At 40.7% G+C, this 144,179-nt stretch overlaps 3 protein-coding genes and 3 non-coding genes across 20 annotated transcripts; 4 read left to right on the forward strand and 2 right to left on the reverse strand.

Annotated features, from left to right (window-relative positions):
- Window positions 1-11,677: 11,677 nt before the first annotated feature.
- On the reverse strand, window positions 11,678-41,505 carry LOC129473656 (pantetheine hydrolase VNN2). 14 transcript variants are annotated; one of them, XM_063631364.1, is made up of 11 exons: window positions 41,401-41,505; window positions 39,906-40,007; window positions 36,519-36,742; window positions 29,015-29,186; window positions 26,069-26,300; window positions 25,814-25,944; window positions 24,242-24,434; window positions 20,898-21,186; window positions 19,587-19,960; window positions 17,499-17,669; window positions 11,678-12,293 (listed from the first exon to the last, which is right to left on the reverse strand). In XM_063631364.1, exons 5-11 carry the CDS (start codon window positions 26,279-26,281, stop codon window positions 12,102-12,104), a joined length of 1,563 nt encoding a protein of 520 aa, XP_063487434.1. In that variant the 5' UTR covers window positions 26,282-26,300; window positions 29,015-29,186; window positions 36,519-36,742; window positions 39,906-40,007; window positions 41,401-41,505; the 3' UTR covers window positions 11,678-12,101. The 14 variants fall into 14 exon arrangements, with proteins under 14 accessions (XP_063487434.1, XP_063487431.1, XP_063487421.1 ...); XM_063631361.1 differs by having other exon boundaries at window positions 39,906-40,103; XM_063631351.1 differs by having other exon boundaries at window positions 39,906-40,978; window positions 41,401-41,494.
- Window positions 41,506-47,652: 6,147 nt separating this feature from the next.
- On the reverse strand, window positions 47,653-77,695 carry SLC18B1 (solute carrier family 18 member B1). 2 transcript variants are annotated; one of them, XM_055264370.2, is made up of 14 exons: window positions 77,432-77,695; window positions 76,026-76,165; window positions 68,990-69,085; window positions 68,577-68,650; window positions 66,205-66,352; window positions 62,761-62,917; window positions 57,799-57,935; window positions 54,879-54,980; window positions 52,779-52,870; window positions 51,558-51,653; window positions 50,698-50,772; window positions 49,306-49,399; window positions 49,160-49,209; window positions 47,653-48,623 (listed from the first exon to the last, which is right to left on the reverse strand). In XM_055264370.2, exons 1-14 carry the CDS (start codon window positions 77,472-77,474, stop codon window positions 48,557-48,559), a joined length of 1,371 nt encoding a protein of 456 aa, XP_055120345.1. In that variant the 5' UTR covers window positions 77,475-77,695; the 3' UTR covers window positions 47,653-48,556. The 2 variants fall into 2 exon arrangements, 1 of the variants encoding a protein (XP_055120345.1); XR_010118874.1 differs by lacking the exons at window positions 47,653-48,623; window positions 49,160-49,209 and having other exon boundaries at window positions 49,336-49,399; window positions 50,698-50,815; window positions 77,432-77,658.
- A 15,052-nt stretch (window positions 77,696-92,747) lies between these two features.
- Window positions 92,748-96,435, forward strand: RPS12 (ribosomal protein S12). The gene is made up of 6 exons (XM_055264389.2): window positions 92,748-93,488; window positions 93,606-93,656; window positions 93,847-93,963; window positions 95,354-95,456; window positions 95,845-95,946; window positions 96,351-96,435. Exons 2-6 carry the CDS (start codon window positions 93,643-93,645, stop codon window positions 96,411-96,413), a joined length of 399 nt encoding a protein of 132 aa, XP_055120364.1. The 5' UTR covers window positions 92,748-93,488; window positions 93,606-93,642; the 3' UTR covers window positions 96,414-96,435.
- Window positions 94,182-94,254, forward strand: LOC129478130 (small nucleolar RNA SNORD101). Its single transcript, XR_008656289.1, has one exon. It is a non-coding gene; the product is annotated as a small nucleolar RNA SNORD101 (small nucleolar RNA).
- Window positions 95,689-95,764, forward strand: LOC129478177 (small nucleolar RNA SNORD100). The gene has a single exon (XR_008656331.1). It is a non-coding gene; the product is annotated as a small nucleolar RNA SNORD100 (small nucleolar RNA).
- LOC129478168 (small nucleolar RNA SNORA33) lies at window positions 96,095-96,224 on the forward strand. Its single transcript, XR_008656323.1, has one exon. It is a non-coding gene; the product is annotated as a small nucleolar RNA SNORA33 (small nucleolar RNA).
- Window positions 96,436-144,179: the final 47,744 nt, after the last annotated feature.

Here is a 144,179-nt window from a genome sequence, read left to right on the forward strand (position 1 = left end):
CAAAACACACTGGCAGTTGAAGTCTTTTCTTTTAATAAAAAAAAATTTTCCTGGTAAGCCAATATTTCTATTAATAGGGCCAATATTGGAAGGTAGTCATCATAGCAACAATTTGTTGAACACTCTACTTACATATTTGTATGGCCATTTCTATTTGAAAAGCCCTTGTTCTCCATCTGTCTGAGTTCCAGCTCCCCCTAGAGTCCTCCCAAATCCACCCCAGTCCTAAGTGTTATTTCTGAACTCCTATAGCACTTTTTTCTGTGCTGCTGAATGTCTCTCACTCCTTGCTGTTGTCTTGACCTTTAATTTAAAATTATACCAATACTTAATATTATATATGTATGTTTTGTCTTCTTAAAGAGATTAAAAAGAAACTTGCTGTTTTCTTTCAGAACATCCATGTCCAGTAAACATCTAGATAGAGATGATATATCCTGGGATGTGGCCCCTGGAGGGTAAGGGAAGTGTCCTGCTCACTGTTGAACCTCATCACCCCGGGACATGTGTGACAGATAGTGAAAGCTCAATATATGAATGAATGTTGAATGAAGGAATCTACTACCTGATGGGCCAGTCTATTCCACGTTTGAACATTGCCAATTTTAAGAACATTCTTTCTTGTTATTGAGATGCAATTTACTTCACCTGTCTTCTACAGTTTAAACCTGCTTCCATATGAAGACTAATCAATAATTCAAAAAGTTTTAAGTTCTCCTTTAATTCTTTTTTTTTTTAAACATATCATCCTTATAAGTCCCTTAAGGGCAGGGTCACATTATAATTCTCTGCTGCTTCTATAGAATTTTATACTGTGCTAAGCTCTGTAAATGTTTTTTGATTAGTTAAATTCACTTCCCTCCCCTATTTTTGGATTGAATCTCTTTGTTTGAATATGAGTTAATTTAAAATGTAGAATTTTTTTTAAGGTTTAAATCTCTGATTCTAGAACCATTAACACTGTTTCTCCCTCTTGAGAGTCTTTCTAAGATCTAGGGAAACTTGTAAGTTATGGAGATTTGTGTCTATTTTGGGTTTGGTTTGGTTCTATAATTCAAAGTCCCTTGGTTTCAATAAACGTTTCCATTATCCAAATATTTCTGCTCCCAGGTACCCCACAGTGTTTCCATATGTCCTTATGCCCTGATACCATTTCAGGGAACAAGGGCATATGAACATAAATTCAGCCCTAAATTCTGAATTTATGTCTGACATAAATTATTTTCATCAGACATCAGACATAAGTTCTTTTCAAAAAAATTTTCTGAGGAGAAGAGGGAAGCTATGTAAGACAGATGGATTGGTCTGGGATGAGAAGAAAATAATTTTCATATTTCAAGTTGAAATTCTAACTCTTTTCTTGGTTCACCTGACTTTCTGAATAGAATCAAAAGGAAACATATGGGAATTCCCCTTCATTCTCCCAGTCCCTAGTTCCAGGAAATGTACCAGCTTTTTTTGTGTTGAAATCAATAGAAACTTGAGTTAAATATTTCATTACCCAATGTTGTTAGTAATGTTTTTGCTTCCTAGGTGTATAAGGCATGCAGATATGAGTTATTTGAAACACTGTATTGGTACATAATCCTTATGACAGTCTGGCATTATTGTAGGATTAAGAAGTTTAGAGTCAGAAGTTTTGTATTACAATAAATATAATTCTTCTTTTAAATATGTAAGGGACACATTTTAAAGGAGAGAAGAGGTGCTGGAATAAATTATCTAAGAGTTTATTGGCTTTCCCCAAATCTTTATTTCTAACACTCATTGTAAAATCTCCTCTCCATCCTCCTTAACAAGATCCTGACCCCATGAACAAGAATTCTTTCAGGCTCTCCATCAGCCTCTCTGATCCCACTCCTCCCACCCTAACCCTCAATACTGTAATCCATTAGAGTTCCCTTGACCATTACTATCATTAATTAAGATACTTCCCATGCATATATTGAATCAGAGCAGACAGTAAGAGCCTTCTTTCTCTTGGTTCCATTTTATGTTTTGTGTTCTTAGCTAAAAGTACTCTTTTTATTATAACATGATCACTGTTGCTCTGATCCTGGAATGATTCTGAGCAAATCCTGCCTTTCGAGCTCAAATCCATTGTCTCTCCAGTCTTGTTGCTATTCCCTTCTCTAAACTCTTAATGCACTTATGGCCAGTAGCCACATTGTTGTTCACTGTCTTTCAGTCCCTTACTCTACCCTCTCCCCTGGCCCCAGGTTTTTTTCTACTTCATACCTTCAACTATCTTCTACAAAAGGATAGTGACTGTGTCTCTATCTTTAGCTCAAACTTCCATTCTGAACTTCAGGCCTATTCATCCAACTCAAAAGAGCTCCCTTCCACAATCTCCCACCAAGTATCAACCCACCTGCCAGCCATTTGTACCTATAAATTCTGCCTCCCCCCATCCTTACTATAAATGACTGCTCTTGACCCTACTTAAGTCTAGCCCCTATCTTTGAGCACTGGATCCCAAGGACATTGCTCTAGTTCTTCTCTCTTACTTCGTTTATTTTTTTGTTTGTTTGTTTTTGAGACAGGGTCTCACTCTGCCACCCAGGCTGGAGTGTAGTGGTATAAACATGGCTCACTGCAACCTCCACTTCCCAGGTTCAAAAGATTCTCCTGCCTCAGCCTCCCAAGTAGCTGGGATTACAGGCATCTGCCCCCACACCTGGCTAATTTTTGTATTTTTAGCAGAGATGGAGTTTTATCATGTTGGCCAGGGTGGTCTCGAACTCCTGACCTCAAGTGATCTGCTCACCTCGGCCTCTCAAAGTGCTGGGATTATAGGTGTGAACAACCACGCTCAGCCTTTTTTTTTTTTTTGAGATGGAATCTTGCTCCATCACCCAGGCTGGAGTGCAGTGGCGCAATCTTGGCTCACTGCAACCTCTATCTCCCAGGTTCAAGCAATTCTCCTCCCTCAGCCTCCCGAGTAGCTGGGCTTTCAGACGCACATCACCATGCCTGGCTGATTTTTGTATTTTCAGTAGAGAGGGGGTTTCATCATGTTAGCCAGTCTAGTCTTGAACTCCTGACCTCAAGTGATCCACCCGCCTCGGCCTCCCAAAGTGCTGGGATTATAGGCATGAGCCACCGTGCCCGGCCCCGTTACTGTTTATTATCAATTTTTCTTTCTCTATTGGATACAATAAAGAAAACACAAATATCCTATTATATATTCTACAACTATCCTGTAATATTTTCTATCTTAAAAAAAAAAACCCTTTTGATCTGACATCCCCTTCCAATTCCTGCCCCATTTCTCAGCTTTATTTTACAACAAAATTCCTTTACACGATGGTATGTACTCCTTGCCTCAATTCCTGTCCTCCCAACAGGATTTTACCCCCATGACTTCACTGCCTTGTCCAGTTCCCATTAATCTCCCTATTACTAAGTCCAATGGTCAATTCTCAATCTCATCTTACTCAATGTCTTGGTAGTATTTGACACAGCTGCCATTATCTCATTCTTAGTGTACTTTCTTCTTCACACTCTTTTAGTTTTCCTCTTTCTTTCTTCTTAGTTTTTGTATTTGTTTACTTCGTTTTGTTTCTTTGGACTTTTTTTTCTGGTTTCTACTCATCATCCCTGACTTGGCAACATTGGTGCACCCTGGGGCCCAACCTTTGGAAGTCTTCTGTTCCTATCTACACTCACTTCCTAGGTGATTACATCCATTTCATCTCTTTAGATACCATTTATATATTTCTTAATATTAGTGACTCACAGATTTATATATCTACCTCAAACCTCTCTTGAGAACTCTAGACTCTTATGTCTGGCAACAGTCTACTCAAAGTCTCCACTTGGATGTATGAAGGCTTATCTGATCAACATGAACAAAACTGAGCTCCTGACCTTCTCCTCCTGATGCTCTTTCACCAGCAGTCTTTCAGATCTTAATTAATGGCTTCTCACATCTCCCTTTTGTTCAGGCCAAAAACCTTGGAGTCATCCTTACTTCTTTCTGTCTCTCTCACTCTACGCACGTTCAACAAGTGGTCTTTTACTACAGCAACTGTGGTCCAAGCCATCATTATCACTAGTCTGGATTATTCCCAAACCCCTGCACCTGGTTTTTGTACCACTACTTCTACGTTTGCACAACAACAATCAGAGCCCTTCTATTAAAATGTAAGACTAATCATATCATTCCTCTGCTTAAAACCTATCAATGGCCTGGGCGCAGTGACTCACACCTGTAATCCCAGCACTTTGGGAAGCCAAGGTGGGCGGATCACCTGAGGTCAGGAGTTTGAGACCAGCCTGACCAACATGGAGAAACCCCCTCTCTACTAAAAATACAAAATTAGCTGAGCATAGTGGCATGCACCTGTAATCCCACCTACTTAGGAGGCTGAGGCAGGAGAATCACTTGAACCCGGGAGTCAGAGGTTGCAGTGAGCCGAGATTGCACCACTGCACTCCAGCCTGGGCAACAAGAGTGAAACTCCATCTCAAAAAAAAAAAAACAAAAAAAACCTATCAGTGGCGTTCGACTTTACTCAGAGTAAAAGGCCAAGTTCTTACAATGCCTAAAAAAACCACTATAAGCTGTCACTTCTAACAATTCCTACTACTTTTCCCATGTTCACTCAGCTCCAGTTGCATTGACTTCTTTGCTGTTCCTCAAGCATGTCCCCGTACCTGTCTCCACTACCCTGAGGGGACTGCTGCAATTGGCTCCTTCCTGGCCACTCTGCCTTTAGAACTTCTTCCTCCACTCCATCCTTCAAACAACCATCAAATCTAGCTAGTTTTTGAACTGTTTAGTCCCTCATGGCTACTTGACTCTAAAACTCTTCAATGTGTCTTTCTCTCAGCTTCTGGATAAAGTCTGGACTTCATTTGTGTTTCAACACTGACTCTGGACTATCTCTCCAGTCTTACTTTTTACATCGTCTGTCCTTATCCTTCCTCCTTGCATCCTCTTCCTCCCTAATACATTAAACACTGCTTGAAGCATACTTCCATGTCTTTGCATGCATGACTAACTCTATTGAGAATGCCCTGATTATCTTATTCTGCTTGTCTGTGACATCTTTCTGGTCTTCCAAGGTAGAATTGATCCATTTCTGGTCCTTGTATTGATCGTAGCACTATCATATTTTATTATTATATGTATTAAATGAGATCCTTGAAAATGCTTAGCACAGTGTGAGACATACTGTAAATGCTCATTATGTAATTGCTATGATAATGAGTGGTAGTGATGATGGCAGTGGTGATGCTCTGTCTCTTCTTCTAGACTGAGATCTTTCGGAAATAGAATGTTTGTTTTATTTATCACCATCCAGCACAGGGCTTGCCTGACCTACAGTATGCACCCAAAAATTCATTTGATTTTTTAAGATGCACAAGAAGACACGTACAAGAATGCTCAGAGAAGCTTTAGTTATAATAGAAAATAATACTACTAATAATTGCAATAAGCAAACAACTAAAAAAGGAGAAAACTTAAGTATATGTTAAACTTGACCATGCAACAAAAGTCCAGGAACAAACGTTCTTCAAAATGATGATGCAGAATTGGCTAACATTGCTTCATGGTTCAGCATTCAGCTTATTACTGAGAAATCACATAAGCACCACAAAGTACATTATATATTCGAGATAAAGGATATATATAGACGCTAAACCTGTGTTTTCACATAGATGTATCCAAAGGTCATGGCTTCAGTAACTTTCTTATAGTGAAGAAAATGCCAGGTCAAAGAAAGTCCATGTCAGCTCACATCACTCCACGTCACCGCTCCATGTTAGAGAAAGCCCAAAATAGTTATGCTACCTGCCTACTGATGGCTGGTTGAGGGGCCATGATCACATGCCTGGGTCCACCACCGCATCGTGGCTGAATGCAACCACATTTTGTATGTTAGCACATCATCTGGTTTACCCACAATTTCCATACAGCAGGCCTGGCCATACTCACCATATCCATCACCTGGAGAACGGACAAATGAATAATGCTTTATCGGTTGTACCAGGCAAGATGCAACCAGAAAACAGAAACCATCCCAATTATTTTAAGAAAATTTAATATAAAGATCTAGCCCAACAGGTATTTGATGAATAAAGGGCAAAAAATGAACACTGGGGTAACTCTGAGATAGTAACTACAGGAAGCAGCTACTACTCCAAGCGTGTGAACAGACGGAAGAGAAGAGTGTTAGAAGCTGGAAGGTGACTGGAGGAGCCTGTAGAGCTGAGGCTCAGGAGTGGGAGAAGAGGGTGCTCTCGGCCGGGCGCGGTGGCTCACGCCTGTAATCCCAACACTTTGGGAGGCTAAGGCGGGCGGATCACGAGGTCAGGAGATCGAGACCATCCTGGCTAACATGGTGAAACCCCGTCTCTACTAAAAATACAAAAAATCAGCCGGGTGTGGTGGCGGGCGCCTGTAGTCCCAGCTACTCGGGAGGCTGAGGCAAGAGAATGGCGTGAACCCGGCAGGCGGAGCTTGCAGTGAGCCGAGATCGCGCCACTGCACTCCAGCCTGGGCGACAGAGCGAGACTCCGTCAAAAAAAAAAAAAAAAAAAAAAAGAGGGTGCTCTCCAGCTGGTGCTGATGAATCAGATCCTCACAGGGGCCCCATGGAGCTGGACCTCGGTACTGGCTGGTGCTGGTATTTTTGAAGAATGGCAATAATGCTGGTTCTGAGAGTGTGGAAAAAAAACCCTGGAAACTAGAACCAATGGCTACTAGAACAAACTGCTGCTGCCAGGTACAATACTGTGGATGGGAAGACACTGATAGGTCAGCTGACAGGACAAGTCCCTTTCCTCTTCCAACCTAGGTGTCCCTCTAGTGCCCCCTACTGGCAGAATTTAGCAGGGAGCAGCCACACAAAAAAAGAATATGGAAGGGTGGGTTTGGAGCTGAGAGATAATAACTTAGTAATCTGTATATCCGTATAACTGTGCACCATAAAGCAGTGAAAACAGTACACCATAAAGCAGTGAAAGTGAATGAAATAGAGCAATGTTTTTTTTTACATGGGCTAAGCTCACAATGTTGAGTATAAAAATAAGAAACATGCAAAATGTGAGTAATTTGCCATATACAGAATACAAATTTGGAAAAGATGCAAAATTGTGATAAGTAGGGTTGTGTACGTACATAGAAAACTACCAAGAAGTCATGGGAATAATCTATCACAACCTTAGGAGAGGGATTTCCTCAGTGGGAAGGGGATGGGGACAAGAGGAGATGTGCTGGGGCCGGGACACAGAGGCTTCTGCTCTATTCATATTGTCTTATTGCATAAGCTGGGTTGTGGGTCCATGGGTGATTGTTATGCAAAACAATCTGTGGGTCAGAAACATTTGCAGAAATAAAATGTTTAAATAACTTGGAATATGCATTTTTTTCTTTTTTGAGACAGAGTCTCACTCTGTTGCCCAGGCTGGAGTGCAGTGGCAGGATCTCAGCTCATTGCAACCTCCATCTCCCGGGCTCAAGAGATCCGCCCACCTCAGCCTCCCAAGTAGCTGGGACTACAGGTGCCTGCCACCACACCCAGCTAATTTTTGTGCTTTTAGTAGAGACAGGGTTTCACCATGTTGGCCAGGCTGGTCTCAAACTCCTGACCTCAAGTAATCCACCTGCCTCAGCCTCCAAAGTGCTGGGATTACAGGCAGGAGCCACCACGCCTGGCTGAGTTTTTTTTATATATGATTGTTAGCTGCATAAATGTCTTCTTTCGAGAAGTGTCTGTTCATGCCCTTTGCCCACTTTTTAATGGGTTTTTTTTTTTTCTTGTAGAAAAAAAGTTCCTTGTAGATTCTGGATATTGGGCCCTTGTCAGGTGGATAGATTACAAAATTTTTGTTTAAGTTCCTTGTAGATTCTTGGATATTGAACCTTTGTCAGAAGGACAGATTGCAAAAATTTTCTCCCTTTCGGTAGTTTGTCTGTTCACTCTGATGATAGTTCCATTTGCTGTGCAGAAGCTCTTCAGTTTAGATTCCACTTGTCACTTTTTGCTTTTGTTGCAATTGCTTTTGGTGTTTTTGTCATGAAATCTTTGTTCATGCCTATGTCCTGAATGATATTGTCTACATTTTCTTCTAAGGTTTTTATAGTTTTGGGTTTTACATCTAAGTCGTTAATCCATCTTCAGTTAATTTTTGTATAAGGTGTAAGGAAGGGGTCCAGTTTCCATTTTCTGCCTGTGGCTAGCCAGTTTTCCCAGCATCATTTATTAAATAGGGAATACTTTCCCCATTGCATGTTTTTGTCCAGTTTGACAAAGATCAGATGGTAGTAGATGTGCAGTATTTTTTAAATTAATTTCTGAAATGCAAAATGAAACAGAACAGGGAAGCAAAGGTTTATAACATAACTGATCAAAGCTTTTAGCAGGGTTCTTCAATCCATATTCAAACAAAATAAGATGTCACAGAATTCTTGAAAACAGGTAAATTGAAATTAGTCAGTTCATTCTCATTTTTTTTCTCCTTTGACTTAGCTTCATGTGGTCTAGAAATTCTCAAATAAATTGTTGATTTTTTTTTTTTTCGGACACAAGATCTTGCTCTTTTGTCCAGGCTGGAGTGTAGTGGCGTGATCACAGCTCACTGCAGTCTTGACCTCAGAGGCTCAAATGATCCTCCCACTTCAGCCTCCCGAGTAGCTGAGAACACAGGCACACACCACCACACCTGGCTGGCTTTTTGTGTTTTTTGGTACACACAGGGTTTTACCATGTTGCTCAAGCTGGTCTTGAACTCTTGAGCTCAAGCAGTCCTCCCTCCTCAGCTTCCCAAAGTACAGGGATTACAGGCATGTTTTCTTTCCCATTCCAAGTACTTTCTGTCTTATTTGCATACTCAAGAAATCCTTTTCACAGTTGTCCCTGTTTCTTTATCCAAATGTCTTCTCAGGAATGCTTTCATTGGAAGTAGCTGGGTGTGGCTCAGTGTAAGCGTGTGAGTGTGGGTCTGGGTGTAATAACCATATTGACCTAAGCAGGCATCCAGCCTCAGATATCTTTTAGAACATTATCACCTATGGACTATCTTGGAATGATGGTCAGAATGGAGTTAGAAATGTAAAAAGAATTTAGGAAAGAAGCCAAAACAGAAAGAATGCTAACAGAAATCACCTGTACAGAGCAATGAGCCAACACTATGAGGACAGGTCAAAATGCAAAGAAAGTAGAAAGTAGGGGCAGCGTAATTGCAAAGTAGGTTGTGAGCATATCACAGAAATTATGGAAATAGATCATATCAAAGGGGGCAATGTCACAGAGTGGCAAAGGGAGCAAAGAGAATACATAGACCACTGTCTCAGTACTTAGTGCTTGGGATATAGTAGGTGATCAATGCTTCCTGAATGAATTAAGGAAGGCTAGGTAGTGAGCCCTGAGAGAAGGCTGCTGCTGAGCATGTGACTTTGTAATACAGGGGGCTGTAACTAGGAAGTTGTAAAAGAGCATTTCAGGGAAAAAGCCTAATGAAAGCCAAATAGGAGAAAATAAGAGCTTTGTTTACTATCTCCAGAACCACAAGGGACTCAAGAACTAACATGAAATTCTAAAATGGGATGAGGCCGGGCGCGGTGGCTCACGCCTGTAATTCCAGCACTTTGGGAGGCCAAGGCGGGCGGATCATGAGGTCAGGAGATCGAGACCATCCTGGCTAACACGGTGAAACCCCGTCTCTACTAAAAATACAAAAAATTAGCCGGGCATGGTGGCAGGTGCCTGTAGTCCCAGCTGCTCAGGAGGCTGAGGCAGGAGAATGGCGTGAACCCAGGAGGCAGAGTTTGAAGTGAGCAGAGGTCGCGCCACTGCACTCCAGCCTGGGCGACAGAGCGAGACTCTGTCTCTAAATAAATAAATAAATAAATAAAAATAAAATGGGATGAAAGACAGTTATCAAAGAAATATTAAGGCCAAATGAAACTATGCTTGGGTTGTTTGATAAAATAAAATGTATGTGAGAAACCACTGTGGAGATGCGTTAAAATGTGGTGCAGGCAATTTTACAGTAGAGCATTAAGTGCTCTTTAATTTCCTTGGCACTTGGTGCTTTTGTTTTTTGTTTGAGGTACAGCTGACAGCTCCAAGCTTGAATCAGAACTGTCCCTTTCTGTGAAAGGAGCTCCTTGCTTGTATCTTACTCAAACCAGTTGGTTTAAGGTCAGCTGTTGATTTTCAATCAACATCTAAACTTCTGCAAATGAAACATTGCCCAAGAGCCAAAATACATGCTTCAAAACCAGTGCACAACAACTAACTTCCTCAAGCAAAACTTGGCAAATTTTAAATGTCCCATACTTTACGAAAAGAAAAAAGAAGCCAGGCGTGGTGGCTCATGCCTATAATCCCAGCACATCGGGAGGCCAAGGTGGGTGGATCACCTGAGGTCAGGAGTTCGAGACCAGCCTGGCCAACATGGCGAAACTCCATCTCTACTAAAAATGCCAAAATTAGCCGGGCATGGTGGTGGGTGCCTGTAATTCCAGCTACTTGGGAGGCTGAGGCAGGAGAAGCACTTGAACCCAGGAGGCGGAGGTTGCAATGAGCTGAACTTCCCACCATTGCACTCCAGCTTGGGTGACAGAGTGAGACTCTGTCTCAAAAAAAAAAAAAAAAAGAAAAGAAAAGAAAAGAAAAAAGAACATAAAACTTTGATGATTATATGATTTGGACTATATACACAAATGCATGTTCATTACAGCTTTAAAATTACCATCTTCGATGTCCCAGTGCTGAACATAGGGAATATGTATGCTCTTCTCAAAATGAAATACAAAGTATGGCTTAACTTCCATATTCCTTCTCTTAATAGTAACCACGAGATTATAAAAGGAATCTTACTTTTCTAGTGTATTTTAGTAGAATTTTAAAATCAAATCCATAAGTAGGTTTATGACAATATGTAAAAACAAAAGATAAAGCTTCAACTGTGATTTTTTTATGTAAAAGTGTTGAACTTAAAAATACTTTGGGAGAGGCTGGGCGCAGTGGCTCACGCCTGTAATCCCAGCACGTTGGGAGGCCGAGGCGAGCGGATCACGAGGTCAGGAGATCGAGACCATCCTGGCTAACACCGTGAAACCCCGTCTCTACTAGAAATACAAAAAATTAGCCGGGCGTGGTGGCAGGCACCTATAGTCCCAGCTACTCGGGAGGCTGAGGCAGGAGAATGGCGTGAACCCGGGAGGCGGAGCTTGCAGTGAGCGGAGACGGTGCCACTGCACTCCAGCCTAGGCGACAGAGCCAGACTCCATCTCAAAAAAAAAAAAAAAAAAAATACTTTGGGAGATAAAAATCAGAAAATAAATCTGAAAATTCAAAATCAGTTCTTTAATTTTAAGAGTATCTGAATTAAATTGATCAATAACATATATACTAGCATACTTCAAGTAGCATGGAATATGTGTATTTTGTAAAAAGTCAACCAAATGCTGAAAATAGTGTAACTTTTAACTGTCATGGTCTTTGTGTTATGAGATTTCTGCCTGTTAAATTATGCCATAGCCTTAAGGTGGGATAGTTGGGGCTATGAGTGCCCTGGGTCAGGTCTCCTTTGATATGAACTTGGAATAGCTGTCAATTCTTCTAGCACTCAAAACTATGTTCACTGTAGAAATAAATGTCAACATTGCCTTTTGATTAGAAAGTAAATCTCCTGATAAACATTAGCACACAAAACTAGGTGAATTCAAATTGTCTTTAATGTCAAAGGGAATTCAGCATAAACCTCTAAATTCCCAGCATTACTATTCTCTTCAAGGGCACAGCTATGTTTGCAATGGCCCTGAAACTCCTCACTCCCACACATACAAACCCACACAAAGTCTCAAGCAAATGAGGCTGGAGCTGGAGTTTGATCTTCATTTATCTCACCCAGACACCCAGGCTCTTTCCATTGTTCCACACTGCAACATTTCAGAGTAGCCAAAAAAAATGGACAACATTATCATAATACTTAAAAAAAAAATTCTCGATGAGAAAAAATATTTAGGACTCACTGGTCTATACTACTGAAATAGCCCTTCAAAGTTTCTTAGTAAACTTGGGAAGCCGATAAACACATTTAGCCAAGAATATGATGCAGAAGCTGAGTGATAAAGAGATGCCCTATACCATTACAATATTTTGCAAAGCTATGATCATTAATAATATGAATATTAGCAAGTAAGTTATTGCTGAATTGCTTGTCCCACACGAGCTGTAAAGTGAGTCCTCTGTGTACCACCTCCCAAAAAGTGACACTGTTAGTATAGGCCCAGATGATCCATTCTTGTTTACCAAACGCCCATCTTTCAGCACCTAAAGGTGGGAAAAGTACAGTCAGCTTTCTTAACATACAAGTTAAAAGCAAATTAATCATTTTGAAACCATCCTAGATATAATGTATAGTCAAATCATTCCTGATTTAGGAGGATGTAGCAAGTAGGCCAGGCAGGGGACAGCCATTTACTATATAATGAAGACTAGAGCAATTCAAGAGGGCCCAAGATTTTAGTTTCAACAATCAAATGTAACCATTAATGAAAAGTCAAAACCAGCAGCAGCAATTCATTGAGTTCGATTATGTGCAAGACAATCAGGAACCAGAGAGGTATACATCACATCCTTCCCTCAAGAAGCTTAAGAGCTAATGGTGAAATGGAGCGGATTCTAAACATAAAGAGAGAAATCAGTGTATCAGTGTATCAGAGAAGAAAACAGGTAAGTGCTTAGGCGGTCTGAGAAAAAAAAAACTGAACTGGTCTGTTTCACGGAGTGGGACATAAGCTGCCAAAAACTCCAGCTGTTAGGAATTTCTTTCAAGGGCTGTATGGCGGAAGACAGTGTGGGAAGTGGACATTGAATCAGCAAAGGCTCATTCTGAGACAGAAGTGTGTGTGACAGGTCAAGGCAATGTGAGTTCTCATTCTAGATTGGTAAACCAGTGGTGTGCTGGAGCTAGTGGTGCACAGGCTCATGAGAACAGATTGTTAAATTTCCAGGAAATTGGACAGCGGGCTGTTAAACACAGCCATTCTTTTCTTCCCCCCCCTTTTTGAGATGGAGTCTCGCTCTGTCACCCAGGCTGGAGTGCAGTGGCACAATCTTGGCTCACTGCAACCTCCGCCTGCTGGGTTCAAGTGATTCTCCTGCCTCAGCCTCCCCGGTAGCTGGGATTACAGGGGCGTGCCACCAAGCCCAGCTATATTTTGTATTTTTAGTAGAGACAGGGCTTCACCATGTTGCCCAGGCTGGTCTTGAGCTTCTGGCCTCAAATGGTCCTTCCAACTCCACCTCCCAAAGTGCTGGGATTACAGGTGTGAGCTATCAAGCTCTGCCAACAGATCCATTCTTGAAGCTGGTGGGATCATGGTGGGAATATTGACACAATGAAACTTGGCAAATTCCATAAATCAGGGCTTTTTGTTTTCTACCTCAGAGAAGGAATTGTTTAAAGTTACATCACACCACTGGCTAGGGCTGAAGATTAGTGAAGAAGAGAAGAAGGAATATGATCAGAGGAAGGTGGAGATCAGACTGTGAAAAGCATCAATGACTAGATCTAGCCTGAAGCCACAGTGGAGTCTTCATAAGAGAGGAATGTGTACAAAGCAACTGAACAAGAATAGAAGGAAACATGCATAGACAGTCAATAAACAGAACAAGAATAAAACAAAATAAACCCATTAGTTGTGGAAATGGAGTTGGAATGGAGAAGAAATTGAAAATTGCGAAATTAGTTGAAGTGGAGAAGAAATTGAAAATTAGGAAAATAGATGCTTTATAACTAGAAGGAGAAAATGACTAAATATCCTAGAAGATAATGATTGTACTTTACCGTTCACAAAGTGCCTTCACGTGCATTATCATATTTGATCCTCGCCAAATCAGTGAGGAAAATATTCTCTTCTATGAGTAGGAAATTCAGAGGTTAAGTGACTTTCCCAAGGTTATCTAACTAGTTAGTTACGGAGAACGGACTCTGCCAGTGCTTCTGACAATACACCAGAGTTGCCCAAGGTGCTAAAGCAAGATGTTTCCACATTCATGGGCATGGTCAGTAACACCACCCTTTTAACATAAAACTAAAGTAGTGGGGTGGGGCGGGGGTTGAGGATACACAGCAAGTGTGTTGAAATCTCTGCAATAGTGGTCCTCTAAGATAACGTGTAAATATTTACGGAGAGAGTATGCATCCATCAACAGAACTGAGAAACTACTCAAGAAGCCATAATGAGCATGACTGATGTAAAACATCTGTCATCTTCAATATTATGGCTGCTCTCTCCAGAAACAACATATTCACAGAAGGGCCGTGCCCTGCAAGGTCTCTAGAGAAAAGAAGCACTAAAAAAACCAAGAATGGGTTATTGGACTTTTTTGGCTCTTTTTGAGGAAAGTAGGCACCTTGATCCTACATGGTTTTTAGATCGCCAGCCCTAAAGAGGAGAAACACATCGCCTCAGGCTTCCGTGGCTTCTTGGAAATCTTTTCCAAGAATGCCCAACTCCTTTTGCTTTAATTCTGCACTCACAAAACAAACTGATCTATCATTTGTACTTTTGAGAGGATTTGCCAATGAAGAGTCTCCTTGACATACAATTCATTGTTCCCGGCTAAAGGAACCTATTTTTTTAAATAACAAGTTGGTGTTCTCGCTTATCTATCTTGCAAATTTGATTAGTATCTGTTCCTTAGAACCTGATGAACTTCAGTGAAAGTCATGCCACAGAGAATCTACACTTATAAAATAAAGACCTGCCTCACCCTCACCATAATGCTCCCTCCAAGGGACTGCAGTTCCAAAGACCCTCCCCACCAGCTGTCACATGGCTCTTTCATATCTTTTTTGGTGTAATGCAATCTATATCTCATTTCCTTCTTCTGCAAATGGTCTGGAGCAGGTGAGACAAGATCCAAATGATGATTATAGGTGCCCAATTTAAATGGTAGGTGCTGTGCCCCCCATCCCTCCTTCCTTCCATCCAAGAAGGAGCCAGAGATGGGATACAGCATGACAAGTTCACATAATCATTAAAAGTTGAGACCTACTGATACTACATTTACCCTGATGTGATTATTACACATTGCATGTCTGTATCAAAATATCTCCTGTAACCCATAAATGTATACACCTACTATGTACCCACAAAAATTAAAAACAAGGCCAGGCATGGTGGCTCATGCCTGTAATTCCAGAACTTTGGGAGGTCGAGGCGGCAGATCACTAGAGGTCAGGAGTTGGAGACCAGCCTGGCTAACGTGGTGAAACCCCATCTCCACTAAAAATACAAAAAGTAGCTGGGTGAGTGGTGGCATGCTCCTGTAGTCCCAGCTACTTATGAGGCTGAGGCAGGAGACTTGCTTGAACCCGAGGGGCAGAGGTTGCAGTGAGCTGAGATCGCACCACTGCACTCCAGTCTGGGCGACACAGCGAGACTCCATCTCAAATAATAATAATAATTAAGAATAATAAAAAAATATTTTTAAGAGTTGAGATGTACAAATACTATGGAGTTAAGCATTTAAACATGTATTCTCTTGTATCATTCTCTAACTCTTCTTAACTGCCTGAAGCCATTTGGGATGAAATTTTTAAAACAAAGAAAGGAAGTAGTAATGGAATAAATTATTTACATTCTCCAACTCTTCATGCACTATCACCATCCACCTTCAAACACTTATGTGGTTCAGAGTAAGAGTGAAATGGTATTTCTGGCTTTGGACCTTTAACCTAGTTTGGGAACTCTCTAGCATTTTTTTTGTCCTTCTCCCATGGATGAAGTAGTTTCATCAGGTAAATGTTCAGTCCTACTTTGGGACAATTCCTCAAAGAGATAGATTTCTATGAGTACAAGACATGGAAAAAGAGGCAAAGTAGTACCAGAAAATTAGATTGTATGCTCAGTTTAAATGTTCAGGCTTACAGAATATAACGCATCAATATGGCTAGACCCCATGTCCTCTTAAGTTTACCCTGGTGACCCTAATTTCCCTCTCTCACTTCTTTGAAGTGACCTCAGATAGATATTTATGTCAGTCCAGCCACATTTTAGCTACTAGATTTTAGCCCCAGACTCCTTGCTGTAGATCTAATCATGATTTTCTGTAGTTGGCACTTCAGCTTTTATTCCAGCCTCAATTTGCTCATGAGATTCTACCTAAACAGGTTCTATGGCAGCAAAGGATTCCTGATCTTTGGATTTTATAGCCTTAAGGCTACACTGTATGTTAAATTGTTGGTTTCACAGAATTAAGTATCTTTATAAGTACGATATATTCCACTCTGATAACACAGAAGACACAGATACATGACCATAAGCAATCTGCAATTTTAAAGACTTCCTTACTTGATGCCTTGATTGAATTAACTTGGACCCTATCTTATAGGCCATGCAATGATTTCACCCTAGTTACTGAAACCCTGCCACTGTTTGCCACAACTCAGAGAAGATATTAATATTCAAACCACTGGAGTATGTGTATGTATGTGTGTATGTGCGTGTGTTTAAGTGTTGTATATTAGCAGATATAAGCCTGCAGAGTCATAATTCTAATTTGAAGCCAGCTTAATTTGTGAATTAATTAGCTACAGCCACTATAATTTGTGAACAAACGCTGGGTGCAGTGGTGCATGCCTTTAAGTCCTAGCTACTCAGGAGGCTGAGGCAGGAGGATTGCTTGAGCCCAGGAGTTTGAGGCTTCAGTGAGCTATGATCATGCCACTGCACTCTAATCTGGGTGACAGAGCAAGACCTTGTTTAAAAAAAAAAAATGTGAAATAAATATCTGATTTTCTGTTTGTCTTCACATGTGACAAAATTAAAAATCTATAAACAAACATTCTTCAATGAATGGTATCTCAAACTCACAGTTCTAGGTATGTTCTTTATTATGTTCTTCCAATGAAGTGTCATCATTTTATAATTAGTTATTATAAATTTAAAAAATGATCACAAAATTTTCCCCTCCTTGACCCATGTCCTTTTGCCATGTGATTTTATAGCTCTTCCCATTGAGAGGTCTGAGTTCTTTATTTCTCTACCACTTGAATCAACATTGCTCATGTAACTTCCTGTGTTGATGCAACATTTGCAAACACGGTGCAAGCAGAGACTTGCAAAGCATTTGCAAAAATTGTTTTCTCTTGATGCTTCTGGACTCATTCAGCTAACATGTGAACAAGCTCAGGTTTGCTGAAAGATGAGAGACCACAGGGAGAGATGGCCTTAATTATCCCAGCTGTCTGAGACAAGGCAATCACAAACTGGTCAGTCCTAGTCAACCCACTAGCCAATGGCAGACATAATGAGCCCAGCCAACGTCAACTGAGCCTATCTCAGACCAGAAAAACAGCCTACCTACACCAAGTTCAAATTGCCAACCCACAGAACCAGGGCTAAAGAAATGGTTTTGAGGAAATTTGTCACACAGCGGAAGTTAACTGGCAGAGTGGCTATAGCTTGTTTTACTTGGCTTCAGAGAACATATAAAATGAAAATACTCTTATAAAAGTCCTCTTACCTCAAATTTTCCAGGTGACAGCTGAATTTCGGTAAGTAGCACTTCAGGAAAAACATACTCTGTTCCAAATGTGCCACTGAGGGAGAACATCTCAAATCTTGTAGAAGCAGTTTCTACTGGCCGTCCACAAGTTGTCAAATTAGCAGTTTTGCACTTCAGCATTGTGCAGACCTATGTGGAACAAATGCAGATAAAACGCAATGCCTTACATCAAAGTTACTTGTACCAGAAATGTTGCCTTAGTTTTTAACCACAGCGAAGCAAACATTATCTTTCTCAGAAAAGAGATTTGGATCATGTTTCTTATAATTAATAGCTTTATTAAAAATGGCAAGTGACTTGAGAATCAACCCACTTCCTAAATAACAAGTGGATTAAGAGAAAGAAGTCAGTTTAGAATTAGAGTTAAACCATTAGTTTGGTATGTCAGATGATGGCATTGAGCTCAATGAAGTGGAGATCTTTGGGCAACAATAGTCCTGAAGCTGAAAGGATATTAAAATTTTTTCCACCCTTGAATCTCACCTCTCTTCCCAATCCTTTTCTTTAGAAGAAGGCAGTGGGACACGGAGTATAATAGGAAAATACAAATTCAGAGCCAACATTCTATAAAAAGTTTTCATCTTTAAAATCTGTCATTTGAAAACAATACAAGGCCAGATGTGGTGGTTCACACACGTTATCCCAGTAATTTGGGAGGCCGAGGCAGTCGGATCACCAGAGGTGAGGAGTTGGAGACCAGCCTGGCCAACATGGTAAAACCCCGTCTCTACTAAAAATATTATATACATAATATATATATATATATATATATTTTCAGGTGTGGTGGCACACGCCTATAGTCCCAGCTACTCAGGAGGCTGAGGCACAAGAATCGCTTGAACCTGGGAGGCAGAGGTTGTAGTAAGCCGAGATCATGCTACTGCACTCCAGCCTGGGCGACAGAGTGAGACTCTGTCTCAAAAAAAAAAAAAAAGAAAGAAAAGAAAAAGAAAGCTATACAAAAACCAGGACATCTGATTAGAAGAGAAACTAAAATAAAAGTAGTATCCCTATTTACTGTTAGTTTTGCAAGTGAAAACAAGACTGTTTATAATTTAGATATGTTGGCAAACCCACTTAAGGAAGTCTTCTTGATGTTCTTTACAATAGGTTGGTTTATTAGTCAAACAGAAAGTCATCATGCTTTGGTTAATAATTTTTTAAATATGTTTAAAGCAATCAATAAGATTATGCTTAATTCCCATTGTAAATATATATATTTTTTATTATTATACTTTAAGTTTTAGGGCACATGTGCACAATGTGCAGGTTTGTTACATATGTATCCATGTGCCATGTTGGTTTGCTGCACCCATTAACTCGTCATTTACATTAGGTATATCTCCTAATGCTCTCCCTCCCCCCTCCCCCCACCCCACAACAGTCCCCAGAGTGTGATGTTCCCCTTCCTGTGTCCATGAGTTCTCATTGTTCAATTCCCACCTATGAGTGAGAACATGCGGTGTTTGGTTTTTTGTCCTTGCAATAGTTTACTGAGAATGATGGTTTCCAATTTCATCCATGTCCCTACAAAGGACATGAACTCATCATTTTTTATGGCTGCATAGTATTCCATGGTGTATATGTGCCACATTTTCTTAATCCAGTCTATCGTTGGTGGACATTTGGGTTGGTTCCAAGTCTTTGCTATTGTGAATAGTGCTGCAATAAACATACGTGTGCGTGTGTCTTTATAGCAGCATGATTTATAGTCCTTTGGGTATATACCCAGTAATGGGATGGCTGGGTCAAATGGTATTTCTAGTTCTAGATCCCTGAGGAATCGCCACACTGACTTCCACAATGGTTGAACTAGTTTACAGCCCCACCAACAGTGTAAAAGTGACCCATTGTAAATATTTTATCCCAGTGTATGCATATGTATAAATGCACGTGTGTGTGTGTGTGTGTGTTTTGTGTGTGTGTGTTGCCATCAATGCATGGAGTCAAGCCAAGGAAAAGCACCTGGTTTTCTGGAACAAATATAAAAAGTTAACCTGGAATTTACCTTTCACTTGAATGCCCTTTCATCTGAACTGAGATTACCTGCCAGTACTCTCTTCTCCTTCGGCCATGTAATCCTGTAAAAGCCCCTAGAACGTACACTTCATTCCCTTCTTTTTGTAACATTCTGTAGCTTAAATGACAGCAAAGCTCCTTTTGACAGACTGTAAGATTTCCTGCATTTTCAAAAAGTTCTGTGAAGTTGAACTCATCCCTGGAAATAAATCCCCCAAAAGTGTTTTTCTGTACTGGAAATGGTTTGATGGTGGTGGCGTAGGCATTCCAATTCACAGCTGTTGGGTAGGCAAGCGAGGATAGGGGATGTGAATCCACCTCCGAAAGGAGAATTTTTCCCAACTCTGTCTTCATGTCATAATGATACACTTTGGGACCGTTTGGTGCATAAATACCACTTCCTGTGAATGAAAGACAAGTCTTCTGAAAACAACAACACACACAAAAAGTCCAACACTGCCGATTTCCCCATCAGAATTGGACATGTGATTACACCACCGTATTAGTCAAGATGAGACAGGATACATGCTTCTAATTGCACTGAACACCTAACTACTTCTATTCTCTATTGGAAGAGATTAAAATAAACATTCCTTGGTCTCATTTCAATTAAACCTTAAATATAATAGTATTATTTATTAGCATTATGGAAAATTAAACCAAATACAAAAATCTTTGTAGTTAGGAGTTCCTGAAAGGTGGGGAAAGGGAATAAAAATTCTCCCCTATTCCTCATTGTGGTGGTTTTCAAATATATCCAAAAATTCGTTAACATTCTTCTTTCCAGTGGGAGGATCTAATTCCTTTCCCCTTGAATGTTGGCTGGACTTAGTGACTCACTTCCAATGAATAGAACATGGCAGAAGTGATGGTGGGTAACTAGTCATAAATAGCAATGTGGCTTCCTCCCTTTTCTCTCTTGTCCCCTCTCATTAATTGTTCTAGAGGAAGACAGCAGCCATGTCATGAGGATATGCCTATCTCCTATGAGGAGACAATGGGCAAGATATAGAGGCTTCCATGGCCACTGAGGAAAGTAGTAGCTGAGTAGCGTTTGGCAAATTACTTGCACTCTCTGTATGTCAATTTCCTCATCTGCAAAATTGGGATGACACTATCTCATATAATTATTGTAATAATTAAATGAATAATACACATAAAGGTCTTAGTATAACCATAGCTTATAATCAAGTGCTAGCTTTTTTTTTTCTATTGTTAAACTATGACAAACACAGTAAGAAGTTCCAACAAGCAAAACATTAATACAAGTCATAACTGAGGCATTCATTTCTCTGCACTTAAAAATATAAGATGAAACCTAACCTGGTCATGAATTACCTGTCATATTTAGGCTGACATGATGTGTGTTGGCCACAAGAAGATTAACTCCCATTCCCATTGCCCAAGCTGAATGGAATTCAATAGCTGTCAAAAGGGGCAAAACGTTCATCCAAGCTGTGGGAAACAGTATGGTGTCCACATGGAAATCTTTCACCAGGGTAACACCAGGATCATAGAAGAATATATCAAAGCACGTGAAAATGCCAAACTTTCCAAATGTGGTGTTGAAAGTCACCAACTCCGGCTTTTCAGGGACGTCAAACTGAGGCTCAGAGTACAGGTGGTACTACAACAAATAGATAGGAGAAAACTAGTAAAGCCTTGTTTATTGAAGAGATGACTCATAAAAACCCTCCAAGTTGGTAACGGATTTGGCTATGGTCAACTGCAGGGAATCTCTTAGGAAGCGGATAAATCTGGCAATTGGAAGTAAATTTCTAAGGAAAATGTGGAGGAATATGTGACATACGTCCATAGCATCTCTCTCATCTCCTCTCTCTCCTTTCTCTCTCTTTCCCTCTCTCTCAGTTAAGAGCCAAATACCTCCCCATAAACCCCAAAGTCTATAAGCTTTTTTTAATTTAATTTTAATTATTTTATTTTTCTGAGACAGAGTCTCGCTCTTTTGCCCAGGCTGGAGTGCAGTGGCATGATTTCAGCTCACTGCGACCTCCACCTCCTAGGTTCAAGTGATTCTCCTGCCTCAGCCTCCTGAGTAGCTGGGATTACAGGCATGTGCCACCATGCCCCGCTAATTTTTTTGTATTATTAGTAGAGACGGGGTTTCACTGTGTTGGCTAGGATGATCTCGATCTCCTGACCTCATGATCCACCCACCTGGGCCTCCCAAAGTGCTGGGATTACAGGCATGAGTCACAGCACCTGGCCCTATAAGCTTCTTAAAAGTTAAAAGACATGCATTATTCTTCTTTGAATCCTTAGTACCTAGAAACGTAATATTAATAGATGCATAATAAATACCTGTGAGTCAGGTAGGAGATGACATCTCTCTCTTTAGTGTCCCATCCAAAGTAATCTCAGTGACTCTTACCCACCTTTCAAAATTACCATAGAAAGAAATGTATTTAATTCCCCGATTCCTTCCAGGTAAACTCAAAAAAAAACCTAGTCTAATAAAATAATTGGAGTCAACAGTTAATAAAATGGTCTGCAGTGTAAAAAAATATCTAAAAAATAGAAAAGAAATTGAACTTTACTACTATTTTAAGAATTGACAGGCCAGGCAAGGTGGCTCATGCCTGTAATCCCAGCACTTTAGGAGGCCAAGGCGGGCAGATAATTTGAGGCCAGGAGCTCAAGTCTCTACTAAAAAATCCAAAAATTATCCAGGTGTGGTGGTATGCACCTGTAATCCCAGCTACTCAGGAGGCTGAGGCAGGAGAATGGGTGGAACCTGGGAGTCAGAGGTTGCAGTGAGCTGAGATCGTGCCACTGCACTCCAGCCTGGGTGACAGAGCCAGACTCTGCTTCAAAAAAAAAAAAAAAAATTGATCAACAAAGGTATTCTAATTAGGTTCACATATGTCAGAGGTCATGGGTTACAAATGGTCCCTGAGGTACCCTCAGGGAAGAGTGAGAGTCTCTCAACTTAGACAGGGTGACTGCAGGTTCCTTGCTAGTTTGTCCACATTCAGTGCACTGTGCCATCCTGCACATTTACAGAATGGCAGAATAGCTTCAAACAATTACTGCAAAGAAACTGCATTGAAAGATAATATGAATAATGCAAACAATCTCCCAGGCAAGAAAATGGAAGCACTGACCTTTCTATTTTTACTATGAGACACATTTTAAGAAAAAAGTGAAGTGCCAGTGATATATATGAAAAGAAGCTGTCAAAATCCATAAAATTATGAAGAAAGCGTTTTGAAATTGTTGTACTTTATAAATACACACACAAAAATACATATGTTGAGGACTTATGTTAACAATTTTTTCCAATAGGGGTCCATGATCAAAATCATTTGAAAACCATTGCTTTAACATCCCTCCTCTTAATTAACATTTATATTTTAACTGAGACTGCCAGGAGATAATTTCTCCACTCCAAAGATTCTGAGGCTATAATTTAAGATGCTTAGAACATATCTGGGAGTGGAGAAGGGACATTCATACTGCCTGTACATCACACATATCCATTTAAAAGGCCAGCCTTCTTTTTCTACCTAGTTTAGTATAAAATTATTACTTAAAGATTATTTGATTCCTTTTTTCAATTTAGAATTTAAGGTAAACATTTTATGGTTTGAGCTTAAATCTATAAGATGGTAATTAAATTAGCTGGTGTAGAAAATAAGGTATTTTGTGATTTGATAGCAAATTAACTTATGTGAAGCTGATTCATACAATTTTGAAACATCTTTATACCATTTCAATATTAAATACTATTTAGATTATGGCTGTGCTCGGTAGCTCATGCCTCTAATCTCAGCATTTTGGGAGGCCAAGGTGGGAGGACTGCTCGAGGTGAAGAGTTTAAGGACAGCCTGGGCAATGTAGTGAGACCCCGTCTCCAAAAAATATTTAAAAATTAGCATGGTGGCACATGCCTATAGTCTCAGCTACTTGGGAGGCTGAGGCAGGAGGATCGCTAGAGCCCAGGAGTCTGAGGTTAACAGTGAGCCATGATGGATCCACTGCACTTCAGCCTGGACAACAGTGAGACCTTGTCTCTAAAAAAATATAAAATTTGTGAAATAATGCCCAGATTATAGTCAACTTGGTATCTTTTTTATGTTAAAATTATTTGTTTTATATGTGCAAAATTTTGTCTCAATCCTGGACCATTATGACACTTTCTTTTAACAGCTCTCTGCCTACATGATTTTCCAGAGTAGTTTTTTCCAAAGTGTCATTTTCTTTTTTCTTTTTTTCTTTCTTTTTTTTTTTTTTTTTGAGTCTCCCTCTTTCACCCAGGCTGCAGTGCAGTGACACAATCTCAGCTCACTGCAGCCTCGGCCTCCTGGGTTCAAGCAAGTCTCCTGCTTCAGCCTCCCACATAGCTGGGGCTACAGGCATGTGCCATCACGCCCAGTTAATTTTTGTATTTTTTAGTAGAGACGGGGTTTCACGATGTTGGCCAGACTGGTCGCAAATTCCTGGCCTCAAGTGATCCACCTGCCTCAGCCTCCCAAAGTGCTGGGCTTACAGGCATAAGCCTCCACGCCCAGCCCAAAGTGTCACTTTCTTTATTGCCAACTTAAAAAAAAATAATAATAATAATAATATCGTATCATAGAGGGAATGAAACTGAAACTCCTAAACCCAGCATTGACCACTCACAACACGCTGCATTTTACACATCCGTCCCTCTCTCTTACCTTATGGTAACGTGCCACGAGTTTTCCTTCTGTATTATACACCACATTGGTATTGTATTGAAAGTAGCCATTAGGAGGACATGTGGAGTCACGGGAATTACATGGCTTTTTGTCCCCCAAATTTGCCAAGACATAGATAGAGTTGTTCTTGGCCAGGCAGCTGAGTCTTGCTTGTACTGGTGTGTGACCAAATCTAAACCAAATTATAATTAAGACATTTCAATGTTTAAAAAATAATTTAGTCACTTCCTACAGAGACAATAGCAACTGTAACCACTTAAGTGGAACTTAAGTCAATACAAAAACTATGCATAAAAATATCATACTTTAAAAGCCACAGATGATTATACACTTGATGAATACTTCCCACACTGTATCTATTGCTACAGAAATTCATTATTCAGTCTCCTGCCTCATCAAGGGTCTCCTCTCTACTGAAACATCCCATCAGCATGAAATATCCTCTAGTACCTCCCATCTTTAAAAAATAAAATTAAAACCTCTTTTGACCCTTCCAAACATGCCCTTCCAAATACTGCTTTAGTCCTCAGCTCTCTCTTAAAGCAAAACTCCTCAAAAGATCAGTCGCTCTTGCTGTTGCCAGTCCCTCTTCTCCCATTCTCTTTTAGAGCACTCTAACTTTTATGTCTATCACCCAAACTCTTACTAATGCCAGCAGTGACCCCCACGTTTTACCTGATCTCATCTTAACTTTTCAACAGCAGTTGGCACAGTTAATTACACCTCCTTCTGGAAACACCTCACTTTTTTATTGGACCCACCCTCTCATTTTCCTATTTCTTGGTTGCTCTTCTTCGACTCTTCTGCTGATTCCTTCTTTTCTTCCGAGTCTAAACACTGGAATTTCCTAGTGCTCAAGACTTATACCTATACTCTTCTCTAACTCACTCCACAGGTGAACTCATCGTGGTGTTTAAAACCATCTATATGCTGACATCTTATTTTCTATCTCCAGATATAATTTTGTCTTTTCATGCCAGACTTGTCCATGCAACTGCCAGGTTGACACCTCCAGGATGACAGTAGGACCTAGATTTTTAATATGTATCAGAAAGTTTCTAGATAACCTTTTCCCAGGAAAATTAGCTTTGTGAGCCTAGGAAAATGCAGTTTCAAAGCATAAGGTCTTACGATTCACTGGAAAATACATGGTGAAGTCTTTCTGCCTAAGAAGCAACTCTGGGTTGGAGAGACTCTATGACATTGAAAGGGTGTCCCTTCAGCAGAGGCCTTGGAATGTATTCCTAACACAATCCGCTGTCTACTTCAGAAATTAAGTTACTACTTGTATCTATGAGATCTCTTCCCTTAGTTTTTCTTGCAGGAATACCCTATTTACATATTTTCTCAAAATTTAATAAAGATTTTCAATCATGAAAGATTGTTAAATAGTACCTAAGTATAATTTTTAAAAATCTGACAAATGTTGAGATAAATATAACCATAACGTATACCACATATATGATAATTCAAGAGCAATCATTTTGCTTTGGTGAACATGCACATTTTAGAGAGTTACTTTTGCACAAAAGACTAAGATAGTTAAAATACCTGTGGGGGTCTTGACACGGAATCCAGTTCACCTGAGGGTCTGGGATATCCTCTAGATAAGGGAAAACAGTTTCCCTGGTAAATTTCCATCCATAAAGTGCATCTTCTGGAGTCACAATGATTCGAGCACCCTGTTCAAAACAAGTGAAACAAAAATGATTTTTCCATGTACAACACAGACAATTCAACTCTCTCATCTTCCACCAGCTTCCGTGCCCCTCGCATATATTATGACTAGCAGAAATAAGAGAATACCTGCTCAGCTGCCTGCTTGATCGCTCTCTCCAGAATGTCTATATTCTTGTTCATGAGATTCAAGGCATCCTCCTGAGAAACCGGTGTTTCTGTTTTATTTGGCAAAATGACAGCATGTTCATACACTGCAGCTATAAAACTGTCCTGAGTACCAACCTGCAGGGTTATTAGGGCAAAAACTGCCACAGAGGTTGGAAAAGAGGAAGTGACCATGGCCAAGGTTTAGTGATTTCTGAAAGTGAAAATAACATTCATGTGGTATTTACAGAGGGGAGAATATTTGCATAACATGCGGCTGCCAGTTACTGGCCTTTTACTTTATCATCTTTTTTTTTCTTCTTCTTCTTTTTTTTTTTTTTTTGAGGCGGAGTTTGCTCTGTCACCCAGGCTGGAATGCAGTGGTGCAATCTCAGCTCACTGCAACCTCCCCCTCCCAGGTTCAAGCAATTGTCCTTCCTCAGCCTCCCGAGCAGCTAGGACTACAGGCACGCACCACCACGCCCAGCTAATTTTTGTATGTTTAGTACAGAGGGGTTTCACAGTATTGGCCAGGCTGGTCTTGAACTCCTGACCTTGTGATCCATCCACCTCAGCCTCTCAAAGTGCTGGGATTACTGGCGTGAGCCACTGCACTTGGCCTACTTTATAATCTTAAGAACGCAATATATCTGACCATTTTTAAAGAAAGAAAAGTTGCAGTTCATTTAAGACAATCAGAAAGTATTACAGGGATTGAAAAGCATGTACTATTAAGATTTAATGTTGAATTTCCAAAAGACACCCGAATTCAAATATAGAACAATTCCAGATTTTATTAACAGAAGCTCATAACTAAATTAACTCTTGTATAAAAAAATCACATCCCAACAAACATCACATTTATTAAATTTAAAAATTGACAACAATTTTTTTGGTTCTGTTGAGTCACTTACATCGTGTTTATTTTTAGATGAGGGGGAAAAAATTAAATACTTACTACTAAGAAAATGTAACACAGAACAATATTGAGAACAAAATTTACCCAAATCTACACTCTGACTTACTTATTGCTATTAAGGACTGAAAACATGTGCTCCAGAAAAGCAGGATTATGTGTCTGGTTTGTTCACTGTGGTATAGTTAGTGCCTACAGCACCAATACCCCGAGACACCTAGGCCAGAGGATGAATCTCAGCTCAGGGGTCCCAGGCCTCAGGAGACTCCGCTTCTTTCCTTCTTTCTCTCTTTCACCCTTTCCTCCCCGTCCTCCCCCTACTTCTCCTTCTCCTCCTCCTCCTTCTCCTCCTTCTCCTTCTCCTCCTTTTTCCTCCCTCCCCACCCCCTGCTTTGGAGGAAGATGCCAGGGAAGGGGAAGAGTCCAGGATTGGTGATAAAGATCACCTGTATTGTAATAAGGAGAAGATGTAACTTACATTTTTGTTAGCAGCAAATAACAACAATGACTTTAAAAACAATGCTAACAGGCCAGGTGCAGTGGCTCATGCCTGTAATCCTAGCAATTTGGGAGGCCGAGGCAGGCAGATCACCTGAGGTCAGGAGTTCTAGACCAGCCTGGCCAACATAGTGAAACCCCGTCTCTACTAAAAACACAAAAAGTAGCTGGACGTGGTGGTGGGCACCTGTAATCCCAGCTACTCGGGAGGCTGAGGCAAGAGAATCCCTGGAACCCAGGGGGCAGAGGTTGCAGTGAGCTGAGATCACACCATTGCACTCCAGGCTGGGCGACAGAGCAAAACTCCGTCTCAAAAAAAAACAAAAAAATAAAAAAAAAACAATAATATAACAACAAATACAGAATGTGATGTCGGATGCCTTCTTAGGACATTCATATTCTCCCTTCCCCAGGCCCAATCCTACCAGATAAAAGATTTGTTTTATTTTTATCCAGCCCTTTGTTAAAAGTCACGGAAATGCTTTTAGACAGCATAGAAGAGTAGGTACAAATAAACAAAGTTTATTCTGTGCTTTCCTTCATACTGCGATAAATGTTTTGTTAAGAATGGGGCCTAGGGGCTATAAATAAGATCTGCTCATATTTTCTGCTTTGAATAGAAGTTTCTATTAAAGGAATAACTTGTCTTATCTCTATAGAGCAGAAAACTAAAAATAATTTCAGGAAAAATGGTCAAGCCCTTTTGAGGAAAATGTAAAGGGATAGATATTTTCATGAATTTTTAGCAGCTTGTAGAACAGACTGTTAGTATATAACCATAATATATAGTGTATATATAATTAGTAAATTAGCATAGGTGATTGGTATATAATAGATTATGAGTGCTGCTAGAGTTTAGAAATCACATAACCCAAATGCCCACTTATTACAGGATAGGAATCTGAGGCATAGAGAGCTAGAGCAACAGAGCAGGATGTGCTGCTTCTCATTCCTGATTCCAGAGTCTTTCTTTTATACCCAAAACAGCACACGCGTCTGTGCTGTCTTTTAATGTCTGCAACTGAGTGAACACTCGTGTCTTTTGGGGTTTTTTTGTTTTTTGTTTTTTTGTTTTGAGACGGAGTCTTGCTCTATTGCTCAGGCTGGAGTGCAGTGGTAGGATCATGGCTCACTTCAGCCTCCACCTCCCAGACTCAAGTGATCCTTCCACCTCAGCCTCCCTAGTGGCTGGAATCCCAGGTATGCACCAACATGTCAGGCTAATTTTTGTTATTTTTTGTAGAGAGGAAGTTTCATCATGTTGCCCAGGCTTGTTTCAAACTCCCGGCCTCAAGCAATCCACCCATCTTGGCTTCCAAAAGTGCCGAGATTACAGGTGTGAGCCACTGCAGCCAGCCATTCATGTCTTTTAAAGAACCCAATTCAAAATGATCACCTTAGGAAGACCATAGGCAAATTGGCTAAGTGCTAAAGAAATTTCTGATGCAGTCGATGCCTAATAAAAACAACTAAGCTCTTCCATCTCTGTAAGTATAATTTGGGCCATGACCTACCTTCATTGATCTAGTATCACCAATTACTAATACTTCATTATCTCTTTTGCTTGGAAGTAGTCAGGTAAGCTGATGAGGAGGAGTTAACAGTTTTAAAATTTTGGCAGTAGAAGTGGAGACAATCATATCTGTTATTGTGTTCCCAAATCTGGATGTTTTTCTCTGTCCTTGGCTGTAAAGGATAGAAATTATGTTGATTAGAGTTTTGGTTTTTTTGTTTGGCTAACAGGGAAGGGGAAAATCACTTCTGATATAAAATCAAGATGACTAAATTCCCTCCTTTGTTTTTTTATTTGCAGTGTCAGGCCTCTGAGCCCAAGCTAAGCCATCATATCCCCTGTGACCTGCAGGTACACATCCAGATGGCTGGTTCCTGCCTTAACTGATGACATTCCACCACAAAAGAAGTGAAAATGGCCTGTTCCTGCCTTAACTGATGACATTGTCTTGTGAAATTCCTTCTCCTGGCTCAACCTGGCTCAAAAGCTCCCCTACTGAGCACCTTGTGACCCCCACTCTGCCCATCAGAGAACAACCCCCCTTTGACTGTAATTTTCCTTTATCTACCCAAATCCTATAAAATGGCCCCACACATATCTCCCTTCACTGACTCTCTTTTCGGACTCAGCCTGCCTGCACCCAGGTGATTAAAAGCTTTATTGCTCACACAAAGCCTGTTTGGTGGTCTCTTCACACAGATGTGCATGAAATTTGGTGCCGTGACTCAGATCGGGGGACCTCCCTTGGGAGATCAATCCCCTGTCCTCCTGTTCTTTGCTCCGTGAGAAAGATCCACCTACAACCTCAGGTCCTCAGACCGACCAGCCCAAGAAACATCTCACCAATTTCAAATCTGGTAAGCAGCCTTTTTTACTCTCTTCTCCAACCTCCCTCACTATCCCTCAACCTCTTTCTCCTTTCAATCTTGGTGCCACACTTCAATCTCTCCCTTCTGTTAATTTCAATTCCTTTCATTTTCTTGTAGAGACAAAGGAGACACGTTTTATCCATGGACCCAAAACTCCAGTGCCGGTCACAGACTGGGAAGGCAGCCTTCCCTTGGTGTTTAATCATTGCAGGGACGCCTCTCTGATTATTCAGCCATGTTTCAGAGGTGTCAGACCACGCAGGGACGCCTGCCTTGGTCCTTCACCCTTAGCGGCAAGTCCCGCTTTTCTGGGGGAGGGGCAAGTACCCCTCAACCCCTTCTCCTTCACCCTTAGTGGCAAGTCCTGCTTTTCTAGGGGGCAAGAATCCCCAGTCCCTTATTTCCGCACCCCGACCTCTTATCTCTGTGGCCCAATCCCTTATTTCCGTGCCCCGACCTCTTATCTCTGTGCCTCAACCCCTTATTTCCCTGCCCCAACCCCTTTCCTGCTTTTCTGGAGGGTAAGAACCACCGAACCCCTTCCCTCCATGTCTCTTTCATGTGCGTCCATGTGAAAAGACCACCAAACAGGCTTTGTGTGAGCAATAAAGCTTTTAATCACCTGGGTGCAGGCGGGCTGAGTCCGAAAAGAGAGTTGGCAAAGGATGGTGGATTATCATTAGTTCTTATAGGTTTTGGGATAGGCAGTGGAGTTAGGAGCAATGTTTTGGGGGGTAAGGGGGTGGATCTCTCAAAGTACATTCTCAAGGGTAGGGAGAATTACCAAGAACCTTCTTAAGGGTAGGGGAGATTACAAAGTACATTGCTCAGTTAGGGTGGGGCAGGAACAAATCACAATGGTGGAATGTCATCAGTTAAGGCTATTTTTACCTCTTTTGTGGATCTTCAGTTACTTCAGGCCATCTGGATGTATATGTGCAAGTCACAGGGGATACGATGGCTTGGCTTGGGCTCAGGGGCCTGACAGTCTGTACTCTCTCTTTTCTCTGGGCTTGCCTCCTTCACTATAGGCAACCTTTCACCCCCCATTCCTCCATCTCCCTTAGCCCGTGCTCTCAAGAACTTAAAACCTCTTCAACTCACACCTGACCTAAAACCTAAATGCCTTTTCTTCTGCAATGCCGCTTGACCCCAATAAAAACTCGACAGTGGTTCCAAATAGCCAGAAAACGGCACTTTCAATTTTTCCATCCTGCAAGATCTAAATAATCCTTGTCATAAAATGGGTAAATGGTCTGAGATGCCTGACGTCCAGGCATTCTTTTACACATCGGTCCCTCTCTACTCTCCGTTCCCAATGCAACTCATCCCAAATCTTCCTTCTTTCCCTCCCACCTGTCCCCTCAGTCCCAACCCCAAGTGTTGCTGAGTCTTTCTAATCCTCCTTTTCTACAGACCCATCTGACCTCTCCCCTCCTCCCCAGGCTGCTCCTCGCCAGGCCGAGCTAGGTCGCAATTCTTCCTCAGCCTCTGCTCCTCCACCCTATAATCTTTTTATCACCTCCCCTCCTCACACCAGGTCTGGTTTACAGTTTCATTCCATGAGTGGGTCTCCCCCACCTGCCCAGCAGGTGTATGAATTGAAAAACTAAATGGAATAAGAGAAGGAGAAAAACAGGTATAAAAGATCTAAGAATTGGGAGGACCCAGGACATCTGATTAGAGAGTGCCTAAGGAGATTCAGCATAGTCCTGCCAGCAAAGATTATTTATTTACTTCAAGAGTTTAGAGTGGCAGTCTGGGGACAGCACCAGGAGATATCAGCTGTGATGGCTTGGAGAAACAGTGTAAACCGGCAGTGTAAACAAAAGCAGGGCATGTGTGAGTAGTTGAGAACGGTGAATAGGAGTATGATAGAGAGAAGATACTGGGGATGACAAGCTTTTGGGGGCACAGTCTAAGTTGGTCTTGTGTCTGGAATGAGACTGGGGCCTAATAAAAAGGAGCATCTTTACAGGAGCTCAAATGGGCTGTACCTTGTAGCATTCTGAGGACAGGTCTGACTTCTGAGAAAGGAAAGTGGTAAAAGTATTGTACAGTCCTTTTTAAGTTGGTGGCTGAGCTTGGTGAGGTGTGTTTTAAAAAGACCTTTAGTCTGTTCTACTTTTCTTGAAGACGGAGGACCGTAAGGGATATAAAGGTTTCACTGAATACTAAGAGCCTGAAAAACTCCTTGGCTGATTTGACTAATAAAGGCTGGTCTGTTATCAGACTGTATAGAGGTGGGAAGGCTAAACTGAGGAATTATGTCTGACAGAAGGGAAGAAATGACTACGGTGGCCTTCTCAGACCCTGTAGGAAAGGCCTCTACCTATCCAGTGAAAGTGTCTACCTAGACTAAGAGGTATTTTAGTTACCTGACTCGGGGCATGTTGAGTAAAGCTAATTTGCCAGTCCTGGGTGGGGGCAAATCCTGGAGCTTGATGTGTAGGGAAGGGAGGGTGTGGGGAAAAGGAAGAGAGATCAGATTGTTAATGTGTCTGTATAGAAAGTAGACATAAGAGACTCCATTTTAATCTGTAACTTTATCCCCAACCCTGTACTCCCTGAAACTTGTGCTGTGTCAATTCAAGGTTAAATGGATTAAGGGCTGTGCAAGATGTGCTTTGTTAAACAGATGCTTGAAGGTAGCATGCTCATTAAGAGTCATCACCACAAAACACTGCGGAAGGCTGCAGGGACCTCTGCCAAGGAAAGCCAGGTATTGTCCAAGGTTTCTCCCCATGTGATAGTCTGAAATATGGCCTTGTGGGAAGGGAAAGACTTGATTGTCCCCCAGCCCGACACCCATAAAGGGTCTGTGCTGAGGAGGATTAGTAAAAGAGGAAGGAATGCCTCTTTGCAGTTGAGACAAGAGGAAGGCATCTGTCTCCTGCCCGTCCCTGGGCAATGGAAGGTCTCCGTGTAAAACCCTATTGTATGTTCCATCTACTGAGCTAGGGGAAAACCGCCTTAGGGCTGGAGTTGGGACATGCGGGCAGCAATACTTCTCTTTAAGGCATTGAGATGTTTATGTGTATACATATCTAAAGCACAGCACTTAATTCTTTACCTTGTTTATGATGCACAGACCTTTGCTCACGTGTTTACCTGCTGACCTTCTCTCCACTATTATCCTATGACCCTGCCACAACCCCCTCTCCAAGAAACACCCAATAATGATCAATAAATACTAAGGGAACTCAGAGGCCGGCGGGATCCTCCGTATGCTGAACGCCAGTCCCCTGGGCCCCCTTTATCTTCCTCTATACTTTGTCTCTGTGTCTCTTTCTTTTCCAAGTCTCATTCCACCTAATGAGAAACACCCACAGGTGTGGAGGGGCAACCCACCCCTTCAGTGTGGTATCAGGAATCATGTGGGAGGGCGGATTGAAGTCCAGGCCAGGAACAATGGTAATTGTGGGACTTAACAAAGAGTGAGTACAGCTGAAAGACCCGGGGAGCAGAAAGTATATGCGTCAGGTATGAGGAAGAAAATAGATTTTGGAAGTTATGAGAAATGTAGAGAGTGAGTTGAGCATAGTTTGTGATTTTGAGGGCCTCTAAAAGTATTAAAGCAGTGGCAGCTGCTGCACGCAGACATGAGGGCTAGGCTAAAACAGTAAGGTCAAGTTGTTTGGACAGAAAGGCTACAGGGTGCGGTCCTGGCTCTTGTGTAAGAATTCTGACCTCACTAACCATGCCTAGGAAGGAAAGGAGTTGTTTTGTAAGGGATTGAGGTTTGGGAGATTAATCGGACATGATCAGCAGGGAGAGCACGTGTGTTTTTATGATAATTATGCCGAGATAAGTAACAGATGAGGATGAAATTTGGGCTTGACTGAAGTAATGGGGGCTGTCTGTGAAGACTTGCAGCAGTATAGCCCAGGTAATTTGCTGAGCCTAATGGGTGTCAGGGTCAGTCTAAGTGAAAGCAAACAGAGGCTGGGATGAAGGGTGCAAAGGAATAGTAAAGAAAGCATGTTTGAGATCCAGAACAGAATAATGGGTTGTAGAGGGAGGTATTGAGGATGGGAGAGTATATGGGTTTGGCACCAGGGGGTTGATAGGCAAAACAATTTGGTCGATAAGGTGCAGATTCTGAACTAACCTGTAAGCCTTGTCTGGTTTTAGGACAGGTAAAATGGGGGAATGGTAAGAACAGTTTATAGGCTTTAAAAGGCCATGCTGTAACAGGCGAGTGATAACAGGCTTTAATCCTTTCAAAACATGCTGTGGGATCATATTGGCATTGAGCGGGGTAAGAGTGATTAGGTTTTAATGGGATGGTAAGGGGTGAATGATAGGTTGCTAAGGAGGGAGTAGAGGTGTCTTATACTTGTGGGTTAAGGTGGGGAGATACAAGGGGAGGATGTGAAGGAGGCTTTGAACTGGGGGAAAAGGTGGCAATGAGGTGTGGCCGTAGCCCAGGAATAGTCAGGGAAGCAGACAATTTAAAGTGTTTCAGCCTAATAAGGGAACTGGGCAGGTGGGGATAACTAAAAAGGAGTGCTTAAAAGAGTATTGTCTAAGTTGGCACCAGAGTTGGGGAGATCTTGGGGTAAGGGGTGATATTGTGGGGTTGTTAGAAGAAACATTTGTCATATAAGAATGATTGGTGATGGCCTAGATACGGTTTTGGATGAACTGAGTAACTAAACAGAAGATACAAGGTCCGAATAAGAGAAGGAGAAAAATGGGTATTAAAGGACTAAGAATTGGGAGGACCCAGGACATCCAATTAGAGAGTGCCTAAGGGGATTCGGTGTAATTACTTGCTTGGTTGGCAAGTTTCTGGGCTCTATCCTTGAGTTTTTTTTATGTTGTCATACACCAGGCCAGATTGATTTAGGTAAAAACAACACTCTTCATTTAAGAATATACAGTCTTCCTTTTTCAGCAGTGAGTAAGTCAAGGCCTCGGCGGTTTTGGAGGACAACTGCAGCTACAGAGTCAACTTGGGCCTGGAGGACCGATCAAGTTTGTGATATGTCTGTGATGCTAGCTGAGAAGTCATTAGACAGGCTACGGAAGGTCGCGACAGAGGTTGAAATGCCTGCTATTCCAGTACCAAGAGCAATAGTGGAGGCAGAAAGTCTTAAACTGACCAGCAAGGGAATTAGTGGAATAACTCTTTTTTGTCACGTCAGTGTCATGAGGGGAACAGAGAGCTCTTCGGTCCTAATTGTAAATTGAATTTTGGGAGTAAGGAAAACTAGTGTGCATGTGCCTGTCCAATTAGCAGGTAGACACGTGTAGGTAGAGGATCCACAGAGGAAGAAGAGACCTTGTGCGAGGCAAAACTGGAGATGTAAAGTAAAAAGATGAGAAGGAGTGCTGAAAGGGATGTCTTGTACCGAGACTTCTAGGGCTCTAGCTAGGGTGGCAGCTGTCAGAGGTTGTAATGGGGACTGATGGGGTAACTGCATAGAGGGGGAGGTTAGATTTTCATGGTGTATGAGAAAACGTTGAGTATCTACAAACAATTTTCACTGTTATTTTTGGGGCTGGGTATAAGTAAACAAGAAGAGGGCCTGGGAGGAGAGTCTGATGAGCAAGGGGAAGGTAGCCAAGGATGGAGTGAAATACAGGGTAAGTGTCTTCCTAAGTAATAATTACTGCTAACATTTTAGAGTTTGTCAGTATTGATAGAGGGCTTGTCTGTAATACGGAGCTGGGAGGCTCCAATTGTTTCAGTGATGTGTGTAGTTGGGCTTTGGAGATGAAGAGTAAAGGAACATCGAGAAGGTGAAAGATTACCTAGGGGAATTCCAGTGGGTCTTTGCCAAGAGATACATAAAGGAGCGGCCACAGGAATAGTAGTTTGTGTTGTGAGAGGTCCAAATATGGGGGAAGTAGAGTTAATATAAGGAGAAAGGATTTTTAAATAAGTGCGGAGGAGGGCGGCAGCTTGCTGATGTGAGATGTCTGCGGAGGTCTTGCTGGACCTGTCTAGAAAGTAAATGAGTTCTTCAGGAGGGTAAAGGTGAGGGCTGTTAAAGGAAGTTCGGAGGTGTAAGGAGACAGGAGATGTTGCCTAGTCTGTGTAAGGCGGGGACAGCTGTGTAGGCACTGGAAGAAAGGGAAATGCAAAGCCAGCAGTTGTTCACTAAGGAGGGATTAGAAGTGTCCAGGAGAGAATGGGTAAGGTTGATAGTGTGGTGGAGATAGCTGGGGAGAGGTAGAGGGTGGCATAAGAATGGGAATGAGAATAAAAGTGAGTATAAAAGTAAAGAACAGAACTTCATCGGGGTGGAAGTATTGGAGGGTGCCTTGCCAGCAAAGATCATCTATCCACTCTAAGAGGGAATTAAGAGTGGCAGTTTGGGGATAGCACCAAGAGATATCAGCTGTGATGGCTTGGAGAAACAGTGTAAACCGGCAGTGTAAACAAGAGTAGGGCATTTATAAGTAGTTGAGAACAGAGAATAGGAGTATGACTAGACAGAAAATAGTAGGGATGACAAGTTTTTTGGGGCTCAGCCTAAGTGGTGGGGGTGACTTCGTAAAGCCCTGTTGCAAAAAGTAGGGTAAGGATGAACAGACCTAATAGAATGAAGGGATGTATTAGGCTCATAAGGGTTATTACTGTTCTTCAGAAATACGAGTGAGTTTAAGGGAAGTAGGGGAGAGTACTTGTGACTTCCAGGAGGAAGAGGAGGGATTAGGCTGGCTGTCCGATGGACACAGCTTTATTCTGGAACGGTGAACCGAGTGGGGAGGATCCTGCAGGCAGATGGCAGTCAGGGTACTATAGATGACTAAGTAGGGTCTGGTCCATCGAGGTTGTAGAGTTTGAGGGGTCAGATTCTTAACAAGAACTGATCATCCAGCTAGGGTGTCTTCATACGGCTGGGGATCTGGAGTAGGGAAGAGAAGATTAGCAGCCTGGTGAATTTCCTGTCTAGCCTGTTGGAGGACTGGAAGATAGTTGCCTAGAGGGCTGGCGTCTGGGATGAGGTTGGGGCCAAGCAAGAAAGTGCATCCATATAAAAGTTCAAATGGACTGTACGCTATAGCATCTCGAGGACAGGCTCTAATTCTGAGAAGGGCAAGAGGTAAAAGTACTGTCCAATCCTTTTTAAGTTGGAGGCTGAGCTTGGTGAGGTATGTCTTTAAAAGGCCATTGGTCTGTTCTACCTTTCCTGAAGATTGAGGATGGTAAGGGATATGAAGTTTCCACTGAATACCTGAAGCCTGAGAAACTGCTTGGGTGATTTGACTAGTAAAGGCTGGTCTGTTATCAGACTGTATAGAGGTGGGAAGGCCAAACCGAGGAATTATGTCTGACAGAAGGGAAGAAATGACCTCGGTGGCCTTCTCAGGCCCTCTGGGAAAGTCCTCTACCTATCCAGTGAAAGTGTCCACCTAGACTAAGAGATATTTTAGTTTTCTGACTTGAGGCATGTGAGTAAAGTCAATTTGCCAGTCCTGGGCAGGGACAAATCCCTGAGCTTGATGTGTAGGAAAGGGAGGAGGCCTGAACAATCCCTGAGGGGTAGTAGAATAGCACATGGAACACTGAGAAGTGATCTCCTTGAGGATAGATTTCTATGATGGAAAGGAAATGAGAGGTTCTAAGAGACGGGCTAGCAGCTTGTTACCTACATGGAAGAGGTTATGAAATGATGACAGAATAGAATGGGCCAGTGAGGCTGGAAGGAGATATTTTCCTTGGTCTAAGAACCATTTGCCTTGTGTGGGAAGAGATTGATAGATGAAAGTTTCAGCGGGGGATTAGGTGGGAGTGACCGATGTGAAGGAGAAAAACTGGCCGTGAGAGACAGAAGTTGGAAAGCTAGCTGCTTCTCTAGCCATCTTATCAGCATAAGCATTGCCTAGAGCAATGGGATCTGACTTTGATTCCCCTTGCAGTGAATGACCTCAGCTTCCTTTGGAAGTAAAGCGGCCTTGAGCAGAGTTTTTATTAAAGAGGCATTAATGATGGAGGACCCTTTTGTAGTGAGGAAACTTCTTTCAGCCCATATGACCGCATGGTGGTGCAGAATATGAAAGGCATATTTAGAATCAGTATAGATATTGACTCAGTCCTTTTGCAAGAGTGAGGACTTGGGTTAAGGCAACTAGTTCGACTTGCTGAGAGGTAGTGGATGGGGGCACAGCGGTAGCCTCAATGATAGATGTGGAAGATACTATAGCATAGCCTGCCTTTGCTGGTGACTGGCGATTAGGCCTGGTGGAACTGCCATCAATAAACCAAGTGTGATCAGGGTGAGAAACAGGGAAGAAGGAAATGTGGGGAAATGGGGTGAACGTCAGGTGGATCAGAGAGATGCAGTCATGAGGGTCAGGTGTGGTATCCAGAATAATGTGGGAGGCCGGACTGAAGTCCGGGCCAGGAACAATGGTAATTGTGGGAGACTCAACAAAGAGTGAGTATAGCCGAAGGAGCCAGGGAGCAGCAAGTATATGCGTCAGGTGTGAGGAAGAAAATAGATTTTGGAAATTATGAGAGCTGTAGAGAGTGAGTTGAGCATAGTTTGTGATTTTGAGGGCCTCTAAAAGTATTAGGGTGGCAGCAGCCGCTGCACGGAGACATGATGGCCAACCTAAAACAGTAATGTCAAGTTGTTTGGACAAAAAGGCTACAGGACGCGACCCTGGTCCTTGTGTAAGAATTCTGACTGCACAGCCCTGCACTTCGGCTGTGTGTAATGAAAAGGGTTGGAACGAGTCAGGGAGAGCTAGAGTGGGGGCAGTCTCTAAAGCTGTCTTCAAGGAACAGAAAGAGGAGTGGGGAAAGGATTTAGGATCTATGGGGTCAGCTAGGTTTCCTTTTGTGAGTTTATATAATGGTTTTTTAGGATGGCAAAACCAGGTATCTAAAGGCGAAAGTATCTAACCATACCCAGTAAGGAAAGGAGTTGTTGTTTTGTAGAAGGGGTTGGGGTTTGTGAGATCAGTCGGACATGATCGGCAGAGAGAGCAAGTGTGTTTTTATGAAGAATTATGCCAAGGTAGGTAACGGATGGAGAAGAAATTTGAGCTTTGGAGGGGGATACCTGATATCCTTTGGAGAATAAATGCTGAAGGAGCAGAAGTGTGTCTTGTTGAGAAGATTCAAAGGAGCGGCTACAAAGAAGAAGGTCATCAATATATTGAATAAGGTGAGAAGTGGAGGGATGGAAAGAAAGTAAATCATGAGAAAGAGCTTGGCTGAAGTCATGAGGGCTGTCCCTGAAACCTTGCGGCAGTACAGCCTAGGTAAGCTGCTGGGACTGATGGGTGTCAGGGTCAGTCCAGGTGAAAGCAAAGAGAGGCTGGGATGAGGGGTGCAGGGGAATAGTGAAAAAAGCATCTTTAAGATCGAGAATGGAATAGTGAGTTGTGGAGGAAGGTATTGAGGGCAAAAGAGTGTACGGGTTGGGCACCACAGGGTGGATAGGCAAAACAATTTGGTTGATAAGGTGCAGATCCTGAACTAATCTGTAAGACTTGTCAGGTTTTTGGACAGGTAAAATGGGGGAATTGTAAGGAGAGTTTATAGGTTTTGGAAGCCCATGCTGTAGCAGGGAGTGATAACAGGCTTTAATCCTCTTAAAGCGTGCTGTGGGATGGGATATTGGCGTTGAGCGGGGTAAGGGTGGTTAGGTTTTAATGGGATGGTGATGGGCATGTGATTGGTTGCCAGGGAAGGAGTAGAGATGTCCTATACTTGTGAGTTAAGGTGGAGGGATACGAGAGGAAGACGCGAAGGAGGCTTTGGGTTGGGGAGAAGGGCGGCAATGAGATGCGGCTGTAGTCCAGGAATAGTCAGGGAAGCAGATAATTTGGTTAAAATGTCTCAGCCTAATAAGGGAATTGGGCAGGTGGGGATAACTAAAAAAGAGTGCATAAAAGAGTGTTGTCTAAGTTGGCACCAGAGTGGGGGAGTTTTCAGGGGTTTTGAAGCTTGGCCGTCAATACCCACAACAGTTACCGGGGCGAGGGAAACAGGCCTTTGAAAAGAAGGCAACATGGAGTGGGTAGCCTCTGTATCGATTAAACAGGGGATGGACTTACTTTCCACTGTGAGAGTTACTTGAAGCTCGGCATCTATGATGGTCCAGGGGGCTTCCAAGGCGACCGGGCAGTGTCAATCTTCAGTCGCTAAGCTGAGCAGATCTGGGAAGGAGTCAGGCAGACAGCCTTGGGCTAGAGCTTTAGGGGCTCTAGGAGTGGCTGCTGGGCGAGCTGGGCAGTCTGCCTTCCAGTGGGTCCCTGCACAGATGGGACATGGCTTGGGAGGAATCCTGGGCTGCGGGCATTCCTTGGCCCAGTGGCCAGATTTCTGGCACTTGAAGCAAGATCCTGATGGAGGAGGTCTTGTAGGAATGATTGACTGCTGCAGCTTAGGTGTGTGCAGCTTAGGCATTTTGAAGTTCTTGTATGCTGGAGGTGTGGCTGGGTTTTGTCTCACAGCAGAGGTAAGTAATTGTAACTCAGAAATGAGTTGCCGTCTGGCTGCTTCCCCTCTATTATTGTACACCTTGAAGGCGAGGTTGATTAATTCCTGTTGTGGGGTTTGAAGGCCAGATTCTAGTTTTTGAAGTTTTTTTCCTAATGTCAGGAGTGGATTGGGTGATAAAATGCATATTAAGAATAAGGCGGCCTTCTGGCCTTTCTGGGTCTAGGGCGGTATAGCATCTAAGGGTTGCTGCTAAGCGGGCCATGAACTGGGCTGGGTTTTCGTCTTTACCTTGGCTAGTTCCTTTAAGCTTGTCATAATTAACAGCCTTGTAAGCTGCCTTTTTAAGCCCTTCAACTAGGCAGGAAATCATGAAATCTCGCCTAGCTATACCTGGGGAATTTGCCTGATAGTTCCATTGGGGATCCTCTCGGGGAACTGCTCTAATGCCTTCCTGGAGGTCTGGCTCATGAAGCCGGCGGTTATCAGCATGAGATTGAGCACTACTAGATGGAAATGCTTGTGCCACATGAAATTGCCAATCATCACTGTTTTTGACCTAGCAAAAGTAATTTCACATGGTTCAACCAACATGTCTGTTTTCCTCTCTCAGAATCTTAGCGTTGAAGTTGCAGAAGTCCCTTTGAGTTAGTAGCATCCTCCCCTACTTTCTGACAGCTCCCGCTTCCTTAAAAGAAAATATTAATAATATTAATCTCATAGTTCCACTTACTATGCCAGTCTATTAACTCTGCCAAAAGTTTCTTGCATTCACCAACGGTCCTTTTAAAAAATTATCTTGATTGAATTAAAAGCTTATGGTAAAGTTGGAATGACTGCCACCACAGAAATAAATCCACAGTGACTGGATCCAAGTCACTTGTTGATTTATGTAGGCAGTTAGAGAGACATGCATTTGAAAGGGTATGGTACAAAAATAAAATGGAAATCTCAGACATAAAAAAAGGATATATTAAAAATAGAAAAGTTTATGTTTTATTGAGCAATATGAGAATGTCACAGCAATTCACCAATAATGCCATTTGTTTATTTTCAGTGAGCGAGGAAGCAAAGAAAAAATAATGTTTGCAGCCCAAGATAACTACTTACAGCTTTAGTCAAGGGGGAGCCTTCCACTCCTCTTGATCCCAGCTGCTTTCCTTTCCAAGGCCCCTGCTCCTCCAGTCACCCCTGGTGACTTCCTGTTTTGGTTTCACTTTCTGTGTGGGCCGTACCCTTTGAGATGACAGAGAGGAGTCCCAGCAGCTGCTGGTTCAAGGATGCTGCATCTTCAGTCAGACACCAGGAAAAGGAGTGTCTATTTTATTCTAGCCTGGCAATTCTGATTCCTGAGCTTTTCTTTCAAGGAGCTGTATGGGCCAGATGACACAGGCGAGGAGCATTGACACAATTTCTACTGAACCAAGCTCAGCAGAAGAACCACAGCAATAGAATCAGGAGATTCTCTAGCCTACAGAGCCTAAGTTGACTCTCATATTCATGTCATGGTCTTTCTCTTTAGCACATTATTCTTCTACTGTAACACAGATCCCACTCTAGACTGTCCTTCAATTTAGAGAGAACTAAATTGTGTATGGTCCTGCATCTAGTTATGATGAGCTTTTTTCTCACTCTAAGTTATAAGGGTCATGGTGGTATCTGATAATAATTAACATGGACATGGACTCTGGGGCCAGAATGCCTGGGATTGAGCCACTTCCTAACTATGTAACTATGAGCAAGTTTTGTGCCCTCTCTGTGCCTCAGTTTCCCCTATCTGCAAAATGGTGATATGTGCTGAATAAGTTTTGCTATTATTACTATTGCTTCATTCCTACAAGATGGAGGCCCTATTACAAGGGCCATGCCCAAGGCATCTTTTACCCAGGCCTTGGTGACATAACCAACCGCCTGTCCTTGGTTACTGTCTTGTTAAAAGAATGTCAGTGCGTCTACTTCTTTAGTTTTGCATTGTTCTGCCTGTCTCCACAAAGTCTTTCAAGTTTTCTCTCTTCCAGGTCAACCTGATCTGAATGGTTTCTCCTAAAATTATGAACTTAAATTCTGTTTCTACTTGCTAATCTTGATAGCATTCCGTCCATTTGTACCATAGATTCTCTTTCTGATCAAAAGCTTTCACTCTACCTATTTCATACACCATTCTATTTTTTAAAAAACATGCTAAACAACCTGCTGTGTAACTGGATTACTCACACATTGCTGTTGGGAATGTAGGATGGTACAGCCACTCTAGAAAACAGCTTGGCAGCTCTCTGAAAAGTGAATCATGGCTCTACTCCTTTCCCTCTCTGGGTGGCAGCCAGGCATGGAGGCAGGGCAAGATCACAGCACCTCCTTTACCCTCCTTATCCTTCCTCTGGGGAAGGCTGACAGGACAGGAATTTAGAGGCTCCAGTAGGGGAAGAAATTATGAGCTGTTTCTTCAGTTTCTTGTAGGCTAAAACATTAACAACAGTGACTACGTGCAAAAACAGAATAATGGATGTCTGGCATTTGTCTGCATTTTTTAAACACCCCGAAATGTGAGTCGTATGCCATAGTTATACTGAATGAAGTTTGTTTATATGGAAAGATCAATTCATGCACAATATCAATTGGAAATTCTCACTCCTCTGAATCATCTCACCAAGGTTTTCAGTGCTGTGTTATGATAAATTCCTACAGCTATATGAATGAAGAAGCTGTGGGCAGATCTTAAGATAAATTAAGATAATTTAAGATGTTAAAGATAAATTTAATAAACTTATTATTAAGATAAACTCTTAATTCTCACAGCTATATGAATGAAGAAGCTGTGGGCAGATCCTCCTTTCCCATGCAGTTCTTTCCAATTAATAATGTTGCTTTACTGCAATAATATTGTTTTTCCAGAAGATGCAGTAGCAAGCATACAATCCAATGTCATAGCTGTCTTACTGCATGAGATGATTGCCTACTTCCTAATTCACATCCCTGTCTCCCTCACTAAATCATGTTCCAGAACTACAGGCTGGACCCAGCTTACTAACAACCAAGACAAGAACCACCAAGCCATTCGCATTTTTATCAGATAAGCAAAATGTAAGAGACAAAAGCCAACCAATAAATATGGTGATAGAAAAGAAAATAACAAGAAATAATCATAGCCAAAAGTTCTGAAAATATAGGGAGAAGAAAAGGTATTAGTACTATTCTCAGATAAAAGATTTATCTACACTGGCTTTAATTCTCTTAAAAGAAAAAAAAACCTACCTTTATTTATGCAACGACTGATTTCATGGCTGTCATTTTTGAAATATACAATAATGTTACTTGATTGATTTGGTATTCAATTTTTGTCTTGACTGACAAAAACAAATGATGTAATATACTGCTTTTTGTGTCTGGCATGCTGTTGTTGACCTATCGTCAACATGAGATACACTCTGAATTGTTTTAGTACTGATGATAAAATTGCACTGAACTACAAGTCAAAATTTGTTATGACATCATGCTTTCCTAGATGGTCCCTTGTAATACTCAACTATAAGTAAGCTGGGATTAGAAGTCCAGCTGTAGGTTTTCTGAAAGAAACTAGTGCAAATATTTAGGAGTTGCAAGCTGCTCTTAATGAAGACTGGCTATGCAGACTTTAGTTTCCTTCATTGATACTTTAAATAACATTTTAGCTTCTCCATGTAAATATGTTGTGTCTGAGCCTCCCCTCCTGTGGGTTTGTTTCATAAAACAGGGTCATGTGACAGTGATACCAAAGAAATGGTGAGTATCATGGGACTACCCTGTGGATAATTTCCTTCTGATATGAATGTGTAGAGATACTTCTCAGTTATTAATTGCACTTAATGAAAGTTGATTGGCTATATAAGAATTTATTATCCACGTCTTTTCCAGCTAGGTTAGAGAGGGTATCTGTGGCATATTTAAATCTTGATCATTAAACAAATAAGTAAATAGGATATTTCTTTTTTTTTTTTTTTTTAGAGACAGAGTCTTGCTCTGTCGCCCAGGCTGGAGTGTAGTGGTGTGATCTCAGCTCACTGGAATCTCCGTCTCCCAAGTTCAAGCGATTCTCCTGCCTCAGCCTCCTGAGTAGCTGGCATTACCATGCCCAGCTAGTTTTTGTATTTTTTTGTGGAGACGGAGTTTCACCATGTTTGCCAGGTTGGTCCTGAACTCCTGACTTCAGGTGATCCGCCCACCTCAGCCTCCCAAAGTGCTGGGATTATAGGCATGAGCCACCACACCTGGCCAGATACTTCATTAATGTATGATATTTAATATTTATTGTCAAAATCAAGTTTCTTATCTAAAATAAATGAGTTAGTTGAAAACAAACTAATCATGCAATTATCACGCAACCCAGCAGTTGTATTGCTGGGCATTTATTCCAGAGAAATGAAGTCTTATGCTTCATATCCCACCCTCTACCCTCGCCCCTGGCAAAAAAACAAAAAACTTGTTTCTGAATGTTCGTAGCAGCTTTATTTGTAACAAATAAAGTAGTATTCCATTGTGTCATATAGCCACCCAGTGGAATACGACTCAGCAATTTAAAGAACTGAACTATTGATACATGCAACAATGCCAATAGATCTCAAGAGCATTATGCTGACTGAAAAAAGCCAATCCAAAAAGTTTCATACAATACGATTTCATTTATACGTTTCTTGAAACGACCAGATGATAGAAATGGAGACTAGATTAGTGGCTGCCAGAAGTGAAGATGGGAGGGAAGTGGGTGTAGCTACAAAAAGGCAACGCGAAGAATGTGGCGATGGGAATGTTCTGTATCCTGGTTGTGCTATTGCACTATAGTTCTGCAAGATGTTACCATTGGTGAAAACCAGGGAAAGAATACTCATCTTTTTCTATTATTTCTTACAACTGCGTGTGAATGAACAATTATCTCAAAATTTTTAAAGTTTAATTTTTAAAAATGATCTGTGATTTGTATTCTTTTTAGTTTTCCTTTGGATTGATTTATGTATCATAATGTATAGGTTGCAATATGATCTTAACATAAAAGATTCCTTTTATTAACATTCCACATTCAGTTGTATAGTATATTCTCATTATTAAAAAGGTTCTTTTAAGCTACTCAGCTTTGTTACGTTTAGAAGACTACAAATATATAAAAGTATAAACACATACACGGAGATTTCCTTTGATAGTTTTGACTTACCTTTTGGTTTTCTTGTTCAAAGTGTTCTTTCCTCTGTCTTTTCTCATATATTTTTTTTTTTTTCGAGACCGGGTCTCGCTCTGTCTCCCAGGCTGGAGTGCAGTGGCGCGATCTCAGCTCACTGCAAGCTCCGCCTCCCGGGTTCCCGCCATTCTCCTGCCTCAGCCTCTCCGAGTAGCTAGGACTACAGGCGCCCACCACCACGCCCGGCTAATTTTTTTTGTATTTTTATTAGAGACAGGGTTTCACCATGGTCTTGATCTGCTGACCTCGTGATCCGCCGGCCTCGGCCTCCCAAAGTGCTGGGATTACAAGCGTGAGCCACCGCGCCCAGACTTTTCTCATATTTTTTAAACTTTTCTGTCACTTATCTTTTTTTTTTTTTTTTTTTGAGACGGAGTCTTGCTCTGTCACCAGGCTGGAGTGCAGTGGCGCGATTTCGGCTCACTGCAACCTCCTCCTCCCAGGTTCAAGCAATTCTCCTGCCTCAGCCTTCCGAGTAGCTGGGACTATAGGCGCACACCACCATGCCCAGCTAACTTTTGTATTTTTAGTAGAGATGGGGTTTCACCAGGATAGTCTCGATCTCTTGGCCTCGTGATCCATCCACCGCAGCCTCCCAAAGTGCTGAGATTCCAGGTGTGAGCCACTGCTCCCGGCCCACTTATCTTAATACTTGCAAAATTTCAAAATGAGAAAGGAATAAATTTGGTTTTGTACATAACATCTTTAAATACACTGCTATCCAAGGGAAGTATTGAGAGCAGTGTGTTGGGAATGAGAACGAAGGAAATTCTCTCCCCAGAGAGCCTCGAATCCTTGCGTTGACTTTGAATTCTCAACAGTCAACTGTGCCGGTAACAGAATAGGCTGGCCCAGATAGTGGGTAGGAAGGTGCAAGCTGCAGACTCATGCTTTAATAGTGGCCCCAAGTGACAGTGGCAGGTATTGCAGGCACTCAGCCACATCCATGACCACCGGGCTGAGGAAGGGCGGCTGTCCTTGCGTGGGTGGGCATCAAGGTCAAAAAAGTCCTGGTGGGGGCCAGGGCGACTTAAGGCAATCAAGGCCCAGATCTGCACGCCACACGGGTGCAGGGGGCCAGGGTCACACTCTGTCCTGGCACTGCTCTGGGAGGGGAACTGCAGGCCATTTGTCCTCCTCAGACATTGGATCACCCTCTGGAGGTTCCAGAGTGAAAGGTTTGAGGGGACAAGGAAATGAAGAGATCACGAGACAGCTGTACATCCAGTCTTGACACTCAATGCCAGGTAGTCTTCCAAAGCCATCCTCTCCAACCCTTGGTATTGTCCTCCTTTTCCATATTTTTGGTTTTGGTGGTGTGCAGTGACATCCCATGGTGGCTTGAACTTTTGCCACTTCAGGATCCGTTTTGCTCCTATTCTTCCCCAATTCACTAAGAGTCACCACCATCCACCCACACCCTCAAGCCAAAACCTAGGAGTCCTCCTAGATTCCCCTCTCCTCCCTCCACATCAGCAAGTTCTGTTGGTTCCACTCCCAGATAGAGCCTTTTCTCTCCATCACCAACTCCCTGTTCCAAACCATTATTGTCTCTCTCAAATCTTCCAAAATTCCCCGTCCATTCCCATTACCATCCCTATCCCCACTCACTGTCCACATGCAGACAGAATGGACTTTCTGAAATATGAATCAGATTCTGGCATCACCTCCAGTTTACTCGACTCCAGCCAGCAGACCAAGCCTCATCTTTGACCATGTCAAGCCCTTGTGCACATACTATGGACTGTCCTCTGTCAGAATGAATGAATGGTGGTTACATTCTCCTCCTTTAGATCTCAACTCAAAGGTCGCACTTCCATGGACTTTTTCAAATTAGACACCCACATCTAAACAACCCCAGCCAACTACTCTATCATATCACCATGTTTTTTTTTTCCTTCTTAGCATTTCTGTAAGATAATTGGAGAGTCCGATATTTACTTATTGTCTGTCTCTTCCACCACTATAAGTTACATAAAAGCAGAGATTGTGTTTATCTTGATCACAGCCAAATCCCTAGCATCTGGCACAGTGTCAGCTCAGAGAAGACATTCAGAAGATATTTTTGAATGAATACATAAAACCATTTCTTCTTTAAAAAAAATTACTGTAAATGTGGCTACTACACCATGAAAATAGACCAAGAAGCATGAGAGTTACACTTACACGACAGACATTTATTCACTTCAACATCACGATTTCACACGAAGTTGGAGGAAGCCCTTCCCTAACAAAACAAGCATTCGCATTGGGGAAGGAGGCTGACCTGCTCTAGGGATAAAATACATCTACCAAAAATATGGATAAAAACAAAAACAAAACAGATGGTAGAACCAAAAAACAGAGACATTAAAGGAAATGAACAACATTATACCAAGTAATGTTTATAAATCCAGATCATAAGTGAACGTAGGTTACAAAAATGGAAGTTGTAAGTATTGTTATTCTTGTACTTTTCACACAAACAGAATTTTTAGAAAAGCTTAAGGCCAGGGAATGCTAAAGAGTTTCTGTATGGCAGGAAAGAATTCTTCCTTTTGAACAAAGACCGAAAAACCTCAGGACAAAGAAAAAGTATATCTTTTAAAAACTGATTTCATAGTAATGTTTCTATATATTTTGAAGCACCTTTATGTATTTAGAGCATATCAAATTAATTCATTTCTTTCCCTGTTAATAAAAAAGGTACATTCACAGAATCAGTGTACTCAGAATAAAAAATAAACAGAGGAAATGAGAACTAACTCGAGTTAATAACATCTTCGAGGACAAGTTTGGTCACTTAAAAACTAAGTTTTGTTTTGTTTTGTTTTGCTTGTTTTTAATTATTCCTTTCATACTTAATATCTCAAATACAGCTGCTTCAGCAGGACTGCTTTTCAGTATCACAGTAAGTACAGTCCAATACAGGATCATCCAAAAAAAACGTTGACACTTCCAAGACACTGGCACGGGGTCCATGGGATTTTGCGCGTAAAATTTTAAAAACCCTTCCTACAGTGATGTTTAAGGCCAGGAGCATTCATTTCTCAACCTTGTATCAATCCAGGATCCGTCGGACTAAGTTTCATTAGGCAAGAGACTAGTTTGTTCCTCCTCTGTGCTGAGGATGTTGTGAGATTTAGACCTACATTGAGGGAAAGAAGAGATGAATCTCAATATTTCTCATCTTAAAAACAAACAAACAAAAAAACAGTATCTGTATCTCCATCCAACTATCTTTTAAAAAAAGTATCTACTTCCCGGGAGCGGTGGCTCATGCCTGTAATCTCAGCATTTTGGGAGGCCGAGGCGGGCGGATCACTTGAGGTCAGGAGTTCGAGACCAGCCTGGCCAACATGGTGAAGCCCTGTCTCTACTAAAAATACAAAAATTAACCAGGCATGGTGGCCCACGCCTGTAATCTCAGCTACGTGGGAGGCTGAGGCAGGAGAATCACTTGAACCCGGGGGGCAGAGGTTGCAGCAAGCTGAGATTGTGCCACTGCATGCCAGTCTGGGTGACAGAGAAAGACACCATCTCAAAAAATAAAAAGTATCTACCAACTGATGAGCCTCAGAGTGCCTAGAAATCTACTGACTGGAATAATAAATGTAAAATGTTATTTATTTTCCACTTGCACTGGCTAACTTTTAAAGAGAGAAGCCCCAAAATTGACCATACCTTTTTCTCCTTGAATACTCCAGTAGATAAAACAAGCCCATGGCTAATCCCTTAAACACAATGAAAGGTACTGATTAATGTAAATTTTCCAAGTCAAGTTTTTCCACAAATATAAGGAAACTGCAATTAAAAGACTGATTACTCACACTTATCAGAGCCCATAGACCTTGTATAGCTGCTGCCCATTCAAAACCGATTTTCTCATACAGAAATCCACCTAGCGTTGGTCCTATAAAAGCACTAACAAAAGAAAGAAGAAAAAGTATTCAATAGCGCAAAAAATAAATAATTACTTCATGAAAAGTTACATGATCCTTCAGTTGTAAGTCTTCATTAAATTGGAAGATAAGTACTAAAGAAAAAGCTGGCCGGGCGCGGTGGCTCAAGCCTGTAATCCCAGCACTTTGGGAGGCCGAGGCGGGCGGATCACGAGGTCAGGAGATCAAGACCATCCTGGCTAACACGGTGAAACCCCGTCTCTACTAAAAATACAAAAAATTAGCCGGGCATGTTGGCGGGTGCCTGTAGTCGCAGCTACTCGGGAGGCTGAGGCAGGAGAATGGCGTGAACCCGGGAGGCGGAGCTTGCGGTGAGCCGAGATCGCGCCACTGCACTCCAGCCTGGGGGACAGAGAAAGACTCCGTCTCAAAAAAAAAAAAAAAAAAAAAAGAAAAAGCTAATTCCTGGGCACAGCATTCAGTAACAGAAAATAATTCTACCTGATGATGACATTCAAAATTTCTTAACAATTGTGAAATTATTACTGCTTCTGAAAAGTTGATGGCTTATATAAAAATAAAAAAGATGAAACAGGTTTAAAAAATTCTTTATATTATTCTATTCTCAGTATTTGTGACTAATATAACTCAATTCAAAACAATATATTACATTGTTAGCATAGTTACCCTTCTGGTAGAAGGTAAAAAATAAATGAATAAATGAATAAATTGTAAAAATCAGAGACATGGTTCTATTAAAGGAACTTATATCACTCGAATAAGATAAAGTATATGAAACAATTTTGACTAAGTATTAAACTGTTGATATAGGCATTGATTGTTGAGTGAGAGGGTATGGATTAGGACTCTCGCTTTCCCCTAGATGAACAGTTTGTCTTTGAGAAACTCATCTGATATTTCAGTGTTTCAATTTCTTCATCAACATCAAGCAGGGATAGTATTAATATTTTCCATCTTGCAAGTATGAATGAAATTAAATGAGGCCGGGCACAGTGGCTCATGCCTGTAATCCCAGCACTTTGGGAGGCTGAGGCGGGCAGATCACCTGAGGTCAGGAGTTCAAGACCAGCCTGGCCAACATGGTGAAACCCTGTCTCTACTAAAAATACAAAAATTAGCCAGATGTGGTGGTGGGCACCTGCAATCTCAGCTACTCAGAAGGCTGAGACAGAAGAATCTCTTGGACCCGGGAGGCGGAGCTTGCAGTGAGCCAAGATTGCACCATTGCACTCCAGCCTGGGTGATGAGAGTGAAACTCCATCTCAAAAGAAAAAAGAAAGAAATTAAATGACTACTCACCCAATTGACCACATTGCACTAAAAAGACCTGATACAAGTCCCAATGTACTTAATCCCTCTTCAAACCCATTTTCACTGCAAAAAGAGACATGAGTGTATCCATTATTAAAAGGAAAACCTGTGTGAAAGAAAAAATTGTATGATTGATCAATTAAGATAAACCAAGGATAATCTGGAAAAAACCAACAGCAAGAACACTCCACTTCTAAGATAAAAAGCAAATCTTATTTAAAAGAATTTTCATAGTTACATTTACTCCATGGTTTTCTAGAAATAATTTTTCTGCATATATATATGATATTAAGAAGCATGGCTCATTTGCATTACTTACTTATAAAAATATATAATTAAGAAATTCTTAAAACCAGATGAAGATGGAAAGAGAACAAAGGCAACTTTTAAAAAACAGAGATAGCTACTTATTCCCATGAGAACTATTGAACTGACCCAGCACGGCCATAGTACTTAGCGTTCTTCATCATCGCGCCTATTAAACAAAAGAATGATGATCAGGTGACAGATGCTGGTCACTCTAGGCTCTCTCATGGACCTCCTCCATGAAAGAGGAACAATGCTGAGACCTATCTATTTTGCTTTAGCTTTTCAAAATTACATACATACTGAGGTATAAACCAAGCCAGACATCTGTCCACAACCCATTTTAGCTATTATTGTACTATTATCATTTCTATTAGTATATTATTACTATTTATATCATAATATCATATGCTACAAAATCATGAAGATTTAACATTGGAGCAAAAATATGCAACATGCTGCAAAATTGAGAAATCCAAGAAAGCCTGTGATACTTACTACTTATTCACAATACAGCTCTTCAAGCAATGGAAGTAACTTACTGTGCACAACTGAGAATTTCTGGGAAAGTTGGAATTATACTCATTCCAGCAGAGATGCCATTTACAACTAATATCAGCACCAGCAGCCAGAGCTGACTGCAAAAGGGTTTTGGAGAAAACAAATACAAAAAGAAAAACATTAGCGTTTTAAGAAACACAAAGCTTAATGCTAAGGAAGTGAGGATCCCTGATAAGTTATTTCACCGATTATGTGCCTAGTCTCATTCCCATTCCCATCTAACCCATTTCATTCAGTTAGAGTGCCCTTTAGCTCCTTACAGTTTTGGGGATGGGGGGCGGGGGGGAATTCATCCTGATATCTCCGTCTCTTTGGTCCTTTGGTTACATATATCACATGTCTGGAGCCAACCTGGCTTCTTCTCACCAGACAAAATCCCTTCAAAATTGGTGAAAATGTCAGTACTAATACTGTTCTTTCAATCACTTGGCTTTGAACTTCAATTAATTTAAAAATGGCATGGAAGGAAAGAGGTAAAAGAAGAGTCAGGAAACACATTTGTTCCATGTGAGGAGACTATGCCAGTTACTTAATATATGTTACCAGATTTGATCCTTGTAATGTAAGTACTATTATCAGCTCCTTTTTGTAGATGAGAAAACTGAGGCTCTTGGAGGTTAAGTGGTTTGCTTACTAGTACATGGCAAAGCCAAAATGTAAGCTCAAGTCTGAAGGACTCTGAAACCCCTTCCTTTCCATGTTACTATGTTTTATCCCAGAAGTACCTGAAAAGGTCTAAGAAGTTCAGTTTATTTTAGCAACTAAATTACATGAAGCAAGCCTTAACAAGCAGCTACTACATGCTAAGGATGTTACAGAAAGAAAAACAGATTTGGTCCCTGCTTCAAGGAAAAAGAATGGAAAAAAACCAAAAACATATTCTAAGAACTATCAACTAAAGGTAAGTAGCAACAAATTCTATTTTAAAAATAAAGTATAAACAAGTATGTACAATTGAAATACAGAAGGAGAATATGCATTTTTGTCATTTGAGACAGATTTTATGCATTTTTTTCTGCTTGTCCCACCGCTAGTTTCTAGTAGGGTAAAATATTGTCAGCCTAACAATTCAATAGAATCCTAAAGTAAATTATTAAAATATTAATGTTCAAAATACTAAACTATACCAGTGTTAAAACAAAATTTTTTGAAATAATTCCTAATGTTATTTGGTCAAACATACAGAAGAAGAAAAAAATTACCTTTTAATATGCAAGATTGGGACAGGCCCTAAGAGCATGTAGCACCCGGCTGTAATTAAGTTGCCAAACACCAGAAGCCATTTCCTTAGAGGCTGGTAAAGGAGAAAGAGAGTCAAAATGATTCTTAGAGGCAAAGACTCTCCATAATCAAACAACGTAAAACAGTAGTAAAAAACCCAAATCATGATATTCAAAAACCCAAATACAATGAAGAAAACAAAACTACATTTAAAAGAAAGTAAGGAGATGATAAACTCGCAAGCAACGACGATATATAACAAGACAGAAAGTGAATAAAGGACAAAGATTTCTTAGCAGGGAAGTGTATTGCAGATCAGATTTTGCAAGTGATGAACTATTACAAATATAACAATGAAAAAACTAATTATAAAAAGCAATGACCGGCCAGGCGCGGTGGCTCACATCTATAATGCCAAAACTTTGAGAGGCCGAGGCGGGAAGATCGCTTGAGCTCCCAAGTTTGAGACCAGCCTAGCCAACATGGTGAAACCCAGTCTCTACTAAAAAAAATACAAAAATTAGCCAGGCAGGATGGTGGACATCTGTAATCCCAGCTACTCAGGAGGCTGAGGCAGGAGAATTGCTTGAACCTGGGAGGCAGAGGTTGCAGTGAGCCAAGATCACACCACTGTACTCCATCCTGGGCAACAGAGCAAGACTGTGTCTCAAAAAAAAAAAAAAAAAGTGACCACAAAAAACCCCCCCCAAGTATTAATAGTTACAATACCTAGAAAAATCACATAATTAAAAAATTACCTGCTAGAGACTGAATGCTTATGTCCCCCCAAAATTTATATGTTAAATCTTAACACCCAATGTGATGGTATCTGGAGGTGAGCCTTTGGGAGATTAGGTAATGAAGGTGCAGCCTTCATGAATAGAATTAGTTATCCTTATACAAGAGGCCCCAAAGAGCTCCCTTGCCCATTCCATCATGGTGAGGTTACAGTGGAAGACGACAATCTGTGCGTCAGACAACAGGCCCTCATCAGACATCAAATCTGCCAGTGCCTTAATCTTGGACACTTCAGTCTCCACAATTGTCAGAAATAAATTTCTATTGTTTATAAAGCCTCTCAGTTTATGATATTTTGTTATAGTATCCTGAATGGACTAAGATTGTATCCAGTAAAATTATCCCTTATAAACTACTTGAATCAGGACAAAAATTAGAGGGGTACCATATCCGCTCAGTTATGTAAGATTATGTCTGAAAACCAAGCTCCAAACACTGTTTAAGATACTTGCTTTTTGACATCTGGGTTACTAAGTAATCTACAAGTAATTCTGTTCTTGATAAATAAATATGCAAATGAAATCATGGGAAATGCAAAATATAAGCCCTAAAACCACAGAAGTTTAAGATTTGACTAACAGCACTAATTCTGTACTCTGATCATCTGGACTGAATGGTTTAAACCTGGTTGAAAGAGAACAGAAGGATTTTTTTGTTTTGTTTTGTTTTGTTTTTTTATCAGAAAGGCTATGGGATAATCAGTGCATATTTATGTGGTCAATTCTTTCACTCACACAGAAAATCTAAATTACCTCCTCCTAAAGAAGAATCTCTCAATTTGATCAAGTCCATAGTAGCCTCTAGACTTTGCCCTATTTATTAAGATCAATCCATTTTTTTACATCAAGCGAGCTTTTTCCATAAGAGTTTAATCTAGGAGCCGGATGTGGTGGCACATGCCTATAATCCCAGCTACCTAGGAGGCTGATGCAGGAGGATCACTTGAGCCCAAGAGTTCAAGGCTGCAGTGAGCTATGATCGCACCACTGCACTCCAGTCTGGACGACAAAGTTGGGGGAAGAAATTAGAAAAGGAAAGTCTAATCCAATTTGTTTTTTTTTAAGCATAAGATTCTTTCTCTTTTCCCAGGTGAAGCAATTTAAAGTGAATTGATTAGTGTGATAGCTGACCCTTACGGTGATAGAAGACACTGAAACCTCTCCATCAGTCCAATTGAATATATCAAGTCTAACCAGTGGACTCCTACAGTTTCAAAGGAACAGTTGGAAAACCACTGCTCTAAACATACAAAAGTGACTCAAATATAAATTAAGTGTACGTACTGGCATTTTATCACTTAGGAGACCAAATAGTGGTGAAGAGATGGCATAGGACAGTGCCAGACCCAGGAATACTAGTCCCACATATCCAGCTGGTAAATTGAACTGTAAAAGAAATCCTATATTAAAGTTACATAATTAAGTCATTTTTAAGTAAACATCCCTCTTTTCCTTCTACCGTTTCTTTAGCTCTTGTTATTACCATGAGTCTACTAATAATATTCTGCATTTTCCTAATTTTCATCTTACCTTTAAAAATGCGTTACTTTTTCTCTCTATGGGAGGACAACCTAACCAGAAGTCAGAAGAGTAGATTTTTTGTAGCCTTTGCATTAAACATATTTTGCTTCCATAACTCAGAGCATTTTTGTATGTAAATTAATGTTTTGCAAACTTCAATGTGCGTAAAATTTACCTGGAGAAGTTGCTAAAAGAGATTCTTGGATTCCAACCATAGGGTTTCTGATTCAGAAAAAGAGGAAAATAAATCTCTAAAGATTTCTTAGGTTGGAGCTGGGTAATGGGATGGGCCGCATTACTTCCACCTGAAAAGGGAGCGGCAGTGATGAGGCACCACCAATAGCCCTGAGAGAGTCGAGGTCTGATGTAAAACCGGATGTGGTGGCTCACGCCTGTAATCCTAGCATTTAGGGAGGTTGAGGCGGGTGGATCACTTCAGGTCAGGAGTTTGAGACAAGGCTGGCCAACATGATGAAACCCCATCTCTACTAAAAAATACAAAAATCAGCCTGGTGTGGTGGCGCATGGCTGTAATCCCAGCTACTCAGGAGGCTGAGGCAGGAGAATCGCTTGAACTCAGGAGGCAGAGGCTACAGTGAGCCAAGATCATGCCACTATATTCCAGCCTGGGTGACACAGCGAGACTCTGTCTCAAAAGCAAAAAAAAGTTCTGATATAGTCCATCATCAGCCAGAAACAAGTAGGGCCTATACTACCTCCCATGCCACAAATGGGTCGATTATATTTATCTTTGAGGAAACCTCCTGTCTTCCTCATCTTTTTAAAATAAACTACATTTTCTTGAGAAACAACAACAAAAAAGATTTATTATAAGATATACACAAACGGCCCGGGCGCGGTGGCTCACGCCTGTAATCCCAGCACTTTGGGAAGCCGAGGTGGGCAGATCATGAGGTCAGCAGATTGAGACCATCCTGGCTAACACGGTGAAACCTCATTTCTACTAAAAATGCAAAAAAATTAGCCTGGCATGGTGGCATGCACCTGTGGTCCCAGCTACTCGGGAGGCTGAGGCAGGGGAATTGCTTGAACCTGGGAGGAGGAGGTTGCAGTGAGCCGAGATCGTGCCATTGCACTCCAGCCTGGGCAACAGAGCAAGGCTCCATCTCAAAAAAAAAAAAAAAAGAAAAAAGATAAACACAAACAACTTGGATTTCCCAGAGATTAGTTATAGATTTTTTTTTCGTTGTTTAGATACAACTTCTTAAAAGCACAGAAAAACAGCTCAAAAATACAGGTTGTTGATGATCTAAATGGACTGTGTCGGTATAATCATAAAACATTTTTCTTATGGGTGTCACACGTGTCTGTGTAAAGAGACCACCAAACAGGCTTTGTGTGAGCAATAAAGCTGTTTAATTACCTGGGTGCAGGCAGACTGAGTCCGAAAAAGGAGTCAGCAAAGTGAGATAGGCGTGGGGCAGTTTTATAGGCGTTGGGTAGGTAATGGAAAATTACAGTTAAAGGTGGTTATCTCTTGCAGGCAGGGGTGAGGGACACAAGGCACAAGGTGGGGAAGATCATGAGACTCATTGTCCAGGGGAGGAATGTCACAAGGTCGATTGATCAGTTGGGGTGGGGCAGGAACAAATCGCAATGGTGGAATGTCATCTTTTTTGGTTCTTCAGTTGCTCCAGGTCATCTGGATGTATACATGCAGGTCACAGGGGTTATGATGGCTTAGCTTGGGCTCAGAGGCCTGACATTGGGTACCTTATGGATACTCACTGGCTAAAGGCAATATTATAATACTCTATAAATCTTGGACCAGGCACTAAAATAACAGTTCCCAAGTTTACCTGTGAAGTACCCCAAACTGTCTTCAGTGATTTCAAGGGGTAGTGTAAAATTATAAGAAAAATTAATTTTAATCTTTACATTCTATGATAGGTAAATGTTCAGAAAGCATTTGAAATGACCATATTAGCAACTTTGTTGATATTAGAAAGTATATTGAAACTTAAGTTTCTGTGCTATTTTAAATCTAGTGCCTCAAAGTCATTATGGGTCGGAGTTGGTCATTTTTGCCTTTTATCAACACATATTAATTCTCCAGTATAGTTAACTACCACACCCGGTAATGGACTTCACTGTGTCAGTAATAATACTTTTTCAAAAATATCTAAGAACAAATTTCAATGACATCAAACTTTTAGAATTCAATATTTTATTTTTTAATGCTAAGGATACTTGGTTCCTTTCTCAAATCCCAGAATAATACAGTCCATAGTCATTTGATTATATAAAGTAGCTTAAAAAGTAAGTGGACCCAGGGGGGATCTGTTATAGAAGAAGCACATCTCACATCAAATGAGCTACTGTGCACCCCAATGTCTCATTGCAATTCAAACACATAGAGGAAAAGTGTGCTTGTTAAGCAGCATGGATGATGCCCAAGCTAGACCTACAATGACATGAGCAAGGTCTTGGAAAGAAGGAAACCAATGTTTTGGCCACTTAGTGAAAGACTTCTTTCATTTTTACTGAATCAGATTCCTAGTTCACAGGGACGGTAGAGAGGGACACGCTACCTCGGTGTGTAGTGCCCATTCTACCTCGTTCTGCCAGCCACGCAAGGGTCTTTCCACAGAGCAGGGCCCAAGAACAAGCAGTTACATCCACCTGCTACAATGCAGCACTCTTCAGCAGTCAGGTAACTTACCTTCTCCAAAACAAAGAGAGACAGAGTAGGATCAAGGAAGCCAAAACACGAGCTGAGTGAGTTGATGACGAAGGCTATAAAGCCAACTTTGGGTAAAGCAATCAGTTTCCAGAATGAGTGTTCACCTGGATCAGACTCTTTGGGGAAAAAATGAAAAAAGAAAAAAAAATCAAAGCAATTAAAATCTTTTAATTTTAACTTATTTGGAAAACTGGTAACACCATCTTTATCTGGTAATCAAAACAACTCAATCTGAGTTTGCCTAAAATTGTATACCATCTACACTTGCATATAAATTATTCAAACCTAGAGGCTACATTCAATTTATTAAAAACAATTTCCCAAATTTAAAAAGAATCAACTGGAATCAGAGTGTGAGGGGAAAAAGGGGTCTTAGGTTACAGGTTGTAACAATTATACTCATCCTGGCCAGAGATAATATCAGGTTTGGACATTGTATTAATCTGTTCTCATGCTGCTAATAAAGATATACCTGAGACTGGGTAATTTATAAAGGAAAGAGGTTTAATAAACTCAAAGTTCCACATGGCTGGGGAAGCCTCACAATCATGGTGGAAGACGAAGGAAGAGTAAAGGGACATTTTACATGGCTGCAGGCAAGAGAGCCTGTGCAAGGGAACTCCCATTTATAAAAACATCAGATCTTGTGAAACTTATTCACTACCATGAGAACAGTATGGGGGAAATCACCCCCATGAATTAATTACCTCCACCTGGCCTCACCCTTGACACGCGGGGATTATTACAATTCAAGGTGAGATTTGGGTGGGGATACAGCAAAATCATATCAGACATGAAAACTTTTTTTTCTTTCTTTTTTAAGAGATGGAGTGTCTTGCTCTGTTACCCAGGCTGGAGTGCAGTTGTGTTATTACAGTTCACCGCAGCCTGCAACTCCTGCGTGCTCAAGTGATCCTCCTGCTTCAGCTTCCCAAGTAGCTGGGACTACAGGTGTGCACTACCTCACCTAGCTAATTTAAAAATTTTTTAGAGATGGGGTCTCCCTATGTTGCCCAGGCTGTTCTCAAATTTTTGGCCTAAAGCCATCCTCCCACCTCAGCCTCCCACTTATGGATGTGGAAGCTATTTGATGGCCGTGACGGCCCTCATTCATCCCCATTTCTCCCACAACATCCTGCACAGTTCATTATTCTGTAAATACTTGTTGAATCATGACCAAATATAAACATCATTTAGTGTGGTTCAGCTATTTTAAGTGTTATCCTTAGATTTTTTCAGGATATAAGACAAAGTTAAACCGTGGTGCTAGATTTTTTTTTTTTTTTTGAGACAGTATCTCACTTTGTCACCCAGGCTTGAGTGCAGTGGTGCGATCTCAGCTCACTGCAACCTCCACCTCCTGGGCTCAAGTGATTCTCCTGCCTCAGCCTCCCGAGTAGCTGGGATTACAGGCGCACGCAACCACACCCAGCTAGTTTTTGTATTTTTAGTAGAGACGGGGTTTCACCATGTTGGTCAGGCTGGTCTTGAACTCCTGACCTCGTGATCCACCCGCCTTGGCCTCTCAAAGTGCTGAGATTACAGGCATGAGCCACCACGCCTGGAAGGTGTTAGTTTCTTAATTATAAGCCAAGTGTTCGATGGTGAAATAAATCTGAGCACATCCTTGATGCTGAACTACAGAAACTGCAGGATGTAGCTGGACTTAGAAAGAGGAGAAACACCACCGTGTGGCTCAGTGAGGTATTGCCAGCAGGGAGACAAGTTGGTATGATTTTTGAATTGTATATACTAAGGATGTTAGTCACTTTTAAAATATAAATTATAAAAGATTCTAATTTTAATTGGTTACATTTATTGTGACAGTAAGAAGTATTATGTATTTATGGTAAGAAATAAATCACTATTGCATAATAGTCCCTTTTCCTAAAATCCAGGGTGAGAAAAGAAGTTGTCATAATAAGAATATATTAAAACATCCATGAAAATGAAACATAATTAGTATAATTAAGCTGTTGAAAACCAAGTAATGAAAACTTGGGGTATTTGCTTGAAGGGACATGACTCCCTGGCTGACAAAGCCTGCACAGGAAGTTACTGTTAGAGATAGTGGGGTGGGGTTGTCCTCAGGTGTGAGGGGACAGGAAAATATTGAGCACTATGGCACTGCTTACACAAAATCTAATCCAGTGATCGAGGAGGTTTAGAAAAGCTCCCCAGAAAAGGGCCGGGCATGGTGGCTCACACCTGTAATCCCAGCACTCTGGGGGCCCGAAATGGGTGGATCATGAGGTTAGGAGTTCGAGACCAGCCTGGCCAACATGATGAAACCCTGCCTCTACTAAAAATATAAAAATCAGCCAGGTGTGGTGGCGCAGGCCTGTAATCCCAGCTACTCAGGAAGCTGAGGCAGGAGAATTGCTTGAACCCAGGAGGCGGAAGTTGCAATGAGCCAAGATTGCGCCACTGTATTCCAGCCTGGGCGACAGAGCAAGACTCTGTCTTTAAAAAAGAAAAAAAGAAAAGAAAAAGAAAAACCTCCCAGAAAAGGTAATAAAATCAAGTTTTGCAGGATGAGTAAGGGTTAGGTAGAGTGGAAGAAAGATATTCCAGATCATATGACTCCTCTACTTAAATCTAACAATAGGCCAGGTACAGTGGCTCACACTTGTAATCCCAGCACTTTGGGAAACCAAGGTGGGAGGATCACTTTAGGTCAGGAGTTCGAGACCAGACTGGCCAACATGGTGAAACCCTGTCTCTACTAAAAATAGAAAAAGTACTCAGGTGTGGTGGCATGCACCTGTACTCCCAGCTACTCAGGAGGCTGAAGCATGAGAATTGCTTGATCCTGGGAGGCAGAGGTTACAGTGAGCCAAGATCACACCACTGCACTCCAGCCGGGGTGACAGAGTGAGACTCTGTTTAAAAAAAAAAGAAAAAATTCTAACAATAGCTCCCAGTGGCTTTCAGGATAACATTCACATTTCATGGATTTATGGATTTTTTCTTTTAAAAAATAACAAGTAAAAATTGTCTATATTTATGGTATAAAACATTATATTTTGATATATTTATACATTGTAGAATAACTAAATCAAGCTAATTTACATATGCTTAGCCTCACATACTTTTTTTTTATGGTGAGAACACTTAAAATCTACTATTGGCAATTTTCAAGAGTACAATATGTTGTTATTAACTATAGTCACTATGATGTACAATAGATCTCCTGAACTTACTGGATTTAAAGATTTTAATAAGATAATTGACATGTCCATGACTCTATTTTAGAAGTATTTTTTTTTTTTTTTTTTTTTTTTTTTTGAGACGGAGTCTCGCTCTGTCGCCCAGGCTGGAGTGCAGTGGCGCAATCTCGGCTCACTGCAAGCTCCGCCTCCCGGGTTCACGCCATTCTCCTGCCTCAGCCTCTCCGAGTAGCTGGGACTACAGGCGCCCGCCACCACGCCCGGCTAATTTTTTGTATTTTTAGTAGAGACGGGGTTTCACCGTGGTCTCGATCTCCTGACCTCGTGATCCGCCCGCCTCGGCCTCCCAAAGTGCTGGGATTACAAGCGTGAGCCACCGCGCCCGGCCCAGTATTTTTTTTTTTTAGAGCAGTACAGGAGAGGGGACTTGGTGAGCAGATATAATGAATGACTCTTAGCCACCTAACGCTAAAGCCATATTGTCTATAGGTCTAAAAGGTGGTAAAGAAATGGGTAGAACTTATAAAATAAAAAATTCTGCCAATATCAGTAATTTTTAAAATTTATTTGATTTTCTAGCATCTATCTATAAACTCTTCTAAAATAATAACTTTTTTTTTTTTTTTGAGATGGAGTCTCACTTTGTTGCCCAGGCTGGAGTGCAGTGGCATGATCTTGGCTCACTGCAACCTCTGCCTCCTAGGTTCAAACAATTCTCCTGTCTCAGCCTCCTGAGTAGCTGGAAGTATAGGCACACACCACCATGCCTGGCTAATTTTTGTATTTTTAGTAGAGACAGGGTTTCACCATGTTGGCCAGGCCAGTCTCGAACTCCTGACCTCAGGTGATCTGCCCGCCTCGGCCTCCCTAAGTGCTGGGATTACAGGGATGAGCCACTGCGCCTGGCGAAATAATAACAATTTTTAAAAGTACTACTAATTGGGAATACTTAAATCTACATTTACAGCCTTAATATTATCAATCCTAGAGATTTAAAAAAAAATACCAGTTTATAATTTTTTGAGGGGGTAGAAGAGTCTCGCTCTGTCACCCAGGCTGGAGTGCAATGGCGCGATCTCAGCTCACTGCAACCTCCACCTCCTGGGTTCAAGCAATTCTCATGCCTCAGCCTCCTGAGTAGCTTGGACTACAGGTGTGCATCACCATGCCCAGCTAATTTTTGTATTTTTAGTAGACACAGGGTTTCGCCATGTTGGCCGGCTGGTCTTGAACTCCTGGCCTCAAGTGATCCGCCAGCCTCAGCATCCCAAAGCGCTGTGATTACAGGCATGAGCTACTGTGTCCAGCCCAGTTTATAATTTTTTAAAAGCACTACTCAGTGAGAATGCCTGAATCTATGTCCTTGTATCTGAGCTACGCTGTGAGGACAGCTGCAAGGACCATTGGGAAAGAAGGATGGGCATTGTTCTCCTAGCTTATAGCCTTCTAGGAAGACTGGGCCATGTGTGGCCCACAGAAATTTCTGGCTTTGATATTTAGTTCAGTCCAAGAAAACCTCTCATAGATATAGCATATGGTAATGGTTTATGATCAGAAATTAAATATTTGCTAGCTCTAAAGGTTGGAAAGAATTTGTAATTTACAGAAATTCATATAAACTAATTGCCTACATTACTGAAAAAAGAATCAGTTATTTTTAAAAGCTATTTTTGATTATATAAAATAAAAGAATATCTGGTAAAACTGGTCTCTTACAAAGGTATAAAAATATATTTAAGGTTCTTAAAATGAGTAATAAGTGTGGACTTACCATAATTGGGTAAAATATACATATTGAGTGGTACCATCAGCAAAACGATGCATCCCAGAATAATAAAAGGCACTTCATAGCCAAAGGATTGATACAAAAAGCCACCTACAGGAGGACCTAGTATTAGCCCCAGTCCAGAAAAAGTCTCAAGACTTCCCTTAAAATGAGAAAAAGAAAAAATCAGTTTAAATATTTCATTTGAAGAATTAACATGGTACTATCTTAAAAAAAATTTCTATCTTCTTCATAATTTACATACACACACTCCCAAGATGGACCCAAAATTTAAATGCACATATTGAAATCATAAAAATATTAGAAAAATAAAATATGGGAGTTTTAAAAAAATTGTTATTGTAAGGAAGGTATTCTAATTGTGACATAAAACACAGAAGATAAAAAAGATTGACAAATCTGATTACATGAAAATATGAAAACTATGCATAAAAAAATCAAAAGATAAATGAAGAACAGAGAAAAAAATGACAAAGAACTAATTCCCCAAATACATGAGAGCTACAATGAGGAAAAGATAAACAACCCATAGAAAAATGGGCAAATGCCATAAATAAACTGTTGACACATAAAGTGGAATACAAAGATCTTTTAGAAGTTCACCCTCACTTTGTAAAAGAAATGAGCAAATTTGAACCACAAGATACCAATTTTCACCTATCTCCTATCGAACACTCTATGCTAGTGAGTGAACACTGGTAGGCAATTTGGCAATTTGGCAAATTAAGGCACATACTTTATGACCCAGAATTCCACTTCTAAGAATTTAACTTACAAGTATAGACATGCAGATATGACATGGTATGTATACAAGCTTATGCACTATAGCAGAGTTTTGCAATAGCAACAGATGAAAATAATCTAAATATCCATCAACGATGTAAGTAAACCAGGTTATATCCACACAGTGAAATACTATACAGCCAGTAAGAAAAGTAAAGAGTAAGAAAGCTCCTTATATATAGGTACAGGAAGATCTCCAAGATGATTTCATTGTTGATGTAACCAGTGAGGTGCTGAATGGTACATGTGGTATGCTACCATTTGTGTAAAGAAAAAAGGATAGTGCAATAGTCCTGTCCAATTAAAAAAAAAAGGAAACGAAAAAGGGGGAGGGAAATCACACTCTCTCATTCACGTGCTCTGTCTCTCTCTCTCTCAGTGTGTGTGTGTGTGTGTGTGTGTGTCAGTGTGTACATACATATATGTGGAATTTCTCTGGAAGAAACCTGCAATATCTGTTGCCTTCCCCTAAGGGGATGGAGGGCTGGGCACCTGCACAACTGATGTGTATACAAAGGCTGAGCAACAGTTATATGTAGAATATATTTACTATATTCTATGTTCCCTTCTGTAACTTTCAAATTTTGTACCATATAAAATTATTTTGTTTAAAGTTAAACAAAACAATGCTATGGAAAAAAAGGGTTTACCACTATAGATATTGCAACATTTTAAATCAATCTAGTTTTTAGGGACCTTAAACAGAGATCCGGGGCTTGCAAACTTATATCCTCAGACCTTATAGAGTACACAAAAATATACCATTAATAACTTTCAAAACTTCATAAAGAACATTGAAATTCTTTAATCACAATAAAGCCATCCAGATCAATTATCACATTAGTGTGTTAGCTGTTGGCTGCAATTTTATACAGAAACTTGGTACAGCAACACTGGTGTCTCTTGCTGATCAGAAAATCCAATGGACTGTTACCATTATCATAGGAATTTATTAGGTAGCACTTTCTAGAGTGTTCCACAGAATATCAGCTCTTTAAGAGATCAACAAGTCTTATTTGAAAAAATAGTTACAGCCAGGTGTGGTGGCTCATATTTGTAATCCCAGCCACCTTGGAAGGCCAAAGTGGGAGGATTGCTTGAGGCCAGGAGTTCAAGACCAGCCTGGGAAACTCAGCAAGACCCTGTCTCTACAAAAAAAAAAAAAAAAAAAAAAAAAAGAAAAGAAAGAAAAAAAATGGTTCCATAATTAAAGTGAGTTGTGGAACATTTAATAAAGTATCCCTACTCCAGGATTTTCAAGGTCTGAAGACATTAATGTGAACTGGGCATCTCTAAGTTAGAGGACAGCAGACAGCCCTCTCCAAACTTGCTTAGCCATAAACCCTTTTCATATCAACAGACGAGTGTTCTTCTGAGCCCTTTCTGAGAAATAAATTTTCTGGAAATGTAAATGGTGTACCAGCCAAATGGCAGTAGAACCTAACACAAACCTATCCAGCTATATACATAAATGCTTAATAAAAAGTGGGAAGAACGTGCCAGGCACAGTGGCTCACGCCTGTAATCCCAGCACTTTGGGAGGCTGAGGCAGGTGGATCACGAGGTCAGCAGATTGAGACCATCCTGGCTAACGTGGTGAAACCCCGTCTCTACTAAAAATACAAAAAAAAAAGTAGCCGGGCGTGGTGGCGGGTGCCTGTAGTCCCAGCTACTCGGGAGGCTGAGGCAAGTGTGAACCCGGGAGGCGGAGCTTACAGTGAGCAGAGATGGCGCCACTACACTCCAGCCTGGGCTACAGAGCAAGACTCCGTCCCCCCCGCCAAAAAAAAAAAGTGGGAAGGACTATTTACACCACAAAGGGTTTATCTGATAGTAAAAATTTTCAAACTACATTATTAAATGAGTAAATGAGGGAGTCCTTGGTACTAAGCTGATTAGACTCTGAAGTCTAACAGAACAATTACATGCTATAAGGGCACCACACCAACTATGATATGAAGTGCGTGGGCCCAGAGAGAGAGAGAGCTATGACGGGAAAGCCTTCTTGGGAGTCAGAGAGGCAGCTGCCTAGAGATAGGATGAGAATCTGATATATCACTAATACCAGGTCTATACGCATCTAGGCAGTACACAAAAATGCGTGGCAATATGATGCCACTAGGATCTGGATTTTTATGTCAAAATGCAAAAGCACTCCTCAGACAGACAGCACAGAAACACTTAAGGACTTCGAGATGATTTCTAAGATACCATGCATAAATCTGGGGAAAGTGGAGGAAGGACTTTAGTATGAATTGATTATTTTGCCACTAGGGATAACTCTTTTCTAAAGCAGAGGAATGCTTCAGGCAGCTCAGCCACAATCTAGGCTACAGGGAGACAGCAAAAAAACTACAAAGGAAAATTTTTTTTTTTTAAGTGGTAAAAAGAACGACTGATTTGGACCACATTCACCTGTCAAACTGCCCATTCAGGGAATTCTAAAACCAGGAAGAGCACCTAAGTGACACCGATGTTACATTTATTGACAGGCTTGCTGCTAGTCAAACTCGGGGTGAAAGGCAGCAATAATACAGAGAGTACAGAAATGCAAGTATAGAAGAATGGACCCCAGCTTTAACTTGGAAGGGCAAATATTTTGGCCTACACTCTAAGGAAAGTGGGAAATACTTATAAAATACATACCAATACTGTAGCCACGTTATTTGGAAAAGCCTTTGCCAGGATAGAGGAAGATGCAGTCATTGCTGCAGCAAAGCTAACTGCATCCATTACTCTCACTAGAAAACACATAGCAATAAATACTGGCCCATCTGGAACTCGGTCCAATACACTAAAAAGGAATAAGACAATTCTCAAATGCCAAGCTGGTTTTCTTTTTTTTTTTTTTTCCGTTTTAACTGTACTCACTAAAAAGAATAGTACATCACTCATGGTTTTTAGAATAAATCGCTTTAGAATATGATTTTTTTAAAAGAGTTGCTTTGTTGTCTTTTCAGTAGGAGGAAATTACCCTTTTTCTTTTTTTGGTAACCATTTCAGTCATAATGACAGCTTAGTTGCCCCTTTCTGCTGATATAACCGGTCCCCCAGATAATACTACTAAATAAACCTTTTTAGAATATGTAGAATCAGCCAGGCACGGTGGCTCACGCCTGTAATTCCAGCACTTTGGGAGGCTGAGGCAGGCAAATCACGAGGTCAGGAGATCGAGACCATCCTGGCCAACACAGTGAAACCCCACCTCTACTAAAAATACGAAAAATTATCCAGGTGTGGTGGCGGCCACCTGCAGTCCCAGCTACTCAGGAGGTTGAGGCAGGAGAATGGCATGAGCCTGGGCGGCAGAGCTTGCGGTGAGCTGAGATCGCGCCACTGCACTCCAGCCTGGGCAACAGAACGAGACTCTGTCTCAAAAAAAAAAAAAAAAAAAAAAAGAAAAAGAAAAAAAGAAAACACATAGCAATAAATACTGGCCCATCTGGAACTCGGTCCAATACACTAAAAAGGAATAAGACAATTCTCAAATGCCAAGCTGGTTTTCTTTTTTCTTTTTTCCTTTTTAACTGTACTCACTAAAAAGAATAGTACATCACCCATAATTTTTATAATAAATTGCTTTAGAGTATGATTTTTTTTTAAAGAGTTGCTTTGTTGTCTTTTCAGTAGGAGGAAATTACCCTTTTTCTTTTTTTGGTAACAATTTGAGTCATAATGACAGCTTAGTTGCCCTTTTCTGCTGATATAACTGGTCCCCCGGACGATAGTACTAAATAAACCTTTTTAGAATATGTAGAATCAGCCAAGTGTGGTGGCTCATGCCTGTAATTCCAGCACTTTGGGAGGCTGAGGTGGGTGTATCCCCTGAGGTCAGGAGTTCAAGACCAGCCTGGCCAAGATGGCAAAATCGCATCTCTACTAAAAAAGTGCAAAAATTAGCTAAGCGTGGTGGTGGGCACCTATAATGCCAGCTATTTGGAAGGTTGAGGCAGGAGAGTGGCTTGAACCTGGGAGGCGGAGGTTGCAGTGAGCCGAGATCACACCACTGCACATCAGCCTGGGCAATAGAGTGAGACTCCATCTCAAAAAGAAAAAAAATAAAAAGAACATGTAGAATCACTCTGACAAGACCTATAAAGAAGAAAGCACTCAGTTTCAGATCTCTCCCGCAGTTGGACTGAAACCTTCAAAAAAAAAAAAAAGGAATAAAGAAAGAAAATAAACGACCCTTCCAAAAAATTTTTAACCCGTTTTCATTTAATATAACAGTTTTCTTCAGTTTACTTCATTATAATCTTACTATACTGGTATTCCTCTACGTTCCCCATGTACTTATATAAGCTCTTCCATATTATTTGGCACTACGCTACTGATTTAAGAACTCTAAGCTTAAGAACTTTCACATCTGTTTTGCCTCAGGCACTCATTTTTCCTTTTTCTGGAAGTAGCAATGGGGGAAACCATTCTGTTCCATGCTCTGAACTGAGCGTGTGACTTGGCCTGGCCAAGCAGAACATTCTTTCCCCATGGCTACAGCCATCAGCAAAGGTCAGGCCAGGGGGGCTTCATTCTATGACTCTAATAGGAACTATTAGGAAACTGAGACTTTCTACTGAAACTGCTGGGGGTCACCTTGCCACCTAAAGGGGAGGGCTTGTTCAAATCACAAGAAGAAAAATTTCTCGTGACATCGTTTCAAATCTGTATTCTGATATTTTTTGAGTTGACACTTTATTAAAGAAATTCAGTTTTTTACTGAAGCTAGTAAGTTTCCGTGACTCAGAAAGTGAGTTAAGTTTCTGTCACTCACAATCACAGGAATCCTAATGAATAGGTTCAGTAGCAAGCATGATGGAGATCCCCTGGAGGCCTGTTTCCTTAAAATCAATGCTGTTTATCCCTGTTCTCTACTTACTCAACTCCTGCCATTAGTCACATGCTATGCATTTGACAGACAATAAACGGAACCGTTGACTTAAAGAGTCTTTAACAATTTAAACAGAAGATACATTACAAAATCTGTTCAAGCTCCCAAATATAATCAGAAAATGACTTACCCAAAGAGAATTGTAACTCCTCCTGAGACAAACATTCCTGCTACAAACATAAATTTTGCTCCAATATGTACAAGCTATAATAAATGTCAAAGAAGAGTGGTAAATTTATGACTTCTGAAAGTCTATATTGATATAAACAAATCCACCGTATTGGCAAATATAGGATAGGGGAAGACATGTACAGTTAATATATTATAATAATTCCTTAATATAGTGACAGTACTCATTGCTTAAAAACATGGAGAGAGTTAAAAATCAATCAACTCTGAGGAGGGAACTGTCAACAGTGGCACAATTTATAAAACTATAATGATGGCTATTTCTGTATCAATGCAAATTCTAGACTAGTAAACTAAAATAATCCATCAAATAATTTTTAAAAATTAATATGTGCATATGAACTTTATACTTACATAGTTTGCAAATACCAAGGATGCCAGCAACTCGAACAAAGCAAAACATCCAAACATCATACCGATAATTGTATTGCTGGCTCCCTTCTTTTCAGCCTTTAAGTAATAGAAATGGAAACAAAGTTTCAAAGAAAAATTAGCATCAATATGAAAAAATGGAAATAACAGATCAGGGCATCATCTTCTTGTGAACTTTATCTGTATATCAGTGTCAAAAAGATTATTATTTTAAAATAAATGGGGTGGGGAAGGAAGGGAAACTATTAATAGTTTAGATAGTAAACCATAGTCTCTTACATGAAAATAATTCACTCACCATACCTATAAAGAATTGTTAGCTTTCTGTGGCAAAAGTCAGAATCAGAGTGTATAAACAATCACAAAAAAATGCCTTGGATAAGGAAATTTGGGCTCTATTGCATAGTCACAGGACTGAGGAAATAGCTGATTTAGACACACTTCCTTTTGGGTATCACTTTTATAGGAAACAAACAAAAAACACTGGCCAGTCTTCAAACTCAAGAATAGGAAGTTCCATGAGTGGGCACATGGGTCAGACCAAGGCCCAATCAGTCTAGGTCTCTGTTTCTGACAGTAATACCAATTACCTGACAGTTTGGAGAAGACAGTTTTCCTTCCTGTCATCAACAACACAGGTGAGAGATGCTCCCCTGACATTTTACATTCTCCTGAAACAGCCAAGGTAGTTTATCATCCATCAATTACAGTTACTAATGTTTACAGCCTATTCTATCAGTGAGCTCCTAAAATTTGCTACAGGTAATATTTATCCTAAATCTACTTCTTTTGAACTTCAAATGCTACTGCTGTGATACGCAACTACATTCACATATAAAAATAGAAAGTTTAAAAAACTTTGTCAAGTCCTGGAACTATTGCAAATCCTTAAATCAGGTTCTAGCTATAGAAATTTAAGAAATCAAAATACGAGTTTAATTTCTTTAAGGTAGGACTGGCAACTTAGCATACTACAAAGGGAAAGCCTGAACTGTCATATATTGACCATCTTATATATATGAGGCATTGTACCAGCAGTGAATATTCATGGTCAGAAGAGTCCAGTTTAGATCCATCCTTTCGGCAGAGCTTTGGATTTCTGCAAATAACTTCATAATACAGGAATGCACACATGCACACACACTTTTGCACTCTTCAACATCCATTCTCTACAACCATGATTGCCTTTCTTTATCTTTTCTCTCTAACTACAATTTATGATAAAAATTTTCTCCATCCCTTCCCATGTAAAGATACTATCAGCATTCAATCTTTGTCTTTTTCAAGGATTTCTTTTGCATGTCAGACTATTCCTCTTTAAATAAACCATACATTCCTCATAGCGTCATACCACAGGAAGCCAGAGAAGTGAACTCTATTGTTTAAGCTAAATTTTATGAAGGACCTCCCTCTTACTCTAGGAAAAGTCCTCAGAAATGTCCCTAAGCACTTGGTGGTGGGTGAGGGCAGAGAGGATGGGCCCACAGCTCCATGGTAATGGCTTGGGCAAGATTTAAGCCCGTAATTCTTGGGCTTGATAACCAGCCATTCCCTTTCCATGTACTAATAACCACAGGAAATAACGGTGTGGATACAAGAGAGAGTTCATTAAAATACCTTTAATGGCACTGTAACAAATGGTTATGCTGTGTGTCGACTGGAACATGAGGTCTACATTTCTACTACACACGGGTCAGGTTCCTCAAAAAGGAAGTGTTGTGGAAGGAGTCAATTAAGGCATAAGAAAAATATTCGTGCCGGGCGTAGTGGCTCACGCCTGTAATCCCACCACTTTGGGAGGCCGAGGCAGGAGGATCACTTGAGGTCAGGAGTTTGAGACCAGCCTGGCCAACATGGCAAAACCCCGTCTCTACTAAAAATACAAAAATTAGCCAGGTGTGGTGGCACGTGCCTGTAATCCCAGCTACTTGGGAGACTGAGGCAGGACAACTGCTTGAACCCAGGAGTCAGAGGTTGCAGTGAGCCAAGATTATGCTACTGCACTCCAGCCTGGGTGATAGAGCGAGACACTGTCTCAAATAAAAGAAAGAGAGAGAGAGAGAGAAAGAAAGAAGGAAGGAAGGAAGGAAGGAAGGAAGGAAGGAAGGAAGGAAGGAAGGAAGGAAGGAAGGGAAGGAAAGACAGACATTCATTAGTCAAGTTGCATTATCAATGTTCTTTGCTTAATAGTTCTGATAAGTATTTAATTTAGAATCTAGCAGAAAATATATAATGCCTATAGCAATGAATACTTATTAGACCCTCATTATGAGCCAGAATCTCTCATTAAGTGCCGTTTTACGTGGTATCTAACAACGATTAAATAAGGGATATATTTTTAGCTGGCCTCATTTACAGATCCTCATCTATAAATGGATGAGGAACTTGCAAAGGTTACAGGGTCATGAGCCACTACAGTTTCCATCATGTGCGTGTTCCCAGATTCACTGTGGAAATGGAATGCTGACATAGGATGTGCTAGAACCACATGCTACGGCAGCAGCTGAATGTCATTTTTGGAACATGGATCCTGCTTCACACTGGGAAAACAAAAACAGCTATTAAAAGCAATTTCTAGGCCGGGCACAGTGGCTCACTCCTGTAATTACAGCACTTTAGGAGGCCAAGGCGGGCGGATCACCTGAGGTCAGGAGTTCGAGACCTGCCTGGCCAATGTGGTGAAACCCTGTCTCTACTAAAAATACAAAAAAATTAGCCGGGTGGGGTGATGCGCACCTGTAATCCCAGGTACTTGGGAGACTGAGGCGGGAAATTGTTTGAACCCAGGAGGCGGAGGTTGCAGTGAGCTGAGACGATGCTGCAGCACTCTAGCCTGGGCATGATGGAACGAGGCTCTGTCTTAATAAATAAATAAATAAATAAGCAATTTCTGGTACTCTGACAAAAGATGAGGGTAGCAAGAAAAATGATGAATAGAAGTAGGAATCCCACACAAGAATTTAAGAAAGGCACTGTTTTTCCTTTGCCCAGTTAGCTTAGCTAATAAGAAAAATGGCAGAACATACAGGAGGAAGGCTGAAGCTTCACCAATGCATTTGTTGACCACAAGATTTTAATCAGAAATGAAAAATCAAAGCCTGCTCTTCATATTTACAGCCTTTAAAGTTAGAATGTTCTCTCCTGCCTCTATCTCCTTTCTTTCAGCCTTCCCTCTGCGAGGCGAGACAAAGTAGCAAATGTAAGAAGTCACATTTTGCTCACTTCTGCTTGCCAGAAATAATGTCATAAAACCCCTGACTCTGGGACAACATGCCACTCTTGGGAGGGATGAGTTGAAGACAAAGCAGGATAGAGCACATGGCCCCCCACATCTCTTGCCTGAGCTATTACATTCCTTAAATGATAAATGCCCCAGCCTTGCCTTTTCCTACACAGCCTTGCCTTTTCCTAGATAACATCTAACAGGGTTGTGATTATGTGTTTATAAACTATTACCAAAGGTACATTCATAATCTATAACCAGATGTACTCTTACATCCAAACTTAGATGTGACCTTGCACGTACTGAGTCTCTACTACCCGTATATGAACTGTGAACTGAGATACTCAGCCTGTAGTCCTCAGTAAGACTTCTTAATAAAATGAACTTTAATTCTTTAAAAGCTTGACTTTTTTCTTTGGTCAACATTTCCTATAAGCAAAAAACTCAATCAAAAACTTAAAAAGCACACACCCACAGCCTGGTTTTCCTTTGTCTCTATTCACTTAGAGGAAACTAACATTAGTTGCACTCACTGAGTTCCAGCTGAGCTAGGAAATGCCCTTCTCACTGGTTGATTCACTCACTCCAATTCTTCTCCATCTCAATTCCACAGGCTCTTATTATTATTTTTTTTAATTTTTTTTGAGACAGAGTCTCACTCTGTCACCCAGGCTAGAGTGCAGTGGGGTGATCTTGGCTCACTGAGACCTCCACCTCCTGTTCAAGCAATTCTCCTGTCTCAGCCTCCTGAGTAGCTGGGACTACAGGCACGTGCCACCATGCCCGGCTAATTTTTGTATTTTTAGTACAGACAGAGTTTCACCATGTTGGCCAGGCTAGTCTCGAACTCCTGACCTCAGGTGATCCTCCCACCTCAGTCTCCCAAAGTACTGGGATTACAGGTGTGAGCAACCATGCCTGGCATTATTATTATTATTATTTAAAAATCCCAAGTCTGGCCAGACTGCTCTTTCTTGCTCAAACACCTCTGTGACTGCCCACTGACTAAGTCCTTGACAAGTGCCCTTCCTTTCTATCTTAGGCCTGCCTCCTCAGATCCACTGTCTCCTATTAGACCTCACTTCACCCCAGGCTCAAGCCACATCACGAAGCTGTCTGCTGTTCCCCAGGAATATGCCATTCACTCTGCTCTTCCTGTGACTATACCTAGAACACCTCCATCTCTGTTGTTCACCATAAGAATTAACATTTCTTAGGACCCACCTTCGGCCAGGTGCGGTGGCTCAAACCTGTAATCCCAGCATTTGAGAGGCCTGGCCAACATGGTGGACGGATCACTTGAGCTCAGGAGCTCAAGGTCAGCCTGGGCAACATGGTGAAACCCCATCTATACTAAAAATAGAAAAAAAATAGCTAGGCATGGTGGCACATGCCTGTGCCCCAGCTCCTCAGGGGGCTGAGGCGAAACGCTGTGTTGAGCCTGGGAAGTTGAGGCAGCAGTGAACTCTGATCATGCCACTACACTTTCAGCCTTGATGACAGAGTGAAACCCTGTCTCAAAAAAAAAAAGCCCCAACTTAGATTTATCTTGAAAGTTCCTGTCAGTACCGCCCTTTCTTCTCCTATCCCCACTCCATGTATGGCAGAATTAACCATTCTTCTTTCTAGGGTCTCATAACATTAGTATGGATAGAGGGAAGCCAGAAGAAAATAATTTAAAAAAAGAAAAAAAAGCAGTCTGATAACATTCTGGACATCCTTTTCTTAAGGGATATCCAAATCATTGAAACATTTTTTTTCCCATATTTTTTCACTCCCAATGGGCAGACAAGAGAGAGCCATTTCCCTGATTTTTTTATACTACCCTAACACATCCCATGCTTAGCCTGCTCTAGAGAAGGGACTCATTAAACCTCTAGTTAACAGAACTGAACTCGACAAATCACAACTTCTGAAACTGTTTCTTCATTTGCAACATGCTGAGATTCTCAAGATTCTGTATGAGGTTGTTGCAGGGATTAAATGGATAAATACGGGGTAATGTGTACTAGAAGCCAGAGAGCACTGTATGGGTACATGACAATATTGTTCCTTTAGCAGAGAAGCCACTTTATCTTCTTTTGTAGCACACAGAACGAAGGACTACATGTTTTAAAGGCAGTTGGAGGACTAACAAGCTGCCACTGCACTGTGAGCCAAGGATTTGGCAAAAAGCACAAAATAAAACACATGGATATGTTGTCTACACTCCAAGCCAGTCATATTCATTTCATACTATATCCTGTTGATGTCTAGAATCCAGTTGGACTTTCTAGGGATTATTATCTTTGAGTCTGTGTCATTAGCTATAAATCTTAACACCATATAAAAGGCTATGCCTAAAAGGAACAGGCCCTATTAATCAGAATTCCTTCCTTGCATAAACATTGCTGCTAGAGTCCATAAGAAATTAAAGTCAAAAGAGGGAATATGGAGTGGGGCTGGGGCTAGGGGTGGTGGCTCACGCCTGTTATCCCAGCAGTTTGGGAGGCCAAGGTGAGCAGATCACCTGAGGTCAGGAGATCGAGGCCAGTCTGACCAACCTGGTGAAACCCCGTCTCTACTAAAAATACAAAAATTTGGCCAGGCATGGTGGCTCACGCCTGTAATCCCAGCACTTTGGGAGGCCGAGGCGGGCAGATCACAAGGTCAGGAGATGGAGACCATCCTGGCTAACACAGTGAAACCCCGTCTCTACTAAAAAAAATACACACACACACAAACACACAAAATTAGCTGGGCATGGTGGCGGGCACCTGCAGTCCCAGCTACTTGGGAGGCTGAGGCAGGAGAATGGCGTGAACTCAGGAGGCGGAGCTTGCAGTGAGCCGAGATCGCGCCACTGCACTCCAGCCTGGGCAAGAGTGCGAGACTCCATCTCAAAAAAAAAAAAAAATTACCCGGACGTGGTGGTAGGTGCCCGTAATCCCAGCTACTCGGGAGGCTGAGGCAGGAGAATCAATTGAACCTGGGAGGCAGAGGATGCAGTGAGCCAAGATCACAACATTGCACTCCAGCCTGGGCAACAAGAGCAAAACGCTGTCTCAAAAGAAAAAGAAAAGGAGGGGGGGGGTGGGAATCAAAACGTCCTAATTTTAAAATGTGAGTAAAACCTCGAGAAAAGAATTACTGTCTTAACAGTAACTCTTGCAGTAACATTTGAATCTCAGTTATTCAGTGCACTCCTTTTTTTCAGTTGCAGAAACCAAATAAAGATTAATCAGACTACATGGTAAGCAAAGCAATTCTCAGAAGATCAACTACTTTTAGGTGAATTACCTCCCAAGAAGATGTTCTTTTCGACTGGATTTTTTTTCCTGGTATCAAGCATTTGATAAGAAGTATTCTAGCCGGGCGAGGTGGCTCAAGCCTGTAATCCCAGCACTTTGGGAGGCTGAGGCGGGCGGATCACGAGGTCAGGAGATGGAGACCATCCTGGCTAACACGGTGAAACCCCGTCTCTACTAAAAACACAAAAAATTAGCCGGGCGTGTTGGCGGGCGCCTGTATTCCCAGCTACTCGGGAGGCTGAGGCAGGAGAATGGCGTGAACCCAGGAGGTGGAGGTTGCAGTGAGCCGAGATCGCACCACTGCACTCCAGCCTGGGGGACAGAGAAAGACTCCGTCTCAAAAAAAAAAAAAAAAAAAAAAAAAAGAAGTATTCTATTGGCTGGAGTTCTATACACCATCTGTCCTACATGCAGATTTTTACATTTTATGTACTAAAAATAATTCAAAGGGCTTTAAAAAAACAAAACAAAAAACAGCGCTCCTAAGGATTTAAAAATGTCTTACCTCTTTGGGGAAAAAGGGTCCAAGTATAGAATAGCACATCATGGAACCTAAGTTCACCGAAGCTGCCGATATCAGTACAAAAACCTGTTCTCTCGAAAGCCAACCGGGGGTCTCTCCTGCACTTCCTGCAGGATCATCACCTTGAATGCAAACATGCAGCAATTAGGCATATAATTGAGACTACTGATTAAAGTACACAAATGTGATTTCTGTGCACATATGTTGCACTCTGAAGATATCATTTGCTGAGCTTAGGGCTATTTCTAATATAGCACATTTGATCAAATGGAACACAATCTTTGTGCACTACTGCCATTTTGAAAACACTGCTTTCGGCCGGGCGCGGTGGCTCACGCCTGTTAATCCCAGCGCTTTGGGAAGCCGAGGCAGGCGGATCACGAGGTCAGGAGATCGAGGCCATCCTGGCTAACACGGTGAAACCCCGTCTCTACAAAAAATACAAAAAATTAGCCGGGCGTGGTGGCGGGCGCCTGTAGTCCCAGCTACTCGGAGAGGCTGAGGCAGGAGAATGGCGTGAACCCGGGAGGCGGAGCTTGCAGTGAGCCCAGACTCCGCCACTGCACTCCTTCAGCCTGGGCTACGGAGAAAGACTGTCTCAAAACAAAACAAAACAAACAAACAAACAAAAAGATTTCTAAGGCAGTATTGAAGTCAAATGAAGTGTAAGTAGGAGAAAAGCTAATCATTCAGCTGGTGAACTAATATTTACAACGGTATGCTTCTGGATAGACAAGTCCCTCGAATTCATTAATCAATAGTTTTTTTTACCCTAATTACTGGTCTTTTGCATCAGTTAATTTAACACTTATTTCCAGGGCTAAATTGTCATTTAAAAACACGAAATCAATTGCTGAGAGTTCCAAATATCCAAGCAAATCCATCAGCCATTTATAAATTAAATTGTTTTTAGGAAAAACTTAAGAAAAATATATTTGCTTTGCTCTATTTGCCAGAGGTTGCCATTGCAGTCCAGAAGGAAAAAAAATCTGTGCAACATGAGGAAGTCTTATGAATCTTTGTAAAATGTTTGTAGTAGATGAGAAAGGGAAATGAAAGTTAAAAAGAAAGGCAACAACAATGGGTACTTGAAAGGTAACGTTTTACATTTGCCTAATGGCATACTTATTTGAACGCATTAAACCCACAGTATTTAAAAGCAGAGTTATAGGTTAGAAAGTCATTAGAAACCGTGACACATATCCAGTCCTGGAACTTTACCCCGTCCAGAGAGAAAAGAAACGCTGGCCCGAACCCCACGATCAGGCTCCAGCCTTTTCCAATCTCTCGGAAACAAATCGAGCTAAAAGCAATTCAATCGTTGCTAAAGAGACAGGCCCGAAGCCGCCGCTGGGCTCCGGGCTCCCGGCCACGCAATTCATGGTCACCTCCTGGTGCGCGTGGTCTCTCCAGGTCACCCGGCGCCTCCATCCCCGGTGCGTGGACTCCGGCGCCCCAGCTCCCGGGTTCAAGCCACGTCCTTGGACTCGACCTCCAAGGAGCCACTGGCACTCTGGCGGGCGGCCGCTGCACAGCTGGAACCTGGCATTCCCGACTCCCTGCGGGCAGCGATCCGCCCGGCCCGGAGCTCCGCAAAGCCTTCCAGGACTCTGAGTCCCGGGGAGGCGGCCGGGGGCGGGGCAGGGGTGGAGCAAGTCTCTTTTTTTTTTTTTTTTTTTTTTTTGCCCCCCCATTATCTTAATCCACCACCTCAGCTGCTATATCATGGTGTCCTTTTTTCATTCTGTGACAGAGAGTGAAAAAAGATGACTCTATATTCCATACAGTTGTACCCCCATCTATCTTAAAATAAGTTCAATTTATTCCTACGAAACGAAAGAAAGGAAGCTTATGTAGACACAGAAAAGGTAGGGAGTACCTCAACTGAAAGACACAAAAGTGAATTAGAAAATTAGATTATACAGGAACTTTGAAAGAGTGAATTATTTTTCACAGTGGGTAAATGCGGTAGTGTTCGTAATTACTGAAGCCAGACACTATTGAACTGGAAATGAATTAACCTATGTGAAGCACCTGGAGTCGAAAAATATTTGCAAGAATACTAATGAGTATCGAGGAAGCATGGTGAAGTGGCTAAGAGTGCGACCTCTGGAGGCAGGTGCCAGGGATTCAAGCCAGGGCACTGGCTGGCTGTGTGTAACTTTGGATGACAAGGTCAGTTTCTCTACCTGTACAACTGAGATTATAATGCTTATCTCGTAGGGCAGCTGTGAGCATTGGCGATAAAGTGTGTTAGTAGCTAGCACATGAACATGATGGCTGCTACCTTACTGTCACACCCACAGTTTTCTTGCACAAAAATAGGTTTCACTTATTTTCACCTTATTTACTATTTGGGAAGTGTTAAAGCTTGAGGACTGGCTGGGTACGGTGGCTCATGCCTGTAATCCCAGCAGTTTGGGAGGCCGAGCTGGGCAGCTCACCTGAGGTCAGGAGTTCTAGACCAGCCTCGCCAACATGGTGAAACCCTGTCTCTACTATAAAAATATAAAAAAATTAGCTGGGCGTTGTGGCAGGCACCTGTAATCCCAGCTACTCGGGAGGCTGAGGCAGGAGAATCATTTGAACCTGGAAGGCGGAGGTTACAGTGAGCCAAGATCCAAAAGAATTGTGTGAGGGTAGCTTCATCGACTGAGAATCTGCCTCAGATCCACTGTACAAGGTCAGTTCCAATACATGGGATGGCTGATAGTAAGTTTGTAATTACTGTGCCACCTCATTCCAGCCTGGGTGAAAAAGCGAAATTCCTTCTCAAATGAATAAATAAAGTTTAAGGACTGGGAAATTCTTGATTTGAAGCCAAAGCGAAACAAAAGACTGAGTTACCACTTTGTGCCAGGCATTATGAATTTAAAGATGAATAAGCCCCATCCAGACTCTGCCCTCAAGTAGCACACCTTCTAGCAGATGAAATTCACACTAATTAATAATCTACTATAACACAATCGGTTGTATACAAACATATTGGAAGAACCATTTACTTTGGCAAATGGGTCCTGGATGACTTCCTGAGGAAGTGATGTTACCTTGGTTCTTGAAGGCCATGTAAAAACTCCCCAGTGAGGGCCGGGTGCGGTGGCTCACGCCTGTAATCCCAGCACTTTGGGAGGCCAAGGTGGGTGGATCACGAGGTCAGAAGTTCGAGACCAGCCTGACCAACATGGTGAAACCCTGTCTCTACAAAAATACAAAAATTAGCCGGGCATGATGGTACCCAGCTACTCAGGAGACTGAGGCAGGAGAATCGCTTGAACCTGGGAGGCGGACGTTGCAGTGAGCAGAGATCATGCCATTGCACTCCAGCCTGGGCAACCGAGTGAGACTCCATCTCAAAAAAAAAAAAAAAAAAAAAAATTCCCCAGTGGGTGAGTTGTAAAGGAGAACCTAGAGAACCACTCTGAACAGAAAGTTCCACTCTAAGCCAGGCGTGGTGGCTCACACCTGTAATCCCAGCACTTTGGGAGGCCAAGGCAGGCGGATCACCTAATATCGAGAGTTCGAGACCAGGCTGACCAATATGGAGAATTCCTGTCTCTACTAAAAATACAAAATTAGCTGGGCATGGTGGCGCATGCCTGTAGTCCCAGTTACTCGGAAAGCTGAGGCAGGAGAATCGCTTGAACCTAGGAGGTGGAGGTTGTGGTGAGCCAAGATAGCACCATTGTGCTCCAGCCTGGGCAACAAGAGTGAAACTCCATCTCAAAAAAAAAAAAAAAAAAAGAAAGAAAAGAAAAGAAAGAAAGTTCCACTCCAGCAAAGGTTCCCTAAAGTAGCCTTATGAAATCTTTATGATCTAACCCCTGACAGCTTCTCCAATCTCATTTAACTCTATGCTTTCTCTTCAATCTAAAGAGGGAAATTTTCTTGAATGATTTCTTTGATGATTACATTTCCTCTTTTATTTTCTTTCTGGACTGCGCTTTATGTGGATGTTGGGTCACCCAAACTGGTCCTTTTACTTATTTCTCTTTTTCTTCTCTCTTTTATTTTGTTTTTAGACAGGGTCTCACTCTGTTGCCCAAGCTACCATGACACCATAATGGCTCACTGCAACCTCCAACTCCTGGGCTCAACTGATCCTCCCACCTCAGCCTCCTAAGTAGGTGGGACTATAGGCCTGTGCCACCACGCCTGGCTAGTTATTATTTTTTCTTTTTTTTCTCCATCTTATAGAAAATATCTCTAACTGTATCTTGCCATCTGAATTTTTGCCAGCTGAATCTTGCCAACTGTATCTTGCCAACTGAATGTTTCATTTCTGTTGCCATCTATTTCCTTGTATCTCCATTCTCATTCCTCTCCCCATTTGCAATAATTCTTGCATGTTTAATGCAAATCTTGTTCTTTATGTTCTCAAAAAAATCAGTGTTCTTGTGTGTCCATCTACTTTTAATTTACATAAAGGCTATTCATATCCCTATCCTCCGCTCTTCTTCTAATCTCTACCTCTCATTCTCCCTTCAGATCATCAGTTTTATAATCAAATATATTATTGTGTGTGTTTTCTGGGGCTGCTGTACAAATCACCACAAATTTGGTAGCTTAAAACAAGGTCCTGGAAGCCAGAAGTTCAACATCAGTTTCACTGAGCCAAAATAAAGGTGTCAGCAGGATCATGTTCCCTCTAGAGGCTCTAGGGAAGAGTCTGTTTCTTGCCCCTTGAAGCTTCTAGTGACTAGTGGCATTTTGTGCCACATCACTCTAATCTCTGTCGCTGTGATCACTGTGCCTCTTCTATTCTGTGTGTAATCTTCATTTGCCAGTCTCTTGTAAGGATATTTTGAATGAATTTAGGGCCCACTTGGATAATCCAGGATGATCTCTTCATCTCAAGTTCTCCAATTTAATCACATCTGCACAGACCCTTTTTTTCATATAAGGTAACATTTACAGGCTCCAGGGATTAGGATGTGGACGTATCTTTGGAATCCATTATCAGCCTACCACAATTATCTATTCATAGTTTGATATGCTCATTTAGACATATATACACATATGGAATATTTGTTTCTTTACAAACTAAAATGGAGTAATATGGTCTTTGTTTAAATGCCACCTCCTCAGAGAAATTCATTCTTTCCTATTATTTATTTATTTAATAATAGAGACGAGGTTTCACCATGTTGCCCAGGCTGGCTCAAGCAATCCATCTGCCCTGGTTCCTCAAAGTGCTGGGATTACTGCTGTAAGCCACCACACCTGGCCAAGAAATCTATTCTATTTTTTTTTTTTTTTTTTTTGAGATGGAGTTTCACTCTTGTTGCCCAGGCTGGAGCACAATGGTACTATCTTGGCTCACCACAACCTCTGCCCCCTAGGTTCAAGCGATTCTCCTACCTCAGCTTCCCGAGTAGCTGGGACTACAGGCATGCGCCACCATGCCTGGCTAATTTTGTATTTTTAGTAGAGACGGGGTTTCTCCATGTTGGTCAGCCTGGTCTCAAACTCTCGACCTCAGGTGATCCGCCTGCCTCAGCCTCCCAAAGTGCTGGGATTACAGGAATGAGCCACCGCGCCCGGCTAAGAAATTTCATTCTTATGCCCTTATCCAAATACAGCCCTAGTCATCCTTTGTCCTTTCACTTTTCTATTTTTCTTCCTAGCATTTCTATCAGTCAGGGCTCCCTGTTGCTAAAAAAAAAAAAAAAAAAAAAAAAAAAAAAAAAGCAACGTTGGCTAATTTAAGCAGAAAATGAATTTATCATTGATTATTAGGTAACACATAGTGTCATCAGGAGGATCGTGCATACCACTTAGAGTCTAAGTACCTAAAGTCACACCACCTAAGTGGTCCAGTATGCATGGCACTGCAACCCTGCTGGACATACATCTCTGGCACATGCTGCCAATACCACTGGAGGCAGGTGTGACACACTGTAGTTAGAACATCATCCCCACTCCTCAAGAACGCTGCCACTCTCACCAGAAGAGATTTTAGGTGGTGCTAGCTTCTTCCACTCACTTGCTTCCACTGCATATCAAGACCCGATGTGTTTGAAGTCAGGCAGTAAAAAGTGTCCAAGTACGTTCTTCTTTTTCAAGAGTGGTTTGAATATTTTAGTTACTTTGACTTTCTAGAGCAATATCACAATTAGCTCTCATATTCTCCCAACAACCTGTGGAATTCTTACTGGTATTTTTTTTACTCCATATATCAATTTGGAGAGACCTGATATTGAATCACTATTAAGCTTTTAATCCATGAACATAGTATATCTCTCCAATTATATAGATATTTCTTTCATAACATTTTCACATTTTTCACTGTGTAGGTATTATATGACTCATGTTAAATTTATTCCTAAATACCTTAGTTTTAGAAGCTACTAAAATTGGTATTTTTACGTTTAAATTTCCAACAATTTGCTGATTATATATAAAGGTAAATGAACTTTTATATTAATCTGGTATCCTGCAATCTTGCTGAATTCCCTCATTAGTTCTAGTCATTGTTGTATAGATTCCTTTAGATTTTCTACATAAACAATTATGCCATCTGTGAATAGAGTTTTACTTCTTCCTTTTTGAAATGTATGCTTTTGTTTCTTTCACTTATTTTATTGCACTGACTATGATGCCCAGTAAAATGGTGAATAAATGTGGTGAGAATGGAGAGCCTCACTTTGTTCCCAATCTTACAAGAAAAACACTTGGTCTTCCATTATAAAGTATCAGGTTAGCTGTAGGTTTTTCACATGTGCCTTTCAGAAGATTAAGGATGCTACCTTCTATTCCTAATGTGCTGAGAAATTTTAAAATGAATGTGTTAAATTTTATCAAATAGTACTTCTGCGTCTATTGTACATGGTTTTTTTCTTTATTCTGTTAATTTAATAAATTACACTGATCAATTGTCTGATGTTCATTGTCTAATGTTAACCTTGGATTCTTGAGATAAATCTTGCTTGGTCAAGATATATTCTCTTTTCTTACATATTGCTGGATCAATTTGCTAATATTTTGTTAAAGGTTTTTTTGTCTATGTTTATGAGTAATGTTGATCTGTAATTTCTTTTTATTTTCTTTTGTCAGGCTTTGGTAGTAAGTAATTCTGCACTCATAAAACAAGTCAAAAACTTCCCCTCCTCTGGTATTAACATGTATTAATTTGAGAAGATAGTCTACTTACATATAAGGTAAGTATTGATGGGGTTGGGTTTACGTCTACCATTTTACTATTTGTTTTATATCTTCCCATCTGTTTTTTATTCATTTGTTTCTTTTCCTTTTTTTTTCTTTTTTATCTTATTTTGGCTTAATTGGAAAAAAAGAGATTTTGGAATTCCATTATAATTTATATGTTATCATTTTACCTATATTTCTTTCAACTATTTTTAGTCGTTGCTTAGGAATTACAATACACACATTCTTAACTTTTCTGGTCCACTTAGCATTAATGTTGTAGCACTTCTTGTAAAATGTAAGAACCTTGCAGATTGTTAGACTCAAACAGACGGCCTTACCCAGCAGCTACCTCTTCTCTCTTCATCCTTCATTCTTTAGTTGTCATACGCATTATATCTATGAAGACACAAAGTTCATCATGCAATATTATAATTTTTACTTTTTTTTTTTTTTTTTTTTTGAGACGGAGTCTCGCTCTGTCACCCAGGCTGGAGTGCAGTGGCGCGATCTCGGCTCACTGCAAGCTCCGCCTCCCAGGTTCATGCCATTCTCCTGCCTCAGCCTCTCCGAGTAGCTGGGACTACAGGCGCCCACCACCACGCCCGGCTAATTTTTTTGTATTTTTTTTAGTAGAGACAGGGTTTCACTGTGGTCTCGATCTCCTGACCTCATGATCCACCCGCCTCGGCCTCCCAAAGTGCTGGGATTACAAGCGTGAGCCACCGCGCCCGGCCTAATTTTTACTTTAGATAGCTATATGTACTGTTTAATAAAAAAGAAAAATAGTCCGAAATTTACTCACATATTTACCATTTTCAGTGTTCTTCATTCCTTCTGGAACATCTAAATTTTCCATCTGATATCATTTTTCTTCAACATGAGTAACTTTCTGTAACATTTCTTCAAGTATGAGTCTTCTGGTGATGAGTTCTGTTAGTTTTTGTTTAGCTCTGAACGTCATCATTTTGTCTTCATTCTGGAAGGGCCTTTCATTGAATATAGAAATATGGGTAGAAAGTTGTCTTTCAGCCCTTTCAAGATGTGGTTCTGTTTTCATTTGGCTCCTATTTTTTGAGAGAAATTAGTGGAATTTTGTATTATTGGTCTCCTGTATGTAATGTGTCTTTTTCCCCCTAAATGCTACTGTAATTTTATTTTTGAGTTTTAATATCTCACTTATGATATGCCTGGGGTGTATACGTGTGTGTATTTATTCTTCTCAGGGTTCACTGAGCTTCTTGAATCTGAATTTATGTGTTTCACCAAATTTGGGAAGCTTTTGAACATTATTTTCTTTCTTTCTCTCTCTCTCTCCTTTCTCTCTCTCTCTCTCTTTCTTTCTTCTTTTCTTCTAGGCGGAGTTTCGCTCTTGTTGCCCAGGCTGGAGTGCAATGGCGTGATTTCGGCTCACTGAAACCTCTGCCTCCCAGGTTTTAAGCGATTCTCCTGCCTCAGCCTCCTGAGTAGCTGAGATTACAAGAATGCTCCACCGTGCCCGGCTAATACTGTATTTTTAGTAGAGATGGAGTTTAACCAAGTTAGTCAGGCTGGTCTTGAACTCCTGACCTCAGGTGATCCACCCACCTCGGCCTCCCAGAGTGTTGGGATTACAGGTGTGAGCCATTGTGCCCAGTCTTATTTCTTCAAATATTGTTTCCTCCCTCATTTTGTTGCGTTCTGGCACCCCAACTGCCTATATGTTAGTCCTGTGTATTCTAATTGCATATATGTTAGACCTTTAAATTTTGTCCAACAGATCATTGCAGCTCTATATCTTTTTTTTCAATTGGCTTTTTCCCTCTCTATTGGATAATTTCAGATTTATTTAAAGTTTACTGACTCTTTCATCATCTCCAATCTATTGCCGAGCCCTTCCAGTAAATTTTTTATTTCTCATATTTTACTTTTTAGTTTTCAAATATCTATTTGATGCTCTTTCATAGTTTATACTTTTCCTATTTATTCATTCATTATGAACTTTTCTACATTCTTAATCATATTTTTAATGGCTGCTTTAAAATTCTTGTCTGCTACTTCTAACATATGATCATCTTGGGATCCTTTTCTCTTGAGTATGAGTCATATTTTCTAGTTTTTTGGTATATAGCATAATTTTGGATCATATCAAAGACATTGTTAATGATACATTGCAGAGATTCTGGATTCTGTTACATTCTTCCAAAGAATATTAATTTTTAAAAAGAATTTAGCAGAGGGTTAACCTGCCTTGACTCAAACTTTATGTTTCCCCAGTGATGGGAAAGGCAGCAGCTGTAATCTCTGTGCATTTTGTTTAGACTCAGCTGTGTTGCTTGGAGGGTTTTTTTTTTTTTTTCTAATATGGAGTCTTGCTCTGTCACCCAGGCTGGAGTGCAATGGTGCAATCTCAGCTCACTGTAACCTCCATCTCCTTGGTTCAAGCAATTCTCCTGCCTCAGCCTCCTGAGTAGCTGGGATTACAGGGATGTGCCACCTCGCCTGGCTATTTTTTTTATTTTTAGTAGAGATGGGGTTTCACCATGTTGGTCAGGCTGGTCTTGAACTCCTGACCTTATGATCCACCTGTCTCAGCCTCCCAAAGTGCTGGGATTACAGGCATAAGCCACCGTGCTACCCCATGTGTGTGTAGTTCAGAGCTCAGCCAGAGATTGAGGCAGAGTATACATGGAAAATTCTGGTTTTCCCCTATCTGGCTCTCTCCGGCTCTCTCCTTTCTGAGGTTTCCCTCCTTTCTTCAATTTCCAGTGCCACGGTTATTCTAAACTCTTGTGACTGGGCCGGGCGCGGTGGCTCACGCTTGTAATCCCAGCACTTTGGGAGGCCGAGGCGGGTGGATCACGAGGTCAGGAGATCGAGACCACAGTGAAACCCCGTCTCTACTAAAAATACAAAAAAAATTAGCCGGGCGTGGTGGCGGGCGCCTGTAGTCCCAGCTACTCGGAGAGGCTGAGGCAGGAGAATGGCGTGAACCCGGGAGGCGGAGCTTGCAGTGAGCCGAGACTGCGCCACTGCACTCCAGCCTGGGTGATAGAGCAAGACTCCGTCTCAAAAAAAAAAAAAAAAAAAAAACTCTTGTGATGGTTAATACTGAGTGTCAACTTGATTGGATTGAAGGATACAAAGTATTGATCCTGGGTGTGTCTGTGAGGGTGTTGCCAAAGGAGATTAACATTTGAGTCAGTGGGCTGGGAAAGGAAGACCCACCCTTAATCTGGGTGAGCACAATCTAGTCAGCTGCCAGTGTGGCTAGAATATGAGCAGGTAGAAAATGAGAAAAGAAAAACTGGCTTAGCCTCTCAGCCTGTATCTTTCTCCCGTCCTGGATGCTTCCTGCCTTTGAACATCGGACTCCAAGTTCTTCAGTTTTGGAACTCAGACTGGTTCTCCTTACTCCTCAACCTGCAGATGGCCTATTGTGGGACGTTGTGATTGTGTGAGTTAATACTTAACAAACTCCCCTTATATATGGGTTGGGTGCAGTGGCTCATGCCTGTAATCCCAGCACTTTGGAAGGCTGAGGTGGGTGGATCACCTGAGGTCAGAAGTTTGAGACCAGCCTGGCCAACATGGTGAAACCCCGTTTCTACTAAAAATATAAAAATTAGCCAGGCATGGTGGTGCATGCCTGTAATCCCAGCTACTCAGGAGGCTGAGGCAGGATAATTGCTTGAACCCAAGAGACAGAGGTTGCAGTGAGCCAAGATCATGCCATTGCATTCCAGTCTGGGCAACACAGCAAAACTCTGTCTCAAAAAATATATATATACATATATATAGAATATATATTATATTTTATATATATACATATATATAGAATATATATTATATTTTATCTATATGTTATATAGATAAAATATATATTATATTTTATCTATATGTTATATAGATAAAATATATATTATATTTTATATATATGTTATATATAATATAACATATATATATATATATATATATTCCATTAGTTCTGTCCTTCTAGAGAACGCTGACTAATACAACTCTGTTCTCTGGTTTTTTTAAGGCATTACAACTGAGGAACTCTATTAGTTGTTCCATGTAGCACTGACTAAGGGTGTCCTCGTGCTAACACTTATAAAAATGGAAAATCATCCAGTGTCATTCCTGCTTCTTAGTGTTGGTCCTCACACCTATCCCCTAGTTCTGTCCGCTTTTGGTCACTCTCCAGTGTCTTCAGGTAGTTATTTTTTGTTTTGTTTTGTAACATTTTCAGAGTTACATTAGTTATCTGCAAGAAGGTTAGTCTTGGCCGGGCGTGGTGGCTCACGCCTGTAATCCCAGCACTTTGGGAGGCCGAGGCGGGCGGATCACGAGGTCAGGAGATCGAGACCACGGTGAAACCCCGTCTCTACTAAAAATACAAAAAAATTAGCCAAGCGTGGTGGCGGGCACCTGTAGTCCCAGCTACTCGGAGAGGCTGAGGCAGGAGAATGGCATGAACCTGGGAGGCAGAGCTTGCAGTGAGCTGAGATTGCGCCACTGCACTCCAGCCTGGGCGACAGAGCAAGACTCCGTCTCAAAAAATAAAAAATAAAAAAAATAAAAAAAACAAAAACTACAAAACAAGCAGGTGAAGATATATTCTTACTAAGACTTGTGAAAACTTTGATGATAATTACACAAAACCCTCCAAAAATGTAAGCTATTGGCACAGGCTTCATACTTAGCTATATAATAATCTAGCCCATTCTCCGCTACAACTTTGTTTTCACTTAATAAACATGTTAACTTTACAAGCTACTAACAACAGCCTTTATTAGTCTATTCCACTCTTATTAATGCATCTGCTTTCTTATTTTCTGTTTTCGTCTCTCTTTGCAACTTCTCTTTTTCCTTTAATTCTTCCTTTGATATAATGGGATTCTATTCAAATCTTTCTTCAGCTATGACTACTTTTTCTTCAGTATGTTTAAAACTACATGCTGTAATAAATGAGAGTTAAGCCTATATGTTCCTGAGTTGCAGCAGTATAGTATTTTTTAGTTTTTTCTCCTATTTCTTATCATTCATTTCCACCCATTGTATTTAGTTTCTACCCCCAAAGGTAGGGACACTTGAAGTTTTCAAATTAAAAGTGATTTTCTGGGATGCTCAAAGCTTCCAACTAACTCACAACAGATGCTAATTTATTATGGTAGTCCTCAACATGGCTTTCCTTTAAATATGACATCTACCCAAGATGCTTTTTTTTTTTTTTTTTGAGATGGAGTTTCGCTCTGTTGCCGAGGCTGGAGTGCAGTGGTGCGATCTTGGCTCACTGCAATCTCTGCCTCCCGGGTTCAAGTGATTCTCCTGTCTCAGCCTCCCAAGTAGCTGGGACTACAGGTGCCCGCCACCATACCCGGCTAATTTTTGTATTCTTAGTAGAGGTGGGGTTTTTTTTTTTTTTTTTTTTTTTTTGAGACGGAGTCTCGCTCTGTCGCCCAGGCTGGATGCAGTGGCACGATCTCGGCTCACTGCAAGCCCCGCCTCCCGTGTTCACGCCATTCTCCTGCCTCAGCCTCTCCGAGTAGCTGGGACTACAGGCGCCCGCCACCACGCCCAGCTAATTTTTTGTATTTTTAGTAGAGACGGGGTTTCACCGTGGTCTCGATCTCCTGACCTCGTGATCCGCCCGCCTCGGCCTCCCAAAGTGCTGGGATTACAAGCGTGAGCCACCGCGCCCGGCCTAGAGGTGGGGTTTCACCATGTTAGCCAGACTGGTCTCAAACTCCTGACGCCGTGACCTGCCCACCTCAGCCTCCCAAAGTGCTGGGATTACAGGCTGAGCCATAGCATCCAGCCCCAAGAGCTTCTTTAATCTTATTTCACTCGGTGAATTCATTCAGTACACATGTGTTTAGCCTCCAATATGCAATTCACTGTACTAAGTGCTGGATGGTTTAGGACAGGAGAAAGGTAATATTTAAGAACCTTTCCATGTATTTTCATATGAAGTTCTTTATAAGGTAAATTACTTTACAAGCATAGTGGTAAACACTTTAAACGACTATCTCATTTAATCCTCACAGAAATATTATAGCATTACCATCATTTTACTAGCTCAGAAAGAAAATAACTTGCCAAAGGTCACAAAGCAAGCTGGAATTTTAACCCTGCACAGTTGGGTCCTCCTGACCACTCCAAGATATAAAATCATTATTATGCCTCAGCCCGGTTTTTTTCTCCAGCTCTGGTCTTCAAAGTAAGTTTTTTTGCAGTTCATCTCAAAGATGCTTTCTTTCATTTAATCATTCTATATCTCCTCCTTCTTTGTCATCTGTTATGAGTTGAACTGTGTTCCCTCAAAATTCACATGTTGAAATCCTAACCCCTTCCACTTCAGAACAAGACCTGATTTGGAATAGGTTTGTTGTAGATGTAACTAGTTAAGATGAGGTCATACTGGAACAGGTGGGCCCCTAATCCGATATGGCTGATATTCTTATAAAAAGGAAACATTCAGACACAACATCAGACATGCACATAGGGACAACATCATGCGAAGACTGGAGTTATGCTAACACAAGTCAAGGAACACCAAGATTGCCAACAAACCTCCAGAAGCCAGGAAAGGGGCATGAAATGGATTCTTCCTCACACCCTCAGAAGGAACCAACACTCTCAACACCTTGACTTCAGACTTCCAGCCTTCAGCACTATGAGATAATAGATTTCTGTTGGTTAAGCCACCCAGTTTGTGGTACTTTGTTACGGCAGCCCTAGCAAACTACACATCTACACTTAGATAATTCAGAAATCCAAATTTCTAAATCCAAATGCAAATTTTTCTGCCTAACAGCAATATTCCCTTCCTCCATCTATATAGTTTTTAGCACAGTGGGATAGAACTAGTTATACTATTGCCAAACCGGAGATGTAAAGAGTCATTCTTGAATTCTCAACAATCTCCTTTCCACATTCTGGCAATCATTCAAATGACTGAAGGGTTAAGAGCACAGGCTTTGAAGTCCACTGAGCTTAAATACCAGCTTCCACATTTATTAGCTGTGTGATCTTGGGCAACTACCTAAGCCTTGGCTTCCTGACCTGTTAAAGTAGGCTAATACCATCACTACCAGATAGGGTCTCCATAACAATAAAGGGGAAAAATGCCTGAAAAGAATTTAGCACCTTACCTGGCATATAGAAAAAGTGAAACAAATTACCTGTTATTATCAGTATTGTTCCTAAATCAAACTTTAGAATACATTTAGTTTTCATATGTGTGTCAGACTCATATTTGTGCACATGTGTTATACTTTGCTGGTATAAGAGTGGCCAGCCACTAACCTCTATGTAGTATTGTCTCCCACCTTTACCAGTCTCTGAAATTGAGAGGAGGTAACCTTAAAAATGTGAACTAGGAGGCTAGGCGCTGTGGCTCACATCTGTAATCCCAGCATTTTGGGAGTCCAAGGTGGGCAGATCAACCAAGGTCAGGTGTTCGAGACTAGCCTGGCCAACATGGTGAAACCCCCATTTCTACTAAAAATACAAAACTTAGCTGGGCGTAATAGTGGGCACCTGTAATTCCAGCTACTTGGGAGGCTGAGGCAGGAGAATCGCTTGAACCCAGGAGGCGGAGGTTGCCGTGAGCCAAGATCCCACCACTGCACTCAAGCCTGGGCGACAAGAACAAAACTCCATCTCGAAAAAAAAAAAAAAAGTGAGCTAGGAGAATCTATATTAAAGAACCCCTGTATCACCAGTGTGTCCTCTGACTTCATTTTGGGGGTTAGAACTGGTTACATAAGTAGGACTTAAAAAAAAAAGTAGCTCCCTCTAAGGCGGGAGGTTTGTGTGAAAAGACATTTAGTGCACTGAAATATTAAAGCAGAGATCCACGATGTCTGAGTCAATAGAACAGATTAGCAGCTGCTAAAAGATAGAAACCAAGGCCGGGCGCGGTGGCTCACGCTTGTAATCCCAGCACTTTGGGAGGCCGAGGCGGGCGGATCACGAGGTCAGGAGATCGAGACCACGATGAAACCCCGTCTCCACTAAAAATACAAAAAAAAATTAGCCGGGCCTGGTGGCGGGCGCCTGTAGTCCCAGCTACTCGGAGAGGCTGAGGCAGGAGAATGGCATGAACCCGGGAGGCAGAGCTTGCAGTGAGCCGAGATTGCGCCACTGCACTCCAGCCTGGGCGACAGAGCGAGACTCCGTCTCAAAAAAAAAAAAAAAAAAAGATAGAAACCAAGTCTGAGTTGGTTGGTACTGGGAACAACCGCCTTAGCTAACAAGGCACTTGATCACTTTCCCCCCCAAATAAATACGCTGTTTGGCAGTGAATGTTTTCACTTAGATTTCCCAAATTCCCTGCTTCTTCCTTAAAAATTTTTTTGGGGAAGGAATCTAATATGCTTAGCATATTAACTTTACTGTCTTTAGATAATGAGAAATGTGCTGAAAGACTATTTGCCACATTCTCTTTCAAAAATACCAACGTGTTAATTATAACCTCCAAAAAAGGCAAGGTCTTCATGCCTTTGGCCCTACACTTTCATCCATTTAGAATACCCTGTCCTCTCCTTCCATGCTCACCGATTTGGAATCCCTTAGTTTTTGTTTTGAGCGTGTTTCAAATGCTGCCAGAAGCCTGAGGTCCTCTTACCTTTTCGCACCATCCCCACTCCCTAACCCCCTGCCACTTTCTATCTCCTCTGTGGCCCTGAGGTGTTCTGATTTTTGTCTCAAATCTTAATCCCACCACAAACAAACCAGGGCAGCAGGAATGAATCATCTTTATAAATTCCTCGGGTTTTTTTTTTTTTTTTTTTTAAATCAAAAGCTCAGTAAACATTTGCATGAGTTACTGACAGAGAAGCAGCTTTAACGCTTTAAAAATGAAACTGAAACCAGCGGAAAATCTAAAACTGAACTCTTATCAGTTTATTAACGTTACAGCAGGTCTCTGTTCTGGTGAACTCCCTAGCGCTCTTATTGCGTTACCCATTTTTGGTTTTTTCGCTGCACTCACCAGTCTAACAGTATCTGCCCACTGGATTCACAGCGCTGGCATGTGCCAAGCGCCTAATACTTGCTCACTGGTTTGGCGGCTGACTACTCACGAGAGGAAATTAAACACAAAGGCAGTATTGATCATATTCAGTAGTGTTTCGTGCGTTTGGTTTGGAAGTGGGGATTGGGGAATGGCCAATCACTTCCAAATTTAAAATATTGCTTCCTGGAAGAAAATGGACTCCTCAAAGACTGGATATTTCATGTCTGCAGTCCCAGGCCCTGGCTCTGCGTCAGGCACATTGTAGGTGTTGAAAATGCACCTGAGGAATTCTGATTTGCGCGAAACTGTGTATTCCGAGCACAATGCATCGTTAAAAACCAAACAAAGCAGAACAAACTTCGTTCAGAAGCGACTCCCACTATACTTAGAAACTAGAATTGACCCCCTGCCTGCAGGGTCCCCCTTTACCAACACACCGCAGGGAAAGGGCTTAGAAATAGTGAAACCAGCCGGGGGCGGCGGCTCACGCCTGTAATCCCAGCATTTTGGGAGGCCGAGGCGGGTGGATCACCTGAGGTCAGGAGTTCGAGACCAGCCTGGCCAACGTGGTGAAATCCCGTCTTTACTAAAAATACAAAAAATTAGCCAGAGTGGTGGCAGGCGCCTGCAATCCCGGCTACTCGGGAGGCTGAGGCAGGAGAGTCGCTTGAAACCGGGAGCCGGAGGTTGCAGTAAGCCGAGATCGCGCCATTGCACTCCAGCCTGGAATACTGAAAGCGTGTTGGCTCTCGTTTCATGAAGACAACGATGAGGATCACACCCACAACGACACAATCATGGTCTCTCAGGGTGACTTTGAAGCTAAGGAACAAAGTGCGCTGCCTGGGAAGGCTGGGTCTTGTGGAAGCAACAGGAAAGTAGAACGTGGTGTGGAAAGGGTTAAAACTGGCGCTCGGCGGGATACAAGGCTCTGGGTATCTTAAAGACCACGCGGACACACTTGTTTGGCTCCTGTCGCGCTCCGTAGAATGATTTCCCTGGGCCTCGGTGGGCCACGCCCCCGCAAAGAAGGACAACGCGAAGCTGCCCGCGTAGTGCCTGTTGCACTCTCCGAGGACCGGCCTGGCAGAGATAGAAAACTCCCAGTACTCTTGCCTCAGAACCGCCTCAATCCGGAAACAGAAACTCCCCAGGCCCGGCACCGCGCGAGCCACCTCTTTCGAGGGTGGGAGTGCACATGCGCATAGGGGGCCTGAAAAACCCTTAAATACCGGCATGCGTGAGGATGAGGCCTTTTTCCCTGCCGCCGCCGAGTCGCGCGGAGGCAGAGGCTTGGGGTAAGTTGAGCGAGGTGGCAGGGGGTGTATTAGTTATGATTTGTGGCTCGTTGTGTTCTTGCTGGGATTGGTGACGAGTATCTGGTTCTTTAACAAGTTAATGCTTTTGTTTTTTAGTGTGTTCAAGATTCAGCTTCACCCGTAACCCACCGCCATGGCCGAGGAAGGGTGAGCCCAGGGGCCGGGGTTGGAGTTTGGGGTCGGGGTGCGGCTGAGGCATGGGGCTAGAGCTGGCGGAGCAGGACTGGGTCAAACGGGTCGCCGTAAGCGCGTTTGTTGTACACTTAGACTTCGCCGAGTCCAAGGCCTTATGTGGTGTGAGGATTTTAACTGATGGTTCTGATGTGTCGCGTTTTAGCATTGCTGCTGGAGGTGTAATGGACGTTAATACTGCTTTACAAGAGGTGCTGAAGACCGCCCTCATCCACGATGGCCTAGCACGTGGAATTCGCGAAGCTGCCAAAGCCTTAGACAAGTACGTGTATCAGTCTCAATACTGTGGGTTCTTGCAACCGGAACAAAACTGCTACCCAAGGGAAGAAGGCATGGAGTTCATGGTGTTAGCGCAAAAGTTCTGAATGGCATCTGTCCTACCGGAAACCTAGGAAAAGGTATCAGAACTCAGATATATAAAACCCACTTAAAATGTGTGGGTTGCTGTTTGGAATGGGGATAAGAACTCAAAACTACAGTGTTTGAATGATGACTTTAATTGTCGGATACCCCTTCACTCCTTTTATGAGTGAAACATAAGAGTCTGACAAACCTGTAGGTTGTGGGGCTAGTCAGTTTTATACTTATCTAGCGGATAGATGAGATGGAGAGCCACACTGCATCTGGTAGTTTGCCAAACAAGCATTAATTTAATGGAATTTCAAACTCAGATTTCAGAAGCATTTGGTCCTTGATGAATTTAGTAGTATAATACCTGATTTATTTGAATCTGGGATATTTGTTAACGTATTTGGATGGATCGAGTTAATGTGTTTTTTAGGGTGGTGGCATTGACAAATCAACCTGTTCTGGAGCTGAATTTAAATGCAGTTTTAAGGTTTTACAGGACAAGTTCGTTTTGGTGTAATCTAGCCAGTTCAGTCCGATGGAAACGGCATTATTGTTGGATGTATTTAGTAGGTCCTAGTATGAATCTTCTGTGTTATTTCTGTTTCAGCAGTATTGCATTGGCATTTCATAACTGCTCCATTAATGCCACAGACTTTTCCTTTTTTTTTTTTTTTTTTTGAGACAGAGTCTCGCTCTGTCCACCAGGCTAGAGTGCAGTGGCGCGATCTCATTGCATCCTCTACCTACCAGATTCAAGCGATTCTTCTGCCTCCCGAGTAGATGGAATTACAGGCACACGCCACCATGCCCAGCTCGTTTTTGTACTTTCAGTAGAAATGGGGTTTCACCATGTTGGTCTCTGGCCGGTCTGGTACTCCTGACCTCAGGTGATCTGCCCCCCCCCCCCCCCCCGCCCCGCCCCCTCGTCTTCCCAAAGTGCTGCGATTACAGGAGTGAGCCATCGTGCCCGGCCTTTCACATGTTTCTTTAGATGTATGAAGCTGGCTTACAAGAAAGCTATTATGGTTGGGTTTTGGCCACAAGTTTTAAAAATGACTTAATACCAATTCAGTGTGTCAGGGAAAGAGGTTTTACTGAAGACCGGTTGTAGGTTAATTGAAGATGTATATGCTCCCTAGCAGGTTCTTCAGACTCAAGCCATTTTGTACGCGTTTATGTGTTCAGTGGATTTGCTGCTTATGTTTTGCAAGTGTTAGTGCAAAGATAACCCTCCTAAAATGCAAGAATGATGGATTTGGATCTGAGTTTTAGCTTCATTTTCATTGTAATTTGAATTTTAGGCGCCAAGCCCATCTTTGTGTGCTTGCATCCAACTGTGATGAGCCTATGTATGTCAAGTTGGTGGAGGCCCTTTGTGCTGAACACCAAATCAACCTAATTAAGGTAAGGCTGCTAAGGATTGTGTTGGGACTAATGTTCAGTGATGCTTGTATACCAGGGTAAATTTTGTGAAGTCTCAAGCTGTTTATTTTATGCAGGTGTAAATAGGTGCACCTATTGTCAGCCATTTTAAAAATGATTGTAGGTAGAAGCATTTTATACCTGCAGAGTTGAATCCTAATTTTGACGTTGGTATACAACAAAGATTAGTAGCAGGCTTGTAGGTGATCTTTGTGCTGTACATGATGACAACTGGCTCCCTCTACTGAACTGCCATGAGGAAACTGCCATGTCACCCTTCTGACTACAGCCACCTTTTGGGTTTAATTTAATTTTGTAGTGTTAATGTCTATTAATGTGATTTTTTTTTTTTTTAACGTTCTCCCAATAGGTTGATGACAACAAGAAACTAGGAGAATGGGTAGGCCTCTGTAAAATTGACAGAGAGGGGAAACCCCGTAAAGTGGTTGGTTGCAGTTGTGTAGTAGTTAAGGTAAGTCACCGTTTATTTTAGGGATGAAGGTTATGCTGGGTAATCATATAAAACCTTGTATTGAAATAAGTTGAGGATCTTAGAAAAATATTCAACAGGTTGAAAGCATTTTCTGCATTTCAGGAAAAAAATAAAAGCTGTAATTTACAAGCCAGCCAATGAATCTGCTTACCTGGTTGTGTTTGTGCAGACATACTTTAAAAACTGGCAATAGTAAAGCCATGTTACGAGCCTTAAGGACATTGAAGTCGTTAAGGTCCCTGAAAATGGCTATAACAAATCTCAGTGATGGGAAACATTATTATAAGACATAGCAAATTGTTGAAGCTCCACTGTAATTGATACTAATAGCTTGGTGAAATTCCTAAATATTAACAAGAAGTTGCATGCGTGTTTTTTTTAAGGACTATGGCAAGGAGTCTCAGGCCAAGGATGTCATCGAAGAGTATTTCAAATGCAAGAAGTGAAGAAATAAATCTTTGGCTCACATTCCTCATGTCTGGCTTTTTATTTGGGGCAGTAAAATAAGGTCCCTGTTAGCAAAGTAAAATGTAATCATCTCAAAGTGATTACTACAGATTAACTGGAAACTTGCTCTCAAAGTCTTCTCCCCAGCCAATGACTGCATCATGGGGCAATTCAAACCTGGACAGCCTTAGCAAAGATAGGTCTGCCAATGCAGTGTTGGTGATGGCCAGGGTTACTTAGCTATGGGCATTTATCCCTCACTAGACTAGCCTAGAATCTGGAGAGAGAGGCTGTGTGTTTTTAGTTGATTGCAGTCTATGAAAGAACAGTGAGTAGACTTGCTGGGCAGGTTAGTAGAAAGTACACAGTTGGGCCAGGATCATATCTTGCCTGTGGGACAAGTCTATGATATCCAGGAATGCTTGCGGACATTTGTTTTTGACTTTTTCGGTTGGAGACGGAGTTTCACTCCTGTTGCCCAGGCTGGAGTGCAGTGGCACAGTCTTGGCTCACTGCAACCTCTTTCTCCTGAGTTCGAGCGATGCTCGTGCCTCAGCCTCCCAAGCAGCTAGGATTACAGATGCCTGGTAATTTTTTTGTATTTTTAGTGGAGATGGGGTTTCACCATATTGGCCAGGATGGTCTAGAACTTATGACAGCAGGTGATCCACCAGCTTCAGCCTTCCAGAGTGCTGGGATTAAAAGTGTGAGCCACCATTCCTGGCCTTATTGACTGTTTTGTGCAGGAGCGAGAGGGGCTTGAATGCACCCCAGTCCCTAGAAATCTCCGCAGTGAGAGAAGCCATGGCTGGTGTTTGGTGTATTTTAAACTTGGATAAATGTGCTGTTAAAAGAATGTTGTGAGGTTATATACTTCGCCAATCCTGGTTTTGAAAACTTTATACCAATGTTTTTCTTCGCATCTTATACATAACAGGCTTAAGCCCTTGATTGAGAATCTCAAGAGTAGGGTCTCCCATACTGGTTGGTTTGGTAGTTATAATATAGCTAAAGCTGGTTGACCTTAGCATGGTAGTGACATTGAGTGCCCTCATGTAAAGCAAGGAGCTCCGAGATATTTTTTCTGAAGTGTGTGTAACCTGGAACTATGTGTTAACATTGAAATTGTCAACCTCATGTACTCCGGCTTTTCTGAGGAAAGTTCGCTTTGAATTCTAGTTTCCTTGTATCACCAATCTATTTAGACATTTTTGAGTGCCTGTTGCGTATTTTTTTGGTAGAGATGGGGTCTCACCCCATTTTCCAGGCTCAGATTTTTTTGTTTTGGTGTTTCCATGTCCGCTGTCACCTCAGCTGCAAAACACCAAAGTCAGAAGGAATGTTCTCCCAGGTTTTGTTGTTTTTGTTTTGATTTTTGAGACAGAGTCTTTGTCACCCAGGCTGGAGTGCAGTGGCACAATCTCGACTCATTGCAACCTCTGCCTCCAGAGTAGCTGGGATTACAGATGCGTGCCACCATGTCCAGCTAATTTTTGTATTTTTAGTAGAGATGGGGTTTCACCATGTTGGCCAGGCTGATCTGTAGCTCCTGACCTCAAGTGTTGGATTGGCTTCCCAAAGTGCTGGGATTACAGGTATGAGCCACGGTACCTGGCCCCAAATCTAACCTTGAACTCTGCATCTTCCCTTACTGTTGCTGTGTTTGCTCCTCCAAGGCATTAAAATGTCTCCATCCTCAGACTTCGTCGGTTTTCTGGCTGTTGTCCTCCAGCAGTCTGGTCAAATACAGTGGCTCAATCACAGCCTTTTCCTGACCTCTAGGATTTTAAGTACTGTTGCGTTGGCATTTTGACCTTTACCACATTTCAGTTCTTTCTCTTACTCTGGCTATGCTTTCAATTGTAATAGTTTCCAGAGTTAAGGTGAGCATGTTTGCTTCTCTGCAGCCTTCCTGGGACATTCTCCCACTCCCACAGCTTCCCCTGATTCCCAAGTCTATTTTGTTTTCTTTGATCAACTCTAAGCTGTACCAGACAATTTCCCAAGGAAGACCCACTTGCTCTTCAAATTTTGCATGCCTTGAAGTGAACTTTACCAACACTAACGTGTTTTTGTTAGAGGAAAAGAAAGCTGACCATGTGGTAAGTACCATACTGCATTCATTATCACTTGTTACTGCCTACCACCTTCCCAAGCCAAAGGCCTTGGCATCCTTAACTCCTACCTGCGCTGTAAAGGTCTTACTACTGTCAGTCTCATCCAGATGATTTTCAAGACATGAGTCACTCCATTCCAGTTACTCATCCAGACTTCTGAGTTACAGTTACTGAAAAGTGATCATGTCCATCTCTTCATAACTTTGGTTTGTTCTGTTTGAAGTACCTCTACTTTTCTCCATCTAGATATCTCCTACTCATTCTTTAAAACTCCCTACAAATGTAATGTCAGCTTCAGATAGTGATTTGCCTTTGTAGCTTATATGGAATTCACTGGGGAGCCCATTGAAGCAAAAGTGCCAGGACAGAAGCAGATGTTTTCATTGTTCTATGGGGGAAAATAGTTTTATGACACTGGTTGCTGTGTGTGCTCAGAATCTTGTTGAGGACATCCCTCATGAACCCAAAAGAAGAGCTGTTTGAGCCAAGCACTTGATGTTTTCTTGCACCCATGGACAATGAGACTTGCGACTGCCTGTTTTCTTTGGCTGTAAGAGCCTCCAATTGAAAGACTCAATTTTCTTTCTGTTCTTTATTCTTTTTTTTTTGCCTCGTGATTTTATTACTGTATTGTATATATTTCTGATAAACCACTTTAAATGCTTTAAAAAATGAATGAGAGGCCAGGTGCGGTGGCTCACCCCTTAATCCCAGCACATTGGGAGGCCAAGGCGGGCGGATCATGAGGTCAAGGAGTTTGAGACCAGCCTGGCCAACAGAGTGAAACCCTGTCTCTACTAAAAATACAAAAAATAGCTGAGTGTGGTGGTGGGTGCTTGTAATCCCAGCTACTTGGGAGGCTGAGGCAGGAGAATCGTTTGAACCCCGGGAGGTGGAGGTTGCAGTGAGACAAGATCGCGCCATTGCACTCCAGCCTGGGAGACGGCGAGACTCATCTCAAAAAAAAAAAAAAAAAATCTAAAGAGAAATTGTAAAAAGGCCGTATTAGACTCCTGTTATAAACAGGTACTGTCAGTCTTTAACTGGATTGTTGAGGCCACAGAAGCATTATACATAGACGGCTTATAAACCCTAGGAAAGTGGAAACATCTGCTAGTTTTACTGAGGACTAGCCCTTAATGGAGTTTGAATTTCTTTTTTTAAATGAGTTCGTTAAAGAGCTGTGCTCAAGGACTATGTTAATCACAAGTACTCCTGAGAGCCACTGAGACAGAAGAGACTAGTCGGAATAAGGTCAATAGCCATCACCACTCCAGGAAAAGGATGGGACAGGCTGATGGCAGAGAAGGGTACAGCATTGTCATCGCAGCCACTCATTTTCAGAAAGGTCAATTCATGTGCTAGAAGAACAACTTAAGTCCCAGCAAGAGTAAAAGAGATGGCATGGTTGAGGTGACCTGGGGAGAGGCCACCAGACTCACTCAGGGCACCAGTCTGACTCGCTGCTGGCGGCTTGGGATATAGAAGTATTGACACAGCAGAATGTTCAGAAGGATTGGGACCAAGCTGATCCCAGGCAAAAATAAATCATGAGTTCTTTTTTGAAAACATGGTTTGACACTTCAAATATAACAGTATATCTCAATTCAGATTGCTTTATCATAAGTGAGATGTTTCAGCCAGCTTTTTTCCCCAGAGTTTACAGATCTTAATCTTAGTCTGTAGATAAGTTGTATTCAAATCTGGCTTTTGCTTGGAAAGGCTTACAAACCCGGGAGGATGATGAATCTTCACCTATGTGGATGGGCAGTTTTCTAAGCTCTTCCCTACTTTGTGTAAAACATTCCTACAGAGTATTTTTTCTCCCCTTTTATTCCTCCTCCTTCCTTCCTTCCTTCCTTCCTTCCTTCTTTTTTTTTTTTTTTTTTTTGCTAAATGTTCAGTGACGGTCTTCATCACCACACTTCTAATTTGGCTTCCACAGTACCTTAGTTTTTGGAAGGAAATGTGCCAGAGAAGAGACAGAAGTGTCTTTTTGTTGTAGTTTTCCATCTCTTGAGTTTGTTTTTCAAATATGAATTAACCAAATTGAGTGACAAAGATTGTGAAGATAGAGACCCTGGTGATCCTCCTGAGGCCTTACCAATCAGTGAGGTTCTATTTGCCTTTCACTTTTTGATGATAAAGGGAGAGAAAAAAATTTTTTTTTTTTTTTTTTTTTTTTTTTTTTTTTTTTTTTTTTTTTGAGACAGAGTCTCGCTCTGTCACCCAGGCTGGAGTGCAGTGGCACAATCTCGGCTCACTGCAGCCTCTGCCTCCCGGGTTCAAGTGATTCTGCCTCAGCTTCCCAAGTAACTGGGACTACAGGCACGCACCACCACGCCTGGCTAATTTTTGTATTTTTAGTAGAGACGGGGTTTCACTATATTGGCCAGGCTGATCTCAAACTCCTGACCTCGTGATCTGCTTGCCTCGGCCTCCCAAAGTGCTGGGATTACAGGTTTGAGCCACCGTGCCCAGCCAGGGAGAGAAAAAATCGTAAAGCATCAATTCAGAATGCTTTAGTTTAGAAAACATTTATTAGGCCAATTTCAAATAAAAGAATAGGCATAGCTGTAAGTATATTCATCACAGAGCTACAATACTTTATGTTGATGGAGGAGAATTGAATAAAATGTATGTTTATGTAATGGGATATTAGGATGCCATTGAAATAGACAGTATGGAAAGGCATTTGTTAATATACATGTTTTGGAAAGTAGTTGAACGTACAATAGGATAGCATTTTCTAGAGAAAAAAAAGAAATACTAAAATAATATAGAATATAAAGGGGCCGAGAGTGGTGACTCATGCCTGTAATCCTAGCACTTTGGGAGACCAAGGTGGGCGTGGATCACCTGAGGTCAGGAGTTCGAGACCAGCCTGGCCAACATGGTGAAACCCCGTCTGTACCAAAAATACAAAAATTAGCCAGGCATGGTGGCAGGTGCCTGTAATCCCAGCTACTCGGGAGGCTGAGGTGGGAGAATCTCTTGAACCCGGGAGGCGGAGGTTGCAGTGAGCCAAGATCACACCACTGCGCTCCAGCCTGGGTGACGGAGACTCAGTCTCAAAAAAAAAAAAATATATATATATACACACATATATATATGTATACATATATATGTATATATATAAAGGTACATGCTGGCAGAGAAGACAGGTTGGAAGGATATACATCAAGGTGTTAATGTTTCTAGGAAGGTTTTCCATTTGCTTGTTTCCTTTTTCCTCTAATCCACATGTATTGCTTTTGAAGTAAAATATTTATTTTTATTTTTTAAAGGAAAATTTACTTGGAAGAAACCCAAGCGGGCACTGAGAAAGAAGGCCAAGTGTCAATAAAACATTTTAAATTAAAGAAATGAAATAATGATACAGTACATTTCTTGGGGTTAATTTTGAGTGCCATTAATACTCTTTTTAAAAATCTGTTTTGTGAATCAAATGAATTTATATTTGTCTATACTTTCAGTTGTAAAAACAAAACTGCTTAAAACGAATGAATTCATACCTAGCCAGCAGAGGGCAGTAAGAAACTGATGCCAGCTGAGGGACAGGTCAGTGAAAAACAGGAAGACAAGGTAAGAAGCAGGGACTATATAGAAGGCTCACCCTAGGAGAAGATTCTTATCGCATTCTCTGAAGATTTTGAGAATTCTATTTGTAGGAATAGAGATTACAGGATATTGTTGAGCTTAGTTTACTATTTCTGGTTGCATTTATTTGCTTTTTACAAACTGTTATCCATCATTTGGATTGAGTTTAATGAAAGCTTCCAATAATAATAACAATACCAAATTAGCCTTGCTCTTTGACCATTTACATTTACACTTTTCAAATACTAAAGGACATTGGCAGTCATTTTCTAACTCACATAACATTATTTCAATTAGTTGTAATTTTAAGTAGTTTAAGTTTTTGTTTTTTGATTTTTTTTTGAGACGGAGTCTCGCTTTGTTACCCAGGCTGGGGTGCTGTGGTGCTATCTCGTCTCACTGCAAGCTCTGCCTCCCGGGTTCACGCCATTCTTCTGACTCAGCCTCCCGAGTAGCTGGGACTACAGGCGCCTGCCACCACTCCCAGCTAATTTTTTTGTATTTTTAGTAGAGGAGGGGTTTCACCGTGTTAGCCGGGATGGTCTCGACCTCCTGACCTCATGATCCGCCTGCCTCGGCCTCCAAAAGTGCTGGGATTACAGGCGTGAGCCACTGCGCCCGGCCAGTTTAAGTTTTATAAATGATATCAATTAGAATTCTGTAACCGCCAGTGGACACTGGCTGTTTTTTTTATCTTTCTTCCAAAGTTACTAATTTTGCTCAATTGCAATATATATATGTGAAATACAAATAAATTATAAAAATTTAAGCCGTTGGTTTTCAATGTTTTCTCCACCATACTGAGAATATGCCTAGAACTATCCGAACAAGTTTCCAGAGAAAGCCTATTCTGGAAAATGGGCATAATTTGGAGATGATCAAGGCAAGGGGTATACTTTGGAGGTTAAATTCTCCACACCGTAGCTCCATGGAAGCATTATCTATGTTCTGAGCCTTTACCTCCCATGCCTAGGACAGTGTGTGGTGTGGTAGGCACTCAGATATTTCACTTGTTTGTTTGTGGGCTTTCTTTTCAGTCTTAAACTCCTCAGCGTTTTTTCACCCTCTATTTTTTAAGGTTCCTTTTCCTCTGGCAACGAAAGTAAGTCTCAGGTTGCGCTGCTTTGAGTCTAGTGTGGAGCCAAGTTGTCTCAACTTCCTTTCTCTTCAGCTCCACTCTAGGGAGCAGGGCATAGAAACATATCCTATCACAATATGGAGTACATGGCTCTAAGAAGCTGAAAAAATACGTTTAAAAGCCATTGTGAGACCTGGGAACAGTAAAAAGCATGTGAATTCAGAGAAACTTTTTACATTGCAATAATTTCTTTTTGAAGCTTATTTATCGAGACATATGCCAACAGCACAGAATTATACGAGTGATGTGAATTAAACCTTACATAAATGTAGTATTTGTCTTTTTATTTTTCCTTCTCTCAACTACCCCCAACTAAAATTTACAAATGGATATAAAAATCCTGTTTGTACTTGGTTGGCTTGTTAGAGAAATACTGAGTCAAAGGTCTGTGATATTTCACAGTGCTACCCCCAGGTGAAAAGAAGCAAAATGTACATAAATAAATAAATATGAGATCCATAAGGGGAAAATAAAATATTAGCATATAAAATGCTACAAATTAAGAAGCCTGCCTTCTGTAGATTTGAAGCTGGATAAACATAATGGATTCTAGGAGTCAGCAGATGTTTTGCTAAATGGGTACATGTTGTGTCTTGCGGGGAGGTACTTAGCCCCACGAGGGTCATAACGTGATGCAGCTATGCCACTCTTTCAAGAGGAAATACACATATAATTTAAGAAGAAATTAAAACATTTTCTACATTTCCCCACAAGCTTCATTTTGAAATAAAATTATCCTTTTCAAAATACTATATTCCAAATTTCTATCATTTGAAGACTCTAGAAAAGTTTACTCTAAAATAATGAAAATGATAACATAATGTGAACGATGCTAAAGTGCAAAGGCAGAATTCAGAGTTGTATGTGAAGAGGAAATGATATACAATAAATCTGTTAGATTTTTTAGTAACATCATCAAGGCATAAAAGGCGGACTTGTCATATTAACTTTGTTGTTGCCTAGTGTTGTCTTCGTGAAGTGAGTCTCAAAGTATTTTGGGTTGCACTGCTGCCTTCTAGAAATGCTCAGTATAGAATACAGGACAGATGAAGTTTAACAGTCACTTTGGTTTGACACCATTGTGTTGGGTTGCAGTAAAAATAAAAGATAAGAAGTGAGCTGGTCTTCAAATAAACTTCTATATTGCAGTAAAACTGCAAAGGTGTTTCTCCTGTCATGGCAATGGGCAACAACACGACCTTTTGTGAATCAGAAACCTGCCTGGCCAATGAATCCAATACATCCCAGTACGGGACAGTTTTAAAGTCCATGTTCAAAGTTTATTTGCAGCAAATGGAGGTAATGCTTTAAAAGCAGAAGTATTAGGCTGGGTGCAGTGGCGCATGCCTGTAATCCCAGCACTTTGGGAGGCTGAGGCGTCAGGCAGATCACCTGAGGTCAGGAGTTCAGGACCAGCCTGGCCAGCATGATTAAACCCTGTCTCTACTAAAAATACAAAAATTAGCCAGGCACGGTGGCACATGCCTGTAATCCCAGCTACCAGGAAGCTGAGGTGGGAGGATCACTTGAACCTGAGAGGCAGAGGTTGCACTGCAGCCTGGGTGACAGAATGAGACTCCATCTCCAAAAAAAAAAAAGTATTTCTTGCTGGTGTTGGGGAGGAGGCAATAGGAAAAAGAGACAGAGAAAAATGTTTAGGTCACTATAAATTAGTACGGACAATTCTTCTTATTTTTTTGCCCCACGCTGGTGATTTTCTCAAGTTAAAAAGGGAAAACAAAATGCCAGCATTCACTTTTTATTTTGGAAATTCAGCTTGATGCAATCGTTAGTTGAAAATAAATATAAATAGGCCAGGTGCGGTGGCTCATGCCTGTAATCCCAGCACTTTGGGAGGCCGAAGCAGGTGGATCACGAGGTCAAGAGATCGAGACCATCTTGGCCAACATAGTGAAACCCTGTCTTTAATAAAAATACAAAAATTAGCTGGGCCTGGTGGTGGGTGCCTGTAGTCCCAGCTACTCAGGAGACTGAGGTAGGAGAATCACTTAAACCTGGGAGGCGGAGGTTGCAGTGAGCCGAGATTGTGCCACTGAACTCCAGCCTGGCCACAGAGCGAGACTGTTTCGAAAAAAAAAAAGAAAGAAAATAAATGTAAATAAACTGAATATTATCTGACTGATTCCACTTTCACTGCATTGGATAGAACTGAGTAATTGTTTTCTCTGGAGATCACAGAAAGTCTCAGTTGAAATAGCATTTTATTGAAGTGAAAAGAACTTACAATCATTGTCAGTTCACGGATTTGTACTTGTGCTGAAAATCTTTAAGGCAGCAAATAAAATGTTCCTCTACCTGTGCACTTTAACTCTATTCTACTAAGACATTCTAATTTGAAAAGTAGGGCCGGGCGCAGTGGCTCACGCCTGTAATCCCAGCACTTTGGGAGGCCGAGGCGGGCAGATCATGAGGTCAGGATATCAAGACCATCCTGGTTAACACGATGAAACCCCATCTCTACTAAAAATACAAAAAAATTAGCTGGGTGTGATGGTGGGCACCTGTAGTCCCAGCTACTCAGGAGGCTGAGGCAGGAGACTGGCGTGAATCCGGTAGGCAGAGCTTGCAGTGAGCCGAGATCATGCCACGGCACTCCAGCCTGGGTGACAGAGCGAGACTCCGTCTCAAAAAAAAAAAAGAAAAGAAAAGAAATATATTTAATAATATTTATATTGCCTTATCTAAATTGGAAGACAAACAAAAAATAATATATGTATATTATTTTATTTATTCGTTTTTTTCTTTTGAGATGGAGTCTTGCTCTGTCACCCAGGCTGGAATTCAGTGGCATGATCTCAGCTCACTGCAGCCTCTGCCTCCTGCGTTCAAGCGATTCTGTTGCCTCAGCCTCCTGAGTAGCTGGGATTACAGGCATAAGCCACCACACCCAGCTAATTTTTGTATTTTTAGTAGAGACAGGGTTTCACCATGTTGGCTAGGCTGGTCTCAAACTCCTGACCTCAGGTGATGCACCCACTTTGGCCTCTCAAAGTGCTGAAATTACAGGTGTGAGCCACCATGCCTGGCCCCAACATATAAATAATATGTAAATAATAACAAAATTCAGTAGAGTTGAGTGGAAGATCATGTAAACCAGCTCCTTTTAACCTTGTTCTGTGAGTTCAGAATTCTATAATTCTTTGATTTCTACTTCAATGACTTGTTAATAATAGTTAAATAATTGTGCAAATAAATAATGGGGATTTATTTTATAATAACATCTTGTTATCTTAGGTGATTCCCAAATTGCTTCATTTTTTATTTTAGTCTTTTGAAGAGAGTCTACCATGGTGGAGAGACTCTTACATAATACAAGGGTTTATTTAAGACTAACCATTTAGTATAAAACAAGAAGGTATATTTATATGTTTATGATGATCATTTCCCAAAGTTAGCTTATTGTTAAATGATGCAAAATTCAGGGAATTAAAGCAAACAACCCAAACTATTTTAGTATTCTTCATAATGACATAAGTGATCTTCTTTAATACTGTCACCAAAGGTAAATAAATATTAATGACAATTGTGATTTTCCTGAGTGTCATCAGCCACCTTGCCTCTATTATCATTATTGGTTTTGTTATTTTCTTGAAGTAATTATATGGCCAGACCAAAATGTGACCTTCCTACTTTCTTTCCTGTGTTTCTGGAGAACATGCTTTCTCTTGCTTCTAGAGAATTTAGGCCTGATGTGACAATATTTTTACACTGCAGATTCTACTGGAATTAGAGTCTGAGGTTTTTCTGTTTTTTTTTTTTTTGTTTGTTTTTTTCTTGAGATGGAGTTTCACTCTGCCACCCAGGCTGGAGTTCAGTGTTGCTATCACGGCTCACTGCAACCTCTGCTCCCCCAAGTTCAAGCAATTCTCCTGCCTCAGCCTCCCAAGTAGCTGGGACTACAGGCATGCACCATGCCCAGCTAATGTTTTTGTATTTTTAATAAAGACGGGGTTTCACCATGTTGATCAGGCTGGTCTCGAACTCCTGACCTCAGGTGATCTGCCTGCCTTGGCCTCCCAAAGTGCTGGGATTACAGGCGTGAGCCACTGTGCCTGGCTGAGTCTGAGTTTTTAAGATGGAAGAGATTTGAGAAATGGTCTAGTTTGATTCCTTCATTTTCCAAATGAGAAGATAGAACCCCAAGTTCCAGGACATGACCCAAGAAGCCTTTGAACATTGGTTAAGCTGACTGATTATAGGATTTGCCATTTTGTCAAATATTAGAATAGTTTGTATTTAATATATGTAGAAGGATTATTATTATTATTATTATTATTAGACAGAGTCTTGCTCTGTTGCCAGGCTGGGGTGCAGTGGTGTGATCTTGGCTCGCTGCAACCTCCACCTTCCGGGTTCAAGTGATTCCCCTGCCCCAGCCTCCCAAGTAGCTAGGACTACGGGCATGCACCACCACGCCCAGCTAGGTTTTTGTATTTTAGTAGAGACAGGGTTTCACCATGTTAGCCAGGATAGTCTTGATTTCCTGACCTCGTGAGCCACCCGCCTCAGCCTCCCAAAGTGCTGGGATTACAGGCGTGAGCCACCGTGCCCAGCCCTGAAGAATTATATTTTATAAATTAGTAGGTAGCTTCCACAAGAGGCATGTAGAGATTTGGAAGAAAACTGTTTATACAAAGCTAAAACTCAAATGTACAAACATAGTATTCCATAAGCCATTCATTTGCAATGCTCTGCACTTTTGAGTTTTGCTGTGCAAAAACTGTGCAATATTTTCCTGGTCTCTATTTATTTCATATTATCCAGACCAACAACAGTGGTTCAGCATGGTGAATTCTCCAGAAAGAGGGATCTACAACACTGAGTCTTGTCAAGCCTTCAGTAGGGGAGCAACACAGGTGAATTAATAAGGCCAAGGAGACACCTTTAAAGAAAAGGGAAGAGAAGGGGGGCTATTTGTCCAGAAAACAGTGATTTGAAGAAAACCAGTCTGGAAGTGTATGATGAGGGTATATTTTATAAAAGATTACAACTAGCTGCTTTGCCTTGTCATGAGATAAACAAATAAGAATTAATTTTTAGAAGCGGTTATAATAACTTTAAATGAGGAGTGTTGCTACCTATAGTTGATTGTAAGGGGAATTGGGCTTTTAAATATAATACTGGGTTAAGTACACATTCTTCTGAGACCCTGTCAGCAGAATGCTGATGTTTGTAATTGGAAAAGAGAATGTGTCTTAAGGATCTCTTTAACTAGTCAGCCTAAGACACATTCTCATCCTCAACTAGAATGCTATTCCTATGCACAAAAACCTGGGGAATATGATCACATTAATGCCCAATAGATTTATAGCAAGAATAAGAGCAAAAGAAAATCTATGTATTTTTGAAGACATGGACTTCCCTAGTGGATATGTTTTCAGATTCTAAGAGTTAGAGGTAAAAATAAATTTTTAAAGTTTATTTTTTTAAAGTTACTTTATTATTTGTGTCTGCTTTGGTAAAATTCCAGAATAAGACACTGATTTCTATTGTTTTGGTTAACTTTTGCCTTCCTCATACTCTGTGAGTATTCTAAATTTGAGATTGTTGGTGATAAATCAATTTCCTGAGAACAATTTAGCTAATATTAAAACTTAATATATATGGTTATTATTTTTAAAGTTTAATTTTTTTATGTTTACATTGTAAAAAATAAATGACTGAAATTTAGGTAACATGAGGAGAGCAATATTCTGAAAAATGAGGTGAAGTACCAATTTAATGTTTAGATAAAGACCAAAATTTCTTTAGAATAACTTTTTTTAAAGACATATCAAATTTAAAACATTATTATGACATTGTCAATTTGAATAAGATTGGTTTTTAATCTATGGCTAGAGAAAATTTGTAAAAGAGCCAACAGTCTCTAGTTTGTAGTTTTATCCAATTTTACTTTTCATTCCTTTTGAGTGTAATTTCATTACATTCTATCCGGCAAACAGGAGATGGCAGCATTACTTCAGCCATTCAAAAAGACACCCAATCCCTTCTGAAAAGAGAAGGCTGGGAGCTGATGGAGAGTAGAGATTTAGCAGCAGGTGCTACAATGTACATAGAACAGAGGAATGTATGTTTCCTATGTAGGGTACATAGGAAACAAATGTGAAATAAAACTGTTTAATGCCTCTGAATGCTGCAGATTTTTACGCATATTTTCCAGTGTAACAGGCCCTTCCCTTGTAAAAGTGAAATGGGTCAGATGTTGAGAATTTTATGGGATTTAGAAAGCTGTGTATGCATAACAAAGAGCTTGGCTCTACAGCTGTAGGATTTTTAATCTCTATTTTTTTATAGAGTAGTAATTTTCTAAGAACACTAGACACTCATTTTCTTTCTTCTCATATTTCTAAGCATACATTAATAATAATATGGAACTCGGGTCTCAGGTCAAAAAAATACATACATGATCCAAACTATTGATATCTGCTACAACTGTTAATGCAGGAGATAAAATATTAGATTGGTAAATCCATGGGCCTCAAGGCCTCAGCTCCTTTTTCATGTCTAATTTGATACCTCTCTTTTTGGAAACAACTTCTAAGGAACACAGATCTGTAATATACAAACTGGGTATATTTTGTTGAATTTTTTTTATATATCTGTAAATAAATTTACTTATGTTTTGTTTGAAAAATTTGTAATAGTCTGTCTTAGCTTCTTTCAGGAAATCTAACCAGCTATTGGAAGACTACTTGGAAAATCAAAAATTTTATTAACTTTAAGTAAAAGAAGAGAAAATGAAGGCCTAAATAGAAGTTTCCTTGATGCTGATATTAGACCTTTACCCTGGTTAAGGAAGAAAAGATTCAAAGAATTGTTCAAAGAGTCAAAGAAAAGAACAAAAATTGTTTCCATTCAAAGAATGGAGACTTGCATTCCAGCCTTTATCTTCGTTTTAAATTCTATATTCTTAGGAGCCTTGTTTAGGAGATATTTCTCCAAACCCTATTTTTAAAATATGGATTTTTGTTGCTCATTTTAACTAACGTCTGAGCTTTAATTTCCTCATATCTGCACATAATCTGCTTCAGGCTGTGATTGCTTTTTTTTTCTCTTTTGAGAAAGCAACCTTTCCATGTTGGCATAAATTTGACTTGTATGTACTAAGCAGAACATTTTATTAATATGCTAACCATTTTTCCATTAAAATCCAAGGCTATCACATACATAAATATAGCTTTTATGGGTTCACCAGAGATCCAAACGTGAACCTGAAATTTAGTCTACCACTTGGCAGCTTATGTCAACTGGCAGGGCTACTATATCAGAGATAATGACTTGAGTGTGAGTTTGAATAAATGAAAACCATAGATGTTTAATCATAATGCAGTCAGAGGTTTATCCTGGGCTCCATAAATAGTGGGGAGGGCATAACTGATCTTGAAACATTTTTCACTTTTCTTTTTCAATATGTTCTGCCTTCTCATTAAGTAATTGTGAACAAGGACACTGGTACTAATTTTTAATCCTCTTTGACATGCTAAGGGCTTTAAAATGTGATATTTGACAGAGTCTTGGTCTATTTGTAGGGCCAACCACCGAGCATCAGATTGGAGATTCTTATGGTGTCCATACTAAGGCCGTTGAAAAGTGATAACTCAGAGGTGAATGCAAGGGTTTTTAAGATGTCTGTGTCTGTACCTGTATCTGTAACTCTCTCTCTTTCTCTCTTTCTCTCATTTTGTGGTTGATCAACATACACCGGCTTTATAGTCAGGGGAGCTTGGATATGAATCCTGCTTTGGCAGTTACTGATTGTGAGACAACAGAGAAGTCATTTCACTTATATGAAGCTCATGTTTTTTTCTCTAAAATAGTTATAATAATACCTGTCTTATAATGTTTTTGTGAGGATGAGATGATACGTATAAAGTGCTTTTGTCCAGTGTCTCAAACATAAATAATGGTGGTTGTTATTATGATACAGAATTATCAGAGCAAATTTAAATGTATATAATATTTTTAAAGAATACAATTTGATTACTTTTTCTTTGCAAAACCCTACCCTATATAAAGATAGTTTTAAGATCTGTTAAAGCTCAAATATTCCCTATGGAATAGGTTATAACTTTTAGTTACACAGTGCTTGAGACAATATATTTGTGTAACCTTCTCCAAAAAGTTTTATAAATAGCTTTCATAGGCCATGGACTTTATTAGGGTCCCAGTCCTAAGGGGTCTATAGAAGCCTGTCTAAAGATTATTTAGAAAGATTATAGAAAACTGTTCAGTCCAATGGGTGTTTATGTCTGTTCAGACCCTTGCTCTTGGCTTCAGCTTTCAACTGTGGCTTTGTGCCCCTGGAGATAGCATGCTTGTTAAGCACATTGATTGTAGCCACTTAGAGCTGCTGCTGCTCTGAACAGCATTGCCCAAACAGAATATTCATTTTTGCACACTATTTACTGAGTGTTTAACACAATGTTTTACTTTATGTAGAATTTTTTTTGTCACCTAAGAAACAAAACGAGTTTAAATATTTCATTTAAATATTTCCAAAGTCTAGGCTTTCTGCCTTGGAAGTTCTTTGATGTTGAGTCCTTAGTGTTTTCTTTCAGTTACAATTCAGGTGTTTGAGCAATGAGGTCAGATAATCTTGTTCTTTGCTCTTAGTTCTTCTCTGCCTGCCCTTTCTTAATCTCTTCCGGCCCCTTATTTTTACAGCCCAAATTAGCCTATAGATTGCATCTTTGGTTAAGGGTTTCTCGAAGGTAGGAAACACACTTCTTATGTGCTTTCCTCAATGGCTAATTAAGATATTTTGTTCAAAAGTACTTAAAATGAGGACATTAATATGATCTATGATCATACTTTCTGTGTTGGGGGTGCCAAATACTATTTGCATTGACAAATATGACTAAGCTAAAATGGGGGCTCTTAATTCTGGAAACATGATAATTGAATACTGTGACAGAGATGATGAATAGTACAGATTGAGAAAACAGTCTCCCATTACCATTTAGGTTAATCCATCGAATAATTAAATAAAAAATCTTCTTTACATATGGAATAGACAACACATTACTCCAAGAGATGATATATGCTGAAAAGGGGAAGATTTGAATAAGTATAGAGGAAAGTTGTAGAATGAATAATCAAAGGAAGCTGCATATTTTGAGTGTATCTCTATACTTTAAGGCTAATGTCAGCCGCCGCCATCTTGGGATCTCTGCCAAGATTGAGCCATTCTACTGGACTGCTAGGACCCTGGCTTTGACAGTAGGGCTGTTGTTATGTTTTCGGGAGTGATAGAGAATAGAATTTCAGTTTTAATTTTAAAATTATTTTGTCTTTGTCTCCAGCACCCTTCATCATCCTTACCTAATAAAACCCCTATCCTGGTTCATACAACACTTCTCCTCATCCATTCCTGCACCACACAGCTGAACATTATTGCAGAAAAGCACACAACCAAACCAACTTGTTTCCTCTCAGTGTATAAGGATGTACGTAGGAGGTTAGATGTGGAGGTAGCAACTTGGGAATGTTATTTCCTGATTTTTTTTTTTTTTTTCAAGACGGAGTCTTGCTCTGTTGCCCAGGCAGGAGTGCAGTGGCGCAGTCTCGGCTCACGACAAGCTCCACCTCCCCGGTTCACGCCATTCTCTCGTCTCAGCCTCCTGAGTAGCTGGGACTACAGTCGCCCACCACCACGCCCGGCGAATTTTTTTGTATTTTTAATAGAGACGGGGTTTCATCTTGTTAGCCAGGATGGTCTCAATCTCCTGACCTCATGATCTGCCTGCCTCTGCCTCCCAAAGTACTGGGATTACAGGCGTGAGCCACCGCACCTAGCCTTTCCTGATTGTTTTTACTTTCTCTCAGTAGAATAAGGAAGTAAGCTCATTAGCCAGAAAGAGGATGAGGGAGGAGGAGGTGGTGGAGATTTGAAGTGAAAGGAGGGTGACAGAGTAAATAGACAAAGCATGTGATCCTATATTCCCTTAAGCTGTGGTCCCAATTTCTTGATTCCTATTTATAGCAAAACTCAAAAGAGTTGTCTGTTCTCCGCATTGTTAGCTACACTTCCAGTTGATCTTGAACTCACTTCAATAAGGTATTTGCTGTCAATATTTCTTTGAAGCTTGTCTTCTCAAGGTCACTGGTTATTTCCATGTTCCTAAATTTAATGGTTCTCAGTCTTTTAATTTTCTTGACATCTCGGTGGCATTTGACAGTTGATCTCTCCTTCCTCTGTGAAATACTTTCTTTACTTGCCTTCTAGAATCCTCTACCCTTCTGTTTTTTTCCTGCTTCATTTGCTTCTCCTTCTCAGTCACATTACCAATTTCTCCCCTTGTCTCTGTCCTAAATATTGCAAACTCACGTTTCCTTCCTGGATCTTTTCTTTTTTCTATCCACACTCACTCTCTTGGTGATTTTATCCTTATGTATGTGGAGGGCTTCCCAATTTACATCTCCATTCCAGACCTTTCCCCTGATCTCCAGGTGCATGGACTTAACTGCTCACTTGACATTTCTACTTGGTTGTGTAACAGGCTTCTCTAATCAAACTTCTGATCTTTCCTCAAAAAATTTACTCTACTCCTAACTCTTCCTTATTACTCTAAGGACAACTCTATCTTTTTCCTTTCTTTTTTTTTTTTTTTTGTTTTTTTTTTTTTGAGACAGAGTCCTGCTCTGTCGCCAGGTTGGAGTGCAGTGGCGCCATCTTGGCTCACTGCAGCCTCCGCCTCCCAGGTTCAAGAGATTCTCTTGCCTCAGCCTCCTGAGTAGCTGGGATTACAGGTACACACCACCATGCTCAGTTAATTTTTTGTGTGTTTTTAGTAGAGACAGGGTTTTGCCATGTTGGCCAAGCTGGTCTCTAACTCCTGACCTCAGGTGATCCACCTGCCTCGGACTCCCAAAGTGCTGGGATTACAGGCGTGAGCCACCACGCCTGACCAACTCTACCTTCTTAATTGCTCAAGCCAAAAAATTTGGAGTCATTCTTGTATCATTTCTTTCTCTTATACTCCATAGTCATCTCTGTCAGCAAATCTCGTTGGTTTTGCCTTCAACATTCAGTCAACATGTGATGATTTCTTACCACCGTTACTGCTTCCATTCTGGTCCAAATCACTATCATCTCTCTCACTTGGATAACTGCAATAGCTTTCTAACCCCTTTCCACCTTTGACCCTGACATTCTGTTCTCCCAAACAGCAGCCACAGGAATCTTTTGAAAACCTAAATTTATCATTTTACTCCTCTGTTCAAATCCTCTAGTAGCTCTCCATCTCACGCTGAGTAAAAGGCAGTCCTTAGAGTGGCCTAATACAATCTGACTGTCTGCTGCCTCTATAACCTTTTCCCCTACCTTCCTCCCTCCCTCACTTTACTTAGCAACACTGGCCTCCTTGCTATTCTTTGATAGTACCAACCATACTCCTGCCTCAGAACCTCAGGACTTGCTGTCTCCTCTGCACAGAATGGTCTTCCCCTGTGTTTCTGCATATCTCACTCCTCCATCCCCCTCAGATTTCTGCTCAGATGACATTTTAGGAAGACATTCTCTTGATCATCCTATCCTATTGAAAATAGCAGCCCCTCTTTGTACTGACTGCTTTCTATTCTAGTAACGAACTGTAGAAATGATACCTGAAATAATAGTCTTAAGGCTCCTTTCTTTCTCCTCCCCTCCCCTCCCTCCCTCCCTCCCTTTCTTTCTTTCTTTCTTTCTTTCTTTCTTTCTTTCTTTCTTTCTTTCTTTCTTTTTCTTTCTTTCTTTCTTTCTCTCTCTCTCTCTCTTTCTTTTTCTTTCTTTCTCTTTCTTTCTCTTTCTCTCTCTCTTTCCTTCCCTGCCTGCCTCCCTCCCTCCCTCCCTCCTTCCTTCCTTCCTTCCTTCCTTCTCTCTCTCTCTCTCTCTTTTTGTTTTTTTTTTGAGATAGTCTTGCTCTGTCGCCCAGGCTGGAGCGCAGTGACGCGATCACGGCTAACTGCAACCTCCACCTCCCGGGTTCAAGCGATTCTCCTCTTAGCATTCCAAGTAGCATGGATGGTATGCGCCACCATGGCCAGCTAATTTTTGTATTTTTAGTAGAGACAGGGTTTTGCCATGTTGGCAGGACTGGTCTCCAACTCTTAACCGCAGGTGATCCACCCATCTTGGCCTCTCAAAGCATTGGGATTACAGGCGTGAGCCACTGTGCCCGGCCTCCACTTTCTTAAGTTGTCTCTGTACCATTCACCACCATTTGACACTCTATTTAAATTACTTACTTGTGTATTATATATCTTCCTCTGTTAAAACATAATTTTCATTTTTATAGAGAGGTAAGGAAGGGCTTCCTGAAGAAGTAACTCTTTAATTGAAACATCAAAGAGGAGGAGAAATTAAATAGGCCCAGAGAAGATTCTTCCAGGCAAAGGGAAATACACATGCATAGGCTTCCTTTTGCGGGGGGAAGCAGGGTGAAGACAAAAGAATAAATAAGGCCTCACTCCCTCACATTGGACTCCTCCATGATGGCTGAAATTATGGCCACCAGGAATCTCAGGCTCAGCTCATCACACTCATGACCAGAAAGTAACTCAGTGTTAGTCTCTCTGCTTCTATGTTCATAAACTCTAGAGAAGGCCTTGGATGAGCCCTCTTGGGTTAAGAGACAAATGGGAGGAGTGGAGCAGTATGTCTGGTCCAGCTTGGGTCACTTCTTCACCTCTTAGACTGATCCCTGTGGCCAGGAATGTGGAGTCGATAAAAAGATGGCAGCTACCCCTCAAGCTTCATGTTAAATCGTGGAAAGGTACATTTCCCCCCACAAAAATGGGGATGTAAGAATCAAGAGGGAGGCTGAGATGGGCGGATCATGAGGTCAGGAAATCAAGACCATCCTGGCTAACACAGAAACCCCGTCTCTACTAAAAATACAAAAAATTAGCAAGGCGTGGTGGTGGGCGCCCGTAGTCCTAGCTACTTGGGAGGCTGAGACAGGAGAATGGTGTGAACCCAGGAGGTGGAGCTTGCAGTGAGCCAAGATTGCACCACTGCACTCCAGCCTGGGCGACAGAGTGAGACCCCCTCTCAAAACAAAAAAAAAACAAAAAAAACCCCTCAACATCAGGCCAAATGCAGTGGTTCATTCTTGTAATCCCAGCACTTTGGGAGATGGAGGCAAGCAGATCTCTTGAGCTGAAGAGTTGGAGACCAGCCTGGGCAACATGGTGAAACCCTGTCTCTACAGAAAAAAATACAAAAATTAGCTGGACGTGGTGGTGTGGACTTGTAGTCCCAGCTACTCAAGAGGCTGAGGTGGAAGCATTGCTTGAGCAATTGACTGAGGTCGAGGCTGCAGTGAGGCGTTATCACACACTGCACTGTAACCTGGAAGACAGTGAGACTCTGTCTCAAAAAACAAAACAAAACAAAAAACAAACCTCAACATCATCTCAGGCTTGTCCTTGGTATTTTTTTTTTCTTGCTTCTCTAAATCCATTCTCCAACTTTGTGGGGAGTCTGACCTGAATGAACTGCACTCATGAGCATCTCTTGTGTTCTACCAGTTAGAGGCACTATCAAGGGTGGGAAGTGGGTGAGGCCAGGGTATTTAGTCTCCCGGCTTCCTGCTGGTTCAACTTAGTCCTGTAGGGCTGTAGGGCAGCCCCTATACTCTCCAAGTGTAGTAATAGCTTTTTTGCTGTTGCTAGTCTTGGAATCCTATACCATCCTGCTGTTTCTTCAAACCCTGCTTACTCTTTTTGTAAACAATTCTTTTATTAAAATTTGTTCAGTTATCCAGTTTAAATATGCCATTCATTTCCTATTTGGACACAGATTGATGTAAAAATACAGGATATTCTAAAGGAACAATTTGGGAAAGCTAAAGAAGATAAAAGAGAATGTGCTTTTGTACAAATTCTGTAAAACAAACTGCAGAGACCAGTCAGAGGAGACTGAGGTTCTAATGCAAAATTTCCAGCAGAGAATGAAACTAGACATCTGCAAGCAGAGAATAAAGCAAGCTGGATTTCAGATGGTCCAAATCTATGCTGATCATAAAGATGGAAAGATGAATTAGGATACATTTTGGGGAAGTTCACACATTGATGATGCCCTTTCTGGAAAATTAAGTTCCAGCCAATCAAAGGTTCATAGAAAGATGATGATAATAACTCACTTTTTCTATTTCCTTGGCGTGTACACCCTCCAGACCCAAAATCTCTTCTATTGTTACATTTATTTAGTAAGTGCTGTGATTATTTCATGATATTTATTTGTAAAATAGGATTAACAAATGGGCCACCACTGGTTCACCTGTATCAAGAAATAGCTCTAAAGAGGAAGACATCTGTGGAGGATAAATGAGAGGACACTTAGATGGCCAGAGAAACTCAAAATAAACAGAAGTAAAAAAAATAAACCTGCAATACCTCAACATTTGGGAAGCAATTTATATACCAACTCTGCAATGGTAGAGGAACTTTTCAGAGAAAAATTGGCATTCATCTATGATGAAGAGAACAGGCTGGTTACTCAGGAAATCAATACAGTCTTTAAACCATGGCATAGTTTTTTAAATAAGTGTGCATTAATCTTGCAGTTGTATTTGCAGGTATGCACAATGCTCATGGATCGAACATAAAGAAGAAATTATTGTAATGTCTTAACTTAGTGTTGTACCTAGCAAAGGGCTTTGCATATTGAAAATGCAAGCATTAGTTGAATGAATAAATGAAAAAAATTAATCCACTGGAAAATGAGCACTGACCATTAGCATATCAGTAAATTAGCACTTTTGTTCTCAGTGTACTGTTTTGCTTATTTAACTTACTGTTGTTTTGATTGGGTTCTATTAGTTGATAATAGTATTTATTGGGCCTATTAAAGATATATGTTTAGCATCTGTTTACATTGCTAAAAGTTAATTGGTGGGAATTCAAACACCTGTTGGATCTATCCCTATAGGAGTTACAGACAAATCTATTAATGTTAATCATTAATATGCAGCCATTGGACCTGTGCATGTAAATATACAAACCAGATGCTAATGTTGTCAAGTTATTGCTTGTTTCTAGTTTGGATCCTGAGTTTCCTTGGCCACCCTAACCTGAACAAAAGTGTAGACAACAGAACAGTGAAAATCCAGTGCCTCTACTGAGTGGACAAGTACCAGATGTAGCCCCAGATGGGGCATCTCTGCCATCATCTTTACGTATTTGTAAATCTGCATATCAGAGAATTCCATTTTAAGTGGAATTATTAGAATTTTATCAATGCCTCTATAGTTGCCTTAAAAGCCAATTTTATGACATTTGTGAGCATTGGGTAAGAGGAAAAGAATGGAAAAATGTATCCAAGAAATATGATAGATATGTAAATTTGGGTGCAACTTTAGGCTTGAGATTTAAAAATAAAACTGAGATCCTATAGAATTTTTACATACTATATAATAAAAGTCTGCAATCTGATCCTCACACATCTCCATTAACATCTAACATTGAATTTGTTCTATAGTCAGTAGCCACGTGCAATTGTTGAATACTTGCAGTGGGGCTAGTCCAAATTGAGATGTGCTGTAAGTGTAGAATACATGCTGGATTTCCAAGACTTAGTACAAGTGAAAAGGATATAAAATAGCTGATTCATAATTTTATGTTGGCTATTGTGTTGAAATAATAATATTTGGGACTTATTGGTTTAAATAACATATATTACTAAGAAATTAAAATGAGGTCAGTCATGGTGGCTTACACCTGTAATCCCAGCACTTTGGGAGGCCGAGGCAGGCAGATTACCTGAGGTCAGGAGTTTGAGACCAGCCTGGCCAACATGGTGAAACCCCGACTCTACTAAAAATACAAAATTAGCCGGGCATGGTAGCTCATGCCTGTAATCCTAGCTACTTGGGAGGCTGAGCCGGGAGAATCACTTCAACCCAGGAAGCAGAGATTGCAGTGAGTGGAGATCGCACCATTGCATTCCAGCCATGGCGACAAAAAGAAATTAAAATGTATTACTAAAAAGTTTTCTTTCCTTTATCTTTTAAAAATGAGGCTACTAGAAAATGTGGCTCACATTATGTTTCACTTAGAGAGCATGGCTCAATATCAATCTTTCTGAAATCTAGTTATCCATCAGAAGCATCTAAGAAAGAAAATAATACGTGGCTGAGTGCGGTGGCTCACGCCTGTAGTTCCAGCACTTCAGGAGGCTGAGGAAATGGGCAGATCACCTGAGGTCAGGAGTTTGAGACCAGCCTGACCAACATGGTGAAACCCTGACTTTACTAAAAATACAAGAATTAGTGGGTGTGGTGCACACCTGTATTCCTAGCTACTCGGGAGGCTGAGGCAGGAGAATCGCTTGAACCCTGGAGATGGAGGTTGCAGTGAGCTGAAATCGCATCACTGCACTTCAGCCTGGGTGACAATGAGACTCCATCTCAAAAAAAAAAAAAAAAAAAAAAGAAAACGAAAACAAAACAAAGCAAAAAACCCAGTTTCCTGGTCCCTACCACAGACCTAGTAAATCAGGATGCCGGAATGAGTCCTAGGAAATCTATATTTTTGGAAGGCTCTCCAGGTGGTTTTGAGGCACTCAGGAGAACAACATTTGAGAACTTCTACCCTATTTGCCCTCTTTTCCCACCTCATGACAACACTTTTTGGTTTGGGATCCCATATACTGCAGGAAGTACTCTTTTATGTGACTGAATATGGTTGTGGGTAAATCACAAAGAACAAGGGATTACCTGCTTCCTAAAGTAGTTTTCTTCCCTTAACCTGTTTAAATTTACTTTTATACATTTTAATTTTTAATTGACAGGTAAACATTGTATATATTTATGCTGTACAATCCTGTGTTTCGATATATGTGTACATTGTAGAATGGCTAGATCAAGCCAATTCAGCTATGTATTACCTTGCATACTTTTTTTTTTTTAATGGAAAGAACACTTAAAATCTACTCTGTCAGCAATTTTCAAGTATACAATAAATCCACTGTCATCACCGTAATGTACAATAGGTCTTTTGAACTTTTCCCTCCCATCTATCATAAATTTTGTGTCCTTTGACCAACATCTTCCTTATTTAAATGTAGAACTCTTTAAGAAGGAACTTAATGAATAAAGTTATTTGCGTAATGCTGTGGAAACTCTTCTGATTCAGTTAGGAGAAGCAATGGTCACTTACCTTTAAAAACTCCATTTAAAGGAGTGAGGGATGATATATTTGTAGAACAAACCTTTTCTTTTAATTTAAAAGATATATACAGACATTTTATTATCAATCTTATGATGCAGGGCTAATGTTTTCTTGACATGCTGGTCTGCCGATTGCAGCCCTGCATTACCTTTCTTCCATAAACAGCATCTAAAATGCGCCCTTTACAAATTCCACCTCTAGTTTCTTTAAAATGTAGAAATATCTCTTTATTTAATTAATTAATTAATTTATTTATTGAAGAGATGGGGTCTTGCTGCGTTGGCTAGGTTGGTCTTGAACTCCTGGCCTCAGCCTCACAAAGTGCTAAGATTACTGGTGTGAGCCACCATACCCAGCCTAGAAAGATCTCAAAGTACTTATGAGGCAATCCGAGTGTAGTATTTTCTAGATTATTGTGACTGTTCTATGTTTTTATAATTTCATCATTTAATTTGACAGAAATTCACTTTTCTTATTTTTCCAAAGGATTTAACTTAGTTTTCACAGAGATATTTTTTGGTTTTGCTTTTCTGTTTCATAAATGTGCATCTTATTTATTAAATTCCAAAAGTTCAATAAGTACAATTGTCATAAACAGGTTTGGGAATAAACTTGACTTTTGTAGAGCATAAAACTGTCAGGAACAATATTGTACAGCCCTTCTAAGATGTATAATAGTCTGCTATTGAGAGCACTTAGAATGTCATGGACATCAGTCTAACATGTTTAATGAAGGAATGGACAGCATGATGAATTAATCTGATGAATCAATTCATGGAAAGTCATTAAGAGAAGCTCTACAATAAAAAATAATAATGTAATAATATTTATTGAACACTTACTATGTTGCAGACATAGACACTTCATATATAGTAACTCACATTTGACTTACAAACATCCTTTGAGGCATGGTTTATAATTAGCTTAATTTTATATATAAGGAAATTAATGCTTCCAGAGATTAAGTCACTTAAGGTCATACAACTTTAAGTTTGGAGATAAAATTCAAACTCAGGCCGGTCTGATCCTAGAATTCATGATAAGCTTTTAACTTCGAAAGCCTAACCTTGAGGAGAGGGTTCATGTTGTCCTTTGCTAGAGATCTTACTTGGCCTGACATTGATCTATGGGGCTGGGTCAAGGGCACAGACTCTGCAAAGCAAGCAATCACCATAACAAATAACTTGCATGTGTGTCCTTGGTCAGTGAGCAACTCTATCAGCCTTTTTAGAATATGATGAAGCAACATGTAATTAATATATTTAATGTCTTAAACTAATGAATCAATTGAGTGTTTTGAAACAAACTTTACTGAGAATATTATTTGTGCTCAAGCCCAGGCTTCAAAGAGATACATACATTTTTATCCTCATTTCTAGACACTCTATCCTGGGATCCCCAAACCAGGTATTTATCATGCTGTCTCCCTTGTGGTGCTTTTCCTTGGTGTGATGAATGTGGCTTCCTGGCAGGACTGTTTTACACCAGCCTCCAGGCAGAGTCCTTTTAGCTCAAAGAAAAATAAATTGACTTCAGGAAAAAAAAAAAAGTCCTGCCATCAACTTTTTGATCCTTCCTTTTCCATCTTCTTTTTCCTGACTATGGTACTATGCATACTTTGTTCTTTAGGGATCCATCGCTCATTTCTGCAAGAGCATCAGGTGACCCAGATATGCACTTTAAGTGCCTTTTATATGCTTTGTCACACCCGTATTTGTATATGATAATTAATCACCCACGGATCAATCACCTAAAATAATGGCCTAGGCTACCTCTCCTTCCTCCATGGTTTTCCTCCCACGGGAAAGCTGTGCAGGTAGCTTTGCCTAGGTGTTATTTGGTAATAAAATATTTTTTCTAGAAGTTTTCCGGTGAGCTACAAGCATTGCAGTGATTTATACTTATTTTCTTGTCTTTGCAAGTGAATAATGATATTTACTTTCTTTGAAGTATAATTATGCCCAAAGAAATAATTCTATTAATTCGGAGGATATGGATTTCTAAGATTTTACTTTTAAATCTTCCACACTTGAAATATTTTTTATAACGATAATTTTGATCTGAGTGTTTAAAAAATCAAGATGTGTAGCTCCTCTTTTGCACTGCTAAGAGTAATCAGAATTATTCTATGAAGTTTTTGGTGCATAAAGATTTCGTGCCACGACAGTGAGCAACTTTGTTAGGTCCTTAAGCTCAGATGGACTTATATTGTTTATTCTGTGTTACTTGTAATTCAAGACTTTTGGCTGCCAGAAAATAAGCAGCTGCCACAAGTAAATCCAGAGGAAACAGGAATACTGAAATTTCTTTTCTGTGGAGACCTGTTCCTTGATGTCTCTGAGACAATACTAAACACGAGTTTCACTTAATTTCAAAAAAGTTTGCTTCATAGTTACAATCAGTTTTGCAGTGAGAAGAGATCTCTTATTGTTTTTCTCTAAAAGAAAATACATTTTAGAATTGGAAATCAAATTAAATATCAAGAGTGGATAGGAACACTGACATGCTTTTACAGATGGGCAGACTCAAATTATTTTTGAAGGGCACTGGAATTTAAATAATTACTCACATGTGCCTTGTAAAATAAATATTGCTTGTGAAGTGTGCCAGCAGTTCTCAAACCGTGGTCTCCACAGCAGCAGCATCAGTGTAATTTTATGTGTCAAGTTGAATGAGTCATGGGATGCCCAGATATTTGGTTAAATATTATTATGGGTATGTCTGTGAGGGTGTTTCTAGATGAAATTTTAACCAGTAGACTCACTAAGGCAGACTGACCACCCCAATGTGAGTGGGCCTCATCCAGTCTGTTAGAGGCATGAATAGAACAAAAAGTCAGGTAAGGGAGAATTCACGGTCTCTGTCTGACAGTTTTCATATCCGGGACATCAGGCCCGGCGCAGTGGCTCATGCCTATAATCCCAGCACTTTAGGAGGCCAAGGCAGGTGGATCACCTAAGGTCAGGAGTTCAAGACCAGCCTAGTCAACATGGTGAAACCCTGTCTCTACCAAAAATACAAAAATTAGCTGGGCATGGTGGTGCACACCTGTAGTCTCAGCTACTCAGGAGGCTGAGGCAGGAGAATCACTTGAACCCAGGAGGAGGAAGTTGCAGTGAGCCAAGTTCGTATCACTGCACTCCAGGCTGGGTAACAGAGAGAGACTCCATCTCAAAACAACGACAAAAAAACAAAAAGCCAAAACAAACAAAAACCAATCTGGGACATCAGTCTTTTGCCTTTGGACTCGGACTAAAACTTACTATTGGCTCTCCTGGTCCTCAGGCCTTCAGACTGCAGATCTTGGGATTTTCTCTCTCTTTCGCTACATATGTACACACGTGCGCATGCACACACACGCACACACACACAGGCACACACACATATCCTATTGGTTCTGTTTCTCTGGAAAACCCTAATATACTAATACAGTCAGCTTCACCTTAGAAAGGTAAATTCTCAAGCACCCTGAGTCTTTTTTTTTTTTTACTATAAGTTTTAGGGTACATGTGCACAACGTGCAGGTTTGTTACATATGTATACATGTGCCGTGTTGGTGTGCTGCACCCATTAACTCATCATTTAACATTAGGTATATCTCCTAATGCTATCCCTCCCCCCTCCCCCCCACCCCACAACAGGCCCCGGTGTGTGATGCTCCCCTTCCTGTGTCCATGTGTTCTCATTGTTCAGTTCCCACCTATGAGTGAGAACATACGGTGTTTGGTTTTTTTGTCCTTGCGATAGTTTGCTGAGAATGGTAGTTTCCAGCTTCATCCATGTCTCTACAAAGGACATGAACTCATCATTTTTTATGGCTGCATAGTATTCCGTGGTGTATATGTGCCACATTTTCTTAACCCGGTCTATCATTGTTGGACATTTGGCTTGGTTCCAAGTCTTTGCTATTGTGAATAGTGCCACAATAAACATATGTGTGCATGTGTCTTTATAGCAGCATGATTTATAATCCTTTGGGTATGTACCCAGTAATGGGATGGCTGGGTCAAATGATATTTCTAGTTCTAGATCCCTGAGGAATCACCGCACTGACTCCCACAATGGTTGAACTAGTTTACAGTCCCATCAACAGTGTAAAAGTGTTCCTATTTCTTCATATCCTCTCCAGCACCTGTTGTTTCCTGACTTTTTAATGATTGCCATTCTAACTGGTGTGAGATGGTATCTCATTGTGGTTTTGATTTGCATTTCTCTGAGGGCCAGTGATGATGAGCATTTTTTCATGTCTTTTGGCTGCATAAATGTCTACTTTTGAGGTGTCTGTTCATATCCTTCACCCACTTTTTAATGGGGTTGTTTTTTTCTTGTAGATTTGTTGGAGTTCATTGTAGATTCTGGATATTAGCCCTTTGTCAGATGAGTAGATTGCAAAGATTTTCTCCCGTTCTGTAGGTTGCCTGTTCACTCTGATGGTAGTTTCTTTTGCTGTGCAGAAGCTCTTTAGTTTAATTAGATCCCATTTGTCAATTTTGGCTTTTGTTGCCATTGCTTTTGGTGTTTTAGACATGAAGTCCTTGCCCATGCCTATGTCCTGAATAGTATTGCCTAGGTTAAAAAGAGCCCACATTGCCAAGTCAATCCTAAGCCAAAAGAACAAAGCTGGAGGCATCACGCTACCTGACTTCAAACTATACTACAAGGCTACAGTAACCAAAACAGCACCCTCAGCCTTAAATTAAAAACTTAGGGAGTGGGGTTCAGCAATCAGAGTTTTAACAATCCGTCTTGGTAATTCTGTATATTAATATTTGAGAACCCTGTCCCTGACTAATGACCTCTTCTCTGCTTATACCTCATGGTTTCTGCTTACTTACATCTTTTACTGCCTCATTGTTTTTGCATAATACTTTTTCTGTTCATACGTTGTTTTGTTTTATCTTGCTTTTCAGTTTTAGCATCAGTCCATAGTCTGTATCCCACTCTGTGTATTACTATTCAAGTTCCCAAAGAGAGAAGATCTGGCATAAAATATGCCAAAGTAAGGGAGATCCCTTATTAGTCAGAACTCTGATATCAGATCCTCTCACTCATTCATTCATTCACAGCTGTTTATTGAGATTGTGTCTTTCATATTCTAGACTTTGGAGACACAGTGAAGAAGAAGTTAAACAAAATATTCAGGTATCCATTACTCTGAAATCCTAGTTGGAGGGATGAACAGAAAATAGAGTAAATATTTATAGGTCCACAATCTGTTACCTGTGATTCTGAAATTCAAAAAACTCTTCAAACTAAAAGGTATTTCCTAACTCATTTGGCAGCAAAATCTGACCTGACTTGAACTCATCTAGCAGCAAAACTTGACCTGAAAAAAAGGTGAAGTTATTTGTAGTCTTTAATTATCTCTCTTAGTAGGAATATGCATGCACTGCATTGAAGAAGTATTAATATTTGATCATGGAGAGCTGCCACAGACCCTGATGAGAGTGTGCCATAAAGCCTTTATAAAATTTTTTTAAAAATTGAATTCTGAAACACAACTGGTCCTAAGGGTTTTTGATGTGAGATGTGGACCTGTTATAAAATGTCAGGGAGTGCAAAGTGCTAGGAAGAAAAATTAATCAAGGTAAGGGGATAGATAAAAATGGAAAATGCTTTATATATCCTAAGCATGAATGATTGTTATGGGTCTACCCAGCATGCATCCAACTCTAGAAGCAATCACTAACATGTGGGCATGAAGAAATATAATCATTTGTAGAAAATAGAAGGACTTTGGCAAAAAAAAAAAATCCTTCAAGAGGAACTTAAGTTAAAGTCTTCTAATCAGTTCCCACCAAGTAATTCCTTAAATACAATAGAAAATTTTACTAAAATTATAGCCTGATATAGTAAGATGTGAATGCTTGTAAAGTATGTAGAATTCAAGGAAATGGATTTAAAAAGAGGGAACTGTATCCTCCTATAATGGGGATATAAATATATGTTTAGATAATTGATGACTAAATGGATTGATTAGTGACATGGAGAAGAGAGTCCACGGGGCAAGGGAATCTGAGTTATCCCTGTGTGTATGCACGTGCGTGTGCGTGTGTGTGTGTGTGTGTGTCCCAACCAAAGCATATTTATGGCCTTTTTATTATGCAAAAATGGCATCTGGAAATCTTCTATGAAATGTTAGTGATAGCATCAGCCCTGCCAACTTTAAATTCTGGTGCCACTATTTATGTTTAACATTTTTCTCATGTTACACTGCATGTAATAGTCTTCACCTGCTAGGAAATATTATTACTAAGCTATTATTAACATGTTTAGTAATATAAGTGTTGTCTGACTCTTCTTCCTTTTCTTATTATTTTATCTTGAGTGTATAATTTATAACAATATTTAATGTGCACGAAACTGTCATAAGCCCAGGATAAACTTAGTGAATATTAAAGGATGGCTATGCATCTTTGTCATGAGCTAAATTAAAACTTTTAAGTGATTTCTGCCTATTTGATCTCTAAAAGTTTTAAATGAAAAGTTATGTTTGGCAAAGAATTATGCATTGATAGCTATGAAATCATAGTTTTGGGGGAAAATAATCTTTTATTTATTTATTTGTTTTGAGATGGAGTCTTGCTCTGTCACCCAGGCTGGAGTGCAGTGGTGCGTTCTTGGCTCACTGCAACATCTGCCTCCCGGGTTCAAGTGATTCTCCTGCTTCAGCTTCCTGAGTGGCTGGGATTACAGGTGCCCACCACCACACCCAGCTAATTTTTGTATTTTTAGTGGAGATAGAGTTTCACCATGTTGGCCAGGCTGGTCTCAATTTCCTGACCTCAAATGTCCCTCCCACCTCAGCCTCCCAAAGTGCTGGGATTACAGGCGTGAGCCACCGCGCCCAGCCGTGAATCTTTTTATCATCCCCCTTAGCACGTGATCACGGTCCCTGCTTGATGCTCAAGGTAATAATTGGCTGTCTCTATTTCTTTTTACGACTCCTTTTTTGCTCTATAATGAGTAAAACGTAGTATTAGCCAAACTATGTGCTTGTGTTTTCTGAAGCTGTAGAGACTAGACTACTCCTTCAACCTTTAACATACACTGTTATATTTGACCCTCGCTTTTTCTTTCCCAAGTTGTCACAGAAATTATTTTGCGACAAATGTTTTTGGAGCTTTTCTTCATAGTTCCTGTCTTCTAAACCAGTTGCCCTCCATTGGTCACTGTCTCATTTTGTTTTGTCCATTTGAAAATATAATACCCAGTTGCAGCCACAGCAAGCTAGGAGGGCTATGACCAATACAGAACATAGTGACACTAAAAGTTTCTTATATCTGGAACCATGCTGTTATTTTTGCAACCCTATTATATATTTCCTTGTTTATTGTTTTACGCTGTTAGCCTTTGGCACCTTTGTGGCACCTCACATGAGCTACTCTGGACCTTAGCTTTTTACATCTTTTCCTACAGATTCATGTTTGATTGTATAAGTGATATGCAGAAACCAGCCTATTTACTAGTCAGTTGGTAGGTTGATGTGATACAATTACACACAGGAATGGTTCAAAATAACTGGAAAACTTCGGATTACATTAATTATAATTTTAAAAGCAGAATTTTCATAGCTTTAAATTTTGAGGCGGTAACCCTGCTATTAACAATATTCTCATTGCTTTGCACCCTACATCTACTGATTTTAGAAAATGTCAGTGGAGATCATGTTCAAGATACTGATCCCTGAATTAACAAATAATAGCTTCAAGTAGTGTTGATGTATATGAAGTTTTCTGAGTAAAAGACAAAGCACCACATCTTGGAACTTGTTTTCTAGAGCTGACCATAAGGATATTAGACATTTTTATTTTAGTTTATGTTATGTTATTTTTTTAAAAGTGTGTGGTTAGGAGAATGGGTTACATGCTGATTACAGATCTCCATAGCAGACCTTCAGCTTATGAGATTAGGAGAATGATTTATAAAGTTGACTATAGTTCAGATCATCTTTGAGAAAGCTGTGCTTTCAACACCACAGGATTAAAAGAAAAAACCAAAAGGAAAAACACTATATTAAAAACAACCCCTCTTCCCAGCTCCTGTTCTCAACCCCCACTCTCTTTCCCCAATATCCTGGTTCATAACCCCGCATAAAGTCAATGCTGGTGACTGATTGTCCTTGCCTCCGTGTGTCTGCTTCCTTCCTTACCATTCTGGTTTTCCTAGTCTCTCTGTCTATGCTCATTACTTTTACTCACTCTGTTTTCATTAGGATTATTAAACTGCTTGGGTCTTGCTTTGTGATCTTTTTGAAAGGAAATTCTTAGCTACGGCCAAAGACAATGGAGGAAATTTCACTTTCCTGGTCTTAGCACCATATTGCTAGGGAGTTAGTCACATTATGTCATGAAAAATTGGTTGGTTACCAGATTTCCAAGACCTCACTTATGGATATAACTCTAATGAAATATCAGTGAAGACAAGAATCCAAGAACATCATGCCAAACTCCCCAAAGGGAGTTACATTTTCAAGATAGTAAACTTTTAAAAGTATTATGTATGAGCCTTTTAAATGTTATAATTGACTAGACAGAGTGAAAGCACAAATCAAAATGTAGCACTTTTTTTTTTGCAAAAATTTCATCTAAGTATCAATCCACACTGGATGTAGCAATAATGTATATGGCACATTTTTCTTTTTTTGAAATGGAGTCTCACTCTCTCACCCAGGCTGGCGTGCAGTGGCGTGATCCTCCAGAGTAGCTGGGATTACAGTCATGCACCACCAGGCCTGGCTAATTTTTGTATTTTTAGTAGAGATGGGGATTCATCATGTTGGCCGGGCTGGTCTAGAACTCCTGACCTCATATGATCTGCTTACCTTGGCCTCTCAAAGTGCTGGGATTACAGGCATTAGCCACTGCACCCAGCAATGGCATATTTTTCATAAATTAATTAGGTATTTATTTTCTATTTTAAACAGTCTTACTTTTTATCTTTTAATCCAACCTCTTTCCTCTATCTAGGATTTTTAAACTGACAAAAACTTAATTGCACCTCTGTCTAATATGGATAACCTAGAATTAGAAATTCCAATCCATCTGATATCTTGATAATAGAATCAAGTTACCAACATGAATGTGTGATATTATTTTCCATAAAGATTGTTCTCTTGCGGTCGGGCGAGGTGGCTTATGTCTACAATCCCAGTGCTTTTGGAAGGCCAATGTGGGCAGATCACTTGAGGTCAGGAGTTCAAGACTAGCCTGGCGAACATGGTGAAAGCCCATCTCTACTAAAAAAAAAAAAAAAATTAGCTGGGCATGGTGGCGGACACTTGTAATCCTAGCTACCCAGGAGGCTGAGGGAGGAGAATCACTTGAGTCAGGGAGGTGGAGGTTGCAGTGAGCCGAGATCATGCCACTGTACTGCAGCCTGGGAGACAGAGGGAGATTCTGTCTCAAAAACAAACAAACAAACAAATAAACGATTGTTCTCTTGGGGCCAGACACAATGGCTCATTGGCTCACGCCTGTAAAATCCTAGCACTTTGTGGGACGGAGGCAGGTGGATTGCTTGAGCCCAGGAGTTTGAGATCAGCCTGGTCAACATGATAAAACTCCTTCTCTACAAACAAAAAAATTAGCTGGATGTGGTGGTGCACCTGTACTCCCATCTACTCAGGTGGCTGAGGTGGAGGATCACCTGACTAGGGGAGGTTGAGGCAACAGTGAGCAGATATTGCATCATTGTATTCCACACTTTAGCCTGGGCGATAGAGTGAGACCCTGTCTCAAAAAAAAATGTGCATATATATATATATATATATATATATATATATATATATATATAATTCTCTTGGGAAAATCTACTGACAATGATAAACTGTTCAGATTTTAGTGTTATAGTGGGTAATATAATCAGAAAGACTTTGGGGGAATCAGATCCTTAATAAATGTAAAATATTTCTTTGGAAGAGTCTTATTCTTGACAAATTATAAAGGTCTTCAAAAGTGCCCCACTGCACATGTAGACTGTAGTTCTCCTCAACTTACCTAATGACCTTGTAAACTAAAAAGGCAAAAGTCTAGTGGTTTATCATTGTCAAAAACCCCCTAGCTGGATGAAATTTGAGTTGTATAAGCACTCCCCAAATGTATATATGTTTTTTATTGTAATTATTTGCTTTTTAAATGGAATATCTATATTAAATGTATATGGGAAATAGAATTATCTTCTGGAAAGAGATAACCAAATAGTAAAGTGTAGGCCAGGGAAGAACTTGATATGCATGCCCTGGATGGCAGAAGACATTACAGGGAAGGGCAGTCACTAGAGAGTTAAAGTGGCATTTGGGATTCTTGTTCACTGTCCCTGCAACTATTTTTGTTTGTTTGTTTGTTTGTTTTTCTGATTCACTGGGTAATAGAAAGTTTTTTATTTAGCTCAGGGATAGAAAAATTATGGCAATTCAAGCATAGGCTAAATTTAATTGATTTTCGCTCTACCTATGAAAAAGTCACTGATTAAAAATAGCAGACAGGATTGTAATGGAAATGTGTACTTTAGAATCAGACTAAAAAACTTGTAGCTATTGAAGTGAGCCTTTTCAATCAGTGTACAGTACTGCTTACAAGACTTCACCATTTTCATCCAATTAGATTATTCACTTGGAACTCTACACTTTTGCTCTTCCTAGTTCTGAAAGAATCATAACCTGTTCTTAAAAACAAAAGTTCTATAATTTTGATATTTGCTTATGCCAGTTTCATGCACTAATTTCAATTATTAGGTTCTACATTTAGATAGTTAGGTCAGCTGTGCTCCCTCCCTTCTATCACTGAATTAGTCCAAAGCTTGGTGGGAACAAATGGTGGGGCTGGTGTCACCCGATGGTGTGTGAGGGAGGATCAGAAATGGGCTAGCCAGAAGTTGATATGCTGTCAGGTTTAAGTGAAGTTAGGGAAGTGAAACCTAACTTTCATTTTCCCTAATCTTCCCCTTCCCTAGTTGTTCCCTCACCCTAGGAGAGGACCAACTATAAGACACCAAGTCCAAACAGAGATAAGATATATTTCAGGTCCAGTCTAGGCACAGAAAACAATGGAAAATCTCTTAAGACTAAGATGGGTGCTGTCCAGGATTAAAGCTGGATGCTTCAAGCATTTCTTTAGGAAAATGAGGTAAATAAAGAGAACGGGGGCTATTCCCAAAGATTTACAACTTTGCTAACAATGTGGGAATCACTGGAGGTTTGGATGTAAAGGAAAAGAATGTGGCTTTCTGAGAGTAGTTGGAAGAATGTACGATGACTTCTAAATACTATCAATACTCCTGGTTCTAGTCCACTAGTAGTGCCTCTCCTTCCATGTCCCACTGCAACCCTGGAGATCTATCAGAGCATCATTCTGTGCACTGATTTCTGGACTTCTTTCTTGAGTTGGATGCCAAGATGCCAATTTTAATTAGAAGAATTTTAGTAAATAAATATTGTCAGATTTCCCCAAATATCCGAATACTTCTTTTTTTTTTTTTTTTTTTTTTTGAGACTGAGTCTTGCCCCATTGCCCAGTCTGGAGTGCAATGGTGCGATCTTGGCTCACTGCAGCCTCCACCTCCCAGGTTCAAGCGATTCTCCTGCCTTAGCTTCCTGAGTAGCTGGGATTACAGGTGCGTGTCACCACACCTGGCTAATTTTTTGCATCTTTAGTAGAGACGAGGTTTCACCATGTTGGCCAGGCTGGTCTCGGACTCCTGACCTCATGATCTGCCTGCCTTGGCCTCCCAAAATGCTGAGATTACTGGCATGAGCCACTGTGTCTGGTCAAATATCTGAATACTTGTTAAGGTAGCAAAGAGTCACTAAGACAAAGGACTTGAACCCATTGTAAGTTAAAGTGCACTCGCCAAGTATCATGGCCCCTGAGCAGAACTGGACTGTACTGTGCTGAGTGTGGGCAGCTCAACTACAAATCAATGCAGTGTATAATCAATGTCTTAAGGGATCGGTTCAAAAGATGAGTATTATGTGATTTCAGATCAGGGAGAGAACTACATGGACTTGAGTGATCAAGGGGCTTCTGTGGAAGAGGCATCACTAACTGGACCTTCTTCAGGGAGAGAAAATAGGTATTCAGAGAGATGCTTTTGTGTTCCCTGATGTCAGAGGAGAAGTTACATTAGGGAGAGGGTGAGGGACTTTGGCTTATGTTGAGAAGTCTCGGGGCAGCTTTGAACAGATTTGTTTGGTGGAAGGCAGAAATAATATAAGAACTTTGAAAGTCAGTGTGAACTTTACACTGAGGGTAATGGTGAACTATTGATTTTAGGATTGACATATAAAGTATAGCATTTTGATTAAAGGAGGTGAAGGGTAGCAGAATATGCCACTCCCAAATATGCAACTCGGCATAAGGATGATTTTGAACTAAAGACACTTGAAGAACAGAAGGTAGAAGAAGGGCGCACTGACCTCCCCTTTTCTTCCTAAAAGCAGGCGATAAATCTCTCATGTGAAAGATGCTCATTCTGGAGGTAAGAAACATTCTTATCACCAGAGATAGGGAGTCAAGACTGAGAGAATTCTGCACTCACAGATCTCGTTAAAGCAATTCTTATCTTCCTTTGGTCCTCTAATGCTCTAGTTTGGCTACACAAGCCTCCAAACTTCATGTAGAAATTTGATTTCCAATGTTGGAGGTGGGGCCTAATGGGAGGTGTTTGGGGTCATGGAGGTGGATCCCTCATGAGCAGATCAGTGCTGTCTCTGGGTTGGGGGATGGCTGTGGGGCAGGGAGGCAGTTCTCACTCTATTAGTTCCAGGGAGAACTGGTTGTTGAAAAAGCCTAGCACCTCCTCCTCCTCTCTCTCTGTCTCTCACTCTTGCTTCTGCTCTTTCATCATGGGATCTCTCCTCTGCTCACGTGGGCTCCCCTTCACCTTCCACCATGAGAACAAGCAGCCTGAAGCCCTCACCGGAAACAGATACTGATGCTATGCTTCTTGTATAGTGGTGAACCAAATACACCTCTTTTCTTTATAAATTACCCAGCCTCAGGTATTTCTTTATAGCATCACAAATGGACAAAGACATTCCATATATTTTAGTGACTTTTCTACAACTGCCTCTCTATGTCCAACCTAGTATACAAGCACTTAGGTTTTGCCACCTCTTTGGGTCTTCATTTTCCTGTATGCTTTTCTCCTGTTAATCTGTCTTATGTCGACTTAATTCTCAGGGCCCACCAGAAGCCCTAGGAGGGTAGAGGTAAAGTGTCGCCTCCCTTCTAGAGGGTTTTAGGAAGATTGCTTGTCTAGCAGAGATGCAGTTTAGCCTGGAAAGTAGCAAAACTGGAGTTGGGGAGACGTTGGGGAGAACTGCAGGGGAGCTTGACAAGGCCTCACAAAGGTAAGAAGGCCAGAAGGAGGGAGTGCTGTGTTGCAGCAGTTATGGAAAGTTCATGATGGGGCCACATTTCAGAAGGATAAGGTTGTGTAAGTGACAATCACAGTGCTCCAACCCGAGAGAAGGAACTGACTATATTTTGGAGAAAGATGTCGAGTGTTTGAGTTTGTGCAGTGGATCTACATGACGCAGCTGGTGTTGAGACTGAGGCTGTGGGCTCTATCTGGCTCCCCTAACAGGCATTCTGGAGAGGTTTTTCCAAGAAATTAATTCCATGGACCATTGAGGCCTAGTGCCTCTCTGTTGATTCTAACCTTTCTGGCGTGGTTTTACTGGCCAATGGTATGTATGTCAGTTTCATTTTTTATCACTCTGGATAAAAATGTTTGGGGCAGGAAAGCAAATTCTACAGCTTGTACTTTTTAGGTTCATGGATTTCAGTGGCCTCAGATTGTTCCTATATATTCATTCCTGCAACATCCCAAGCTCCTTTTCCTAGAAGTCCTTTAAAACATAGCTTCATGGCCGGGTGCCTGTAGTCCCAGCTACTCGGGAGGCTGAGGCAGGAGAATGGCGTGAACCTTGGAGGTGGAGCTTGCAGTGAACCAAGATCACGCCACTGCACTCCAGCCGGCGCGACAGTGTGAGACTCTATCTCAAAAAAATAAATAAATAAAAATAAAAGATAGCTTCAGAATTCTAGGAGATAGTCCAAGAAGTCAGTCAGCCTCCTACTCCTCTACTCCTCTTGATCCTACACTGGATTAGTATGATCTCATTTACTCTCCAAATATTTACTGACCACCTATTAAGTACTAGGTTTTACCCTCATGAAGATCACAGTGAAGTGGAGAAGTCAAACATCTGGACTGGCAATTCAAATGCAGCCTCAGACATACCATGCTAGGTGCAGTGTAGGATAGGCTTCTGGAGCCAGGCTGCATTTTAACTCTAATGCACACACTGGCTGTGTGACCTTGGGCAAGTTACTTAACACGTCTGTGCCAGTTTTGCCCTCTGTAAAATGAAAATAATAATAGCAGGATTATCTTGAAAGTTAATAGAGGTGATGCAGGAAAGAAGTGCTAAATAAAAATCAGCCAGTATATTCCAGCTCAGAGAAAGGGCATGGTGGAATGAAACACGGCATAGGAGCAGCTGACTACTGTTAGTGCATGCTAGTACATATTGGAGATCAACAGCCAGAGTCCATTTTGATTGGTTATGGCATCTGTCCCAATTGGTCCATTTTGATTGGTTCGTGACTGTACTGTATGGGTTAATATTTTTTATGTCATCTCAGAGTTGAAGTCAGTGGTCCTGAAACATCACATGTGCCTCAGTATAAATGGAATGCTTGCTAAAAAGTGCAATTCTTGGGCCCCAGCCCCAGAGATTATGATTCAGTTAATGTGGAGTGGGCCCAAAAGTATTTTAACCATGCATTGATTGCAAGCCTGCTTTCCTACAAGCTCTGATTTAGAGGGACAGAGGAGGTTATCTGGAAGACGTAACATTTAACCAAGACCTGGAATTCTAACAGCTTTAGGCAAGGAGGTGGGGAGAGCAGGATGGAGTAGGGGATTATTATTCTCAAAGGGCACAGCATGGGCAAGAATGGTTGGAGTACTAAGTCGAGGGTGGATGGCAGCAAAAGGTAGAAAAACCCAATTATAAGGCATTGTAAACAGTAGGTTTTTATTTTGCCTTCAGTGTTATGAATGGGAACTCACTTGACGTGTTTTACGAATGGGGTGGCGGGATCATACTTATGTACTAGAAGATCTCTGGTTTTGTGCAAAAGGATGAGGGCAAACAAGCCAGGGGCAGGAGGCTGCCTGTGAGCTCCCTGGTGAGAACTGCTAGCTTGGTGGCCTGTCACCAATCCTTACTATTGCCCTTGGCACTTTTCCCCACTCTTTCCCTGCTTCCTGACGTCTGGCCCTCTCTGGACCTGGTCAGCCACTCAGGCCAACTGTCTTCCTTCATGGCTGGTGTGTGAACTCCCTGCTCCAGCTTCTGACATGATGATCATAGTGACTGTGCTCTGGTTTCAGTACTTGGTCACACTGGCACCCAATGATGCAGAGGAAGCTGGTGGGTGATTAGAATGTAACTAGAGGAAGGCAAGGCCCTGTCTGTCTTATTCATCTTCCTGGAGCTACAAATGTGTAGCAGTAGTGTCTAGGGGAGTAGTATGGAGTAAGCACTCAGTACATATCTGCTAAAGAATGAGGGCTCTGTTTCCAGCAGTGGGCCTACGGTAGATATCAGAGGGCAATTCCAACTTCTGTGGATAGTATGGAGTGACTGTAATTTGACTCACCTTGTCATCATCGATGAGGGGTCCTTTTTATTCATCCTTTTGATCATACTTCCTCTCGTGTTTCCACCTTATTCTTTGCATTATTTTTTAACAGGAAAAGGGGATTGAACATTTTTTCAAGTGTCAGTCAATCTCAAAATACTGTATTTTAGCTATACAAGCTATCCTGCTGTGCATCTTTGGCTTATTTGGAGTTAATTTGCCAAAGCAGAGAAGGTACAAATCCTAGAAACCTGTTTCTCACTAAACTCACTTCATAAACCCATCTAGAGTCATTTTCCACAATGAGATTGAAAAAGAAAGAAGAAGAACAGGCAGTAATCAATTGTAGCACTTACTAGTTTACCCCTCAGATCTCAACCTTCTGCCAGCACCTAGAAGCAGGATCCCAGGAGGACAAGAAATAGAGAAAGGGGTTAAATGAGCTCCTAAAATGGTCATAATTTTCCGAAGGCCATGTTTTAAAACCCCGGGATTAGTCTCCGGAAAACCATTTATTCAATTATTAAAACAAAGTTAAGGATAATGCTCTTTCCCCCACCAAGCTGACTGGATATTTGTCAAAACTGAGTTGTACCCATTGATAATAGGGATTAGGAAGGACTTGCTATAAAGTGCAAAGTGTGTGTTTAATTCTTGCTGCAAGAAAAATATAACTTACTGGTAAACTGTGCAGAATTTGAAACAAAGTGCCCTTTTTACTTTTGTAGGAATGTCATGCTAACCAAATGTGTCCGCATGGTTTCAATTAAGCAGAAGAATGTTAAATGTAAAGCTAAATTGATGAAAATAACCAAATTTTCTGACAAACCAATAAATTGGAGTCTAGAACTCATTGCCCATACTGTATGGCAGCCAGAGAAACATTGCTAGATCATCAATTTTTACTTAATTTTTGAGTTAGTTTATACTTGAAAAGAGAAAAGGAATGCTAGGAAAGTAATTTAAATTATTCCCAGCTATAAACAGAGAATATGCACATTGGACGTAGACCTTATTCTTCCCTGTACGCAACTGAACTGATTGTTTATTCTTTTAGCAATTTCCTCACTGAAATTTTTGAAAACGTAAGACAGAGTTTTCAGGGAACTCTTATGTCAACATTTTGGCAAATGACCTGGCAACATGCTAGTCATTGGACCGCTTTTCTGAACTCCTCAGAACTACTCCATGGCAATCTGTATTCTTTGAAAGGGATGTTTTAATTTTCCTCCCCTCAAATTTTTATTCCTTCAAGTTACTGTCACGTTGAGATGACAATATACTAGAAAAATTATGAGTTTGGAGAAGAAAATTCTAAATTTCTTCCTGAAAACAGAGGGTAAAATTACATAGTCAGAAATATGACTCTCTGCACATTTCTGCTTATGTCAGACATTTCCATTTCTAATACAGAAATTTCCCTCTGAATTGGTCTTTTTATTTTGTGAGAGATGGCTGGAAATAAACCTTTGAAATCAAAGAAAGGGGAAGCTAAGGCCGTCATCTTTACGATTGTGAAATGCGTACCCTTTGCTGAAAGGTCAGTCAGAAACCCAGGCTCCCACATCCTGATCTCCACTGCCCTCCAGATACAGAAGTTTCCCGTGATCCTCTCGCTAAGAAAGTATAACTGCTTCCAAATGTAAGATAGTGTCTCTCAGTTTCTATGGCTCTATCTCAAGCTCAAAGTGTGTCAGAAGGACCCTGTATCCTATTTGGGCCAAATTTTAGTCCAGGCAAGGGCCTATTTCAAAACTTCTTAATGCTGTAATCTTTTTTCTAACAACACTGGGGAACAATCAGTTTTTCAAATTAGTTGGTCACTCAACACTTTTGTCTGGTGACCACTCAAAAAACATTATTTTTTTGCAAAATTGTTTGTGGGCACTTCCATGAAACTGCTCCTTTTTAAATTAAAGTTTCATGCTCCGGCTTTTATTAAAGTTTCAAACCTTTTCTCAATGTTTGATCAAATTTACCTGAAATTTAAATCAGAGTTAATTACATATATTACATATTTCCAAGGACTTACATTTTAAATTTTTATTACTTATTTAAATGACACTCAGAGAGAAAAAATGAAATAATCTCATCTGAGGTCAGGCAACATGGTTTTCCCTCAGTTTACCTTTGCATCTAGTTGTTCCTAATGGTGTTGACTTCATATAAATGCTCAATTACTATTGCTGCTATAGTTCCCATTAACTGCTGTATTTAAGATGAGTGGTAGTGGCCTCTTGATCAATCAAGTATTTAAAGCATCTTATCCTTTAAGCTTTCATGTTATCCACACATTTAATTTGCTTAAAACCTCTTAGGTATTCATTCAAATCACAGATAAAAAAGTTGAACATCTGCGTTCTGAGATAAGCTGCTGGTTATCTCCCTCCAGGTTCAGTTGATCTGCAGATATGTATTGGGTATTTAGGCCCTTTGCTCAGGCCAGGGTTGCAAAGATAATACTACGTGATCTCTGTCTTCCAATAACTCTCAATAGAGATGATAGTAAAGCATTGATTAATAAATATGTTTTCAGCCAGCTATGAATTCATTTAATGTGGTATTCCCCAGATCGCAGTCCTCATTCCTTCCATATAAGTGTCTGCTATCCATATATAAGGCAATAGGATAAGTCTTAGAAAAAGATTATGCTTTGTGATATTTATTTCATCTACAAATTTATTTTTAAAGACTTTATCAAGAGTTTTGCTGTAATCAAGGCCCACTACGCCTACTGATTTAGGATAGTTTCAGCCTGGTACAGACAGGCATAGTTTGTAGGGAACAAGGTTAACTCTCAAGTTCAGCATGATAACTGAAGCCTTCTGATACTCTGATTTCTTAGTTAGGCATTCCTCTGACTTTTACCGTCCTCTCTTCTGGTTTTGATCCCGTTTTTCTAATAACTTCTTTGTATTCATATTTCTCATCCATCTTTTCTTTAGTCTTTCAGAACTCCCTGCCCTCTGACTATATCCAACACTGCTCAGTTTTCACATTGGTGTTTAGCTTTTGGTCAATTTGTTGTTCATTCAAACATTAGAACTTTCAAAAACATGTAAAGATAGCTAATAAACATATTAGGCATGATATTTGTAAGTCATGATACATTAATCACTCTCATTACATACATTTTCTCTAAATATATCTGATACAACTTTTGTTTCTGGACAAAAGATATTAAGTCATATGTAATAGGGAGTAAGAAATATGACTCTTTATACTGTACTCCAGCCTATGGCTCAAAGACTGATCAATACAAAGTTATCATGAGGATGGTAGGGCAGCGTATTTCAAAGTGAGGTTTCAAGGAAGTCTTTATGGACCATCCCACACTCAGGAAACACTGTTAGGCCCACTTCATCTGATTTGCCCTTCAAGAGCTGCCTAGAGTACTAAGGAACCTTACCATTACAACAGAGAAGTAGATGGGGTCTAGAAGGTCTTCCACTTGACCGATGGTCAACCATGTTATAATCCTTTCATTACAATTCTGTTGTTGTTTTGGTAGACAAAGAATAACATTCAGATTCAAAAATCATTTATTATTAAGGGCCTATTGTGTGTAGGCATAGGCACTTTCACAATAAATTGCTATTCTTTAATTTAACAAATATGTATCTCGAGAACCTATTATGTGCCAGGTTTGGTACTATATGGAAGATTTGATATTTGGTCTAAAATCTTGGGAAAAATTCATCAAATATAAAATATGAAAGTGAAAGCCTCTCAGAAAGTTATTTGTGGTTTGTTTGTTTTTTTTTTTTTTGGAGGGATGGAGTTTCACTCTTGTCTCCCAGGCTGGAGTGTAATGGTGCAATCTCTGCTCACTAAAACCTCTGACTCCCGGGTTCAAGCGATTCTCCTGCCTCAGCCTCCCGAGTAGCTGGGATCACAGGTGCCTGCCACTACACCCAGCTAATATTTTTGTACTTTGGGTAGAGATGAGGTTTCACCATGTTGGCCAGGCTGGTCTTGAACTCCTGACCGGAAGTGATCCACCTGCCTCGGCATCCCAAAGTTCTGGGATTACAGGCGTGAGCCACTGCACCCGGCCTCCAGAATCTATAAATGCTATACAACAGCAAAACAAAATGAAAGAGCTTTAAAATAGGAATATTGTTGATATTTTTATATGATTTTTCAAGCACAAAGCGGAATGAAGCAAAAACTACTTATGGGGGAAAATATACACATTTTACCTTTATACTTTTTTAATTTTTATTTTGTTCCTGCTTGAGCATTAACAACAACATATGGTGAATATAAGTTTGCAATATATATAATGCTTTTGTATTTTTCATGAATTTTAATGTAAATACTCATATTCAAACTGAATGGATTAGATGAATCCAATTCATATATGCACAACTCACATAACTTTGGTTCCTAGGAAACTTGCGTAACCTACTTTTTGGTAGATTCCTTTATCTTCATTCAGAAGTGCTGGCTTTTCAGTGTTGGCTAAGTTCTAAGAAGAGATTAGAAAGGAATAGGCTGAGAACTCAGAAAACCTTGTTCCTACTTCTAATTTAGGCTGTGACATTAGCTGTGTTCCATCGCTTCCCCATATTTAGCATTGGTAAAATGTCTATTGAATAGCAATTTTAAGAGATACATTAAAAATCATTTCAATTTTAAGGGCTTTAATAATAATAAAGGTATAAAAACAATAACAACATAGATAATAGTAGCTAGCATTTATAAGGCCAAGTATTTTATTTTATTTTTTTATTTTAGTTTAATTTAGTTTAGAGATGGAGTCTCACTCTGTCACCCAGTCTGGAGTGCAGTGTCACACGATCTTGGCTCACTGTAACCTTTGCATCCCGGACTCAAGCAATCCTCCCACCTCAGCCTCCTGAGTAGCTGGGATTACAGGCACGCACCATCATGCCTGGCTAATTTTTTATATTTTTAGTAGAGGCAGGGCTTCAACATATTGGGCAGGCTGGTTTCAAACTCCTGACCTCAAGTGATCCACCTGCCTCGGCCTCCCAAAGTGTTGGGATTATAGGCGTGAGCCACTGCACCCAGCAGGCCAAGTATTTTAAAACATCCTCTTGTAATTCTTACACCTCTCTGTGCTGTAGGCTGTGGTATTATCTCCACTTTGTGGCTGAGGAAACGAAAGTTTCAAGAGATTAACTATCTTTCCCAGATCTGAATGCTCTTAACGCCTGTGTTATGGAGGCTCTTTTGGATTTTTTTCTCATTAGTTCGTATTTGTCTTAAATGAATAATGCAATAATAATAGATATATCTATAAATCCAAAGCTAGTGCTCATCACCATTGTTTGAAAGATTTTATGTAAAAGTGTGTGTTTGTGTGTATAATATCGCTATATAAATTCTTTCCTAAATACAGTGTATAAAGTCTGATGTTATATGTAAAGATAATAAGAAAATACTAAATCTGAATTGGAGACTTAAGATAATATTGTTTACTTATTAGTAACATCATGGGAACGTTTGAAAATAATATAGTAGAAAGTTAAACAAATGGGAGTGGGGTGTTACAGGGTGTTACAATGGAATAGCAGTCCTTGAGATTTAGTGAGACACCAGTAGGATTCTAGGGACAGCATTTTAGAAAACCCTTTGTCTATGGTGACTTCTTTTTTCCTTGGGGCTGTAACAAAGGACATTTTGTTAATAGAGCAATTTACATTAAATCCCTTCCTTAGCCCAAGAAAACTTGGACTTTTACTTCCAGGTTATATTTCTCTCATTCTTCCAAGACCAAGGTTTGAAAAAAGCTCGAAAAGCAGGATTCAATAAATACATGAGCTTGCTAGGAATATTTAGACACTTGGTCTTGTGACTGTGGAAAATCATTCACTCTAGCAGAACCCAAAGGGCTTTTATTTCCAGTTATGGGAAATACAATCTGGGTGAGATGGAGAACGTTCTTTAAAGGGTGATGTTTGTGGGTCACTTCAAAGTTACGCTTGCTTACCTAGGGCTCTCTCCTTGAAGAAACTTTGTTAACGTCAGCATCCATGTTTCCGTTTTTAATTTAGAAGGCGTATTTCTCCTCCCCACTCACCCCCGCTTCCTGTTTTCTAGTAGCTTTGTAGATTTGAAATGCCTCTCAGGACACAGTGTAGGGGCCAAGGACATGGTGCCAAACAGCCATGATTTAGAACAATCGAGACCCCCTGGATGTATTTTTCTACTTTACCAGCAGTTTGATAACTAAGGACTATAAACTTTGAATACTGAGTCCAAGTCCCTGTAGACTGTTCTGTTCACAATTCAACTCCTACACTGTTTTATAGAGAACAACACTGGCTCTTGCCTTTAAAAAAAAAAAGGTAATTTCTGGTTCTTCAGGCATACTGAAACATGATATTTTCCAAATGTTTAGAAACTATGATACAGGAGAAGACCAAGTTGACAGTATTCTTATGCGTAATATTTTTAGGGTTGCCTTTCCCTATATATTACTTATGGTAGCAGATAATCAGCTCAGATAAGTTATTTGAATATATAGATCCATTTTAGAAGGATCTATTTGGAAGGATCCATTTGGGAGGACTGATTGAGCCCAGGAGTTCGAGACCAGCCTGGGCAACGTGAAGAGACACTGTATTTACAAAAATACAAAAAAATTAACCAGGTGTGGTGACATGTGCCTGTAGTCCCAGCTATTTGAGAGCCTGAGGTAGGAGGATCACTTGAGCCTAGGGAAGCCAAGACTGCAGTGAGCCGAGGTTGCATCACTGCTCTGCAGCCATTCTGGGTGACAGAGTGAGACTGTATATCAAAAAAAAAAAAAAAATAGACTATATATATATACACACATATATATATGTGTATATATATACACACACACATATATACATACACACACACCCACATATATATATATATATATATATATATATAGAGAGAGAGAGAGAGAGAGAGAGAGAGAGAGAGAGAGACATTTGTTTTACTAAGTGAGATGCTTCCCTGAGCCTTCCTTTGTGTACAGGGACAGTGGACACAGCTGAATTTCTCCTGGATGCAGATGCCCATTTCAGGAGAGACATCTAATGATGCTTTACAGCTTTCAAAGTGCTTTCACATGGTTCATTTCATTTGATCCTTCTACAAATACCCTGAATCAGCATGGCAGAGGTTCTCCCAACTTTAGGGATGTGCAATTTAGGCTTAGAGATGAAAGGATTTGCCTAAATTTACACGATAAGGAAATAACCAAATCAGACTGGAACACAGCCACAGTGCTTCTCAAAACTCACCTGGAAATCTTGTTAAAATGCAAACTCCCATTCAGTACGTCAATGGTGTGGCCACAGATTCTGTATTTCTTATACTTTGCCGTGTGATGCTGACATCCCTGGTTCCTGCTAGGCAATAGTTTAGCCGAAATTATAGACCATAACACCTTATATAAATACAAATTGGTTGAATATGTATGGGAAATTTATTTCTCAAAAACCATCTTCAAAGTTGTCCCTTGAGTAAACGCAAGACTCATGACCCTACTAGATGTGTCTCTGTGGTTTTGTGGCTGTGCTGTTCATACTCTTTCACTCAAATCTGTCATTGCGTTGGTCAGGGAAACCCCCATTCTATGCTTTGTATTCAATCCTTTTTCACTTCACACTGTTACTCACATCTGCCCACCTGTCCCCAGTCCTTAATTAGTCCATCTCTTCCTTCCAATTTTGTTGCATCTAATTTTCAAGATTTAAAGAAAATTTTTTACTAAAAATTTTCTCCAATTGAATCAAACTATCCCAGTCCATATCTCAGGGCCTCAATCAGTGTACATATGGAAATATTACATGTATCAACTTTTTTGTAGTCTATCGTGTATTCTATGTAAGCCACACATTTGTATAGATAACATTTACTATGAGGAAAGAATAGATTTTTAACCGTAATCCTCTTGTGGATAAATTTCTTCTAGGTAGAGAAGTATGTCAAGATTATATCTTAATTAGGCAGAATGAGTAAGGAGTACCATGTTGCAGATAACAATGGGAGGTAATGGTTTGTACCATGGCTTCTGGAACCACACACAGACTTGATTTGAACACCAGAATTTACAATCTATATGAGCTAAGCAAT

This window comes from Symphalangus syndactylus, chromosome 2 (genome assembly GCF_028878055.3).
Source record: "Symphalangus syndactylus isolate Jambi chromosome 2, NHGRI_mSymSyn1-v2.1_pri, whole genome shotgun sequence".
Classification (NCBI taxonomy): Eukaryota; Metazoa; Chordata; class Mammalia; order Primates; family Hylobatidae; genus Symphalangus; species Symphalangus syndactylus.

What these genes read in the sequence shown, in the direction of transcription:
- SLC18B1 (XM_055264370.2), bottom strand. Translation starts at nt 77,474, where the DNA reads ATGGAGGCGCCGGGTGACCTGGAGAGACCACGCGCACCAGGAG. An exon ending in GAGACCACGCGCACCAGGAG is followed by an intron (nt 76,166 to 77,431) that starts GTGACCATGAAT and finishes TTTGCATTCAAG; the next exon opens with GTGATGATCCTGCAGGAAGT. An exon ending in GGAGTTACAATTCTCTTTGG is followed by an intron (nt 66,353 to 68,576) that starts GTAAGTCATTTT and finishes ATTCCTTTTTAG; the next exon opens with TGTATTGGACCGAGTTCCAG.
- LOC129473656 (XM_063631364.1), bottom strand. Translation starts at nt 26,281, where the DNA reads ATGGTCACTTCCTCTTTTCCAACCTCTGTGGCAGTTTTTGCCCTAATA. An exon ending in TCAAGCAGGCAGCTGAGCAG is followed by an intron (nt 25,945 to 26,068) that starts GTATTCTCTTAT and finishes TGTTTTGAACAG; the next exon opens with GGTGCTCGAATCATTGTGAC. An exon ending in GGAGAAGAGAGTACTGGCAG is followed by an intron (nt 17,670 to 19,586) that starts GTAATCTCAGTT and finishes TGTTCCACATAG; the next exon opens with GTCTGCACAATGCTGAAGTG.
- RPS12 (XM_055264389.2), top strand. An exon ending in GCTGCCAAAGCCTTAGACAA is followed by an intron (nt 93,964 to 95,353) that starts GTACGTGTATCA and finishes TTTGAATTTTAG; the next exon opens with GCGCCAAGCCCATCTTTGTG. An exon ending in GCAGTTGTGTAGTAGTTAAG is followed by an intron (nt 95,947 to 96,350) that starts GTAAGTCACCGT and finishes GTTTTTTTTAAG; the next exon opens with GACTATGGCAAGGAGTCTCA.